The sequence below is a fragment of the Emydura macquarii genome, unplaced genomic scaffold, assembly GCF_026122565.2.
Source record: "Emydura macquarii macquarii isolate MOO-44397 ecotype Brisbane River unplaced genomic scaffold, CSIRO-AGI_Emac_v2 contig_2473, whole genome shotgun sequence".
NCBI classification, from domain to species: domain Eukaryota; kingdom Metazoa; phylum Chordata; order Testudines; family Chelidae; genus Emydura; species Emydura macquarii.
The window spans coordinates 16,186,511-16,308,716 of record NW_027132610.1 but is presented as its reverse complement, the minus strand read 5'-3'; the positions used below and the strand labels follow the sequence as shown (position 1 = coordinate 16,308,716).

General features: G+C 42.1%; 2 protein-coding genes and 1 long non-coding RNA gene across 3 annotated transcripts; 2 read left to right on the top strand and 1 right to left on the bottom strand.

Annotated features, from left to right (window-relative positions):
• The first annotated feature begins 9,910 nt into the window (after nucleotides 1-9,910).
• STOML3 (stomatin like 3) lies at nucleotides 9,911-25,955 on the top strand. Its single transcript, XM_067563040.1, has 8 exons — nucleotides 9,911-9,945; nucleotides 10,424-10,555; nucleotides 13,414-13,517; nucleotides 14,185-14,257; nucleotides 14,969-15,051; nucleotides 18,025-18,228; nucleotides 22,373-22,507; nucleotides 22,674-25,955. The coding sequence occupies exons 2-8, from the start codon at nucleotides 10,504-10,506 to the stop codon at nucleotides 22,884-22,886; spliced, it is 864 nt and encodes a 287-aa protein (XP_067419141.1). The 5' UTR covers nucleotides 9,911-9,945; nucleotides 10,424-10,503; the 3' UTR covers nucleotides 22,887-25,955.
• Nucleotides 25,956-26,964: 1,009 nt separating this feature from the next.
• LOC137163019 (complement C4-A-like) lies at nucleotides 26,965-115,123 on the bottom strand. Its single transcript, XM_067563039.1, has 41 exons — nucleotides 114,989-115,123; nucleotides 114,143-114,335; nucleotides 112,532-112,715; nucleotides 111,750-111,820; nucleotides 110,858-110,943; nucleotides 109,606-109,688; nucleotides 108,538-108,625; nucleotides 94,210-94,315; nucleotides 93,827-93,950; nucleotides 92,626-92,741; nucleotides 91,656-91,823; nucleotides 90,104-90,301; nucleotides 86,846-87,037; nucleotides 84,629-84,778; nucleotides 84,064-84,190; nucleotides 83,602-83,673; nucleotides 78,624-78,827; nucleotides 74,943-75,057; nucleotides 74,649-74,719; nucleotides 72,193-72,332; nucleotides 70,760-70,972; nucleotides 67,768-67,819; nucleotides 65,630-65,710; nucleotides 58,008-58,211; nucleotides 56,186-56,261; nucleotides 55,135-55,291; nucleotides 54,056-54,160; nucleotides 52,086-52,254; nucleotides 51,415-51,581; nucleotides 50,685-50,843; nucleotides 49,781-49,840; nucleotides 48,859-48,952; nucleotides 47,862-48,033; nucleotides 45,092-45,179; nucleotides 43,813-43,887; nucleotides 42,455-42,563; nucleotides 39,962-40,051; nucleotides 39,469-39,561; nucleotides 38,283-38,366; nucleotides 28,550-28,682; nucleotides 26,965-27,200 (listed from the first exon to the last, which is right to left on the bottom strand). The coding sequence occupies exons 1-41, from the start codon at nucleotides 115,051-115,053 to the stop codon at nucleotides 27,059-27,061; spliced, it is 5,076 nt and encodes a 1,691-aa protein (XP_067419140.1). The 5' UTR covers nucleotides 115,054-115,123; the 3' UTR covers nucleotides 26,965-27,058.
• On the top strand, nucleotides 71,881-75,585 carry LOC137163021 (uncharacterized). The gene is made up of 2 exons (XR_010922599.1): nucleotides 71,881-72,127; nucleotides 74,988-75,585. It is a non-coding gene; the product is annotated as an uncharacterized lncRNA (long non-coding RNA).
• Nucleotides 115,124-122,206: the final 7,083 nt, after the last annotated feature.

Genomic DNA, 122,206 nt, shown 5'->3' with positions numbered 1-122,206 from the left:
GGAGCTGTGGTTCTGGCTGTTTAGATGATTTCTCTTGCTCTTCCCTGTAAGATTCTGCTCCCTAACTTTGTTCTCATGTGCACCTGGGATCAGACCAGTGTTCTCTGGCCACTCCCTTCTTCAACATGCCCCTTGTGCAGGGGCCTGCAGAAAGTAAAGGGAGCTGGCTGACCAACCAGTTTGGAGATGCAAATGATTTCCACTCCCTGAACATGGCAAAGGGTGCAGCTGATCTGCCTCGTCATCCTCAACAGGAATTCCTCAGTGAGGTGTTTGAAATTCTTCTCCCTCTTGGCTCGCAACTTTACAATCTTTCGTTTATTTCCGTGAATCTGTAGAGCAACCCTTTTCTGGGCTAAATTAAATGAAAGCCGTCTATTGGTAGCATTCCTGAAGTCTCACTTGCAAATAAGGTTGATGAACTTTGACAGACAGAATTGCTTTTGGATTACAAAAACTGTCTCTCTCTCTTGCTGCCAGGTGTTCACAAATGATGCTGGTAGTTCAGGAATCTGGCTTCCTCAGGCTTCCTTTATATGTCTTCAATTGAACTTTATAAAAATTAGAACTGCTTAAAGTAATTTATCAATCAATAGTTCACAGAGATTAATTCTTTGTTTATTTTAAGTCTATTCCTAAATTCCTGAAGATTTTGTTTCTTGTTCCAGGATTATTTAGGCCAGAGCCTTTCCCCACTGCGAAAAATAGCAATGTAGAAGGGGGAGGCACAGCTTGAGCCAGTAGAAAGTCCTGTAGGGTACATACCCATGGGTTTTAGGTGTGTCTTTATTTGCCTAAACAGTGCCTTACCATCTACGTTGCTATTCATACCTGTGCTAGGGGACGTGTGTGCTGAGCATGGTCTTGGCTATGGAATTGAACCTAAGTTTTCCAGCACCAGTTGCCAGGCAGTCTGCTAGAACACCACAGCTTATGTAATGATTTGCTAGTTTTTGCGTGCCTCGGTTTTGGATGCCCAACTTGAGACACCCTGGATGGATGAAACACTGGCAGCTCCAACTGAAGTCAGTAGCAAATATCGGGCGCATGTCCCCTCTCAAAATCAAGTCTTAGATTTCTGAAATTGGATATTTAAATTTGCTGGCTGCTTTTGGGAAGTGCCTCCCATCTGGAAAACAATAGGCCTAGCCCTTGAAACAGGGTCTGCCTCAGAGTGATGCATAACATGAACCAGCAGCAGGACCCAGGTCCCACCAGCAGTCGCAGGTCAGTGAAGAGTATAATTTTCAGCTGCTTCTCTGGAAAAGATTTTCCGTTCTGACCCATGTCAAACTGAGTAGTAACCCTTCACTTTTAAGTATTCTTGGTGGTTAAGATTGAGGCAAATCTCCATTTAAAAAAAAAATCTCTTGCAATATAAAAATAATTAATTTTATTTTTTCCACAAAGCTAAAAGTTGCATCCTGCGATCCAGCCTGAAGCAAATTTCTCACCCAACTATTGAACTCCTGAACAGGATGTGCTGTCCTGGGTTGTTGTTTTTTTAATATAGCTTCCCATCCAAATAGCCCAGACATTCCATCCTAGATCTCACATGGAGCCTGGTGCATGCTGGGCAAGGACTCATTGCTGTGTGAATTATTTGCCCCAAAACTTTGTTAATGACGCTAAGGTTGCCTGGCGGTGCTGCGTGCCATTCCAGAACACCGAGTTCAGCTACACCCAAATATGTGAAAACCAGGAAATGAAGAATTAAAGTACTGCAAACTGAAACCTCTGCAAACCAGGAAATATAAATGTGAATCAGCCACCCTGGAGCTGGCAATAGCCACAGGGAATGTTTCAATGATGCCATATTAGAAGAAATGACGAATGACTCAGAGAATGCTGTGACGCTGGCTGGATTAGGGGGACCCTTGAGGTATATTCAGGAGCTCTGATTACTCCCTTCTACACCAGTCGTGCGTTGGGGATGTCATGCTGGCTGGATTGTGGGGGAGGGTGGCATTTATTATATTATTTAACATCAATATGTCAAAATCATAATAATTCATATGAGATCTGCCGTGTCAGATACTGTTAGAAAGGCTATAGTATGCTAAGTAAGATGATGATGTTTATGTTCATGTGTTATATGTGTAATGGAAGTTATGGATATGTTTGATATATCTGTATTTCAAATTGTGCTGTGTCTGGGAGACTGCTTAATGGCCCATTAAGAAATTCACAGGTACAAGGGACCCAGGGGGAGAATCCAGGGATATACCTGATGACTCACCAGGACTTACTCATGTGACTCTGGATTCCATTTTATTCATGTAAAATTCCCCAAGCAGCATGGCCAAGGCCAAAGGACATAAAAGGCAGCTGCACGACAACCATTTGGTCTTTCAGTTTTTGTCTTCAGTCTTCACTTACCTCTGGATCAACTCATCTACAACTGAACTGAATTGAAGCTGTGAAACAAAGGACTGAGACCCATCCAGGTACTGGATGTATACCAGAGGGACTATGCAAGGCTGCAAACTCCACAGTTCTACTAGAAACCTGATATATATGGACTTTCAAATCATTTGTATGTATCTGATTGCTTTAATCCTTTAACATTTCTCTTATAGTTTGTTTCTTTCCTTTTATAAAAAACCTTTAGTTTTAGTTACTAAAGGATTGGCTGGCAGCATGGTATTTTGTGTAAAATCCAAACTTATATTGCTCTGGTACTGTGCCTGACCCTTTGGGGTCAGGAGAAACCTTTTTGATAAAGAGCATAGAGTTTTAAATAACTGGTCTCTTTACTGGACCTAGTGGCCGATTGGGAGCCAGAGACTGAAATGCAGTAAAGGGGGCTGTGTATATTTTTATTTTGGCTTCTTGATAACCAGTGGGGGTAATCAGCAGCACTGTTTGTGGATGGTTGGGAAGTCTGACTTCAGTGTCACCCACCAGTGTAGGGAGAATCTGCTCTCCTTTTACAGCCTGCCCTGACCTTGGCATTTTCAGGTGGCTACCCTAGGCATGGACAGGTCACAAATGCCATTGTTTGTGTTTTGCTCCGTAAATTTGCATTGCTACAGCATTTGTATTCCGATTGCCATTCTCTGGGTTAGGTGCACTGTACTGAACGGTAGTTGGAGTAGGCTGGCTGAGTTATTTCTGTGAATGATGAGAGGTGCATGAAAGATCCAATATGCTACAGTCAGCACTGCGTTCTGTAGGCTGTGTCAGTAGCTGTACACGGGTCCTATCGGGATGGACAGCAGTCAAGTGGAATCCATGAACATGGTCTTCATGGCTTAATGAGGGGTAAGTGAAAGCAGTGGCTTAGCAGGCATCCTCAGAGCAAGAAAGAAGAGGTGATAATATTTTCCAGGCCTAGAGTGGTTTGTGTGGAGTAGAATCTGTTTGAGTATAGTGCAGGTGTAGGTAGCCCCTGTTTCTGATGCCTGATCTAACCTGAGTTTTGCCTTAGCAAAGAGAAAGTGCTAAACTTTTGTGATGGCCTGCACCCCCATGCTCACCTTTACAGTATAAGTATGTATTGCTTAATGCAAAGTATGTCATATAAGATGACTTTGGTAAGCTCATGAGGTACTGATCATTATTGTTACAGTAATATGTTTGTTGCAATTTCATGTGTATAGTTGTGAGGCTGCACTACGTAATATTCTCCAAGATATGTCCTCATGGCTTGAAACATGGCCAGGCGAGACTCTCCAAGAGCAGAAGGGCACTTCACACCTCATCAAGGCGTGCATAGGACAAACCCAGCTCAGCCTTCCAGAAACAAAGGACTGGCCTGGGCATCAACAGAGGATCAGTTGGACTCTGGAGTAAGTCCCCTTCCTTCCCTTGAGCAGCTTGGAACCCTGAGGAAGTAATGCTCACTGACTCAGGACATGGATGAGTCCATATAAGGACATTGTTTGTCACCTGACCCTGAAGGAGGGGGAAGGCAAAGCCCCAGAGGGGAGAAGGAACATTATAAAAAGGAGAGACATTTGCCATGCTGTTCCCTCTCTTCCACCTCCACCTACAAACACCACCAAGCAACTGAAGTGCTGACCAAAGGGGAGAGCCTAGCAGAAGGGAAACCAGCCAGCCTGAGTGGTGAGAATCACCTAAGGTTGTAAGGTTGCTAAAAGTTTTAAGCTTAGTTTAGAATGCATTTTGCTTTCGTTTCTCTTGACCAAATCTGACTTCCTAACTGAGGCACGTGTTACTCAAAGCAGTCTTGTTCTGTGTCTGGGTACCAATATTAAATCCTGAAACACCAATTTAATAAATGGGTTATTGTCCATTCAGTAGGCTATCTGGAAGACAGCATCTATAAGAAACAGTTGGATCTACATTGACTGCTGGTGTCTCTCAGAGCAATACAACCACTGGAAAAGAGAAGCTAGCCATTTCTGTTTCCTGCCCAGCACAGCTTACCAGCAAGTGACAGCCAGCAGTAAGGGTAACCTATAACTGGATGGACAGTACTGTGTAGTAACTAATCACAAGAAATTCATATACAGAGGCCTCATTTGTAATGTCACTACTCCAAATTTCTGTTTTACTTCTTATATACATAGCACTGAAAGACACACTATAATAATGCCTATCCCAGTATTTAGTAGTAGGCTTGAGAGTTTTTTAATGATAATCCAGATGGCAACTGTAATTGCCCTAATAGAAGTATGTTGCTATCTGTGGTACTAAAGTGAAAGGGCCAAATTATAACACCAGATTGAAAAAGGAAATATAAAGTGGTGGTCTATGTATGCATACATATTACACATATATATCCATATATACTACACACACATCTACACACCTTATCCATATACATTAATTATTCGGGAGTGCCACAAGGTTCAATCATAAAACTACATTCCTCAATCAAAGTCCCAGACTTAACACCCCTAGGCCCAACATAAGCAACTAAAAATAATTGAGAAATAAAATCTGTCCATCAGTCATACGAGGGAAGGTGCAGACTAAGGGACAGATGTGCCATGAGTGTATGGATGGCAACAAAAGGGTGACCACATAACAGTGTTTAGCCCACTGGGTCACCTTTAGTCCATGCATTATGCTTTTCTGGGATGATGGGTAAACATCCTCTCCATAAAAAGACAAAAAGTGGGGGAATATAGTAGAAAGTGAGAGCATGAGGCCTGAAGCCTAGCATAACAGGCCAAGGCATAAGGCTTAAGCTAAAAGAATGGTCAAGTCTGTTATAAAGCCTAGTTAGCAGAAGTCAGGCTGTGACCTTACGACTTCACAGAAACTAGCAAGAAGAAAGCTGATACTGCAAACACATATATTTCCAAAACATTACTAAAGTCTAAAAATATATATCCGAGACACAAGGTACCAGGACACCCTCACACCAAAGAGCTAACAAGAGCCTCCTGACCCCTTGAAATGACACTTTGATGGATGGAAATGTCTTTTAATATGACAAGTAGAGATGTTTTGCCCGAACCATCCAGTGCAAGGTAACATCTACATCAAGAGGGTGGCAACTACCGCGTCAAAGGGGCAGAACTAAATTTGTCTGTAACAGTGTAATCAGAGGGAATGATGTTGTCCGGCCGAGGGGCTAACGGAGAATCCCGCCGTTAATTGGGCCGGTCCCTCGAAACGGAGCACTTGTATTTGAAGTGTACTTGTAAGCTATAGGTCGTGTCTCATTGTGCTTCAACAGCAATAAACCTGGCTGGATGCCTTCGTTGCTCAGCGGAGCAGTGGTCGTGTCGATTCATTTGATTGTGTGTGCCATCTTGTCTGCGTAGAGCTGGGACAGTACCTACACGGGGGGCACACGCACGCAGCCAACACTGACAACTGACAAACACTGACAATAATAGTTAAGATTGCATTGCCGGTATGATGGGTACTACTGCTCCTCTGCAATACCCACACAAGTAAAGTTCTGTTCATAGTTTATGTACCTCATGCTTCTTGAGGACTCCCACTATTAACACTACCTTTAAAAATATGTCATTGTTTCAGACTCTTGCTCCCAAAGAAAAAGTGCAGGAAACGGTAAAACAAACTTAAGTGCCCACTGCACAAAGGGACATACAGAGCTCCTCTTGCAGGGAAAAGAAAAACACCAGCTGCTTAGTCATCTTCCCAGAGACGACATTTATAATCACCATTGGGATGTCTCAATAGGCAGCAGGGAGCAATTATTATTACCGTTATGTTTTAATAGGCTTTACAGAACTATTGAACATGCAATGTAAAAGACTGTGCAGCTATTGTTTCTATTGGCCAGCATTATTTTCAGTAAAATCAGGGGGGAAAAAAACTTCATGTGTTCCTGGCCCGTGTTATGTGTTAAGTGTCTGCTTCAGAAACACGCAATGTATGAACATACTTCCCTCCCCCACTAAACAGGTCATGTTCTGCAGTTTATGCCACATAAAGCTGTGCTCTCATAACTAAGCGTTCTGGGGTCTGCTCAGTGTTTTAGTGAGAGTCCTACAAGGAGATCCTAGCTGGTTCATGAAGTGGTAGTGGTGACTGCGTCAGTTCTGAATTAATCTGCCAGTACTGTGCTCCTGCAAATGTTGTCTTTCAAATGAGGCGTAAATGGGACCCCCCTGATCATGCATGGCCATTAAAGATGATGTGGAAGAGTAAATATGTCCTGGCCCAATGCTAATTAAACAAGAGTTGCCACCTCATGTGATATTTTTTGCACCTGATGGGATTTTTGCTGGGGTTGTTGCCCTTCGTGTGATGACCCAAGAAGCTCCAGTCTGCTAGTGCAGGGGTTCCCAAACGTTTTGTGATCACAACCCCATTTTAATGAAGTATTTCCGGCCGGGACCCCAGACAGCATGGAGGACGCCATTTTGCTCTTTGCACAATGTGACCTTGCAGGCACCATACATGCAAGGTCATGCTGTGTGGAGCAAAATGGCGTTCTCCACATACTAGGGATTGCTGCGACTCTGTCTGCTGGTGGCACGACCCCATTTGGGGGGTCACGACCCACAGTTGGGAACTGCTGCTCTAGTGGATTTGAGCCCACCACCTGCCTGCCTGCCTGCCTGGGACAGACCAGGGAAACAGAGCTTCTCAGATAGCACTTGCTCTCCCCCACCCTCTGAGCCAATCAAAACCATTCTAGCTTAGAGGAGGATGCTAAAGAGCCCTGCAGCTCAGGGTGGTACCTCCTCTTCCTCCTCCTCTGTGAGCCCTGGAGGAGGAGGAGGTAAGAACCCCAAGAGGCGCAGAAGTGAAGCTGAGGCTGTGGGGAGGGGGGGCTGAACTGATGGGGGAAACTGGAGGGACAGGATTAATTGCTAGGCAGGGACCAGGCATGTGGAGGGTGAGAGCTCCTGGCGCAGGAGCCAAAAGCACATTACACAGTACATTTGGGAATGTGGGCAACGCTAATTTTCCCACACAGGATGTGTATGCAATGTAATTGTAGCTGTGTTGGTCCCAGGATATTAGTAAGACCAGGTGGATGAGGTAATAGCTTTTATCAGAAGTTGGCCCAATAAAACTGGGTTAGCTATTATGCCCACCTCCCTTGTCCTACACAGGCTGGGCAGAGGATGTTCAAAATTCAAACCGAAAACCACAATATAACCTCTTATTAAAAAAAATCTCCTGATTTTTTTTTGGGGGGGATGGGAGTGGGGAGGGGGTCTGCTAATAGTTTTTGAATGCTTGAGGATGGCAATAGTGTGATTTCATGTTAAAATTTGTCTTCCACTTTCAGCTGGTGGCGTTATTCTCTGCCGAAAAACAAGAAGAAACAAATGTGCAAATAGATATAAATGGGTATTGTGCCAGTTTGGGGAATGTATGTAAACTTAATTCCAGAGGGGTAGGCATGTTAGTCTGTTTTCAGCAAAATAATGAGAGTTCTGGGGTGCCTTAAAGACTAACAAATTTATTTGGGCATAAGCTTTCATGGGCAGAAATTCACTTAGTCAGATGCATCATGACAAAGTGGGCTTCTGCCCACGAAAGCTTATGCCCAAATAAATTTGTTAGTCTTTAAGGTGCCCCAGAACTCTCATTGTTTTTATGTAAACTTAGGAATTCCAGTTTGATTTTTATGAACTCTCTATATGACTATTTTTCAGTGTGGATTAGAACTGCCATTTCATGTTAGGAACCAGACCATGACTGTGAATCTGAAAGAAGGCCTTCCGGAGGTGCGGGAAGGGGAGGGCATCAACTGTGAATAACTTTCATCAATGAGAACATGGGGTTTGCTTAAAAAAAAAAAAAAAAAAAAAGTGTGGGGATGGGAGGATGACAAGCTTCAAGCAGACTGGTGCTCCCAGTGTGTTGCCAGAGCTGTGATGATCTTGGGAGTCTGTCAATATGCAATTTATGAATTCTGTTTATGATTATGATGTCTGTATGCTTAAGGCCTGATGAGTACCTTTACTGTGGTCATGCTTCATTCCCCTTGTTAAGCAGCCTGGGCGAGGCACTTGAGTCTCTTGTCTCTGAATAAACCATCCACACCTGACTAGATCTTGCCTGAACAGACCCATGGCAGTGCTGCACGCTAGGTGAAAGCAGTTTTCTCCAGCTTGTCTTGTGGAGAGCTAAGGTTTTAAGGTGTGGAAAATCCCCAGAAGGGAACAGAGACAGCAATGCCAGAGCAGGGGATTAAAAACACTAAGGCTTGGTCTTCACTAGAGAGGTAGGTCTGCACTACAACGTTGTTGCTGCCAATGTAAGTCACCCACTACACTGACCTGATGACTCCGCCTCCGTGAGAGGCATAGCACTTAGGTCGATGTAGTCAGGGCCATGCAGTGTTTGTGTAGACCCTGAAGTACTTACATCACCTGTTGTCTGTCAGCCCTGCACCAGACTCACAGCCGGAGCCCGCCCCTGCCCTGCGCCGAGCTCACAGTATGATACACATGGTCAGCCCCGGGGTAGGGCGGGCTGCAGCTGTGACCTGCAGGCTGCAGCTTGGGCTGTCGGTCCCAGGGCAGGGGTGCATGCTTCACAATGCCCTTCACTCTTAAGTCAGTGGAAGCACTCCTGGTGAGGATGCGCACCCCCAACAGAGGTCACATAGTGTGAATGTGAACTACTGCAGTAATTACAGCGCTGGCTGTATTTCAATCTCACTAAGGGCGACTTAATTTTGTAGTCAAGTCCAAAGGCTGGGAAGAGACTCTTACAGGACCTCAAAGGGGCAGGTTTCCTGAGCAGAGGGAACCTTTTTGGTTGCCTGACCAGCTGTAGCTGAAGAACACTGACTGCACAGGGGTTACAGGGTCAGACTCCCTGCTTTGGAGAGAAGCCCTGCGCTGGAGGAGTGAGGTCCAACAAAGGGGCCCTACGAGCCTGAAATGACACTGACTCCAATCCCAAAGACTGTTCAAGTCCTGAGGACTCAGGCAGGGAACGACCTGCAGGTGTTTTATATCTATCTATCTATCTATCTCTCGTGCTATATAGAGTAGAGAGTGACTAGTTTTATAAACCTTTCTGCAAAGTCTGTGTCTGTTGGCTTCATCTCTCATGTGTCCCTGAAGAGGTGAACCCCCTGGGAAAGGTGTGTTTAAGCTATTGGGGAGGCACATTACTGGTCCTGGGCCATAAGGTCCCACTCCCCAGAAGGGGTACCAGACAGAGAGTCTGTGTCCAGGAAGTGTGCCAGAAAGGTTGGAGCCAGAGACAGTTGAGACCAGCTTGGTGAGCAAGAGGCACTTAAAAGCACATGGAGCTCCAGTTTGCGGGTCCAGACACCACAGCCTGGTGAGCATCCAGCAGGGGGCACTTTGTCGGCTGCGACACCCCCAGACTAGGGCTTTGAAGCTGGTTAGTGACTCACCTGACAGAGGGGCCTGAAACATTATTTAAGGGCAAGCTCTTGTTCTCTCTCCCCAGCTGAGCAATTGCCAGCAAGCAGAAGGGCTGCAGGAGGAAGAGGAACTTACCTGCCTCACACAAGGACTGGGCCGAAGCACTCACAGAAGGGGCGAGTATGGACTCAGGGTAAGGGAACGGGGTACAGGTGTTGGCTGTTTTGGTGTCTCCTGTGCTGACTAAGAATATCTGTGTTACCATAGTGCCCAGGAGTCCCAGTCATAGATCAGGGCCCTATTGTGCTAGGCACCGTGCAAGCACAGAAGCAAAAGACGGGCCCTGCTCCAAAAAACAATCCCTTCCCTGCAGACTTTCCAATCCAGCTTTGTCTTCTTTTCCTTTTTTAACAGGGCTTTGAATATGGTGCCATTCATTGCTGAGGTGTGTAGAAATCATTCCCAGATACAATTCTGAACTAGCTAGCAACACGGGGCCAAATTCAGCCCTGGTGTAAAGTCATTGAATCCAGTGGCGTTACTGCAGAGAGGAACATGACCCATCCGCCTTTGTTTTTGTAAACATTCTTCCCTCACCTGGGTAACTAATGCCTTGAGGACTCTCAGGCAGGTGAGAGCTTGTACTTCTGCCACTACGCTTTTCTTATCAGGCACTTTAACAAGCTGTGTGCCGTTTGAGGGGGTGTCTTCATTACAGCCTGTGAGGTGACAAGGATTTCTCTATAATGAGATGGACTCCAGCAGAGGCTCCCCTGGGAAAGAGGGTACGGAGACTCTAGTTGGTAAGTTTTCCTTCCATTTTTACTGGAAAAAACCCAACAAATGTGTGTGTGTGGGAGAGAAGTTAAGTACGGGTCAAAGGCCTCAGATTGATAGCCCTGGATTCCTCCGTCTCCATAGACAGCACTAGTGCCAGCTTCCCCACTGTCCTGCCTGTATGCCTCAACCCTTATCTGGGGACTGACACGTCTAGGGACTAGGCAAATTCAGAGGTCATAACCATACAATCCTTAGCCTCTCTCTGCTAAGAATAGCAGTGAGGGTACCAAATGGTGCCAATTATATGGGTGGTTTTGTAATGAAGGCTCCTGAGAATTGGGCTGAGACCACCAACTCATTTCACCAAGCAACCTAACAGATAACTGCTTTTAGTCAGTGGCCCAAAATGGAGGGAACTATTTAGCAATTCCATTCTCGCTAGGTTTTTCACTGTATCCATTGCCATGGTGTCTAAGCTCTTCAACGTAAAAGACTCCATATTCTATTACATATCAGCCATACAATATTCCTATTTTTTAAAATTACTAAATTTACTAATTTTCTCTGATGATTATTGGTTAGACAGACAATGTGTGCTTCTGTCACTTTGGTTTTAGCAATCAAGAGCAATGTAAAAGAGCTTATGAAGAAGTTCTATAGAATTTAATAAAGAATTATAAACTTTCTATGGATTTTTAGACCATCTTATGGAATTCTAGAATAGGAATATAATTCTCTATTATATTCTATAGGATGGCTCCATAAATCTATAGAAAAGGTAGTGTTCTCTACTAAATCCCACAGGACTTTTCCAGAAGGGCACATCTTTCTCCTGCTCCAAAACAGCCATGTGGCCTCATATTCACTTAGGTCTGTCTCTCACAAAGAGATGGTCAAAGCACCAACAGTGCTTAGCTCTGTATAAGATCCCAAAATAAAAACAGTCCTAGTGCCAGAGGCCTTATCTATCAAAGACAGACAGAGAGAAAACTGGAGGCACTGGGAAACTCGGAGGAGGAAATAACTTGGAAGATTTTTTATTTGATTTTTTTACTACTAACTCTTTTTGGGAGGGCGTCAAATAGGGGAGACTAGCTCCACAAAGGGACATACATGGAGCATGCAATGCCTACCATCCAGTTGTATCCTCAGCCCCGAGATAGGCTCCCTATTCAATGCATGGGACGAGTTTGATACCTAAGAATGGGATTCATACAAGCCAGCAAGCTGAATGGGGAGCCCCCTAACCTAGCCAGTAGGATACGCTGAGGAGAGAGGTGTGGTCTAATCCCTGGGCCTCAAAGGGACAGTCATGAACCCTCTCCTGGAGTGAAGCACCTGCGTCAGCTCAGGTCAATCCCTTGTAGCAAGAAAAACACAGAGAGAGCATCTCCTCCCCATCCCCCATGATCACAAGTAGCTCTGTGATTGGGGCATTCTCCTGGGAGGTGGGAGACCTGCTTTCAGATACCTGGCTCAGCTGCAGGGAGTGGAATCTGGGTCTCCCATGCCCCAGGAGAGGACCCTAACCCTGGGCTGTAGAGTGAGTCTTTTGCTACCTCCCAATGAATATTTAGTTATTTACCCCAAGTGGAGCAGCTTCCACAGGAGAAACTCCACCCCTGCTCCGCCCCAGGCCTTGCTCCCACTCATCCCCCCTGCCTGCACTGCTTGCCCCTCCATTCCCCACCTCCCCCTACTAACCCCTAGATTTGTGTCTTTTCTGTCAGAGCGGGTCAGTAAAAAAGCCGGGATCCAAACTCTCCCAAATGTAGAATATCAGTGTAAGATGCACACACCGTTCTCATGTAAAAAGCTTGAGCAGAAAAGGCCATGCCAAACAAGGCCTGAAACTCTGCCCTCTTGGACCCAAGCCTGGGAATGGTTAATCAACCTGGGAATGATTAACGCTGTAGCCAGGACCTCAGAAATGTGGAGCAGGGGACTGCAGCGCCCAGCAGTCTCTTTCCTCATGGATTGCAGTGGGGAAAAAAAGTTTTTAGAGTTATACAAGGAGGCTTTTTCACAGGGCAAAGTTTGAATCCCAGGCAGAGCAAGTGAGCAGGAGAAATACCTTAGCTCTGGTATAGGTGTCTTCATATGGGGATGAGCAGGCCCCCATGGCAGGTTGTGTTCAGCCCGGTGTGGGAGCAGGGCTGAAGAAAGTTGTTTGGGACAGCCTGGACATTCAGAGCCTCTGAGCAGGCCTCCCTTGGATCCTGCTCTGGAGTGCTGAGTCCCTTGTTCTCTTCCTCTCCAAGCGGCGGAGAGGACTAGCGTTACAACAGAGCAGCAGCATTTAGCTTTTGTTGCACTTGGTAGCATGCCCACAAAAATCAATTACTGCCACCGGCTCCACTGAAAATTTGATTCCTGCAGCTGGCCTACCCCCTCCCACTCCAGTGCTGCTGTCCTGGTTTCTATCACTTATGCCCCAGCTCTTCCTCTTGAATGTGGCTGGGCTGGATTTGTCTCACCCTTCCTGTGAAAAAAGCAACTCTGGCTTCTCCTTGCTTCTTTTTCTGCTCTGCTTCTTAGTACCTCCTCCCCTGCTTAAAAAAAACCCTGGGCAATTGGGATATCCAGACTGTACCATAACACAATTCATTAATAATAATACAGTGCTGAGGAAAGGAAGCAGGACCAGAGCGTGAAAAGTACTTTTTTTACACATCTGCACATTTTGACAATTGCTAGTTTAAAGCTTTTCTGGCATTCAGTGACTGGGCCAGCTTTCTACACCAGAAGTTTCAAAACTAAAATGTCCTGAGAGTCCCTGTTGTTTTCCATGTGTAGAACTTCTTTGTTGTGCCAGATATTTTACTACAAACTCAGCAGATTGACCATGCAATTGACAACGGATCCGATCTTTTTTCTATAGCAGATAAGAAAGAAGGAATTGGGGTCTGTGGCTGGATCCTGGTTTCTCTTTCATTCCTGTTGGTGCTTATTACCTTTCCTTTCTCCATCTGGATGTGCTTCAAGGTAAGCTGATGGCAATTGGAGCACTGAGAGAATGGTCTATTATTACTATATACTTAAAAGCCCTTTGTAAACCATGCTATGGGGAAAAGGATAGCTTAGTAGTTAAAGTGCAAGATTGGGATGCAAGAGTTCTGTGTTCTGGTCTGTGTTCTTTCACAGGCTTCCTATATAACATCAGACAAATCATTTAAATTGTCTGTGCCTTCAGCTGTCACACAGGGAAAGTGTTTCCCTATAGGGATGCTGTGAGAATAAATTCATGTATGTTTCTGAGGTGCTGGTGATGAGAGACCTAGAAAAACTGATCAGTATTTGTACAAACAAATACAAATGCAGGTCCACATCATGAAGATTTTACAATCTAAGACCTGCAAACCCTTATGCACATAATGAACTTCAAGCATGAGATATGAGTAGCTCCAATTAAATCAATGGAGCTACTCAAATACTTAAAGCTAATCACATGCATAAGTATTTGCAGAATCAGGACCTAACATTCCACAGCAAGGGACAGGGTGAAGGGTTAGAGAGAGAACAAGACCAAAAATGCATAGTTATCGACACATCTGTTGGTATATATGTTTTGACATTTCAATGTCGTTTGAAGAATAGAAGGTCAGGCAAGAGGGAAGGGGTGTTAAACTCTATTTTAAAAATATTTTCCTAGATTGTCAAAGAATATGAGCGTGCTGTCGTATTTCGGCTGGGACGTATAGTGTCTAAAAAAGCAAAGGGCCCAGGTGAGTAAATGTGATCTTTTTATTTTGTTTTCACTGTAACCAAGTGTTCTGCATGTGAGGTTTCATCAAATCCTTGTTCAGAGGATGGGTGATGCAATGCCCAGAGCACAGTAAAAAAGTACAAAGTAATTCTTTGTCCATGATCCTGTGGATCTGCTGCTTGTTTTTTCTGTATTGCTGTTTAGAGAGGAAGCCAGCAGTTCCTGAGATGTAAATCTGACTTTATCATAAAGATCACATGCAGGGGAGGATGATCTGGTTCTTAACATACTGGACTGAGACTTAGGAGATCTGAATTCTATTCCCCAATCTACTACAGACTTCCTGTGTGATCTTGGCAAATGTCAATCACACTGGACCTCAGTTTGCCATCTGTAAAATACTTCCATTCTCTCACCCTTTATCTGTCTTGTCCATTTAAAGTTGTAAGCGCTTTGGGGCACAGATAGTCTCTTACTAAGTGTGTACAGTGCCTAGCACAACACTTGGTATCCTAGTTGAGACCTTCATGTGATACTGTCATATTGTCACCTCATACAGGAAAAGACACATTGTGGTAATGAAATATCAGCATAGCTCTGAGGACCATTGTCAGTACACAATAGATATAGTTATTTCCAGAGGGTTGCTTCATATGCGATCAGAGTTTAGCCTTCAGATAAAGGTGTTTCAGATTGGGCCTTTTCTTCTTCTTCTTGTTCTTTTTTGCAGGTTTGATCTTGGTACTTCCGTGTACAGATGTTTTTACCAAGGTTGATCTTAGAACTGTTAGCTGTAACATTCCTCCACAAGAGGTAACAACTTTCCCATAGCTATTTAAACTAGAAATCAAACCTAAAGCTGTTTCAGTTTTTAATCTGTCAAACTAAGAAAGCAATTTTATTGTCTCACAGCTTTTGGCAGCGCTACAGCCTTAGCTTCATTTGCTGTACCTGTTTACTTCCAGCACCAGAATAGCCCTAGCACCTAATCAAGCCTACACCTCTACCAGCTCACGTTATAATCTTGCCATTCCTGGCAAGTCAAGCAGACTTTTCATATTGACTTTCAGAATTCTGGGTTAGAAAGAGGAAAGTGAGATTAGAGCTGCAGATGTGGAAGGTCCAAAGATGAGAGAGAGAGAAGTCAAGAGAGCTGAAATTTACTAAGCTGTTATAATTATTCCTCTCTCTAGCATCCATGGAAGTCAAGTAATAAATTAGAGTAGGATCCCCAGTAACTATTTTTCCTAGTAAGAAGTAGATCTGGTAAACAACTGATTAAATACAAAACTCATCATCATTACAAAAGCCTTCACTGAAGTCACTTAGAAAGTTAATGTAGTTCCAAACAAAACAATGAGCAAAGACCATATTTTTCACATTTGCTGCCTATGGCTAGGCACTTTAATATGTACTTAGGTACCGTAACAAGTCACCTTGAAGTCAAAGGAAGCTGCAGGTACTTATCAGCTCTGAAAATCAGGCCTTAAAAGGATTTAGGGCCTTCTCTTTCATAGAATCATAGAAGGTTAGGGTTGAAAGGGACCTCAGGAGGTCATCTAGTCCAACCCCTTGCTCAAAGCAGGACCAACCCCAACTTTGACCCTGTCTACACTTACCTCCAAGATTCGGCGGCAGTCGACGGGAGTTACGCAAGCTACGCAAAAAACGTGCGTAACTCCCGTCGACTTCTCTGCTCCTCTTCAGTACGCTGTCTTCACTGCACTGCACCGACGGGAACCACATTCCCATCGACACAGCGCTACACCACTTGTGAAGGTGGTCTTAGTACGTCGATTTCTGGATCAACTGAGCGGGTCTTCACTGACCGCTCAGTCGATCCAGAGAAATCGATCTGACGGCGGCGACTTTGCCGCCATCAGTGTAGCCATAGCCTAAATCATCCCAGCCAGGGCTTTGTAAATCCAGGCCTTAAAAACCTCTAAGGATGGAGATTCCACCACCTTCCTAGGCAACCTTTAGGCATGCAGATTTGAAAATGTTGGCCAAAGAAGTTCATTTTTAAAAATAATCAGTGGTAAATCTTGCCTCCTTGGAAAAAGGTTTATTTACATGTAGCTACAGTGCTGTGCTTCTACTCAGAGTTGCCACTGTATTGTGCTTTCCTGAAGAAAGGAGAAAAAAAAAATAGTGGTGACAGAGCCACAATGTTTCCTGTTACAGATCTGAGAAAAGTTTCTTTATCATACACTGCATGGCTAGAGATTGTTCGTCAATATTCCATCCAAAATGTAAATGCCTGTGGCCTGGACTAAATATGCTCAAGGAACCTCAAGGGTTCAAGGGTCTTATTTCACGAAGTGTTAGATTCACTGATTCTAAACTCAGTTATCCCTTTTGACCCAACTGGTTAGCCAGTATTCATGGTCTTATGGGTTGTTTCCTTTAGGAGGAGAAAATGAGGATTGAGTCAGGTATTTCTTTGATGCAATCCTGTTTATTTACAACAACAAAAAAATGTACAAAGTCCTGTTTCCCTAAATACAGTAGGAATCAAACAGCTGGAGATGATTTCTTTGCTCATTGTTTCCCCCACGTCTTTCCAGCCAGCACTCTATGCAAAAGCTCCATCTCTTAGCTTTTTCTCAGGGTCAGCTAGAGGTGCTTCTCTGACAGCATCTGGGGCTTTCTTGCTGCCTTCTCTGTGTGCCTCAGTGGTATTCACTCTCACACTCACACTCTCCCTCTCTCTGCATCTCATTCAGACCACAGGGAAAACCCCTCAGAGTGCCTGGCTCAACTCCTACTTCAGCCTTGCCTGTGTTTTGGCTGGTGATACCTATTTTTTTGAGCTCTCTATTCCATAAAAGAGCTTAACTACTTTTTACATTTATCCTGTGTGAAGGGTAACTGTTATGCCCACCAACTTCAATGAGGTTTCTCCCAGCATAGCACCCTGTTAGAGGGACTCAATAGGTGGAAAGTCAGCTAGGGTGGAGGGGAAGCTGATGCAGTGAAAAGGGGAGGAGGGAAAATGATGTACAGGAGGGATGAAGAAAGCCAGCTCGGAACATGGGTAGGTCTGTACAGGAAGGAAGGTGGCCATAACAGCCTGGGAACATACTTACTCAGTATATCCTCTCTGCAATCTCTTCTGGCAGGGTGTCTCTGGAGCCCTTGGTTGCAAACTAAAGATGCCACCCACATATCCTGGTGGAGGCAGCGGGAGGGAAACACCAGCTCTGCTCCATCAAGATGAATTGTTCACTGAGGCACGGGGGATTTACAGCTCCCTTCAGCAGCTTTGGTGAATCTGGCCTGGAATGTCTACATAAAGGGATTCCATAGACCATTTAAGAACAGGTCATCCAGTTGTTGAATTTTTTCCTGTCCTTATTCCTATGATTTTTAAAGTCCATGAACAGCCATATTCTTCACTGCCTTTTATATACTGGGAGCAAGCACATCCTTTACACTTTAGGGAAACAAGAACTGTACCTCAAACTAAGTTAGTACAAGCATAGACAATTAACAAGGTCTTAATCCACAACACAGAAACAGGGTAATCACCTATGATTATTCCAAGACAAATGCATTCAGAATAATCATAATTGGTTAACACATTACTGGGAGATACATTTAAATACTTTGCACCAAATGCTGCCTTTGTTTAGATGTTTGTGAATCCAGAGTGACGCCACTGAAGTCAATTTCTCTTAATTTATAGTGGCTTCTTGTCTCACTACAGGGAACAAAAGACTCCATAACATTGGGATTTGTGTATCCTGGATGATTATTTAATCGTTGTATGTTTGTTTTTCGTAGATTCTTACAAAAGATTCCGTAACTACCCAAGTTGATGGAGTGGTCTACTACAAAATCCACAGTGCTGTCTGTGCAGTGGCTAATGTCACAAATGTCCATTTAGCCACCAACCTGCTGGCACAGACCACTTTGAGAAATGTTCTAGGCACCAAAATCTTGTCCCAAATCCTGTCTAGTCGAGAAGAGATCTCCCACAATATCCAGGTAAATTCACACCTAATGTTTCATTGATGGGCATAAAGTTTCATTTTATGGAATGTAATTTTAGAAATGAGTGGCCTTTTTTTTAAAAAAAAACCATGATTGTAAAATCTTTCATTATCTCCTTTCAGTTACATACACCACCTACTGCAAAATATGAAAGAAATATTATAAAGATACTTCCTCAGATTATCTGAAAAATCTAGCAATCTTTTGTTAAAAAGCAAACAAGACTGTCTGAACTTAACTTTTTGAGACGTGAATGAGACAGTAAAAGTAGTCTTGATATGGGACTGCCATACCTTCTCCCTGCCACTTCTTTAAAAATGAGCAGTAATGTGCAAGCATGGAGAAATCTATAGGTACTGGGATGCTCTATCTTAGACTCATAGACTTTAAGGTCAGAAGGGACCTCATGTTCATCTAGTCTGACCTCCTGCACATTGCAGGCCACAGAACTCACCCACCCACTCCTGTAATAGACCCCTAATGTCTGGCTGAGTTACTGACGTCCTCAAATCATGATTTAAAGTCTTCAAGTTACAGAGAATCCACCATTTGCACTAGTTTAAAGCTGCAAGTGACCCATGCCCCATGCTGCAGAGGAAGGCAACCCCCCCCGGATCTCTGCCAATCTGACCTGGTGGAAAATGCCTTCCCAACCCCAAGTGTGGCAATCAGCTAGACCCTGAGCATGTGGGCAAGATCCACCAACCAGACGTCTGGGAAAGAATTATCTGTAATAACTCAGAGCCTTCCCCATCTAGTGTCCCATCACCAGCCATTGGAGATATTTGCTGCCACCAGCCACAGATTGGCTACCTGCCATTGTAGGCACTCTCATCATACCACCCCCTACACAAACTTATCAAGGTCAGTCTTGAAGTCAGTTAGGTTTTTTTGCCCCCCACTGCTCTCCTTGGAAGGCACCACCGTGCCTAGAGTTGATCACAGCTAAGAATGCCCAAATTCAGGACAGATTGCCAGGGAATATGGCAGACATCCCAAACTGGTGGTATATTCTATCATTAGATTTCATCAACCCAGTAATAAAAGGGTACTTCTGGATCACTATACTAATTTACCACAGAGTACAAACAGTTCACTGGGCAGTCCTACTTACCACCCAGGCAAACTGGACTTTATGATGTAAGGTTATTAAAACCCAAAACAGCACACATTAGGTTCATGCAGTCCCAAAGGACCAGTCACTCTTCAGGATTTCACAAAAACAATGCTGTTAGCCAGTCTTGACTAACTAACTTAATCAAGAAAAGAAATGGGAGTTATTAAAAAGGTTAAAAGCAGATAAAATACATTACAATTGAATCAGAATATGTAAATCCAGTTATTAGCAGAGATGTCTGCTAATATTTTCCCTAAGTCTTTTAGAGTCTTTCCAGGAATCTTACAGGGTATCCCAAAATGGTTTTTTGGGGGGATTTCAATCCAATGACTCAAACTCTTCCTGTTTAGAGTTCAGTAGATCAGAGATGGCAGGATGGTTCCCAATGCTGCTTCTTACAGCTGCAAACAGCTTGATGAGTGTCACTGGCACAGCATGAGTTTTCCCCAGCATTTGTAAAAGTCCACAATGACCCTCACTTTGAAGTTAACCTTCTATTTCCCATGCATACACAAATAATCCAGTTACATTGTTTTACATAAGGTAATTGCCGGCCTTTCAATATAACAGGGATAGATAATTGAAGACAATATAGGTAATATAATTAGTTTCATGCAGTATATACACATCTTTGATCTTAAGGTTGACTGAGTGCAGGATACAGATGAAAACAATACCATCAATATTTTCCTTGGTCTTTTATCAACACAAGTGAATGGGCTGGTGTCTGCTAGCCCATTTAATATCCCTTTGATACTCATACACAATTGAATTGGCCGGGTTACATTGTGATGCCTCTTGACATGCCTTTAAAGCTTACACACAGGTGAACTGGCCTGTTAATTTTAACCTGAGCTGGTTTGTCAGTGTCATAGAAGACTGTTCCAGACCTTCACTCCTCGGATAGTTAGAAACGTTCATCTAATTTCAAGCCTAAACTTGTTGATGGCCTGTTTATATCCATTTATTTTTGTATCCACATTGGCGCTTAACTTAAATAACTCCTCTCCCTCTCTGGCATTTATATAGACCTATATTCCTCTAATGTATTTATAGAGAGTAATCATCTCTCTCCTCAGCCTTCTTTTGGTTAGTTAAACAAACCAAGGTCTTTGAGTCTCCTCTCATAAGGTAGGTTTTCCATTACTTGAATCATCCTAGTAGCCCTCCTCTGCACCTATTCCAATTTGAATTCATCTTTCTTAAACTTAGGAGATCAGAACTGCACATAGTACCATTATACAAGTCACTGGTGAGACCTCATCAGGAATACTAACACTTCCCTGTCTCTACTGGAAATACCTCACCTGATGCATCCTAGGACTGCATCAGCCTTCTTCATGAACATATCTCATTGGCGGCTCATAGTCATCCTGCGATCAGCCAATATACCCAGGCCTTTCTCCTCCTCTGTCACTTCCAACTGATTTGTCCGCAGTTTGTAGCAAAAATTCTTGCAGTTAGTCCCTAAATGCATGATCTTTCACTTTGCACTATTAAATTTCATCCCATGTCTATTACTCCCATTTACAAGGTCATCCAGATCATCTTGTTTGATATTCTGGTCCTCTTCCTTATTGGCAATGAGGAAACCTCCCAACTTTGTGTCATCCACAAGTTTTATTAGCACACACCCACTTTTTGTGCCAAGGTCAGTAATAAAAAGGTTAAATAAGATTGGTCCCAAGACTGATCCCTGAGGAATTCCACTAGTAACCTCCCTCCAGATTGACAGTTCACCTTTCAATCTAACCTGTTGTAGTCTCCCCTTTAACCAGTTCCTTATCTATCTTTCAATTCTTGTATTCATCCCCATCATCTCCAATTTAACTAATAATTTCCCATGTGGAAATGAATCAAATGCCTTACTGAAATCCAGGTAGATTAGATCTACTACATTGCCTTGTCTAAAAAAATCCATTATCTTCTCAAAGAAGGAGATCAGTTTGGTCTGGCACAATCTACCTTTTGTAAATCCATGTTGTATTATCCTGAGCAGTTGCTTGATTAAACCTTGACACACCCGTCTCTCAAGTCATGTCAATAAAATGTCCTGAATTGAACTGAACTGGACTGAATTGTTCCAGTGTTTAAATCCTCCCACCCTTCCCCTCTCAATCCAAACATTGTTAATCTGGCAGCCAAGAGGGAGTAGAGGAAAGAAAAAAAGATCTTATTTCCTCTTAGAGAGAAAGACAACAAACAAACAAGGCAGCTCACCTCCCACACCCCTTCCAGCTCCCAGGAGAAAATGTGTGTGTAAGAGAGGTGATATGTCATGATGTTGTCACAATGTGTAATGAAGAAGAGTCAATGTTCTTGACTGGGGTAGTGTTTGAGAGTGTGGTAATGGACCAGAATCCCATTGTGCTAGGCATTGTGATGCATCATATGTACTGATGGCAAATACAGTGCAATTTCAGGATGTCACACACACTCTTTTGAGGTTCTCTGTGGCTCCAATGGATGACAGAGTGGCTTACCTGGGACGAGGGGTTGAGTGTCATCATTTTATATGGGGGTACTTAGCTTTTTATGTTCCCAGATTCTCTTGGTCCTTTTTTAACAGCTGCCACTGTTGCACCCGGTCCTGAAAGCACTTCCTCCCATGAGGAGTCTAACTTCAGGCAGTGTCTGTAGGTTTGGGCCTTCAGGACTTAAATTCTGGTCTGGATTAAGGTAAATGGCTTCTTTCAAAGCTGTTCTCATCAGGCACAACTGATGCGAAAAAAAATAGCACAGGATCTTTACCAGCATCATCACCTCTCCAACACATCACAGATCTGAGAGGATAATTCACAGCTAATAATTTATCTGACCTTTTTAGCCTATTGATCTACCTCTGAAATATCCCCATGCAGATCATAATTTCCTTCCATTCATTCCTTTTTTAAATTATTATTTTGTAGTTTTAATGTATTTGAGATCTGAGACATTTTGGTTACTGTGATTTGTCATTTAAGTCACATGGTATTGTTTTTTATATTAATTGTCCTTTTTAAAAAAAAAAAAAAAAAAAAGTCTATCCTTGATAGTGCCACTGATAAATGGGGAATCAAAGTAGCACGTGTGGAAATCAAAGACGTCAGGATCCCTATGGACATGCAAAGAGTTATGGCTGCTGAAGCTGAAGCAACACGAGAGGCTAGAGCTAAGGTGAGATCCACAGTAACATTTCTCCCATTGTTATAACGTGGTGCGTCTATGACCTGTATATCTTTTGAAGGACAAACTTCCACTCTGGTTTTTTTTTTTTTTGCTTCAAGCTGAGGGTGGTTTTTCCTTATTGCCACCAACGTGTCCATTTCTATCACATTCTTAGGTCATAGCAGCAGAAGGAGAAATGAATGCTTCAAAAGCACTTAAGCAGGCCTCCATGGTGCTAAGCGAGACTCCAGCAGCTCTCCAGTTGCGCTACTTGCAGACCTTAACCACGGTGGCTACTGAGAAGAATTCTACCATTGTCTTCCCTCTGCCGATGAACGTGCTGCAGGGTTTTAATCACAATCATAGGAAAACACCAAATAGCAACTAAGGCTCTTTTACACTGGGTCCTTTAGTTAGGAGAGCTTTACAGGGATTCATGGGAGGCAAGCTGTTGCAGATGATCGGAACTAATGTAGAGTGTACACTCTGATGCCCTGCCTCAGGAATAGGGTTAGCTACGCAGAGATGATCACAAGTCAGAACACTGACTCTCAATGCCCCCAGGTTTGTGAGGGATTCAAAATTCAGACCTCTAAATGCTGAGGCTCAAGCTCATCGCTAGGTAAAAATAGAAGAAACTTTGGTAAAATGTAGGTTAAACTTAAACCGAGGCGCTCGCTTTTGATGTTGCTTCATTGGACAGAGTCACTTGTTTAGCAGGTATGCGGTGATCTGTCAGCTCGCTAGGAGCCTGTCTCTAAAAGCTAATATAACCATTTTATGCAGGAAATAGGCCTGCTCTGTTACACTGGTGTAAATTTGTAGCAGCTCAGTAAATGAAAACACCAGTGTAGTGGCAAGAAAGAGTGTCACCCCAAAGTATTCTCTGATAATTCCTGGAACTACCAAGTAATTTGTGAGTCTCTGTAACTCTTACAGACTGGGGCGACATCTACAAAAGGACTTTGGTGCCCACATCCAGCATTTAGACGCCACTGAGCTTAAACCCCTATCTCACACCTAAGCCCCAGCAGGCTTCTCTAGCTCAGAGGTCCCGTCTATTTCACCTGTGAGGGCCAATCCAGTTGGCATGCATGAGCATATTTAAACCCACCCAAAATAATATTGACAACAGAGGATAATGTGGACCTCTCATAACGTTTAGCCCGGGGGTTCGGGCACTCAACTAAGACATAGGAGACCTAGGTTCTGTTTTCCCCCATGACTGATGTGAAGTATGCATTTGAACTTGGGTCTCCCATTCCCAAAGGGAATGCCCAACTTCTGGGAGTTATTTTCTCTCTGGCCCAACCCATATTTAATTATTTATACACAGTGGAACAACTTGAACAGGAGAGATTGAGCGATGTCAGCAGCAGACTAGCCCATAGCTTAGTGGTTAAGGTATTCTTCTGAGAGGTAGGAGACTCAATTTTGCATCCCTTCTCCATAGCCAGCAGATGGGAGAATTGAACGGGGGTCTCTCCCATCCTGAAGAAGTGCTCTGACCACTGGGCTAAATCATCATAAGAGGGCCTCCTTGCTGGCGGCAGCTCCTCTTGCAAAAATCAGTTTGGGTACCTAATTCCAGGAGATGGTTCATATCTGAGACTCCCAAGCAGAGAGAGGCTCCTAGCTCTCTGAAAGGGGCAGGGTTTAGGCCATCTCCCCCTCCCCCCCCCCTTTTGGCACATCCTAATGCCTAGCATAAGTAACTTCTTGCTCAGCGTGCTGGATCCCATTCTAACTAACTCTCCCTCTGCATAGGGGGGAGCCTCAGCACCTAATTCAGTGCTATAGATTCTACCGAGTGACACGGCACCTAAAACGCAGGCATTGCAGAGCTGAGCATAAGTCGCTTGAGAGAGCTAGTGTCGGGGTTCTCAAACTGGGGGTCGCAACCCCTCAGGGGGTCACGAGGTGGTTACATGGGGGTCATGAGCTGTCAACTCCCAGGCGGCAGGGCTGGGGCTGTCCGCCCTGTGCATGGCAGGGCTCAGAGCCCCGGCCATCTAGGGAGGTCACACTCAGAGGCTTACTGTGTGAAAGGGGGTCACCAGTACAAAAAGTTTGAGAACCACTGAAGTGCCAGCTTCTGCTCTCACGCTGGTTTAAATGAGCAGTAACGCCATTGACTTCAAGTGTTACCCACCCAAGTGTTAGTGGGATCAGACTCAGGCCTAGGTGCTATCTGACATCCAAACTGATCGGTGCCCTGTATAATGAAAGGAAGAGAATGTATTTCCAGTGGTTACTTTACAGCAGCATTTCCTACACTTACAAAACTGAACCGACTTTTGAACCCAGCCATGTGGGATTAAATACCTACTCATTTTACTGTATGCATCTTCTCCCCTCTCTCTCCCCATAGCTAGTCATTTGGTTTTCCCACACCCACCCTCCACTCCATATTTGGGACACACTGATATAGATATATTTGTAGCATGAGACTTCCTGGCCTTTTACACATGGTATGATGGGCAATAAAATAGTTGAGGTTGTAAACTATCATCAGTGGCATATGAATTAGCACCCTTTGACACGGATGGGGCAGGTCACACTGCAGAGCTATTGTGCCAGGTCTATGCTGACTCGGATATCTCTGCCTGAATTACATGCCGTGTGATCATATTTTGAAGTTTTTCTTCACAGCCATAGCAGCTGACTTTAAAAAAAAATAGCAAGAGAGGAGAGACCCTGGAGACTAGCTGACAGTTCTGTCTGCCTGCCCCCAGTTGGCTACTGCTGCTAGTGTATATAAAAGGAACATGGGAATTGCCGGACTGGATCAGACCTGAGGTCTGTCTAGTCCAGGATCCTGTCTCTGCTAGTGGCCCACACCAAATGTTTCAGAAGATGTAAGAACCCTGCCTCAGACAAATGTGGGGTGATCTGCCCCTGGCCCTGCCCCCAATAAGTCCCACACTAATCTCTATTAGTTAGAGATTGGCTTAAACCCTGAAGTAGGAGATTTAGCATCGCTTCCAAAACTTTGTGTTAGTATTAACTATTAAAACTCTGGATATTCTTGTTAACAATGTAGCCAATTTTTTTTTAAATCTTGCTAAATTTTTGGTCTCAGTGGTATCCTGTAGCAGTAAGATTTAAAGTCTGATTACATATTATGTGAAAAAGTATTTCCTTTTATCAATTTTTAATTGCCCATCTTTTAAATTTAATTGACTGTCCCCTTATTATGTTATGAGACCAGGAGAACAAAAGCTCCCAGTTTATCTTCTCTAGCGCAGTCATCATTTTATATGTTTTCATCATATCCCCTCCTTTTCAATCTTGCTTTATGAGTGATTTTCCATGCCCAATTTAATTCTCATCTGAACACCCCCCTCCCTTTAATTCTGCAATATCCTTTTTGTGATGGGCTGAGACAGAGAACAGGCCCTATTGTGTGCTTAAGTTGCTCTGATTGACCGATCATTAAAGTCACAATTGCTGTACAGACTTGAGTAGCCAGGTTTCTAACTGACTGCAGATGTGTTTATTTCTACTCCCGTAACTGGCTGTCTCAGATATCTGCCTCTCTGGACATTCTGATGCAATCATCCATTTTATATAGTTCTAAGGCGCTTATTTCCGTAGTATCCAAGGCTATGTCTACAACAGAGAGCTTACGGTGGCACAGCTGTGCCAATGCAGCAGCACTACTATAAGATTTCTGGTGTAGCCTCTCTATGACCATGGGAGAGAGCTCTCCTATTGACATAATTAATCCACACAGGAGCTTATGTTGGTGTAATTTGTCATGCATGGGGAGCAACATAAATTATACCAACATAAGTAGTAGTGTAGACATAACCTAAGGCCTGGTTCACACTAGGAATTTACATTGGTACAGCTACATCTCTTAGGGGTGTGAAAAATCCACCTCCTTGAGAGATGTCGCTATGCTGACCTACACTCCTGGTGTAGACAGAAGAATTCTTATCGACCACCTCTCATGGAGGTGGAGTACCTACGCCGACAGGAGAATCCCTTCCATCGGTGTTGGTAGTGTCTACACTGAAGCACTACAGTTTCGCAGCTGTTAAGCACATCTAACTATTGCTGTATGAACTAGAGTCAGACAACAAATACTACAATTAATAGTAACGGTAACTGTTGTCTGGGAATAGTTCTCTCTCTTTCCCTGGGTTAAATCATATCCTTTAAAGGGAGGTGTCATCTTCTTTGCTATTTTTTAGGGTTTGTCTACACAGGGATGTAGGTTGACTTAATTACGCAGCTCAGGGGGTGTGATTTTTTTCACACACCCCGTACCAACATAGTTATGCTGATCTAATTTTCTAGTGTTGACCAGACCTTAGTCTGTGTCTGAAGGAAAGGTTTGTGTATTTGAAATTATAATTTAGCTGAAATTTTTGCCACAGTATCCCCACACAGTAATAAATCCCTTCTAGGGAGCATGCAGCTGTTCATAGAAACACACACAATAACAAAACAGGCTCTCTTACACGTTCCTAGAACTTTAATGCTTTATGGGTCATTCCAGCAAAGGGAAAGATTAGCACTACAGGTATGGGGTATATTGTGTGACACCAAGTTTCAAATGTTGCATTTGTTTGTCTCATACTTATTCATAAAATCATGGAGGAGAGCACAGGCTTTTCTGCGAGTGGTGGCTTTGCACGTTTTACCATCTGGAATCTCTTCTATCCAAGTTTGTGAATCAAGTAAGTACTGCATCCTATGTAACAATTACAATAACAAAGGAGGAGTTAGTTAATGTTGAAATATAACTTTCCTTATAAGTGTGTGAAGGGTATAAAGCCTGTGAGGTCTGATTCATCCTTGGGCTAACAACTCTAAGGTCTGTGGTGTTGCACAAGTCATGAATCTGGTTTCAACAAGTTTGCTCAAATCTGAACAAGTTTTGGATTAGGACGCTCCTAGGCTGATTTATGATTTGGGGTTTAAACCAGGGTAAATGTGGCAAATGGGGCTAAATTTCACTTTGAGTTTTGGGGATTGTTCAAAATGTTGCAAAGGGAAATGACAAAAAAGAAAAATCACACAAACCAGAATTGTTGAGATTCCTCAGCTCAGCAAGAGGACTTGCTAAGGGGGTACATAGCAGGAGTAATGGGATAAATTTGGAGCAAAGGAATGTTTAGGCAAAATCTCAGGAGACATATAGTGAGAGCTATTAGCTGGTAGCAGACGAGAAAGATGGTGAAAGCCATAGTGCTTCAGCCATTTAAAACTGGACTGGAGAAAGCACCATAGGAAATAACCTCTAACATTATGAGAAATGCTTTGGGGCCCTAACCAAGGCCCACTGAAGACAATGGAAGCTATTGACTTCAATTGGCTTTGGATCAGGACTTTAGTCCACAAGTAGCCCCAGAACTGGGCCATCAGATTTTAATCAGTCTTTATTTAGGCAAACCTCTACTTCATGCAGTGGAAGCAACCTTGCTTTTGAGGGTTGTTCTGTCCCCATATACACAGCACAAGCTTCCCTTTAGCAATGGCATTTTTTGTTTGTTTTTTTAATCACACTTTACAAAAAGTATATATATTCAAATTTGTTTTACAAACACAAACATAGTTCAAGGGGTTCTCAAGATAGCGAACTCCATAGTTTCCCATTCACTATTTCTTAAAGAGAGTTATGATACCACAGATCAGGGCCAGATTTTCAAAAATAGCAGTCTTCTTTGAGCCTCCAGAATATGCGTGTCTGGCTAGCATGCAAATGTGCAGCTGTGCATACAAAATAGTTAACTGGGCAGCTACCTGCTTGGGTCAAGCAACAGCATGTTTTGGTGCAAAGACCATTGTGCCGGTTCAGTTGCATATTTTGCAGATGGACCAGAGCAGCAGAATTAGAACCTGAATAAGGGCCTCAAAATTTGGCCCAGTCCTTTTTATAAAGAACATTTTTAATAACAACAGTACACCTCAGTTGTAGACTTCCCCGGAAAATAATAGATCTTGGCACTTCAGACTCACAAGTCACCTCACAGTTCAATAACTGCTCATAGACCTTGCAATGGCAGTCATTATTGCTTATAAAGGATGCACTTTACTTACTTCTTGTTGCAGTCAAAGGTTTGTCCATCATTCCCCATCAGAAGGTATTGTTTGCCAGCCTCCACCTTTAATTCGCAAGATGAACGCTTTAGGAACTGCCGGAGATCACCTTCCTGGATGGTTTCATCACCAGCTATGGTGGAAACAAAGAAAGCGCCATAAACCGCTTCTGTCTGAGTTAGTAAAGAGAAAAAGTCTCTGGTGTTCACAATAAGAACTAGGCTTTTTCAACAAGAAAATAAACTTTTAGGGTCAGAGTGTCCGGTATGCTGCACCCTGTGGAGTCATATGCACCTGTGCCAAGCAGGTGTACATCATTTCCAGTCTCCTTTAAAAGCTTCTTAAAGCCACTTGGCACTGGTGTAAATGACACATAAGGGTGCAGGGCACCGGTGAGTCTAGCCCAGCAGTTCCCGAACTGTGGGTCCTGGCCCCAACTGGGGTAGCACCCTCAGCAGATGGGGGCGGGGTGCTGCGATCCCTACGGTGTGGAGAACACTATTTTGCGCCATACAGCAGGACCTCCCATATATGGTGTGTCCTCCATGCTCTTCAAAATGGTGTCCTCCAGCTGTCTGGTGTCCTGGCCAGAAAGGCTTAATTAAAATGAGCTCGTGCAGCGGAAAGTTTAGCCTAGTCTTTTCACACACTCTTCAAATCTGAAGTAGATTTTTTGTCCTAACATTTTATTAACTCACTTTTAAAGCACTGAGCACTACCAGGGTTGATTACTACTAATAAATATTTGACCGTGCTCACTTTATCCTCTGGCATGTAGGATATTTGTCACCACTGCATTCCATTCATCACCACTGCACGTACACAGTGAGGGATTTTATGTGGTAATATAACAATGAAATGCAATAAGCTGTGTTAATGGCTTCTCAAGCCTAAGCACTTCCCTCCTAACTCCCCCTCCCAAATAAAACAATTAGGAAATAAAGCTTAAGTTTCCAACATTAATATTGGCTTTGGCTGCTTAGTGCCTGCTAAATTACTTAGCCGCCATCAAATTCACAGTAGACTCCATTAGAATTCTTAAACCTAGCCATTTCTACAGATCTCTGTTCTCCTGGAAAACCAGGACCCACAGATCAACAGATGCATTGCTTTGTTCCAAAACTTAGTTTCCAAGTGGAACTAGCTGAAAAATGTCATCTGGGATTTCTCTTAAGGTATGTCTGCGCTGGAGCTGGAAGGTGTAAACTCCCGGTCACAGAGGCATAGTCACACTAACTCTGATCAACCTAGTGCACTAAAAATACCAAGTGTAGCAGCAGTGGTGTGAGCGGTGTGTGGGGTCATGCCTCCCAAGTCCGATCCCATCTGAGCCCATAGGCCCATATTCATGGCAGCGAGCCTCTTTCATGCTGCTGCAGCCACGTCCATTGTTAGCACACTAGCTTGATTAGTGCTAATGCAGGTATGTCTCCTCCAGCTGGAATTTACGACTTCCCGCTCTAGTGTAGACATACCCTTAGTACAAGACAAGAGGTAACTGATAGATACCCACAGACAGACAAAGAAGTAAAAGGAAACAATGAGACAACATCAGTCACCACGATAGGCAGTGGGCTCTGCACACCAGCAGCCGAGTCACTGTCACATTTATTGTTGGCATCACAGCAAAGGGGAATCTGAAGGATGATGAGGTAGTTTTGCAGATGTTTACTGGATGCTCCTCTCAAGAATGAGGGGCAGCGTTGGCGGAAAGCACAAAGATGCTTGTTTGACAATGTAACCAGAGAATCATGGAGGCTGGCATCATGGGCCACTTAGAAATGATTTTGCTTTACTGACGACTGCATTTGCTGCCAAGCAAAGCAAAGGCAATAATCATACCTTGACATTATGTAACATCTTGCATCTTGAAGTACCTCAAAGTGCTTTCGAAGCATCAATCCATTCGCACAACACCCCAGAGAGGCTATGACTGCTATGCCTATTTTACAGGCAGGCAAACTGAGGTGCATAGCAGGTGAGTGACTTACACAACATCATGCAGCAAGTCAAAAGCAAATGCTGGGAATAGAGTCCAGGATCCCAGACCTTTGTTCTAGCCACTTGACAACGCTTCCTTCTGTGCAAGAGCTAGTCACAGACTGAAGAACTGTACAAAGCTGTAAATCTTTCCTTTCCAGATAAAAGAAGCAACTAGCTGTTCTTCATAAAAAGGACATGTGAATAGTTCTAAACATTACTGAGCGCAAATAAACCACTGGAATGTGTCATTGTTTAGGCTATGTCTATACTGACATGCTAGGAGTGGTAAATAAAAATATACCCTGTGTTAAGAAGCCCTATGGTAATGCTGCTTCTCAGCTAGTGTCTGTAAACAGTCTTGAAGCTTGCCATAGCAGAGAAGCCATAATAAACCTGGTCCACTGTATGGAAGGGGAAACTAAGGCATACCACTTCATTGCTTTGATGGCTAAATGCCAGGATACCTGCACACTAGAAAACAGGCTGGGGAGTTAAGGGGGCACAGCGGTCCCACAGTTCCAGGCTGTACCCCAGGATCTTGTCACAACCTCCCTGAGAGGTGGTAGCTAGGTCGACAGAAGCATCTTCTGTCAACCTAGTGCTATCTACACAGGGTACTTAGATCATCTTAACTACAATCACTCAGAGGTATGGAAAATCCGCTGAAGTAGTTAAATCAATCTAATTTCCTAGTGCAGACCTGAGTACCTTTCCCAGATCTGAAGAAGAGCTCTGTGGAGCTCCAACGCTTGTCTCTTTCACCAATAGAAGTTGGTCCAATAAAAGATATCACCTCACCCACCTTGTCTATTTAAAAAACAAAAGCAGTCATTCATTTAAAGTGGTTTAAGCTGACAGTCTTTCTTCAAAGCATGCAAACGTAATGCAAGTGTTTCAATACTCAGTGTAGCAGGCATAAGAAAATATAAATTTCCAGTGCTGCTGGCCTGCCCTACAGTGATACATCCTGATATTCCCTCAGAAACTGCTGCATAGGACATTCACTTCCCAACTGTAACAGGGATTGTAATCTCTGCGTTAAAATGGGCCAAAAAGTCATGGGTGTTCAAGCACTGCTTCAGGGCATGGGCTTGTGCTCATTGCAGGGGTTGAGATCCTACCTTTAGGAAGTGAGAGAAGGTGTTCAGCTACCACAGTGACTAGCATGACATAACACACAAAAAATACTCACATAGCAGTGCAGTGTTGGTAATGGTGCTGCACTGTATTGTTCCTTAGGCCTGGTCTACGCGGCCAGGCAAATTCAGTGGCTGTCGACAGGAGATACGCAAGCTACATAGAGTAGCTTGCATATCTCCCATTGACTGCCTAAATTCTACTTACAGCAGCGTCTTCACTTTGCTGCGCTGACAGGAAATGCGCTCCCGCTCGGCGCAGCATTACTCTTTTTCTGGGGGTGGATTTATTAAATTGACTTCCTGATTGACTGAGCGGGTCTTCACTTCCGCTCAATCAATCCCAAAGAATCTGATGGGGGCGAATTTGCCGCCATCAGTGAAGACAGCCCCTTGGATAGGCCATAAAAGTGAGGTCACTTCTACCTACTTCCAGCAACATTCTGGACGGAATTTTAAGATCTCATGGTATGTTTTGAAAAGAGCAGATAACACCAATGTACTGGCCAAATTCCTCTTCTGAATACAATGCCAAATAGCTGGCATAACTATGGCACATATGCAAATATTAACTACAATATTTAAAAGGCATCCCAAGCTGTTTGCAAGATATTGCTGTGTTCATAGTGGCACCTGGCTGCTTACACAGTCTTTGCACTATAAAGTATTATAGGATATCATGAGTCTGAAAAGTTCTGTATATAAAACCTAATCCTAAAGCTGAATATTTCAAAGCTACTAAGATATCAGCGTGTCTTGGAATAATATTAACCTTTAAAGCCCATCTCTAAGAGAATCTTATTTATTCACTAATTTACACACATACACGATTTCAAATCCAAAGAAAAAAGCCTTTCAGTAATATATACTGTCCTACATGTGCATTGCTTCTCTGAGTAATACAGAAAGAGCTGCAGATTTGTCATGCAGTGCAGGGCTTGTGAAGCATCTATGCCACCTAGTGGACTCAGTGTTCCTTACAGCTAGGAATGCAAAGGAAAACAAAGATGGATCAGGCTTGCTTACTGGAGCAATTATGTAATTTTGCCTCACACCCATTGTATTTAAACTGCCATCCGTTTTTAAAATTCCCATGGCTTGTAGATAATTGCACTACTCATGCCGTAGCCTGCTAAGAGTTCACATCTGTGGGGAGCTGTAACTATTTGAGCAATAACCCAATAAGTGTTTGTTTCTCTCTCTCTCGCTCACTGTTTCTTATAAACTTTTACAAAGCTCAGACTTTTCCAAATTATCAAAGAGTCAGAACTATCCAGGTATAATTTAAGCAGGACAACTCCTTCATGTTTTAGAATCTTACAGAGAAACACACTTTACAAAACTGATAAAAAGGAACTGCTGGTTACTATTTACCAGTATGACTTTGCATTTCAAAGTGCCATCCCCCTGAGGCTTTCAGAGCACATTACAAACATTAATCCAAAACACGTCCTGTAATCCACTATAATAATCAAATTGATATGAAATGTATCCACACAAAGTGTTCCCCGTTACGCGCTCCCCAACTCTCACACACTGATTTATTATACCATCATGCTTGTGAATCAGCTCTTTCCTTATAAGAACCATCATTCAAACTCTCTGGAAGACACAACACCGTGAATCTGGAGAGCTGGAACTCCAACTTCCTGCAGTGAATGTATAGCCAAAGATCTCCATTCTCTCAAATCCCAATTATCAGTAGGAGAGAGAGCCGAGCCTTTAACTCCAACCTTTAACTCCTGTGAAAACTACAGACTGCTTTGTCTTCACTAGGATTTTCCCTCAAGTTAAGAACCCTCTTCTTCTTTTCTCCTACTACTTTGCCTGTAATGGAACCTACCACTCATTGCCACTCCTTAGGAAAATTTGCACAATGAGGTACTGTGACACGCTGTACCCTATGTACACCCTTAAGGGTGTGATTTGTGTATCATTCATGTTCACCCTTACAGTGTAACTGTGTATTGTCTGATGCAAAGTAGATCATGTAAGGTGCTTTTGGCAAGCTCATGACATTATTGTTATGGTAGCATGTTTCCTGCAATGTCATACATATGTACAGATATGAAACTCTGCTGTGTCATATCCCCAAATGTGTGTCTCACATGGCTTGAATGGATGCAGATGAACACAAAGCTGTGTTTCCATGCCCAGCAGAGGCATGCACACAGGAACAATGGACTGGCCTAAGCACCGGTGAGCACTTCGGCTCAAGTGGAAGAAATCATGCCCATTGCTGGACAGGGCCGATCACCTGACCCCACGGGGTGTTGGGGAAACTTGTTAAAAGCTGTGGCGTCTTTGTCTCAAAGTCTCCCCTGGAATCCATCTTCTAAGCAACACCAAAGACTGAGAATCTACCCCCAGGGAAGGGAGGATGGGAGGGAGCCTGGTTGTTAGAGGCATCACAACCAGCCTGTGTGGTAAGCTGAATACAGACTGAAATATTCATCTTAGTTTAGGAGGCGAGTTATCTTCTAGTTGATTGTGACTAACTCCTTGGCACATTATTAATCTTTTGATTTATATTAATCTGACTTAGATTCACTTAAAATGTTGCTGTAGTCAATAAACTTATTTGTTTGTTTTATCTAAAGCAGTGCATGTGGATTGAGTGTGTGCAGAGACCTCACTTAGAGTGACAGAGCTGGTGCATATCAATTTCTTTGATAAATTGATGGACAAATGTAAATGGGCTTGCAGGGTGCAGTGTACAGCACTGAACCCTGCAAGACGGCAGTTCCCAGGGTTCCATCTGCTACTGGGGGTGTTTGGTGGGGGTCTATCCTATGAGTGGCTGGTCAGAAGTGCTCCTTCACTAGGTCAGGGACCGATTACTCGCAGGAGCCTGGGCATGGGCTGACCCAGGAGTGAGTGGTTTACACAGCAAAGCAGGGTAAGTTAGGGCCCAGGAGTGAGAAATTGGGGTGACACAGCTACAAACTAGTCCAGATTGCAGGGTGGGAATGTTACAGGTACCTAAAGCCAATATATCCATCAACCACCTCACCCAAAACAGCAACAAAGAGACACAGAAGATAGTCTTAGACATCAACAAAGCAGGATCTGATTTTGGGTGAGACGTGGTTTTGCCTGCATAAAGAATCACAGGACTGAAAGAGACCTCAAGAGGTCATCTAGTCCAGTCCCCTGCACTCTTAGCAGGTCTAAGTATTATCTAGACCAGTGGTTCTCAAAGTGGGGAGCAGGCCCCCCTGGGGGGTGTACGAGATGGATCATGGGGGTGCATGGAGCAGAGAACAGAGCCAATTCAGCTCCACACTCCTCGGAGATAGAAGTAGCCACCACTGCCACCGCCCACCTCCTGCAGCAGCAGCAGCCCCCGACAGGTGTTTGTCTAACCTGCTGGGATGTGGGATCTTTGCTGTTTGCACAGACAAATTTGGTTCTGTATCCCCTAACAGCCCCATGAGAATGCTTGCCAACTGGTAAATTATTTTCCTTTCCCTCCACTGTTAAGGATGAGCAATAAAACTATACTTATTTGAAATTCATTTCTGTTTGTTTATTATGAGCATGGGAGTGGGTGGTGGGGGAAGGGGAGATGCAGGGACAGTAATGCAAGGGTGGGGGATGGGATGGGAAGGCACAGCACGGATAGGTGATGCCCATTACTGTGTCTCATTACAAAAATGGATTTTTAATGCTTCCCTGTGGGTCAGCGCTCTGCGGTTAGCTCTCACATTGCACTGGTATCTGGCTGCTCAAAGTTTGTGACCAGCCTATTTGCCTCCATGACCCAACCTAATGGGAACTTCTCCCCATTTGTCTCACTGACATTGTGGAGCACACAGCAGTCAGAGATAACTATTGGGATGTTGCTTTCACTAAGATCTAATCTAGTGAGCAAACTGCACCAGCACGCCTTTAAACATCCAAAGGCACATTCACCACAATTCTCCACCTGCTGAGCCTATTATTGAATCGCTCCTTATTGCTGTCCAGTTGCCCAGTGTATAACTTCATTAGCCAGGGGAGCAAGGGATAGGCAGGGTCTCCCAGGATCACTATTGGCATTTCAACATCATCAATAGTTATTTTTCAGACAGTGAAGAAAATCCCAGCTTGCATGTTTTTGAACAGACCTGAGTTCCTAAAGATGCATGCATCATGCACCTTTCCAGACCACTCCATACTGATGTTGGTGAAGCATCCCTGTGGTCCACAAAGGCCTGCAACACCATGGAAAAGTATCCCTTTCGGTTTATGTACTCTGTGGCAAGGTGGTCCAGTGCTAAGATAGGGATATGTGTGCCATTTATCGCCTTGCCACAGTTTGGGAACCCTATTGCAGCAAACCCGTCCACTATGTCCTGTATATTTCCCAAAGTCACTATTAATGACCCTGCACAGTTGCATCACAACAGCTCCAATGGTGGATTGATTCCCAACTGACCTGTAGCAGTCTGGTGTTGCTAGCTTCCACAGAGCGATGGCCACTTGCTTCTCCAAGCGAGAGTTCATGCATTTCAGGGCTGAGGACAGCTCTGTGCAAAATTCCAGGAAAGCAGCTTTACGCATCCAAAAGTTCCACAGCGCCTGATCCTCATTCCAGACCTTCATAATGATACGATCTCACCACTAAGTGCTTGTTTCCCAGGACCAGAAGCAGCGCTCCACCGAATGCAGCTGCTGCATGACAGCCAGCAGCAAACAGGAATTGTTTCATTCTATGTCTTGTAGCAAGGAAGCTTGAGTAACATTGCAATCTTCCGCCCTGTGGCTCCTGCAGGATAAGTGTTGAGGTATTTGCGATGCTCACCATGATAGTGCAGAGCTGAGCGGGCTCTATACCTCTCCAGCAATGGAGTATGCACGGCAGAGATAGGGGTTTGAAAAATGGTGCAAAAAATGTTCGTCTGTTTAGGACAAAAAGGGAGGGGGAGGGAGGATGTTGCATCATGGGAGAACTGCTTTGCTTATCATTGCAAACACGGCTGGTGGGGACGTAATCCCCCGATGCAATGAGTGTGTTGTGCTCACGCTCATCCGACTTCATAAGTTCGGCAGGTGAATGTCGACTGAAATTAAATTGACTTCACTCCACAGTGTAGACATACCCCTAAGCTGCAATTGATCTAAATGACCAGTTCTTTGGGACTGGGAGTAACCTGAATATTGCTGTGATCCTTGATGTAAGGGATAATCCCACAAAGGTAAACTGACCTGGGTGGCAAGATAGATCAGCGTACCCAAGGAGACTATCTGTGACTCCACGTACGGTGCCTGAAGAGTTTAAACCTGATAATTGGTTGGTGAAGTCTAAGCACAAAACTCACCATCAATTTGGGGTTTGTGCCTTGGTTCTTCACATTGTGCCCTGAGGTTGGTACTCACACTCCTGAGCCACTGCAGGACAGCTTGACAGCCCCCTCTGCACTCACTGATGAACTAAATAGATGGAAGTGTGTAGGAGGGGGACTAGAATGATGGTGGCACAAAACCTGCTCGCTGAACCCACTGACCATCAGCACAAAGTCTTCTGCAGGACTGTGCCACTGCAGCAATGGGAGCAAGAAAATCTTCTCTTCTGTCATCACAGGTACAAAATCCAGGCTGGAGGAGCTACTCTGAATAGTTTACCAGCTAATCGGACTTCGTAATCCCTCCAGCGGCGCTGAGCACCAACCACTGTGAAAAGCTCGCATCCTATCACATCGGAATGATCAACTGAATCCAGCGGAAGCTTTTAAAAGACAGGAAACTCCAAACTGGACAAATAGCTGTAACCTCGCACGACCCGAATACAGTTCAACTCTATCACACTCAATGAGGTCCTAGAAACCTTGAGAAATATTTGAGCCACTAGCTGTAAAACAAATCCATGTTCTTCTTGGCTGGTAAAAGCCAGTAAACAACAAACTGCATCCACTATGAAAAGAAAAGATCAATGCCTTCCCTTCAGAGAAACTAATTGGTATGCAATGTGAAAATATCTAATCATAAAACTCTCCACTGGTATTCTCTCCCTGAAGGAATATGTACTGCTCATAGCGGGCAGCATTTTATTCCTCCAGTCTTCTGGAAAGGTTTGCTGGTTCATTTGAACCAAACTGTTTGGAGGCTCTGAAATGTTTAGATATATTTTCACCACTTTTGTTTCCCATTGGGAGTGGAATTGACAATGTGCTGAAATAGCATGAGAAAGACAGATCTCTGGGTATTCCTAGCTGGGACAGGAATGGAAGTCCTAGAAATCTCACTAGAAAACCTGCTTTCATGAGATTCTCAACCCTACTTTACAGACTCAAAGAGGTTTGGATGGTCTGTATAACTATTCAGATTTTGGGTGATTACTCTACACTGAATTCCAACTTGAAATATTTTGATATTCATTCATTGTAAGTATGGTTATACCTAATTACTAGCAAATATCTCTCAATCCTGCCTTTAAAACAAACAGATTTTTCATTGGTTCTCTAGTACAACGGCCTGAACATTTCTGTTAAAATATAGAAAATGGAACTACTTACTGAATGTGTATTATTGTCCTTAGAATGCCACTGGTTTGGCAGAAAAAATTACTTTTCTAGGAGAAGGCCAGGTTTTGCTGTAAATTAATGCAAAGTATGCAACATTATTATACTTACTGGCTTTTAGTATTCTTTGGATTTCACTCTCATGGTAATCGAAAGCATTCTTTTGGGTGATTCCAAGGATCTTTACTTGGTATGCTGCAACAGGACAGTAATTGTGTGAGGAAGGATGCAAATGTTAAGTAGCATACAGAAAGGAAAATCAAATACACTTTAAGTGATTTCCATCATAGAGGCAAATGTACCACCAAGAACTACATGAGAGGGCTGGAAATCTGAAAGACAACAGGTAAAGAATTTTGTGCAACTAGTATGTACTTGGCAAGGCAGACACTGATCAAGAGCTAATGGGGTTGGACCCCCTGTGCCAAATGTGACATTATCCTCCCACTTAGATATAGACCAGGTTATACCGGAAGGTTTTCTGGACTGCTGCACTGGGAAAGGCCTGCCTTTGTCTTACCACTGCATTCATATGCACACCACTAAAGCTGCTGAGCAAGTCTCCCTCCGGTATCGCCTGCAACTTGTATATCGTCGAGAGGAGTCAGAGAAACAGATTAATATATGAAGAGGTATGTAGCTGGCTCAGGATGTTTGGGAAGGGAGGAAACACTAGAAGGAGTCACCTACTGCCTTTCATAGATGAAGAGAAGGATAGTGCAGTAGTTGAGGCAGTAGCTTGGACTATGAGAGACTCAAGTTCAATACCCTATTCATGGATGTCTTGTGTGACCTTAGGCAAGTCACTTAGCTTCCCTATGCCTCAGTCCCCATCTGTATAACACTTCCCTATCTTTCTGGGGTGTTAATGAGGAAAATACATTACAGATTGTGAAGCAACTGATGAAAACTGCTTTATAAGAAATGCCTTATTTTTATTTCCTAGCACCAGGGATGATGAGGTCAGAGGCTCCATGTCAGCGGTCTTCTCTGAACAAGAACAACATACTAGTATGCATTCTTTCTAACTCCCAACCCCTGCCCAGCCAGACTTCTCATTACCCACTCACTGCCCTTCTCCCCAGCCCAGATGAATTCTTAGAAACCTCTCCTTTTCTCTCCCCCATGCAGATTGACTGCCTTCGTAGCCACTCATCTCACCATCCCAGACAGTCTCCAAGCCGGACACAGAAACTCTGCTCAGTTTAGGAAAGATTCATATGTATTCGCTGTCAATTTACCATTATAGAGAAACACCAAATTTAAAAGACATTGACAAACATCTTTCATGCCTTACCATAGTCTACAATAGGGCGGTAGCATGCAAAGCTTTCACGTGTATTCTCTCCCATGGCTTTATTGAAAGTCATTTTTCTTTTTGGACATGGACCTAGAATGAACAATTTAAATATATGTATATATATATTCAACAATCCCACTCTAGCCTAAGAGAAATAAATGATTGGAAGCTGAAGCTAGACAATAAGAATAAGCACACATTTTTAAAACTGCTGCAAATAATTAACCATTGGAACAATTTACCTATGGATGTGGTGAATCCTTTATCATAGGAAAACTTGAAATCAAGACTGGCTATCTTTCAAACAGAAGTTATGGACTTGATGCAAAGACTACTGGGTGAGGTTCTATGACTCGTGTTTTGCAGGTCAGACTAGATGATCATAATTGTCCCTTCTGGCCTTAAAATGTATGAGTCTATGAACAAGCTGGCTGTTATGAAGGAATGAATTCATTTGGAACCGATTCATTCATATTGATCAATACCTTACCTTCTGCACACTGGCAAACTTCTCCATGGCACAGTTTTGATAACATGGCACTCCGTTTGGGTGCATTATAAAATACACTGCATTTTCTACCTAAAGAAAGGAAATAAAATAATGTAATTCTCAAGCTGCCTCAATTGGAAAAGATAGCAATCGGCCAGAGTTGCAGAATTCACCTTTGCAACCAAACTTCCCCAGTGCACCGGGGGTTCCTCTGTGCAACCTGAATGAGGAACTGCAGCCCATTAAATCTATAATATTGATGGAAACTGATTGTTTGGATTCCAGCGGAAGAAGGGGTTTCATTTTAAACTCCTGTTTCTTTTTTGGTTCACTGAATAAAACATCTATTTAAAAAGGGACACAGTCAACACTAATTTAAACGTTTTCAATTATGTCTATTAAGGACCTTTGGCCTAGGAGCCATCTTTCTATTCATGGGTCAGATGGTTTAAAATGGCCTGGCTCCTTTGACTTGAGTGGAGCTAGGTCAATTTACACCAGCCGCACATCTAGCGCTATGTTTTTATTGTGCTCAGAATTACAGCAGATGGGGAAGGCTGGAATCAAAACATCCCAGAATGGGGGTTTAGACAGGCCCTTAGTGGTTGCTTGTACTTTAGAGCTCTGGAGTTTGTCTGTCCTCTCCTATACTCATCTGCTAGCAGGGGCAGCCTGAAGAGAGAAGAGAAAGAGAACTTAACAACCTCGCTGCTTTTAAGTTCCACAAGGAGTGGGACTTTGAACAACCTCAAATCAGGGTATTTTTCTTTTGCAAGTACGGTTCACTGCCATAGCACTTACACAGAAGATAGCCACAACTTTGATCCCTGTGTCATATGGGTCTGAGGAGGCCACTGCCTCTCAGAGTATGTCTATACTGCAAGTGAAGGTCTTACTGTAGCTCAGGGAGGCACACCCATGCTAGCTTTAATTTAGTTAGCACAGGTTACATAGCAGTGATGTGATAACACAGGCTAGCCACCTGAGCAAAAGCCCGCTGGGGACCCTGCATATGTACTGAGGTTGCTAGCCCGTGCCAATATGTCTTACCACTATTATTATTCATGCTAGCTAGATTAAAGCTAGTGTCGGTAGACAGGTCCATGCTCCAGTCACACCTTCATTTGCAGTGTAGACATAACCTGAGATGCACTGTCTTCACTATGGATTGATGATGTGGACACAGTCGCCTCTGACTTTCTTCAAACAGTCTCTCTTTTGTTTCTCACCAATCAAGTACCATACATAGACTATTTAGCTTTTGTCCTGGTTTAATCAGAACTTCAGTTGTATTTTGGCTCATAAATCTGATCACTCCATATACCAACAGCTCAATCTTCAGTCACAGAGTCAAGAAAGTGTAACTTAACCTAGTTTCTGTCTGTCTATGCTACAATCCCCAATATTCCTCTTCCTCACCCCAGGCTCCTTTATCTTAGCACCTAAAATGAAATCTCAGATATTCAGATGGGAAATAACAAAATGTACCTTATCTTTGTGTTGTATATAAGAAACTGCGAACCAAAGCCCAGCCCAACCAAAGCCCCAGATTCAAACAATGCTGAAGTTTGGGTGCTATTAAATCCTGGATCTGAATTTTGCAACAGGCTTTAGAATGAACAAGACCAAAAACTGAAACATCCTATTTTCCCTAAAACTTTGACATATGTATCTAGATCTTAATTTTGCAAGTTGGCTTCATTTCTAGAAACTACGAAGTGTAATGAGACACTCTGTCTTAATTTGCCTGTACCATGCCTAGCATAACAAAGCACAGTGGTGGACAGAGCCACAATAGAAAGCCTAAAGGGGAAAACGTTATGTTAAATATTTACTGTTTCTTGAAGAAAAATGTTCTCAGGCAAATGCATCAATTAAACATTTTCCAGTGGATATCGAGCCACACTGCAGATATCACCACCGTGTATGGCAGTACTTGATCACCGTGCTAAGAGTACCATCAGAGGCCAAGGTTTGAATCAACATGGAGACTAAACTAGTCTCTTTGGCACAGATCCTCAAAGTATTTTGGTGTCTAATTCCCATTCAGTTTATTGAGTTAGGCACCTAAATACTTTTGAGGATCTGGGACTTTGCCCTTAGAGCTGATCCCAAGAACAAATCTGGGGAAGCTTGGTCTACTGCTGCTGGTGCTTTATCTGATCTGTGGGGTTCAATCTTACACAAGCATGAAAAGTTCACTTAAAAACCCCAGACAAGTAAAAATATGTATTTTCAATCCCCTGAAAGAAATGCAAACCAGGAGATCACTTCTTGAAAAGATCTCTACTAAAGTGCACTCTAGCTGTGACACTATCAAGCATTATTCAGAGTCTTTTCACTAAACAGTGTAATAAAAACATTGATTCACACATCACATTCCAATATATCAGGTTTCCTCTCAATTGACAGAAGGGAGAAATTCAATCTTGGTGTCTTGCCCTTTCAAAATAGTTTCATGTTTATTTTTTCTATACTACTGGGTCAGCTTACCAGGGTTGTAAAAATCATAAATGATGGCGTTTGCTGGCTGTACTAGACCCATGGCATTGATTTGCTTAGCCCCAAATGACACACAGTCTGGTTCAGATCCATTAGTTAGCTGCAGAAAAAAGCAAACAGGAACAACATTTATTTAAAAAAAAAGAATTAATGCTCCCCAACTACTCCCCAATGTATTCATGCCTATACAGGCTGCATGGATGAGTTAACTCTGGCTGTTGCAGCCACTAGTGCACAAGTCTGTTCTTTCCCAGGTTATCAGGAGCTATTAATTGATATACTACAGACTTGTTATTAAAGAATAAACAGGTTTATTGGATGTATACAGCATCAACTGTCTTCTCTTTCTGAGATCCTCATTCAGGAAAGTAGCCCTATTCATGATAGCACTTAAGCACTTGCTTTATTTTAAGCATGTGCTTAATTTCCAGTGAAGTCATCCTGAACAGGAATGGAGTTAAGCACATGCTTAAAGGCTTTCTTGAATCAGGGCCTAACATCCCAAAGTGTCCGGTGCCAGTATGCACTGATTCCTTTGTAGAACTAGGATCAGGGACAGTTATACCTATGTCAACTATGTTACTGCATCGGACCTCATTTATTTATGATCCCCACATAAACACAATCACTTTGCCAGCCATAGCAGCACTAATGTATCTAATTGTTCTCTCATCCAGCTTGGCCCTTGTCCTTAATTATTTCTTTTCTTTCTGGTGCCTTCTGTGTAAATCACCTGCTAGTGGCATCTAAGTCTGAGCGTCACTTAAGGATGTGAAGCATCTCAAATGGGTGAAAGAAGCAGTCACCTTGTGCAGTGATGTCACAGGCTGTCCAGGGGCATTGTAGGTACCCAAAAGGCAGATAATTTGAGGATATCCCTGTATTTCTGTCTTGTCATGGGCCCTGATCCAGCGAAGCACATACTTAACTTTACACACATGGATAGCTCCACTGTCTGTAATGGGATTACTCTCATGCCTAAAATTATGCACATGCATAATTGCTTTGCAGGATTTGGGCCGCACAAATGTTAGCAATTGCTCCAGCTCAAATGGATTCATTGGGGGCTGTCACTACTTTGTTCCAAATCCTGGTTTAGAACATGGAATTAATCTTCCCAGGTATTTTGAAGGCCTAAGGACACACATTCTTCTCCAAAAGAATGTCCTTTAATTAATACGTGATGGGGTGCTGCCTTCCTGTGTCTGGGTGAAAAAGCTATGATCCGCTACCCTGATCTTATCAGCACATCAACAAGATACAGATTTAAAAGATAATCCTGTGAACATAGTCTCTTTTTTATAATATCAACTGACAGAAGTTGGAAAAGTCAAACAGGAGTTACTCACCTGTCCAAAGTAGAGCAAAACCTTTCCTTCTTTGTACTCAAAGTGGTCAATGTATTGGTCTGCAGACTTTACCAACTACAAAAACAGAAACACCATTTTTACCTTGGTTTCAAATCTGTTTTGGCATATTCTAGCTGTTTCTTTTTAACTGCCTAGCTGTGTATTGTACTGGACTGGCTGATTCTTCCTTATGCTACAAAGTTGTACTGGTAAAAGTTCTCTGAGCATACAGCCACCACCAAGACTATTTTAGCAAAGTGTGTTCAAAGTCTGCCACTTGTGCAGCTGCCTTGTGTCCATACAGCAATTGTACTGATAGGCATCCCAGTGTCCTCCATGATCTCTTCAGATGTACTACCCTGTGGAAAATGGTTGATGGGAATTATGGAATACTGTCATGCTTCTCAGGGAATTGTGGGAGCTTGGGGTTAAATGCCCATAATTCCCTCTCTTCTGTCCCATAATCAACCATCATTTGCTGCTGCAAACATGGATGTGGCACAAAGGAACATAACTCTCTTCCCCACTGTAAAGACAGGGCATATGATCCTCTTGTATCTTCCAAGGACACAGTGTTCAGACCAAATCAACTGAGGATGGCTCAATAGTGGATGCAGAGGCTATGCTGTTACAGCTATTCACAGAACATCTGCACTTGGTGGAGGGGCAGTTTTTGGACCCAACCAACAAGCACCAAGTGGTGGAAACAGACCGTCATGCAAACCTGGGATGACCAGCAGTGACTCCAGAACTTTCAGATGTGGATATCCACATTCCTGGAGTTATGCACCAGAATGAGGAAACACAAATTAAGGGAAGTGACTTCAGTAGTCAAAGTGTCCAACTAAAATCATTCCAATTTCAGATTTGGACTCTAATCCAGCAAAATACTTATGTACATGAATAATCCCATTCAAATCAATTAGGCCATTCACATGCTTAAAGTTAGGCATGTGTTTAAGTACTTTGCTGAATTAGGGCCTTAACCAAGGATGCAAAGAGTCAACTAGGAGGGAAGGCTACATTGTGCTATGGACATGCCCCAAGATTTTCCTTTGCTGCATGCATCCAGGGCAAAATGTGGTTCTTTGTATAAAAAAATAATGAAAATATGTCTGTTCTGATTCTCAGTTTTCTCTTCATTATTCTGTAAACTTTTGAGAGAAGTGGGGCTAAAACAACTCCCTTCACTCTTATGATAAACACTGATTCCCAAAAAACAGTGCAAAACTTATACATTAAATTAAAATGTCATGTCAATGAAAGAAATGCTCCTCACCTGTTCAAGTTCAGTTGTGTCAGGTTCCAAGCCACTTAAAAGTGAGAGATCAACTAGAGACATTTTGGGTACATTGGGACCTGTGGACCTTTTAGGGAAAATTGCTGTCAGTAAATGCTTACACTCTACAATGTATTCAGTGTCGTTGCAGCTGTGTCCGTCCCAGGACATTAGAAACTCTAGGTGGGTGAGGTAATATCTTTTGTTCGATCGACTTCCATTGGCGAGAGAGCCAAGCTTTCAAGCTTACACAGCAAGCTTCTCTCTCTCACCAGTGGAAGTTGCTCCCCCCACCTCGTCTCTCAACATCGTACATTTATATTTTGTTAAAAAGAGGGTCTTCTGCAGAGCTTGGCCATTCCTGCCAGGTGCTGATGAAACAGATCATGATTCCTATTACTAATGAACATACTTCAAAGTTTTCCTAGCTGGCATTTATTTAAATTTATCTACCTAGAAAAGTAAATAGTTTAAATTTATGTCTGGAGTCAAAATCTTTGTGGTGATGCCTAAATATGCAACTATCTGTTTTGCTTTTATAATGCACTTTAATTCCCTCCCTCTCCCAAATTTTTGGCAGTTAGATTATTTTTCTTGAGCCATTCCCCAAGAAGCTGCAGATGATGATGTTGTATTTACATGGTGCCTCTCATCGGGGGATATTCCCTTGTGCTTTACAAATGACAGTGGCTCTTTGATAATTTGTGCTTTGGTAAACCACAACCCCTTAAATCCACACTGGATTGCAGGTCTGCAATGCACTGTAGCACAGTGCAGGGAAGTTCTGTTGCTGCGCTGGGGAGGACAGTGCAGGTGTTATCACACACCCTACGAGCAACTGAGGGAGTCTCACATTATTCATTGCCACTGGCCCTGCCACCCAGCAATGCCCTGGAACAAGGTGAGTCCCGGTCCTCCTCCCAGTCTTGTTGCTGCTGCTATACCCTGAGGGTAGCTAGACCAGGTGGTCACTGCTCCCAAGGCTCTGCGGGTCACAGTGGAAGAATCAGATTCCAGCAGGGCAGGTAGCCTGTGAGAATGGTTGTTACCCCCACCCAGCTCCTCTGCAGTGGGGGTTCTCAGGAGAGTCGTTGGCAGGTGTTCTGGCAGGCCTGGCCTAACTGTGGGAGCAGGGAAAATGGCTGCTGCAACCCTATTCTGTATGGAACGCTATGTTCTTCCAGCTCGGCCCTTTCCTGCTTCTCGAGTAGTGAACAACAAGACATCTCCTCCCTGCAAACTAGGGTGGTGGGAGCCATCTTCTTCACTCACTATGGCAGGGCTGGGGCTACAGAGGAGGTGACAGCATCTCTCCAAACAGCAGTGCAGCATTATGAATGGGACAGCGGGGACAGGTTCCTTTATCCCCATGGCAGCTGCTAACTCACTGGAATAGCTCTTCCATGTGATCAATCAATCAAGAGGCAGCTGCCTCCCCTCCTCCCTGTGGGGTGTTCAATCAACCCCTAGCAGTCACAGCAGCCACTTCCCCAAGTGTCCATAGCTAATGAACATATGCACATATTTCTGTTGGAGGCGCTGACACATTAGCTGCAGGAGAACTTTAGTGGGCAGCCTAAAACCCACAATCCAACACGGACGGGCACTTCCAAAGTGCCCTTAAGTATACCCTGATCCCTTGAGGTACTAAGTTCCTTATCTCCCATTGTTGTGTGCAGTGTTGTTGTAGTCATGTCGGTTCCAGGATATTAGAGAGACAAGGTGGGCGAGGCAATATCTGTTACTGGACCAACTTCTGCTAGTGAGAGAGACAAGCTTTCCGGCCACACTGAGATCTTCTTCAGGTCAGACCTGTGTGGCTCAAAATCTCGTCTTTCTCACCAACAGAAGCTGGTCCAATGAAAGATATTGCCTACCCACCTTGCCACTCATTTCCCATTGACACATGTACAGAGCAAAAGCAAGTTACAAAGCCCTGCCTAACACTCTGAACTGCCACTGATTAAAAGTCACCATTGCACAGGAGGACAGTGAAACAGCAGCCCATTGGGATCCAGTGCATCTACTACATAATGGCCAGTTTCTCTTCATTCCCATGGTTCCCACAGAGCCAGGGGCACAGAGAGACAGGTCTTCCTCTCTGCTCTCCACACAGCAGCAGGAGAGCATGGTCTATCCTTGGAGAAGCACCGCCAGCCAATAGTAAAAGGACTAGCTCTTTTCCAGGGTATTCATAAACGCCAGGAGGTGGGAGAGAATATGTGATACCCCCAGAGAGAAGGACACACCCCAATATGCCATAACCTGCAAACTATACTAATCCCACTGAGGTTCCCTTCTCATAGGTGTAGTTTATTGAGTTTCTGTTGTTTACATATGCTGAACTGCAACCAGCTCTGGCGTGGAGGGCAGCAGCCGTGGAACAGTTGGCATACAACACAACTATGGGGAAATAAGGTGGGAGTTAATTTTTGACCAAGAACAGGTGGGCAAAATCATACATTAAAACAGACAGACAGACAGACTATTCTTTAATGTTAATGCAGAGCAGACAGGAGCTTGGTGCTTGGTGTCTTGTGTGAATAGCCCGTACCCCATACACTGCATGGAAATCAGCTTTACTGTCTTGGAAGACTAAGAACTGAGTCACCATGCCAGGATTTGAACATGTGCTTCCAGATTGCTAGGTATTTCTCATCGGAGGCTGGGCTCACTGAGACAACAAATGGCAGAAAGATGTATAAAACCAAAACTTCCTACCCAAAAGCATGTACTCTCACTAAAAAAATCTACCTCGTCCCAAGCCTACCTTACACAGACTTTGTACCGTAGTGATTCTGTTTGACCGGGGACAGGCACGTGTCTTTTTCTTCTACTGCGGATGTCAAACCATTCTATCTGGCTCATGGGCTCATCTCTCCTGATTTCCGAAGCATGGTCCTCTTCATAATCATAATCCTCTTCCTCAGAGTCCAGAGCACCTGGGGGTGTTAGACACAGTCAGACCCGGGCAGACTTGGAGGAAAAGCTTGCTGATTGCTCTCCTTTTTGCACTTTGTGAGGGATTATCGCTGACTCATGCCACCACCACTGCTTTTATCCACTTCATTTTCCTCGCTCTCATTATCTCATGCATCTTTCAAATTCAAGCTTTAAATAAATGACAGCAATATTCGCCATTATTTTTAATTTGTACGAGAGTAGCATCTAGAGGTCCCAGCTGAGATTGGGGCCCCGCTTGTAAATTCACAAAGACAAATTCCTGCCCCAAAGAGCTTACAGTCTAAGAGACAGACACAGGAAATATCATTACCCCCTTTTCAGGAGGACACCGTGACACACAGAGACATTAAGTCACTTGGCAAGAGGTCTGTTGCAGAGCAAGGAACTGAACACAGGTCTCCTGCCTCCCAGTTAGATCCCTTAACCAGAATCACAGAAGAGTAGGATTGGAAGGGACCTCAGGAGGCCATCTAGTCCTATTCCCTGCTCAGACCAGGACCAACTGCAACTTGCTCTCCAATAATAACTAACAATAATAAATAATAACAAAAGTACAGTTATTAAGCACTCTCCAAAAAGTCACCTGGGGTCTTATAAAACAATTCTTAAAATATTACCAATAATACATCCTACATGTAATAAAAATACAAATAGTTCTGAAGGCACTATAGTATATATATTTCTCCTTCCCCAACCATCTCTGTTTATGCCCAATCTAAGCAGCTAAAAAGCCATAGGATACTATCAGGGTTTAGCCAAATTTGCCACGGTTAAAAGAGACGCTGTGCTTTCTTTTCACTTACTTGAATATTTGACGTTTCCTTCCATTTCAACTCTCAGAATCAAGTCGTTACATGTGCTGTTCTCTGCCTCAACAGAATGATATATTTTTTGTATCTAAAAAAAGAGAACACCCTAAAAGCTCCTTTAAATAACAAAGAATTTAGCCAATCAGATCTGCATGCACATACTGGAAGTTGTACGTGATTAGGGAGGGTAAGATAGATGCCACACAAATTTCAGGCAGGTTTGCACTTGGCACGATTCAGCTGTGCCTCTGATGCCACTATCAGTGCTATCACAGCAACACTGCTATTTATGCTTGCGCTAGCGCAATGAGAGCTATCGCAATTATGTGTACGTGAGCGGGGGAATCACGCCCATAACTCACAATGTAGTCATAGCCCCAGATTAGCTCCTGATGACTGTAGTTGATACAGCAATGATGGGACCTATTTGCTCAGTCCACAGACCTAAATGATCTGGAACCTACCTACTTCAGAGACGCCCCCACCCCACCCTTAGCACAGCAGCATGGAGTGGAGGTGCTCAAGCTGAAGTCATTTCAGTATAATAAATAGCCAGCAGGTTGTTCTTCATGAGGATACATGGACTTTGGAATTCTGCCCTGCAGCCTGGTCCAAAACAGACAAAATCTGTGACCTTCAGGGCACTCTGCATCTATTTTCTATGGATTTGGGGGAGGAGGAGGTATATAAGGGATGGGACAGAGTCTCAGGCAGTATGGGGAATTGATTGCTTTGCTTAGTTACTGTTTGGCAGGATCTGAAGGGAAGGGGTGAGGCTGCCTGAGGTTCCTTTCTGCACTGCGTATGCTTTGAAGTGATGGTGGGTCAGGCAACTACATGTGTGAATTGGTGCCGTTTTGTTTTTGAAAGAGAAAAATAAAATAAAATTTATAAAAGTTTCCAAACGCCATCTTACACTCAGCGTCCCATTTCCTTTGCCCGTTACAGTCACTTCGACTTTGCTTCCAAGGTCAAACTGCAAACCAAACCAAACAGATATTTAACACTGTGGCCATTATTCAGGTTGTCTGTTGCCTGTGTTCCCTGAGAGTCTCGCTTACCACTAACTTTGTTGTCTGGAACCTGGACAACCATTCCCCTTTTGCCATGATTTAGGGATGATTGAGGTTCCTCTTTCCTAGTGCAGGGTTGTAACAGTTCGCTAACTCTCGTTCGAGGAACTATGTGGCACGTCATGTTATACTCAACCTCACTAAAGTCACCCCCGCAGCACTAGTAAGGAGCATTTTTCCAGGCCGCACAGCATTGTGGGTCAGAGCAGAGGACATATCTTGCCTCTTCCCTCCCCTAAGATGACCCTGCATGGACAGAAGTCCTTCCCCCATTGGAGGAAAAGCAACAACTTGAACATCTTGGAGAGGCAGAAAGGGGCCTATATGCAGGGTCCCCACATGGGTGGGGGGAAAAGGGTACACTTTATAGGGACCTGGAGGTCCTGGGGGGCCCAGCCCAGGCTGCAACCCCCATTAACATGAGGAAAAATTTTTTCAAGGCTCAGGAGATTGTACGTATGGGATGAGGGATTGTGGTATGTGTGTGGGAGGAGGCCCATGTTACAAGTTTGTACTGGGCCTGAAAAAATTATGCTTGGGCGCTGCCTATATGTGCTAAATATTGTTATTAAACAGGGGGGTTTTGTTTGTTTGTTTTTTAAAAAAAGAATGTCAGTTCACTTTATGGATTAAACTGTTGAAAAATGGCTACAATCAAAGTACATCAAAGTCGCTGAGAAATGAAAACATTGCTTCTGTTTGCAAAATAATAAATAGCACAACTTAGAACAACAAAGGGTTGAGTACCTTTAGTTTTTCCTGAATCTGGATATTATTACTTTTCAGGTGAATATAGTGCTTTTTGTGCCTTCCAGGTACGCCTAATGCAAGATTCAGAATGGTGGGATCGCTTTCCAGAGTCTGTATGCTGTATTGTGACAAAGCTTCCAGAGCCACCACTGTATCCTGTGTGTGATTGAAATACAAATGAACACCAGCCATGTTGGAGTCTTTCAGCAATAGACAAAGTACTCTAGCTACATGCCTCTCCATGTAAGTAACTCCCCATCCAAATCTCTCCTTCTAAGATCTCTGTTCTTTTGAGCTTCTTCCTTTGAAGTCTCCACCTGTCCCCACCCCCTCACAATCCATTCACCTTATTTTCCAGCTTCTTCTATCATCATTTTGGACCAGATCTCCAGCTGGTATAAATCTTCGTAGCGCCATTAAAATCATGGAACCCTCACTAACTTATATATTGTTCCTTTCCTAGCGCCAAATTCTCAGGCGCTTACTTTAAGGATCTCAGGAATTGGCTCATTGTGGGCTTCAGATCAAAATAAGCAACTTACTACCAGTGGGAAATCCAGTGTCATCCCATAACATTATGATCCTGAACTGCTGTAAAAGACTGGCTGGTTGGACCCATAGACATATTTATCTTTCCATTTTTATTGGACATGCAAGGGTTGTTGTTTTTTTTAACAAAACTTCTCCTCCCCCCTCCCACACTCCATAGAGCATGAAAGCCAGATACCTGTGTAGAACAGAATCCGCCACCATATTTCCTTTTTTCTGTTAGCCACGTAGCAATAGGCTCCGCATACTTAATATCCTTCTGGCATAATGTCTGAAGTAATGCGTAAGCAGTAGCTTCTATAGAAACTGCATCTTCACCATTTCCCCAGTAGCGCTGTTGTTTTGCTGAAACAATTACTCAGTCTTGAATCAATTCGGGGAAGATATTTTCCAAAAATGAATTCAATTTCGCTCAATTTAGAAAAATATAGGTTGTTGATTTCATAGCAATGATTCCCCCCAAGACACAGCCACCACCACCACTCTGATGATATATATAAATAAGTATGGGAAGTAAAGGCTATTAAAAAGCTAAATTTCTAACTGAATTTTGACTTAGCCAGTCATTACATTGTACTGATTGCAATGTTCTTTGACGAGTACTGGTCACAATGCATGTAATGCCAATTCAGTGCAATGCTAAGATTGTTTCTGGAGATAACTTAAGGGTAGAATTATTATTCCAATAGGTCTAGAGTTAATAATCTGCATACTACCTACATTTAAACATACTGGCTTTATTGCAAACTTGGCCTGTTTTTTTTAATTACGTTGCACAGTGCCCGAGCACTGGGCTTGGGAAGAGTGCTTCATAAATTGAATCATCCTTGTAAGAATAATTATTAGTACCTGTATTGAGGGTAGAAATTTCTCTTAAAATCTGTTCTGCCCATTTGGCTTCTGAGCTATGGTGTTTCACAAGAGCCAGAGCATAGGCAGAGATTGCAATAGAGTAGAAGTTCAGCTGAGGTGAGAGCTGTCCATGTATGTAAGCGACAGCTTTTTCAATGCCCTGTTTCTGTAGAAATAAAAAATGGATCAGTTTGGAGAGTGGTACAAAACCAGTGCAAAGGGTAACACTGATCTGAGTTCCAATGACTTATAACAACACAATGCAGCTATTTCTAAATTAAACAGAATGGGAGTAAGGTGACCCTAATAACTTTGTGGTTAAGAAGAATGCAAAACAATTCCATTTGTTGAAGATTTCAGCAGGGAATAAAATGTTTTCTGATTTTAGCACTGGATGGGCATATGCTAAAATAGATGGGTTCTATTTACAAGGAGCACAAAATTCTTATCAGAGACTCCCTGCCACATGCAACTGATTTCTGGGGGAGAAGAGGAGGCACCTTTAGCAACTGATTGCAATGGTTGTGGCACCAGATCCTAATTTTCTGGGAGAGGAAGGGTTGACGCAGGCAGTAATGTATGCCAAACCAAGATACTTCAAGATGAATGTTTGTCCAGTGCATTGAATTTGTAAGATAAGTGCTAAACAGCATTGTTCGGCCAAATCCTGAGTTTATTACTCAAGTTTTATTCAGTCATTGCTCAGACAAAACTCACATAGACTTTAGTGGGAGTTTAGCTGAATGTGGACCTCAAGATCTGGGGCCATTATTACTATTATTATTATTATTACTACTAAGGGAAAATTCAAGACAGATTAAAGGAAATACATTTTCACACAATGCCTAATTAAACTGTGGAACTCATTGCCACAGGATGTCATTGACACTAGAAACTTAGCAAGATTCAGAAAGGGGTTGGGCATCTATATGGATAACAAGACTATACAGAGGTATAACAGTTGATGCTAGTCTAGGATCTGGAAGAGAGGTTAAACTTTATATTCAAGGGTTAATCCAGTCTCTAATGACTAGAGTTAGGAGGTTTCTTGCACCTTCCACTGAAGCATCTAGCGCTGGCCACTGCTGAAATAGGATACTAGACTAGAGGGGCCCTGGGTTTGATCCTGTCTGGCATTCTTCTGTTCCGACTTCCACCTAGAACCATGTGTTTATTACCTCACCCTGGATTATAGAATAATTATTGTGTTTGACACTCACAGGACTTTTATTCCTGGCTTCATTTTGTAACACTATTTAAAGTGCTGGTATCCTTGTTTGCCCATCAGTTTAATGGGGATTACAACACTTCTATTCTCACAGGGCATCGTGAGGACTGATTCATTTACCTGTGAGATCCTCAGATGGAAGGAGCTATAGAAATGTAAAGAATAAGAGGCACTCCCCTGACAATGGTTCCCCCCAATTGGTGAAAAATTACATTTCCCTGGGTCCACTGTTTCTCTTGTGCTATAGAAAGGGTTCACCTCAAGGAGAGCAAGTAGTGGTGCTGCCACCTGCCTTCCCTCTAGCCCTGCCCAGGGAGCACATAGCTTTAAAAATCTTCCATGAGCTTCAGAGAAACTTGCTTGCGGAGGCAGCCATGGGGATGCATTGAATCAATGCGTCTTCTAGCCACACTGGCCTGCACTATGTGCTTTTGGAGTTGTGTAGTCTCCCTACAGTGGAGGAAAGGTAGTGGCTGTTTTGCACTACTCCAGCCCATCACTAGGGTGCTGTGACTGTGTTTCTCCCAACAGAAACTCAAGCTGAATCTGGCCCAAGAAATGTATGTGTTCTGCCACGGTGGAAATGCCGCCCCAGTACTGGAGATGAGGCCAAGGACATGCTCAGAAATCTCTATGCAGCTAAACAGAGTGCAGCAGACATGCCAACACAAAACAAATGCATGTAAAAAAAGAATAAAATATTTAAGAATTTAAAAAAAAAAAAAAGCAGGCTTCTTACCACCTCAGAAGATTCAGAGTCATTGAAAGCCCTGAAGGTCTCTTGCATTGCGATGGTTATAAAGGCTGTCAAAGCCAAATGCTCTTCAGTTTTCCCAACTCCACCCTAGAAGGTTAATCATGGTAAAGCTTCTAAAGCATGCATGTTTGTTTAATTGTTTAATCTAGAAAATCTAATTTTATTTCTTTTTATGAAAAATAAACATCACCACATGGTCACACATTTGTTGCTAATATGCCCACCTTAATAGCCTTTCTTCTGCATTTTCCCAGCCACACTTTTCTTCTATCACATAAGTATTTTTTTCATTCATAGATTTTAAGGTAAAAAAGGGCCATTGGATCCTTTACTCTAACTTCTATACTACTTCTATAACACGAGCCTTTAATTTTCCCCTCTTACTCCTATATTGAGCCCAATAACTTGTCTAAAGCACATCTTCCAGGACAGCATCCAGTCTTGATTTGAAGACATCAAAAGATGGAGAATCCACCACTTCCTTTGATAGTTTGTCCCTGGTTAAAAATGTGTGCTGTATCCCTAATTTCAATTTGTCTGGCTTCAGCTTGAAGCCTTTGGTTCTTGTTATGTCTTTTCCTGCTAGATTAAAGAGCCCTTTAGCACCTGATATTTTCCCCTCATGAAGGTACGTATATACTGTAATTGAGTCACTACTTGATCACCTTTTTGGTAAACTGAACAGAGTTCCTTCAGTCTCTCACTATGAGGCATTTTTCTGGCTCTTGAATCATTTTGTGGTTCTTCTCTGCACCCTCTCTCTTTGGAAAGAGTGCTAATTCCTCCCCAGTCTGCCCCAAATGCTCATCCTTTTAAAGAGTTAAAAATATTTTGCTGTGAAAGCTGTTGATTTTTCCCACCCACACACAATTATATGGGAAGCAAAAGATAAAAGTCCAGAATCAGGGGGAAAAAAAACAAAACAAAAAACTCTGAGCCACATCATCAGCTGGTATAAATCATCATAGCCCCATTAACTTCAATAGACCTACACCGATTTACAGCAGCTAAGCAACTGGCCCGTATGGTGGAACAGGTTCTTGTAATTACCAACGACCAACCTGCATAAGTCTGTCCATCACTGGGTGCGGGTCACGGAATGAGCCATCTGTCTGCTGTTTTCCAAGCAAGTAGGAAACAGCTTTGTGTATGTAATGGTCTTCAACACTGATGTATTTCCTGCACCTTGTGAGCACTTTAGCAATGAATGCAGTCAGCCTGTACAAAAGACACTGGTTTCATTTGCTAAACTCATTTATATTTGTGGTTTGCTAACACTAACTACTACATCAGGAGATACTGGTACAATCTTGTACAAGCTATGCTATGTATAATGTTGACCGGTCAATGGTGGTTACGTGGCAATGACGAAAGATATATGAGACATCAAGAAAGACTGCAAAATCTCAGTGCTATTCATACCTCAGTGCACAACACTATTCACTCCTGCACTGGACCCAGTTCTCCTCTGACACTGGTTTCATGTGAGTTTAACTCCATATTATAGAAAAAAGATACAGAGACAGACAGACAGACAGAGACAGAGACAACCTCATGTATGATGAAGCTTGGTCTACACACAAGTTGCACTGGTTTAACTAGCAGTGTGAATTTCTATTGATTTAGTTCTACCATACCACAACTATGTGGGTACTCTTCTTGCACTGATGAATTTAAATTAAACCAATATAAGCAGTTTTAAATAGACACAGAAGTGTCCATCCAGCTGTTTGCATTTCTTATCAAGCAATACGTTCATAATTACATCAGCATTAGCTGTTCACTGAAAGTTGTTCAGAAAAAAAGTCCCACTTTATTATAAAAACAATTTGGCTATAAAAAGCTAAAGAATCAAAGTGTAGACACACAGACTTGCATTCACATGTTTGCAAGTACCCATTGTGTACGCGTGAAGCCTGCTAACATAGCTATGTATGTGGCTAATTTATCTGTGTACATATTAAACGCAGTCAAATATATGGGCACAATTTGAGAATCTGTCCCCAAAAGCCAGGAACTGAACTTCTGATGCACTATGTGTGACAACACTGGCATTTTAGAACTAAAAAACAAACAAACTACACCTAAGGCTGACTATGAAGTATACACTACCATGTACTGCTGGGGGTCCTTTTGAATGCTCCATAAGAACCATCTTCCTTCTGAAATTCAAGAAGTCTTGTGTAACCTGCATAAACAAGCAATCAAATATATTGGTTAAGAAGGCTACTGTACATGTACTTGTATTTATGCACTTTGGGCCTTTTAATGCAACTTCTGGATAAACACGGAAGTGCACTCCACTGTTTTTGTTTGTTCCTCGTAAAGGCTAGAATGTTGGGGCGGGGATGATTGGGACAGTAGCCGGCCTATGAAATAAAATAGGGGAGAGGGAGTATGGGTTTTGTATAAGTCCTGCCTTGATGGGTCTACTTTGGTTGGCATACAGGCATCAACATTACAAGCTTTTGTGGATACCAAGAAATTTCTGCCTGGTGGGTCCATGAAAATCCATCCCCAAGTACCGCCACCTTCTTGAGCAGCTGTACAAGGGGCCAGAACAAGACACAAAAGAGGCAGTGAAGTCTGGCAATAGGATACATAACAGGGACTCGGCAGATCTGGGCTCCATTCCCAGCTCTGCCATTGACTTGAGCCAGTCACTTCATTTTTCTGCATCTCATTTATGTGAGAGCAATACTCGACTTTGTAAAGTTCCTTGAGAACTATTGATAAAAGGCACTGTAGAAGAACTATGTTTTATTAATAATAATTAATCACCAGTAATAGAATAGAATCACATTTCCTTGGGGGATTTTAGATAAATACAACTGCTAAGAAAATGAAGCAATGCTTGACCAAACACCTCAGGTTCAAAGAGTTTCTTTTTTCCAGTCAGACGTGTACAACAGGTTCTAACACACTTCAGGTTTGTTAAGATGCACAGAATCCAATGACGCTGTGCATAAATTATTCCGATGAGGCCCTTGGCAACAGGCCAAAGCTTGCCATTCAGCTAACTTCCAATCAAAAAAGTCTATTCTCCACCATTACTCTTGGTGGGTGAGATTCTATGCTGCGCTGTACAGCACTCACAGCCCATGGGGGGAGGTGGACATGGTGGCTTTGAGTCGTTTGTATGCCCTCCCAATTCTGGGATGGTCAGCAGACCCTGGCATAACAGACAGCCCTTGAGGCCAGTATAAGATATGGCAGCCTATCACTGGTTGCCTATAGGTCACAGCACTGCCTGGCCTCCTTGCACTCCTTTCACCCCCCAGCATGTCCCCAACACAGAGCCAACCCTGAGCTGCATCTGGGGCTTTTAGAGTCACTCTGACTCTTTGTCCCAGTGTAAAGGAGCTGAAGTGAGGGAAGGACTTGTCTATGCAAACAGTTCGCCAAAAGCTGGGGGGTAAATCTACCCTGTGTTAGCCAGCCGCACACTAAGCATCTATGTGGACCCTGCAGCCAGGCACTAAAAGTTCCATGGTGCACTTTGACCTACACTGCTTTGAAACAAGAGCAGATCAAAGCGCACCAGGGTCCACATGGATGCTTATTGTGCAGCAGGTTAGTGCAAGATAGATTTACACCTCAGTTTGTTTGTGTAGACAAGCCCTAGGTTAACTTGGCTCGTAGGCTAAGTGAAGAAGTGAGATCTGTCAGCAGAAGGTAGGTACACCTTTCCCCTTTTATTTTATAAGTATATGGAATTTCATTAGTTCTTTCATTATCATCCTGGCAGATGAATGAGCAGATTTTGTGCCTGGTTGCTAAATGTCCATAATAGTTCTCCAAGTTAGTTAGAATCAAACTCAGTCCTATGTCTAACATCAATGTTTACTCTACAATGCAAAGAAAGAACAAGTAAAAACAGTTTTGTTATTTTTTGGGGTGGGAGGGTCTGGGAGGAGGATTAGGTTCAGCATACCTTGTGCAATCATGTTATGAGCTTCAGCTTTCCGTTCAGGTTTAAAGTTGACCCACTGTTCACTTGCATCCAGATATTCAATGGCATACGTTGCTGGAGCCATTGTCACCATAGTTTGTTCAGCACAACCAGTTGGCACTTTGATAAGCTCATCAATTCCAGCTAGACTGAGACAGTTTTGAATGGACTCACCCATTAAATCCCCTATATTAAAGAAACAAAAATCAGACCAAAATTATTGTATTTAAAGGCTGGAAAGGGTTTTAAAAAAAAAAAGAGTAAACATAACCCTAAAATAAGTGATTATAGGTGGGGTTAGTAGCACTTCCTCTTATTATGGTTGCCTAACAGTTCACATTATAAAACCCCATTTTCAGTTGCTTATAACTGTGCCAAACTTTAACTGCATGGGTTGAACTTTTCCATGCTGCCCTGATTTATTTATGCTCCCTCAGGCTGATTGATTGATTTATTTATTGATAATTTCAGTCACAACAGTTCAGCTATGTCCAAGAACAAGGCTAGGGAAAATTTTTAAATATTTCTGACCACTTTTTATTTCAGAAGTTCTAGCACCTGGCTTTGGAGCAGTGACTTGAAATTTGGTGGGTGTGTGTCTGGCGGGGCAGGTGGGTGGGTGGGTGGGTGGGGGAACTTTGCGTCAGTGATATGCCTTTTGCCACACCTGTGAAAAATCTGTCCAAATTTGGCCAAGTTATAAGCCTTTGAAAAATTATAGTTTGCATATGCTCAGTAGACATTTGCTATATCTTTGCAGTTTAATTCTCTGAAAATTCCATCTGGACTTGGCATACTCCACCCAGGGCTGAGCAGTACTTTCTCTGCAATTGCAGTTCTGTGACCTTAAGATCCCCATAGTGCCAACTGGCAAATGGTTTAGTGTTCTGTAAAAGCAACTCTTAGCAGGCCTCATAAACTCACTACACTTAGCAGAAAACTTTCATTGTATGTATCCATAAAGAATGTTATGTAAGGTCTCTAATAAAGGCTTATCTCATACTGATCCTCATAATCATCGTGAGATATATATAAATAGGTGGCAGTTAAATGTGCTGTGTATATGTACTGAAAATAAGTTTTAAAGTCTGTCACCAACCAAAGAGAAAAACAGGTTTCTTTCAGACAGGAGTTGGGATATATATTCACCTATCCACCTTGGTTCACACGTACATTATTATAAGCCAACACAATGGGAGCCCAATTTACATATGAAGTAAACAGGAGCATGGGATGACACTGGAGACTAAACCATCGGGGGTTTCTGCTGTCTCTGGGGGCAAAAACTGAACTTTGAAGACTATAAAATGTATGCAAGGAGACATTTTGTTATCCATTCACTGATGAAAACACTGGGCAGAGGGAGGGTACTTCGTGAATGCTTGGATCCTTGTTTGTCTGAAACCAACTAGCATAAGACTAAATCTCTGGGGGAAAATCTCCTTCATTATATAGACCCAGATTTGCATTTTATGATTCTGTTTCATATGAAACCATTGTCCTTACTCACTGTCTCCTAAGTTTTAGCTTTTGATAATACACTTTTTTTGTTTTCATTTTAGTTTTATCTCCGAGCTATGATGTTATACAGGAATTAATCTCAGCTGAATAAAACCAAATGTGTGTACACTGGGGATAGCAAATCTGTCAGTTTCTGAGAGTGTCCAGCAACTGGAGCTGTCTACTACAGGGGAACACTTCAAAGGCGATTGAGGATTGGGGTATGCCTTGTAACCCACCTGTGCTTAGGGTAACTCCTTGAAAATGCCAAGGTCAGGGCAGGCTGCAAAAAGGAGAGCAGATTCTCCCAGAACTGGCGGGTAGCACTGTTCCCTGACCAGTCACAAACAGTGCTCCTGATTTCCCACACTGGTTATCAAGAAGCTACAACAAGAAATACACAGCCCCCTTTATTGCATGTCAGTCTCAGGGTTCCAATCAGCAACTGGGTCTAGTAAAGAGATAAGTTATTTAAACTCAAGTCCCATTGCCAAAATGTTTTCCTGATCCCGAAAGGGTCAGCCACAGTACCAGGTCAATATAAGTTTGGATCTTACCCAAAATACCACTCTGTCAGCCAATCCTTTAGTAACTAAAACCAAAGGCTTATTATAAAAGAAACAAGTAAGAAGAGAGATGTTAAATGATCAAAGCAATCAGACACATATACATGACTTTAAAGTTCATATATATCAGATTCTCAGCAGAACTGTGGAGTTCGCAAGCTTGTGTCATCCTTCTGTTGCACATCCGGAACCTGGATGGGTCTCAGTCCTTTGTTTCACAGCTTCAGTTGTTGATGAGTTGATCCAGAGTTAGGAAGCAGGAATGAAGACAAGATGGAGATGGTGAAATCTGGTCTGCCATGTGGTTTGTTTCAAAACAAGCTCACAGCACATGGGCAGGGAAAGGCACTTGCAGTTCCCCTGACCACAAGCATGTCCCTGCATGTCCTGTTGACTCATAGGTAGTGTCCTGTTTCTCTCCCTTCCTGGTCTTATTGTAAAGGTAATGGCCCTCGATGAGTCATCAATATTGACACTAATCTCCCTGGGGGATGTAACCCAGTATCACAGAACAAGGGTTTGGATACAGACATATATCACACATATCCATAAATTACAGCACAAAGATGATGCATACACATAAACAATATTATCTTACTTAGCAAATTATAAGCTGAGCTAACTTAATCAATTCAATCACTTCCACATGCCCTCAGTTGCCGTTAACTGCTTAAGCTACCATGTGTGATTGTATTCCTTCAGCATTTTTAAGTGACAACAATCATTTTCCACAGAAATTCTGCCCTTACCCTTTTCAGCTAGGTGTTGCTCTAAAGAAACCCCTCTTTGAGCCACAACAGACTCTTTCTGGGTTTCAGGTAAGTCCAGAACCAACTCTGAGATAATTGACACCTCCTCCATCGGCATAAACTGAGGCACACTGTCTGCTCCAGTCCACAGACAGAAGACTGGATACAAATTCTCCCTCAGCAGATAAACTGCTATTCTTAACAGATAAACCAGAAGTATTAGAATTGCCTGGGCCCTGGGGTCCAGTTATGACATTAACCGGATTAAACCTAGTCATAATGTCATTACCACTAATGGATACAGGTTCAGGAACACTTCCTTCCTGGGTTTTAGTTGAGTCCAGAATCACTTCTGGTACAACTGACAAATTCTCAATGAGCATAAGCGGAGAGGTACTTTCTGCCTTTTCCACAGACAGAATACTGGAGACAAACTCTCTCTCACCATATAAACTGCTATTCTTAACAGACAAAAACAGTTTGAAATTTCCTTTCTCTTGTCTCTTGGCACATGGCTGTTCATGGACAAACACTGGGATGGCTTCCTTAACAGGCAAATTGCCACTCCCGGCAGACAAACAATTGGAGACAGTTTCTTCCTCAGCGGATAAACTGCTTCTCTGAATAGACAAGCTGCTGTTTTCTACAATCGCACAGCTAGTGACGCTCTCTTCCTTATCACAGAACACTTGGCTAAACACAGACAACTGCTTAGAGTCACACACACACCCCTTCACAAATTTCCCTGTTGATGACTCTCTGGGAGTGGGTTATGATATCAACCTGTTAAACATAGTTACCATATCATTATTAAACATACCAAAATTGTTATAAGCTGGACAAGATTCTCTTCCAATCCTTGCCATTGAGAGGAGCTGGACTTCCAGGATGATACAGCTTCTGCTGGTTTTTTACTACTTTGATTTGGAGTTTAAGTCTGGAAGCACCTGCGTCAGCTTCCAGTTCCAACCTTCTGCATTCCTGGGTTCTCGTTTCAGCTTCTCTTTCCATATCAGCTATCTTTTACTTTTCTTGCATTTGAAGCTCTGCCATTCTTCTCTCATGCTGAAGACTCAGGATGTCTTTTAGGGCTTGCATTCTGATTGCTTCATATGATCGTGGATCACTCATCATGACTAACTTTAACTTTAACACTCTCAGTATGAAATTTTAAATTTGGAATAGCTTGGGGTTCTGATCCAAAACCCAAATGATCTGGTTCTATGGATCCTGCTATGATTACGCCAATGTGACCCATCTGTGCCCGCTGAAAATGCCAAGGTCAGGGTAGGCTGCACTGGTTATCAATGGTGAAAAGTTCGAGGTGGGTAGCCGTGTTAGCCGTGTTAGTCTGTATACAGAAAATCAACGAGAGTCCTGTAGCACTTTAAAGACTAACGAATTTAATTTCTGCAGGCATAAGTTTTCGTGGGCTGTAACCCACTTCGTCAGATGCCATGTGACGAAGTGGATTACAGCCCACGAAAGCTTATGCCTGCAGAAATTAAATTTGTTAGTCTTTAAAGTGCTACAGGACTCTCATTGATTTTACTGTTATCAAGATGCCGCAAGAAGTACACAGCCCCTTTTATTGCATTTCAGTCTCTGGCTCCCAATCAGCAACTAGGTCCAGTAAAGAGATAAGTTAATTAAAAACTCTATTCCCTTTGCCAAAATGTTCTCCTGACCCCCAAAGGGTCAGCCACAGTACCAGATCAATATTGGTTTGGATCTTAACCAAAATACTACGCTGCCAGCCAATCCTTTAGTAACTAAAACTAAAGGTTTATTATAAAAGAAAAGAAACAAACAAGAAGAGAGAAGTTAAATGGTCAAAGCAATCAGATAAATACAAATGACTTCAAAGTCCATATATATCAGATTCTTAGCAGAATTATGGAATTTGCAGGCCTGTGTGCAGTCCCTCTGGTGTACATCTAGTAACTGGATGGGTCTCAGTCCTTTGTTTCACAGCTTCAGATGTAGAGTAGTTGATCCAGAGATAGGAAGCAGGAATGACAAGATGGAGATGGTGAAGTTTCTGCCATGATGTGGCTTATACATGCTGTGTTCCAAACACAAGCTCAGAGTCATAGCGCATGGGCAGGGAAAAGCTCTTAAAATGCCCGTCCACAGGCATGTCCCTGTCTTGATGACTGTCTCATAGGTGTATTCCCTGGCTTCTCTCCATGGGCTCATTGTATAGCTGATGGCCCTTGATTGGCCCTCAATCAGGCTGGACAGTGCTGAGGCTAATCTGTTGGGTGTGTCACCCAGTAGCACCACACAATTTTTTGGGTACAGACACATACCACACATATCCATAACTTGCAATACAAAGGTGAAACATACACATAAACATTATTATCATACTTAGGCCATGCCAAGCACTATTGGAAAGGTTATAATTTGCTATCTTGTATGAATTATTGCAATTTTGCAATATTGATAACAATATTATAAATAGTCACTCATATACCAGACAGCGTCACACCTCTCTTGTTAACCTGCAAGGCAAAGGAAGGGCTGACAGAGTGCTGAGGAGATTGTTTGAGTGGCTAGCAGATTGGTAGTGTCAGAGAGCTGATACCCAGCACCAGCAAGTCTTCCTATCACTGGGGTCAGTCGCTCCCAGCCCTGGGCACTCCGGAAAGTGTCACAAGTTCCCAGATGTGCCAAGTCCAGGTACTAGTACTGTGAGCAGGGAGGCTGTCTCTCCTATGCTTTCAAAGACTATCCTACTGGGCCAGGATCCACAGGAAGAGTTGATTTTACTATGCCTGTAATAATCCACATGACTGTGTTTAACTGAGAATCCACAAGGGAATTATGGGACCGATGTGTAGCCAATTATTTCAATTAATCATTTAACAGAGGATTTACTGTCATGGTTAAGTATAATTAATTAATGGGATGGACATGTTTAAGTCTGATAGGCTCATCGGAGTATAAGATTGACAAGCATTTAAAAGTGATAAGTGTGTCTTAGGTATATAAACAAAGTAAGGCTGTAATGGAAGATCTACAGGCTGAGGCCTGTAAGATTTTAGCTTAGCCATATTAGGCCTCAGGCCTAAGGAGGGTTGACATAAGTAGGTGACTCAGAAATAACCCTGTACCAGTAAAGCTACAAGATTATTGTAAAAAATGTGCTAATGGGTGATGTTCCTATCAATGTAGCCATCTAGACAGCAAGACACCAGATTGTAACCTCATGAGAAATTCTGCCAGAACCTCAAGTTACCGTGCAGACTTGTCTATGTAGATGCTAATGAGAATAAGGGGAGCTAAGGGCAGGTCAACACTTAAAATGCTACACCGGTGCAGCTGTCCTGCTGTAGCACTTCAGTGAAGATGCTACTACGCTGATGGGAGAGCTTCTCCTGTTGGCGCAGTTAATCCATCTCCATGAGAGGCAGTAGCTATGTCAACAAGAGAAGCCTTCCCATCGACATAGTACTCTCTAGTCTGGGAGTTAGGTTGATATAACTTTGTTGCTCAGGGGTGTGGATTTTTCAGACCCCTGAGTGACATAATTATACTGACATAAGTTTGTGATGTAGACCGGGTCTAACCAGATAACCTATGAAAAGCGAAGCACCCATAAGTTTATGGGGTGTGGAAGTGCAAATAAGGAATAAGGGGTTTGCAGCCTTATGCGTATATATGAGCTTTAGTAGGCATAAGCATAATTCAGGTTAAAAGGTGTTGCCTGGTCTCTGTGTGTGTGTGAGAAGAAACACACAAGGAGATGCCAGGATGACAACCATGGGTGGTGATGATGATGACAATGTCAATGATGAGGATAATAATGACTGACACTCCAGGATCCCCCAGCAGGAGACATGAGATGTGAGTGATGCCAGTCATAGGGCTAAACACTTTGCTCTCTCTCTCGCTATTGTATTTTAGTATTTGTAGGATTGTTTATCCGCTTAGTGAATTTGTTAATAAAGAAACTTGTCATAAACTGGAATTGTTTCTCATGTGCTCCTAGGATATCTTAATACTAATAATATTTCTGATGCTGTAGCCCTCAGGAGTCTGACTCTTTAACCAATGCAGTCTAAGAGATTAATCAATAATCAATATACCGATCCATCAATAAGGTTACATGTGTGCCCAGACAGTATTTTGTGGTAGAGAAAACAAGATGACGACAACTTTCTCATGGTCTGCTTTGTTACAAGGGACAGCCAAGCCATCAAATCTGCATCTAAATGTCACTCACTGAAGTCCCAGGTTGAACAGCAATGGAAATTCTATGATGAACCAATGAAGATAAAATAAAATGCTGAATAGCTGCTCATTAATTGAGTACTGTACATCCTGTATACTGAATGAGGCAAGGCTCCCAGGGAAACAATAGTATGTGATCATGTAGTTAAAGACTGTTCATAATGCATATGCATAACGCAATCGTAATTCTGGCATTTCCTAACTTCTGAGTGCTTGACTTTGCAACCCTAATGTTCTTTTAACATAGTTTTTTTTAATGTGTTTTTAACACACTCGCAGACAGACAGACACACACAATATTAGATTATATACATTACATATACCCATTTGCTACGTAGATAGTGTGTGGTGAGGGGCAAGGAGCTGGCTTAGATTTGGCTTTGTCTCTCTCAGTGATTTGGGCCAAACCAATATCAGAATATTTCCCGTTGCATGACAGGAGAAACCAGGGAAGGAATTGTGACTCATATTTACAGAGATTAGTTTATGAACGTGATCCACTAGTTCACATATCATTTGCATCATTACAAATTCTGGAGGCTATTTTTACCTTTCACACTCACAAAGACATGGCTCTCAGACCCTGGTATCATATTAGATGGTTTCTTCAAATCAAGAATATGGTTTCTAGCTGGAAAAGAAGATGTACATGAGAACTGTTTAAGTGTTATCCAATACAATTTAATTTAAAAACATAACCTTCATACCAATAACTCACAATTACAACAGAAATGTGACACTAGGATGTTGTGAGAGTTGAGGGCAAGGGCACGTAAGAAGCGCTGACAAGAGCAGCTCTGATTCAGCAAGGTACTTAAGCATGTGCTTAACTAAGCACCTGAATAGTTGCAATGGTGTCATTGTCACTACTTAAGAGCTTAAAGTTAAATGCATGCTCAAGCACCTTGCTGAACCTGGGCCAGTAAGTGCTAGCATGAGAAACTTGTTGACTACTCACTAGTTGTAAGCAAATGATTTTGAAGAGCATTTTAAAAAGGGATCAGGGACACAAAGATGTGGATGAATTATTCTTGATAGACAGCATTGCATCAGCAAAGGGTTAACAGTTTCTGCCTATGAAAGTCTCCCAATGAAAGTCTTTCTTCATCAGAGTAAATTGCATCATGGAATGGGTCACCCAAATGCCTGGAGAGAACCTGCTTCAATACCGAAATAAAACCCCCTCCAACACCCCTAGTGTCACTTACCACCACATGTTGGAACCCATATGGGATCTCATTAAACAGCTACAACTGGTACTTGATTGGGACCACATCCTGAAAGAAATCTTTCCTGAACCCCCTTTTCTGGCCTTCAAAGAACCCCAATCTCTCCAAGCTCATCATCAGAAGCAAGCTCCCCACAGACCAGGACACACCAACTCAAAGCATCACTTGACACAAAATCTGTAAATATATCTCCACTGCTATGATGATCAATACCCCACACAACACACCTTTCAAGATGCAGGCATCCTATACATGTCTATCACAACCTGTGGTGTACCTCATCCAGTGCACTAATTGCCCCAGTAACAACTATGTGGATGAAACCAGACAATCACTACATTCTGGAATGAACTCACACAGGAAAACGATAAAAAGACAGAAATACCCTATCACCTGTGGGTGATGACTTCTCACAAAGTGATCACTCTATATTAGATCTCTCCGTGTCCTCAAAGGAAATCTGCCTTACACCTTCAAAAGATGAGACTGGAAGCTTACATTCATAATTTTGCTAGACCCACTAAAAATCATGACTGAATAAGAGACATTGGATTTATGGCTTATTACAATAATCTATAACACACTAAGACATCTACTCCACCTTTTTCTTCACCTTTCCCCCATGACTGGAGAGGTGTTAACGGGCCACTTCACCTTGGATGGTCCATTGAAATATGTGTTAGCATAAGTAGTTAAACAATCTGTTCCACCTCCTGAACTTACCCAAAGCTGAAGAAGAAGAGTACTGTGTAAGCTTGAAAGTTTGTCTCTCTCACCAACAGAAGTTGGTTTAATGAAAGATATTACCTCACCCACCTAGTCTCTCGATGGCTGTCAGATTTGATTTTTACCGGATACTTAGACGGAAAACCCCCTATTTTTCCATGTTTCCATTTTGTTCACAAGAAACAATGTTACTAACAACTAGAACTGTGTGGATAATCAATATTTTGGTTCATTGGCCGAAACCTCCCACCCCCCAAAAAATCTAAAATAGTTCATTTCAGAACAAAATTAAAAAATTTCGGTGTTCTCGGCAAAACAAAAAATAAATAGATTCAGGTCAAATTAAATGTTTTGTTTAGACTTAAAATTTTTTTAATCACTTATTTTTTTAATTAAAAGCAAGGAAATGCCAGTCACAAAACTGGAGAAGGAGGTGATGCACTCAACTGGGATGTGTGAGAGCCACAGTCAAGTCTCACGCTGCCTTATCCAGAGCAATGATTTAAACCGGGGTCTTATACCTCCTAGGTGTGTACTCTAACCAGTGGGCCACAGGGTACTCTGGGATGGGGCTGTTTCAATCTCTACTGCTGAAGCCATTCTACTTTGTTCAAGTACAAGATACTTAGTCATTGGAATCTGTTAACCCAGATGGTTATAAAACATTTGAATTCAGATCATTAGACTAAAAATGGTGGAAATCTTAAACAATAAAACCCCTCTTGTAACTTACAATTATCATTAATGCAAATGGTCTCTTCTTCTCTCCGTAAAATGCCTTCACTCTGCACAATAAATTAAAAATAGGTCAACCCCATTGCAGATTATTGCATCTGGGGACTTAACTGCTACAAACATATTGTTACTAACACAATATTGGACCAGTAGATGGCAGCAATAATTTCATTTGGATAGAGATTTCCAACCAAATACAATAAAAGGTACTTAAAATCAGTATTTCAGCCTTCCATATATATATATATACCAGCTGAACTGATTACTGATTTTTACCAGTCTTTTTGTTAGAAAAAGCGTTATTTTTTTTCAGATGAAATGTTTTACTAAAGGCAAACAAGAAATGTGAAGCTTTGACATTTATTTTTAGCTAGTGAAACATATATTTACAGTCCATTGAAGGGCTCAGTTTTACATATACCCCCCTTCCCGCACACACTCTCTCTCTCTCACTCTAGAACAAAGTGTCAATAAAAGAGCTTTGTCTGGGATTAGGGTCATTTCCTTTTAATCAATTATTTTAAAAAATAATTAAAAGCTTTGACCATTCAAAGCTCATACAAGTTACAGCTGAGCCAACTAATGGCCTTGATTTGAGTGGTATGTGTCAATAGTCTTGATCTCACTGCCTGAAATGTGGTCCCTGTTATCATGACACTGCAGAATTCCAGACTGTTTGTTAAACATGGAAGACCTTGTGCAAGGCATTATCCCTATGAAGGATGGCCCAATGGAAGGGTGCTAACCTAGGACTGGGGGGAACCCAGTTGCAGTTCCCTGCTCTGCCACAGACTTCCTGCGTGACCCTGGCCAAATCACTCAAGCCCAGATCCTCAAAAGTATTCAAGGGCATAACTCCCGTTGATTTAAAAAAGAGTTAGATGTCTAAATATCTTTGAGAAGCTAGGCCTCAGTCTCTCTGTGCCTTTGTTCCCCATCCACCTTACAGGAGTGTTATGAGGATGAATATATTAAAGATTGTGTGGGGCTCAGTTCTTAAAGTAATGGAGGCCATATAAGGCCAGTAGTGCTTTTTCCAGAAAATTCTTCTAACTATTGTTATTTATTATTTGTGAAAGTGTCAACAGTGTGTTCAGCTTCCTACAAGACTCATCACTGAGAACCTATCCAAGGATCTTACTAACCAGAAGACACATTTCCAATAGACCTGTGGGCCTAATATAAGACCTGGAGGCCAAATGCAGCCCACACAGGTCTAAAACCGTGCCTAAGGCCACTAGGCTGTGAGTTCATTTTAACGGTAGAAATAAAACTCCTTCCCTTCCTGATTTCCCCGTGTCTCCCGTCTTTGCTCTGTCTGTCTTTTAGATGAAGCTTTCTTGAGATGGGAACTGACTTTATGTTTGTGTCTGGACTGGACTCCTCATTTAAGAACAGGCAACCAATCACATTGGCATACTTTGAGCTACGTAAGAAGTAATGAACTCCTCTCTCTTTCAGGATAAGAACATAAGAACGGCCATACTGGATCAGACCAATGGTCCATCTAGCCCAGTATCCTGTCTTCAGACAATGGCCAATGCCAGGTGCTTCAAAGGGAATGAACAGAATAGGTAATCATCAAGTGATTCATCCCATTCCCAGTTTCTGGCAAACAGCAATCCGTGCCTATCCTGGCTAATAGCTATCGATGGACCTATCTTCCATGAACTTATCTAGTTCTTTTTTGAATCCTGATAATTCAGTAGTGAGCTCTTTTTACCTACATTTGTCATAGAATCATAGAGATGTAGGACTAGAAGGGACCTTGACAGGTCATCTAGTCCAGTCTCTTGTACTGAGGCAGGACTAAGTATTATCTAGACTATCCCTGATAGGTGTTTGTCTATCCTGTTCTTAAAAACCTCCAGTGACTGAGATTCCACAACCTCCATAGTAACTTGTTTTGGTGCTTAAGTATCCTCACAGTTTGGAAGTTTTTCCTAATGGCTAACCTAAATCTCCCTTGCTGCAATTTAAGCCCATTACTTCTCTCCCAGTTCTCAGTGGTTAAGCAGAACAGTGTATCACCCTTCTCTTTATAACAACCCTCTATGTGCTTGAAGACTGTTATGTCCCCCCACAGTTTTTTCTTCTCCAGACTAAACAAAGCCAGTTTCTTCAATCTTTCCTCATAGGTCATGTTTTCTAAATCTTTAATCATTTCTGTTGCTTTCCTCTGGACTTTCTCCAATTTGCCCATGTCTTTCCTGAAGCATGAACAGGAAGCGATACTCCAGTTGAGGTCTTATCATTGTTGAGTAAAATGGAAGAATTACTTCTCGTGGCTTGCTTACAACACTCCTGTTAATACATCCCAGAATTATGTTCGCTTTTTTGGCAACAGTATTAAGTTGTTGCCTCGTATTTAGTTTGTGATCCACTATAAACTTCAGATCCTTTTCTGCAGTACTACTTCCTAGACAGTCATTTTCCACTTTGTATTTGTGCAATTGACTATTCCTTCCTAAGTGTAGTACTTTGCATTTGTCCTCACTGAATTTCATCCTGTTTATTTCGGACCATTTCTTCAGTTTGTCAAGGTTTTTTGAATTCTAATCCTGTCCTCCAAAGCGCTTGCAACCCCTCCCAGCTTGGTCTCATCCACACACTTTATAAGTGTTCTCTCTCTGCCATTATCCAAATCATTTATGAAGATATGGAATAGAACCAGACCAAGGACAGATCCATGCAGGACCTCACTCAATATGCTCTTCCAGCTTATTGTCAACCACTGATAACTATTCTGAGTATGCTTTTCCATCCAGTTGTGTACCCAGTTTATAGTAGGTAATTGCAGTCACAGGTTAATCCCAGAATGAAGCTTCTTCTCTGTGTTAAGTGCAGTCAAGTCACTACTTTTAGTGCTATTTTCTTCCTGAGTTTTATGCACACATTTATGTGTACATTTAATGAAACCAAGACAGACAGAAAGGGAGCTATTAAATTCCTGCTCCACAACTGATCTGATCAAATGCTTTTATACTTACCACAACTTTGAGGTTCTTCATAACACTATCACTGTGCCCAGAAATTAGGTCAGAAGCAGTAATGGTAATTGGAATTTGCCCTACAACCATTGGAACTAATGAGAAATAGGCAGGCACTGCTGAGTTTCCTTTAACAGTTAGTTTCTGTTGCACATCCTTTTTCGATGTCTCTGCACTGCACACCTCTTCCACTGCGACCATCTTCACTGTAACCTATTGAAATAAGGAAATGCTTATAATAATGCTTATTACACCATTGCTCCAGGAAGCAGATATCCTGACCAATATAAATAGTGAAGAGCAAACCTCAAATGATTCAGAAGGTTATAGTTTAGAGAAGCAACTAAAACTTTGGAGGTTCATCCAAACATTACCCATACCTCATGAGTCTGAACATTTAATGGGATCTCATTAAATTTCCAATACTTCCTGCTTGCAGGCAGGCAGGGAATACCACAAGCAGATTATTTTGGCACTTCAGCTTCTGGTCCTGGCTAGGTTGGATTGGTAAGTGCCAGGAACCCCAAAAAATTAAAAGAAATACAGAAAATATCATCAAAATGTTTTCAAACCTCCGGAAGGGTTTGGCTCAGGTCCAAAGAGCGTTTAGTGTGAAGGTTTGAATTGGTTCATTGTTTTACTTGACCACATTAAAAAAAAAAAAAAAAAGAGTGAGAGAAAGAAAGAAAAAACCAAAGCCAGAACACCAAACAACAACAAAAGCACTCTTAGGTCCAAAATTTCTGATATTTAGGGCGAAAGGAGAGGCAGAACAGAAATACTGAGAGGACTGAGAAGTGGGCCTGGAGTTACAAACTCTTGAGTTCTAGCTCTTGTGGCCTAAATAATAATATTTTACATTGACACAGCACATTTCATCCAATGATATCAAGTGCTTTACAAACATTAGTTTTGTCTAATGGGAGGCAAATGCAATAGCCTCATTTTATACACGGAAAAGCTGAGGTTCAGAGGAGCTAAGTGCTCATTATGACTACACAATGAGTCATTATCAAACCAAGAACAGAACTGAGATCTATCAATTCCCAGTCCCATAGCTAATCTGTTAGACCACCTGGCCTCCCAGGTAAGCCATTTAGTCTGAGCCGCTCATTCTACGATGGGGCTAATCATACTCACCTGCCTTCAGGAGAGCTGTAAGGATAAGTGAGTGAATATCTGTTCAGTGCTGTGAAAATATGCTATATAAGCATTCATGTTATTATCCATTAGTCCCAGAAGCTTGAGGAAGATGAAGAAATACAACAATCTTCCCTGTATCCTACCTCTGCTCTTTTCTACAAAGCACAGAGGACCCCAGCCAAGCATGGCCTGCTCAGACAATGTAACTGAAGTTTGACAAAGGAGGTAAGGATTGGTGGGTGGATTATTTATACAGCAAACACTTCAGCAATGTACTAAGGTAATATTACCTGGAGATCTTCAGACAGATAGTTGTAGACAACTGCCTTAACTTCTAGTTGCTCGTACCGCTTAACTGAGTATGGTAACCTTACAGATACAAAAAAATCTTTGAAAACCTTGAAGGTCTTGGGATCAGTTATGCAGAATCCTGGGGGAGGAGAAAACTTGAGTTCAGCCCCAGTAAAACCACTTTACAGTAGCTTTTGAGAGCGCTGTTTGTTTAGGCACTCACGAAGATGTTACGTTTAAAAAAGAACAAATAGCTGGGCTCCTTTCTTGCCATTCAGAAACAAATATATGTTCAAATTTATCCTGCATCAAGGCCAGGCATGGTGCTGGAGGTTTTGGAGACGGATTCCTTCCCCAAGGCTGTAGTGCAGCAGCAGATCAGCTCTGTAACTATGACTGAAGCCACAGGCATGCCTGCTTTACACGACCCATCAGGCGGAGACTGCGGAGCCATGGATGCCCCAGACTGACCCTTACTCACTCCTGGCCTGGCTCCAAACCCCATCTAGAGCTGCATAAAGGGAGGCAGCTGTGAAGCTGTGTTCTGTGGCATACAGAAGTTGCATATCCACATAAATAGTCTCCTTGTACCTTTCTCCACATGGTCCACTACACTGGTTCTGGGGCCCTCTACACACACACCAGGGTGGCAGAATTTACCCCACACAATATTAATTTAAATACCACAAAGTTGGCTGAGTGTCTTTCCAAACAATCTCTTTTTCTGAAATTATTTAACAGACTATGCATTAGGTTCCTAGGAAAGGCTTTTTCCTTTACTTTTCTTGTGTAGTACTTCATAGTCCACTGCTGTAATCATTAAACCAATGGGGACTATGCAGGGGCTTAATATTAGACATGTTAAACCCCTTGCTGAATCAAGGCCTAAATTACTATGGTCCTGATGCTGCAAAGGGACATTGCTGTGCACAGCCCTGCGGAGATCAATGGGACTCTGTGTGGGCACAGAGGTCCTTCTGAGGCTTACAATAATACTTTATTTAAATGGTATGTTAATTTGGACAGTAGTGTTACCTAAACCCAGTGCAGGCATCCAGGGGAAACTTATGAAAATGCCTGAATTTGCTAATCTTTTACAATAAATGGAAAATAATGGTATTGAGTTGGTTGTTTACAGACTAGGAACAAAAGTCTGTGTAGCTACATCTTATGTCTATGGTTGTGCAAACTAAAATACTGATAACAGTAATTAAACTGTATGTTCCAGACCATAAACTGATCACCTGCAGGGTTAAGAGAAAGATCTTACTCCTATACCCAACACTGAACAATTGGCTGGGTACATTGTGGGCTTGTTCTGTTCTTTCTGAAGCCAGGAAGTATGGGCCAATGGTTGGTTCAGCAAATTTGGAAGGAGGATACCTGACTGGATACATCAAAGGTCTTGAATTTGATCTGGTACAGCAAATCCCATGTTCTTAATATGCTTTGTGGAGAATTTGGGCTCAAAACAGGAGTAACTGTATTAAGCCCAAATTCCCTGCCATTGCTAGGGCCTCGGGCACTTGTGCACCTCAGTTCTTCCTATTCTCTGCCTGTTGCACAAAATAGTCTAATGTTCTGTGGGTTGCAATAACTTGGTCTAAGTTCTGTTGTTGAGTCGAGTGTGTGGTTGCTGGTGGCCTCTGCTATACAGGAGATCAGACTAGATGATCTGGTGGCTCCTTCATAGTCATATGACTATGACTCTAACTCGATGAAAGTCCATGCTCTGTGTTATACAGAGAGCACACTAGATGATCTAACAATCCTTTTTGTATGCATGAGGCAATGTGGCATACTGGATAGAGCACGGGACTGGGACTTGGAAGATCTGGATTCTATTCCTATATCTGCAATTGGACTGCTTGGTGATCTTATGGAAGTCACTTCACCTTTCTGTATCTCAGTTTCCCCATCTTTAAAATGGGTACAATGACACTAACCTACTTTGTGAAGTGCTTTGAGATCTACAGATGCAAAGTGCTAAGTATTATTATGCTGGCCTCAAAACAAATGAATCTATTAATGATCATGTACCACACATTAAGTTAAAATCTTTTGAATATGATTCCTTTGGAATTTTCTTTTCACATCTGCTCCCCAGACTTACTTAATATGAAGATAGGCATCACTAAATACAGTGAAAGACTCAGAGGTTCTAAGTGCTAAGCATTTTATTTATCATTGTTATCACCACATTTGCTGCAACCCTGTGTCTAACTGGAAGCTAAAATCAAAAGGTTCTTAGATTTTTAAAGCCAGAAGGAACTATTATGATAGCTTAATCTGATCTTCTCCATAACACATGCCATAAAATTCCGCTCTGTACTTTCCGTATTGAGCCCATAATGTCTAGTTGAGTTAGTGCACATCTTTAAGAAGGTGTAGTGGTTGAGTCAATATTCATGTATCAGTACAGAGTGAACCAGTAGTTTACCAATAGTGTTTTTACCTTTTTGAGGTGATACACTTATTGCTTGAATTTCCCAAGTAGTTATAGAGTCAGGAACAACTTTTGTTATCCTAAAGGGACAAGAGACAAGCTATTAAGAAGAATGTATGAAATGAAAACAAGTTCATTCCTTAAATTTTGAAGATTGACAAGAAAAAATATTGCTATCAGTTATAGAAGAGAGACATAGCAAGCACCTCCGAATGCCTCTATACTAGGTTCAACAGAACACTGATATTTATGGGCATATTGATATACATGTAGGTATATTTATCTGGTCAAATAATACGGTACCTTTGCTGTCCAGGATTTTTCACTTCTATTGTCTCCCACCACCAGCTCTCAGGAAAGAAACTACGCAAGTTGATTGAAGTTTCATCAAACACATCTTCTTCTTGAATGTCAGCAACTGGAAAACAGAAATTGGGAGTCTTCCCTGAAGCCTATGACTCCTAAACTTATACTAATTTGGAGAATCAGCTGTCAGAAAGGCAAGACAAAAGGATTAATATGCTGAATAGCTGAATGAAAAGATTCAACCTGGTTTTGACTGCAAAAAACGCAGAAAGACAACAGACAATGAATTTTATCTGGTATGGCAAATCCCATGTTCTTAAAATGCTTTGCGGAGACAATGACTAAAGATTGCCACTGAACAAAAGGTTCATTCTTCCTTCCAAACTGGGGAATTATATGATGCCAATCTAAAAAAATTGCCCTGTAGGTATAAGTGGAGAAGTTATTCTTTGTTACCATTCGTGTATCTGTGATAGATGGGGCATGAAAGGAGGAGGAGAAATCATGCTTTGAATGGGATCAGTCATGACACACTGAATTTTTCAATAAAATTGGCTGTCTCTTTGACAGACGATACATGTTGGGGAGAAGAAGAGGCAGAATGGAAATAAATGCAAAAAACTTCTCAGCTTGAATTTCATATAGTGTCATCAGGCAGCAAGATTCTCAAAACGCTTGGGTACATAGGACATGATCCAAAACACGCTGAAATTAATTCAGAAATGATGATGATAATGATGATGAATTATTTATTTGCATGGCAGGAGTGCTTAGAGATCCCCAATGAGATTGGGTCGCCATTGTGCTAGGCACTGTACAAATACATAGTGAGAGGCAGTTCCTGTCCCTGCTAATAATCAAAGTAGTCCAAACATTGTGTGGGCTGGGCAAGAGAGGTGAAGTGAAATCCTCAAGGTCACACAGCTTCTTAGTGATAGACCTAGGAATAGAGCCCAGGGCTATATCCAATAGACCACAGTAGGAGTCCCTCCATTGACTTATGAGGAGAGGCTGAGGGAATGAGGCTTGTTTAGTCTGCAAAAGAGAAGAATGAGGGAGGGATTTGATAGCAGCCTTTAACTACCTGAAAGGGGGTTCCAGGGAGGATGGAGCTAGGCTGTTCTCAATGCTAGTAGATGACAGAACAAGGAGCAACGGTTTCAAGTTGCAGGGGGGAGGTCTAGGTTAGATATTAGGAAAACGCTTTTCACTAGGACGGTGGTGAAGCACTGGAATGGGTTACCTAAGGAGGTGGTGGAATCTCCATCTTCAGAGGTTTTTAAGCTGCAGCTTGACAAAGCCCTGGCTGGGATGATTTAGCTGAGGTTAGTCCTGCTTTGAGCAGGGGGCTGGACTAGATGACCTCCTGAGGTCCCTTCCAACTCTAATCGTCTATGATTCTATGACTTCAGTGGGCTTTGGATCAGGCTCATGATATACAACACATGCAAAGAAATTAACTTTTCAATTGATACTGTGGCCAGTTCAGTGAAGACCTCTGCTCAGTGTGCAGCAGCAGTTTAAAAAGCAAACAAGATGTCACGTTGCCTAAGGAATGGGATGATGAATAATGGGGAGACTATTACAATCCCTTTGTGTAAACCCACGGTGCAGCCTCATCTGGAATACTGAGTAGAGGTCACCCCATCTCAAAAAGGATATTGCAGTATCAGATGGTGGTCAGAGAAAGGTAATGTGAACGGTGAGGGGCATGGGAAAATTCATAGGGAGAAAGACTGAAAAGATTGGGATGGTTTAGCTTAGGAAAGGGATGAATCAAAGGGACATGATAACAGTACATAAAATAGTGAACAGTTCAGAGAAAGTAGATTGGGAGCTTCTGTTCTCCCTGTTTCATCACACGTGAACAAGGTGACATTTTGAGGTGGGCAATTCATAACAGAAAAAAGGAAAATTTTTCACACAACCTGTAATTAGACTGCAGAACTCACTGCTACAGGAAGTTATTGCAGCCAAGAACCGAACAAGATTTAAAAAAGGATTGGCCATTGATCTGGAAATCAAGAATATCCAGAACCATCATAGTTCGCAATAACAAAAATGTTGTGGAAGGGATATTAAACCTCATGCTCCAAGGCTTAGGCCAATGTCTATTAGACAACAGGACGAGAACTCATGACCTCACATCTGCCTACTGCAGGGTTCTTACACTTTCCTCTGAAGCATTTGACATGCCCTTGGCTATAGACAGGATACTGGACTAGAAGGACCCTGGTCTGACCCAGTCAGGCAATTCCTGTGTTCTTATGTTAATGAAAATATTAAAGTAAATGGCCATTAACGTTAGTTTACAAATTGTTACTTGCTGAGAAAGCAGTAATGTAAACCTCACCATTAGTACAGCTGCTCTTCTGAGTGAGCAAAGACGTGCTCCCAAAGACGTCCCCCCAAACAAGGGCCAGACTATTTACAGAGACAGTACCACTCAGTGAGAGTAAGGTGGGCAGAGTTTGACATCACAGGCCCTAATTCTCCACTGCTTTGCATCCTTTGTAGCCATTTACATGCATGTGGAGAGGATGCATGCATAGTGTCGCCAAATGGGACTGGGAGCATTTTATCCTTCCTTTGCACAGGTATAAGTGACTGTACAATGTGCAGGGCACTGAGGACTCAGGCTCACAACACCTGCCCAGATGAGCCTCCTAACTTAAACTCAATGTGACACAACAAATGAGAGCCAAAAACATACTGGGAATTTCTGGATTGCTTTACTCGCTCTCACCATCCCCATGTTTCATGAAGGACTTGGAAAAGGCACGGGAGGTAGTATTTGTGGTATGGTGAATAAGTTTGGCAGAGGGGTGGGGTCTTGAAAATGTAAATGGAAGCATGCAGGAAGGTATGGTTATGTCTGTAAGAGAAGTAGAGGAAAGGAATGTGGATTTTTGTAAATTACACATAAATCGCTAAAAACAATGGTGGTTAAACATTTCAGCTGGGGGTTTCCAAAGCTCTCATCACTGGTCTAACTCTGCCCCCACTGAAAACCCCAATTGACTTCAAGGGGAGCAGCGGTTAACCAATAATAACACTTTCCAGAATCCTACCCTACTCTGCCATGCCATACGTATGTGAGCGTGCACATATAATGGAGAATTACATCACATACATTGCTACTAGTTTACACTCAGATAAACTTCATCCTTCATGCCGTGCATTACCCATTTGATCAATCTAACCCAATATCATATGGCCCAAAAACCTGAGCTTGACTTTCGGATTGAGCTAGATCTGTTCTTTTCACAATCTAAAGATAATATAGATGTACAGCCTACTAACCATTGGTAACACACTACAAGGGCAGCAGGTGCTCAGCATTTTGCAGTATTGGAGCAGTGGAGTCAACAGAAGCATCAGCTGCTCAGCACATTGCAGGACAGTATCTTCAAAGTCAGTACTCCGTATCTTGCAAGACTGATCCCTAGCTGAATTTTATTTGCAGTTTAGCATCATTTCTGAATCTCATGCTTGGAGAATTAGCTGCACAAACTCCTACAGGTTTTGAGATTAGCAGGACTAAAGCCTCAGACACTCAATGACATATGTCCCTGTGAATAATACTTACAGCCCTAAAACAACTTTTTTTTTCAGGGATGACTGTGAACAACTTTCTTTTTTTAAAATTGTATGTTACTAAAAGACAAAATTCCTTACTTCTTGCCAGTCCAGAAGTTAGTTTCTTCTTTGCCAGCTCCTTCCTGAGGCTATGAGCCCTCTCACAACAGTATTTAAAAGTCTCTTTGCATTTTTCTGAGCCAGTAACCCTTCTTAGCCTTTTGGCACAAGAAAACCTCATTGGATTTAATTTCATTCCATCATGACAGCACTTTCGTAGAGCAGCATTTTTGTATTTGCTAGCTGTAACAAATTACAGTCCTGTTAGTGTTACAGAGGCTTTGATACATTTGGAGCTGTTCAATCATACTTCAACTATGTCATTATTATTAAACTTATCACTATTATTACAGTAGCCATATCCATTACCCTCATCATGAACCAGGACCCCACTCTGCTAGGCATTGTGCAAAAACAGAACTAGAAGAAGGTCCTTTCCCCCAACGAGTTTACAATCTTTTCTTCAGTTTCAGACCATGAAGTCACTGGGGGTAGGATCAGATGACTTAAACTGAAGTGAGTGAGAGCAGGATTGGACTCTTGTATAGGACGCATTTTTCAAAAACTTATTTTCTTACACTGAAAAATTTAAGATTTTGAGTTTCAGTTATCAGGATTATTCTCCTCTGTATGGATTATGTTCCTGTATTTCTGCAATCATGGAACAAACAACAGAATGATTTAATAAACAAAATATATACTTTGACATCCTCACCTGTAATCTGCCTACTTGTCCATTTCCACCGAGAATGCTTCCAACATGCCTAGACTTTGGATAGCTTTTCAATGGCCATCATTAAAAAAAAGAACCTGCCACAAAAACATTTCTTCCCAGTTCCCTCCCATCCACACTCAGATAAAGGTAAAGAATGAAAACTACGCTCATCATATTCAGTCCTGAACCACTGACGGTTTTAATTTCTAATATCTCATGACTGTGGATTGCTAGAAATGAATGCTCCATTCCCTTTGGAGAGCTGAGAAGCCACGCTTTCTTAGAGAATAAAGTATTGTTTCACAAAGCATAGAATCCAGTCCCCGAGAAGGTTGTAGAGAGCATCCAACAATGTCATGGAAGATTGTCCCAAAAATGTAACTGAAATATTGCTATAACTGTTTTCGGGGAGGAGGGGAGAGGAAAGCAATTTAATGCATTTGTAATTAGATAGACATTATAAGTCTTGTAATGATCGGCATGCTGCCTTTAAACTGGAACCTGAATCTAAACTAACGGCTCACTGTATTCTTGCGCAGAACGTGAGTACCGTATGCCACTAGAGCCGCTGCGAATAAAACAGAGCTACACCGGTACCTGCATTGTTATTTCTGGTGTACCATAGGAAGAGCAAGTGTCTGCTGAGCCTAACAGGATCATGTTGCCTAGGTCGCTCCATTTTTATTTAGGATCACTTCTAGCCAAAGGGCTGTCTGGAAAGGACCATGGCTTGTCGAAAAGTTTTGTGAATGAGACAACAGCAAGTGAAGTGTTCCCTGGACAGCTCATAAAGTTAACAGAAAACATGAGGATACAACAATTGGTTTTACATTGATCGATTAGCTATCACAGGGTGTGTGGTGTGATCAGAGGTGCTAGTAGCTGAAACTGGGAAGCCTTCAAAATGACTGTGAAAGTTAGAAGCCAGACCTCTGTCCCTGAAAAATGAACCTGAGTGTTTTTTCCTGAGAAAACTCAAAGCCTTGAACAGCCAGCAAGACTTGATTACTTAAACTGGCTCTGACAAGACTCATGCCCTTCAGGCATATTATCTTGATCATACAACAGTATAAGGATTATATTATTGTAGAAAATCTTATGCTTCCCTGCACAATGAATATAGGTTCAAAAATTATATGGCCTGACCTTGAAAAAGATTTTAGGGTTGTGATTGATAATCAACTGAACATGCATTTCTAAAATGACACTATAGCAAGAAGGGCTAATGCAATCCTAGGATGAATAAACAGGGGAATCCCAAGTAGAAGGAGAGAGGTTATTTTACCTCTGTATTGGGCACTGGTGTGACCGCTGCTGGAATACGGTCTCCAGTTTTGGTACTCATAGTTCAAGAAGGATGTTGATAACTTGGAGAGGATCACAGATGAGCCACAAAAATGAGTAAAGGATTGAAAAACATGCTTTATAGTGATAGACTCAAAGAGCTCCATCTATTTATTTTAACAAAGGGAAGATTGATTACGATCTGTAAGTATCTACATGGGGAACAAATATTTAACAATGAGCTCCTCAATCTAGCACAGAAAGATATAACGGGACCCAATGGCTGGAAGTTGAAGGTAGACAAATTCAGATTGAAGGCATACATTTTTGATAGTGAGGGTAATTAACCATTGGAACGATTTACCAAGGATTGTGATGGATTCTCCATCACTGACAATTTTAAAATCAAGATTGGGTGTTTTCTAAAAGATATGTTCTAGGAATTATTTTCTGCTATGCAGAAAATCTGACTAGATGGTCCCTTATGGCCTTGTAATCTATGAATCTTTTAAATGACCACCAAACCAAAAACGAGCCCTTTGTAAAATGCGGCTGTTCAATATTATATCAGTGATGTGACTGAGAATGTATGAGAGCAACTGCTTTCAAAAGATAGGAAAAGTTACTATTTAGCAATTCAACTTAATGAGTGAACTGGTATCTCTGATACTGGATGGTTTCTAGCACTCATGAGGTATGTTTCCGATGCTGCTGTTGAAGAAGGCTTTCTACTCTGCAAAGCAGTGCCATGAGAATGCTTATTTGAGACATTTCAAAAGTAGTCAAAGATTCTCACATTCAGTGACAGTGGTGTATTTTAACCTGCATATATGGTACCAGGGCAAAGACAAGTAAGAACAGTGGTGTGGTCACTCAGATCTATCATGCTGCACCTAATCTCTCATGGTTTCACAGTTTCTGGCTAACTCAACTGTTTTTACTGAGAACAGAAGTTTTCCTGAATGAAAATGGAGCTCCCTTGACTGACGGCTTCAATAATTTAGCAGGGGTCATGCATAGCTTCTGTTGCTGGCATTTGGGGGCACCTAAATGAGCTGAACGTTTCTCTGGAGGAGTGGAATATGAATGATCAGTACATGAACAACAGGGCATAACCATTCACGAGAACACTTTGAAACTGGTCTTCCCAAATGCAAGGAGGAAACCTGGAGAAGCTTTCTTTCATTTCAAACTTAAGAGAACAGATGCCAGCTGGGAGCCATCAGGAATTCAACAGTTAGCATCTCAGAGAACTTCAGACCCAGCTGGCAGGACTATTTTTCTGACGAGCCACAAACAGGAAAGAGGTAATCCTTTCTGCTAACATGCTGACTATCTGGGCCAGTGGTTCCCAACCTGTGGCCTGGGGGCCAAAAGTGGCCCACGGCTCCCCTCCTGCCGGCTGTAGAAGGGAGCCGCTGCCTAAGGACCCAGGCGGAGCATGTTGTCGAGGGGCTACAAGACCAGTGTGGGCCCTTTGCTGCGCCCAAAGGGATGGGAGATCAGTGCTCCCCTCCCCCTGGCTGTAGCAGGGAGCACGGTAAAGCACTCTGCCTGGGTCCATAGGCATTGGGTCCCTGCTGGAGCCAGAGAGAGGTGAGTACTGATCTTCCATCCCTCTGGCTGCAGATGGGAGCCACTGCCTACATGCCCAGGTGGAACACACAGGGCTACAGGACGTGTTCGATTTCCCTGCTGCAGCCAGGGAAACAGGAGATCAGCGAGGAGGCTCCTTCCATTTGGCTGCAATGGGGTGGGAGGCTGCTGGCAGAGACTGGTGGCCATTTCGGATTGTAAAAATACCTGTGGCCCTTGAGCCAAAAAGGTTGGGAACCACTGATCTGGGCTGTTGGAAGGCAAATTGACAGAAACCCCTTTCATCAACACTCTGCAATTGGCCTTCGCTAGCCAGAAGCACATAAGATTTTGGGTGTCTCTGAAAGAGGAATACTCAGCTTTAGATTGATCAGTTTTGACAGTTCTCATCCCAGTTTCATTCTCTTATCTCTATAAATCAGGTTTCTGTCTAATGGTGCAGATATAAATGACGTATCATGGTTGCATAGATATAAAAAAGAATTAAGATTGTAATCCCCAATTCAGAATTAGGTGGAACATCATCAATCAGTCAGATTCTTCGAGCATGTTGATTTATAAAACTTTGGGCATCCTTAAAATCATTTTTTAAAAACTACCTAATTAGTTATGTCTAATATGGTTATGGTTCAAAATTTCACCTGCCCATGGTGAAGGTTGGAGATTTTGGGGGGAGTGGGTCATGACACTAGAGTGACCAGATGTCCCGATTTTATAGGGCTGTCCCAATATTGGGGGCTTTTTCTTATATAGGTACCTATTGTTCCCAACCCCTTGTCCTGATTTTTCACACTTGCTAGTTGTCATCCTACATGACACTATTTTTATCCCTAGAGTAGGTAGTTCCAGAAAGTTAGGAAAACCCTTTGATAAAGCATTTGTTCCTCATATCGACAGGTCACAAGATATCAGACCTTATATGTGACAGACTTATAGGAAAATTATTTTTTAAAATGCTTTGTTCAGATCATATATATTTATATGACTAACACTTCTGTCATTTGGTGCACACTGTGACAAAGGCAAACTGGCTTTGAAGCGGAAGGGAAGGAAAAATGGTACTAATAAAACATTTTCTAAAGATAAAATCATTTATAAAATAGCTTTCCTCTGAAATCAATTGCATACCCAAAACGTAAACATAACGGGTAACACCATGGCATGGTATACAATTTGCACTGGCACGTTCTCGAAAAGAGAATGAACAAATTTAGCCAGATTATACCCTGTAAGGTAGCAGAGTTTAGCTCCTCTCCCTATAACCCAGGCCTCTCCCATTCCCTCAGGCAAGCTCCAGCTCCTGACGCCCCCCCCCACATCCTTCCCTTTCCCTTCACCACTGGGACTCCAGTTCCTAGCTCTCCAGTCCTCTCTGCACCCCAGCAGACTCCGGCTCTAGCCATTGAAAAGTAATAGCCTTACCAATTCCTGAAATTTGCTTATGAAAATCCAGTGATCTTTTCTGTCTTCTGGTAGCATGGGAACACTTATAGCCTAGGAAAACAAAGCAAAAGAGTTTAGTTAAAATAATACCTGAGGCTGCTCTAAACTGCTCCTCAGTACCAGCTCAGGGTCTGGCAGCCAGAAGATGCATGATCTGCAAAGCTGGCTTACCGGCACCTTTGCCCCTCACACAATCCCATCTACAATAGATACCAAATAGCCAAGCCCAGCGGTGTGGTCTGTTTCACCTGCATATGAGCTATGAACACACTGTATAAGAGGAAAATGAACAATGGGAAATAATAAGACCACACAGAAGGGAGGCCTCTCAATAGAACAACAATAGAGTGCCAGGGTCTAAAAATCAAATCCCAGAAATGCATCATGAATTTATTCTACCACAATACACTTCTATAGCAAAGGAAGAAGATCTTTGTTTACCTTTCCGAAAAGCTGATTTAATTGTGTCCGATATAAAGGCCAGGCCCACATCAGTGAAAACTTGAGCACTGTTAGCACCTCCGCCCACAGAGCATCCAAGATCGTATGAATTCATAGCTTCAAAGACCTACAAAATGTAACAGCACTGAAGGAAGGTGCACTATTGCAAAAACAGTGATTCTTTTCTGAATAGCGATGTCATACCCTGTTATCAGGCCATATGCAGAAATGATGCAAATAGCGGTATTGGCTACACCCCTGCCCTGAGATTAAAGCAATATGACGTTTTAGTAGGGGCATAATTTAATTTATTTCTGGCCTTCCTCTGAATCATCAATTTTGCCCTTACCAGAGTGGATAGGCTACTATTTGGTTCTGCTTTGATAAATCCTGTGCAAATTTATTACAAATGTATTATAAATAAATAAGAAACTTATTTTTCCAAAATAACATCTTGAATAATATTTTGATTACTACTCATTTATTATATTCAGATCTCTCTATTCTTCCATGAAATAGTACTTGACTCAATGATACATGCTATTTTCTTTTTCAAAACACTTACTTTTTTGACTGTAAGCTTATTCCTTCTGTTCAGAATGAAAACTGCAGTATCAACCACAGCTAAAGCAATGGTTCCTGCATGATCTGTGTCAATGGATAAATTTACCAATTCCTCTGGTTCGTACTGGTCGTGGTCTGTTGTCAGTTTAATCTAAATGCAAAATGTTTAAATAACAGAATTTTATATTTCTCATTAGCATTAATATCAAGCATTTGTGTTAGTAGGGAATGAACAAGATAGGTAATCTCTATCTAAGCTTTCTGCAATTCATTCCACTAACATTTATCTAGTGCCACCTGTGGTAAATGTTTATTAGCAGATGAAGATAAAGGGGCTGATCCTGAACAGTGCTGAGTATCCTTTATTCCAATTGGTACAATAAGAGCTCAGGACAGACAGAACCTTGAAGAATTGAGACTCTGCCCTCAGATACATGTGGACAACACCCAGTAAGAGCAGTGAAAGTTGGTATGTGTGAAGAGAATTTTACCTTAAATATTTAGGGATTTAGAAAAGCATGTGCTTAACTTCAATGAGATTTAAACACTTGCTTAAATGCTTTGCTGGTCTTAAACAGTACCATCTATCATTTTAATATCTTTCCAAAGCAAGCAAAATATAAAAAATACTGTGAAATGAAACTAATGAAGTGTATCTTACTCATGTTACAAAATTAATTAAACTAAAACAATTTGCTACTTCTCTTTTTCTTCCCCCACATCCACCTTCTCCTTTTCAGTTATTGGGCCAAATTCTGCTTACTGTTATACAGGTCTAAATCAAGTACATGAGAGCAGAATTTGTGCCTCAGATACTGAATTGGTCTAGACTTTTAAAAGATTACCACAAGGTACCACTCTAACATAGATCCTTTGTGTATTCAGAATTAGGTGGTGTAATGGTGGAATGACCAAAAAGATTAATAATGTACCCCAACCTGTATGAAACTGGCTTTTGTTCCTTTTAGACACATGGGACCAGATCTTTCGCTGAGTTAGAGTTGATAAAAAATTTTCCAGCAAAACTATTTTCCCCCTCAATGGAATAGGCATTTTTGGCCAGAACAAAAATTTTCCATGCAAATTATTATTTTGGTTGAAACTTTTCATTTTTCAGTGAAAAATTCTGTTTAGTTTTGTTGGGGGAAAACACTTTCACTTCTTTACTTTTTCCCAATGGAAAAAGGGGAAAGGTGGAAGGAGAAAGAGAGAATCAAAGAAAAGAAGTGTGAAGGGAAAACACACTCTCTCACACTTTTTCATTCCCTCTCATTTTCCAGCAGAAAAACAGCAAACAAGTGTGTGAGTGGATTTACTCCAGTGAAATAAAACTAAATATTTTGAAAATTTTTGTAAAATTTATTTTTGCCTCCCTCTCCACAATCATTTCCTTCAACATTTTTCAAGATATAGCCTTTTATTTCTATCTATTATCCATGCATCATTTAAGACAGATTCACCTCTTCTAATATAGCGTCTCAAACTTTTTGCCCATTTTCAGGAATAACTGAATTCATAACATCCCATCAGCCTTAAATCTGAATAATCTCCCAGATAGATGCCATCTGTTACTGTTACTTGCAATTTCTAATCATTTAATTTCTAATGAAACTGATAATTTCCATGAGGACTTTCACCCTCTAGCCTCAACTGTGTGGTGCTCATGAACACCCCCTTTTGTAGAACATCAGAAGAGCCATACTGGGTCAGGACAATGGTCTGTGTAGCCCAGTATCCTGTCTTCTGACAGTGGCTGGTGCCAGATGCTTCAGAGGGAACGAACCGAACAGCACAGAACAATTCTGAGTGCTCCATCTTCTGTTGTCCAGTCCCAGCTTCTGAGAGTTGGAAGTTTAGAGGCACTCAGAGCATGGGGTTGCATCCCTGACCATCTTGGTTAATAGCCACTGACGGACCTATCCTTTATGAATGTATCTATTTTTTTTTAACACAGTTATACTTCTGGCCATCATAACATCCCATTGCAATGAATTCCACAAGTTGACTGTGAGTTTTGTGAAGAAGTATTTCATTTTGTTTGTTTTAAGCCTGCTGCCTAGTAATTTCACCAGGTGACTCAAGTTCTCATGTTATATGAAAAAGTAAATAACACTTGCCTATTCATGTCTCCACATTATTCATGATTTTAGACCTCTATCATAGCCCATCTTATTAATCTATTTTCTTTCTCTATAAATATCCCTTTACTTGTCATTACCTTTCCTTCACAGACATCCACAATGTCTAGCCACACAGAATCAGCCACAATCTCAGTGTGGCCTTGATTTTCAACAAAGTAGTAAGCAATAAACCGAAATGCAGGCACCATTTTCTCAGTAACATCAAGGGTGATGATTTTGTTTGAATACGGAGCCCTTCCCATAACCTCAACTTTCCCCTTCGTCACTACCTGCAATTCAAGCGCAAATACAAAGCAAATCAAATGCTGTGCAATCATGAGAGAATCTGTATTACATAATGGGAATACGCAACTTAAATTATCATGTCACTGATAACCATTGTTCTGGTTTAGTAGCACCTAACTCCATGAGTTCTCCCATTGAAATCAAAGATACTATTCATAGGGTGACACTGGGGTGCTGCACCTCTAAGAGGAACAGCACAGAACTCACGGCCAATGAGTAGTACCACTGAGTTCCATGGGAGAACTCGTGAAGTAGTGCTTTCCTGATCCTGGGCAACTTCAGGGGCTGGAGAGGCCCGTCAGTATAACTTAGCCCTGGTAGCCTGTGTAAGTTATAGTAGCCTCCCAAGGCTGCCAGTAGAGATGCAGCACTGCCCAGAATTTCTGTGTGTGTGCACGCTGGGGGCCCACCCCAACACACCCTCAACCCTATCCTCAGCACATCCCTGTACCTGGGCTTGCAAAGGGACTTCAGAAGGCAGTCTTGGGGCTGTCTTTCAGCAGGAGGTAGGGACACTGGTTCTTTTACATTAGGATGGATAGGGGGATCAGTCTCTCACTGATAGAGTAAGGTATTACTCAGTGTGAGTAAGAGTATCAGAATCGGGCTCTTAGACTTGACTCTGTCACTGTTACACTGTTTCTCTGCAAGTAATCCCACTTATTTCAATTGGACTACTTCTAGAGAAAGATGTAAGAAAGCCAGAATCAGGTCCTTAGATGGCAGATGGCCAGAAGTCTTACATAAACAAAAACTTACAAGTTTCTGCTATTAAAATGGCAAAAGTAGAACAGAGATCCTTACAACTGAGCTAATGGAGTTTCTCCTTTCAGGCAGGCTTTAATTTTCTTACAGATACTGTATTTCAATGGTACTAACATGTCCAAATAATTCTGGATAGCAGATATTCTAATCCTAGTATGAAATTGTCTCTTTTTACATCTTACTTGTAAATCTTGGGACTGCGATCTACAAAACTGTCTTAAGGATTTGGACACCTGACTCTCATTGAAATTAAATGGCAACTGGGTGTCCAAATGATTTGGACAGCTTTGAAAATGTCAGCTGTAAAGTGCAGTTATGGTTAAAAAAAATTGAACATATTTGTCATTCAACTGATTTGTTCCCTAAGTGGATTCATAGTTAGATCTCTTTATTTTAGTGAAAGAAATATTTTTATACTTCTTAGCATTGCAGAGTCAATAAATCTATAAGAAACTGAGCAAGATTGTTTTCTGGCTTGTACACCGTGAAAAGAATTGTTCATTAAATTCCAGTCTTAGCCCTGGTCTACTCTACAGAGTTAAGTCAATGCCATGCAGCTTACATCAATTTAACTATGTAAGTGTCCACACTAAAATTTCACTCCCGTTGATGTAACTCGCCCATTACACCAACTTAATAATTCTACCTCCACGAGAAGCATAGAATCAATGTTGATGCAGTTAAGTTGATGCAGTGTCAGTGTAGACACCATGGGCACGTCTACACTATAAAATTAAGGCTACGTCTTCACTGACAGTGGCAAATTCGCCACTGTCAGATCGATTTCTCTAGATCGATTGAGCGGTCAGTGAAGACCCACTCAGTCGATCTAGAAATCGACGTATTAAGACCACCTTCTCAAGTGGTGTAGCACTGCGTCACGGGAACACGGTTCCCATCGGCGCAGTGCAGTGAAGATGGCGCACAGAAGAGAAGCAGAGAAGTCGACGGGAGTTACGCAAGTTTTTTGCATAGCTTGCGTAACTCCTGTCGACTGCCGCCAAATCTTGGAGGTAAGTGTAGACAAGCCCTAAGTCAACTTAAGTTATGTCGATGTACAGCCACCGCAGTAATTAAATCAGTTTTACATGTCCACACTATGCTTCTTGTGTCGGTGGTGCATATCTTCTCCAGGAGCGCTTGCACCGATATAACTGCCTGTGTGGGGCATTGTGGGATGGTTTCTGAAAGGCAGCAAAAGTTGGTGTAAGCAACATGGTGTCTACACTGGCACTGCATCATCCTAACTACATTGACCTAAGCGCTACGCCTCTCGCAGAAAAGCTCATAGGAAACTATTTTCCAATCCTAGGGAAACTTTTGAGATTTTGACATTTTCCATCTTGAATCAGGACAAAGAGCCAAAAATCTAAAAAATTTTAGCAAACTGTTAATCCAAAAAACCATTAAGTTTGGGTCAATTCAGGTAAGTTTGAAACATATAATTTCAATGTTTACATATTTGTATTAAAAAAACCCTTACATTTCTCAACACTGGACCAAACACTGGAACTTTTCATTTTGAAAATGTTGAAATGGGATGTTTTGAGAATTTCAAAACATTTTTAAAAAATATTTCAAAACAGGAAATTAATCAAAACTGACCCTTTCCTGTGAAAAGTATTTATTTTGACAGATCACATTTTTCAGTGGAAAAATGTTTTGTCAAAAAATTCCTGAAAGGACTAGCTGACCTTTTGGATCCCAGGTGAGTTAAAGAAAGTATAGTTTTACTTGTAAAATGAGAACCATTTATCTGGAAGAGACATTGCAAGACATTAAAGGTCACTACTAATATGACTGCACTTTAAACTCAAAGGGCCTGATTCTCATTTACACATGTATACTTTTCTGCCAACTTTAAGGCCCCTCTACACTGAAAGAGTGATGTAAAGGGGCACGAGTGTAGATGGGAATCAGGACTATAAAGACTAAATCTGAAAAAGAAAAATCTGGGCTTACTGCAGTTTTAAAGACCAAATTCAGATCTGGTAGAAGCGGGCATAAATGTGGCCTAAATTTAGGAATATAAGGAGATCATGGAATTTTTTTCCCTAGGACTCCAGTTTCCAAAACTCTCAGTCTGGTACCTTTCACTTCAACTAAAAGTATATGGATGTCACAAAAGATCTAAATATACCACTTTGAACTAGACCTCCCCCGGAGCCGCATCTTACGTTAACATGCTTTTCTCCCAACCTGAAAAGGGTCAGTTGTGTAGATTTATAAACTGCAAAATGATCTGTTCTGACACAAATCATTGTTGTAACAGTCCTGTTTCTAACCATGTAATAGAAATAGTCAATGTTACTGCTGCTGGATTGGTGGATATCTTTTAAGGTAATGTGTAAAGTATCTCCAGGTGCTATGACAGTGTGTGGGACACTGATGCTAAGGTAGTTCTGGGTAGCAGACTGGTATCTCTCAGCAGTGGTTTTGGTTCCGGCTGATTCCATGCCAGGCTTCCCCTCTTCAGCCTTCACCTGTGAAGAAAGAAAAGGACAGAGGGAATGGCATGCCAATTAAGAGACAATATCAAGTGTCACTGTTAGTTCTTTTACCAAGGCATCTGGAAAATAGAGGAGGGTGAGTTGAGTCACCACAATGCACTAAGTCTAGGAACCTATTTGCAGACGCTGGTGATTTCAAAACAAAAATAATTCTACAACCTGATTCCCTCTCACTGCTCTATTTTGCTGTTGCTATAGTTGTCTTTGATATTTTCCTATAGTAGTTTGCTCAGGAACACCCACAGTAAGTGACTTAATAATGATTAATAATAAATATTTTGAAAATAAAATTAACAACTATTCAAATGGGCAAATGACTATGCTAAGTAACTGTGTGATCTTATTGCTCTGTCCTTTGTCATTTCTTGCCCCACCCCTTCCCCATTTCCTATGCATCATGTCATGTCTATTATTATGGCCCAATCCTACAAATGACTCCGCAGGAAGACCCCTGCACCCATGTGTAGACCCACTGACACCAGAGGTAGACTCTGGATACATCTACACTGCAATTGGAGGTGCAATTTCCAGCTCAGGTAAATGCACACACGCTAGCTTGTATTGAACTAGAATGCTACAAATACTGTAGATGCAGTAGCACAGACAGCAAGACAGGCTAGTCACTGGAGTGCAGTCCCATCTGAGACCCTAGGTAGTTGCTCAAGTAGCTAGCCTCTCCTGCCACTCATGCTGCTGTGGTTACACTACTATTTTTAGCATATTACCTCGATCAAAGCTAGCACGTGTATGTCTACCAAGATAGAAATTATACCTCCAGCTCAAGTATAGATGTCCTCTTTGTGCTAAGGAATTTGTCCAAGAACAAAATGCATAGTGACCTCAGGATTCTGCCCACCATTTCTGCCAATTGTGTGAAAGTGGAAGCTATATTTTGACAAGGCACAAATTCTGCCTACCATAAACACAACACAAATGCACTATTACTAGTATTTAACATTTGTACATAGTACCGCAGGTGCTGTACAGGGAAAATAAAGAACTGATCTCTGACCTGAGAAGCTTACAGTGTAGCTAATCGCACAAACTAATTTACAATACAATTTTAGGGCCTGATTCAGCCAACCTTTGCCCATGCAAATAATCCTAAAGCAGTTTAAATAATATCAGTGGAACTATTCATGTGCATAAAGATTTGCAGCATCAGGTTCCTACTTTATGTAACATCTTCCATAGTATCTTCCTAAAGATGTTATTATGATGTCAGGAATCATGCTGCAGTTGCCTTGCGGATTCCATCAACAACATTATCTGTGCATTCATTTTCTGTAAAAACATTTCAAAAGTTTTTCTAATGATTTTTTTTTACCATCATTTGTAGCTTCTCTGTAGCATCAGGAATGTTGAATACAAAGGATACTAGACCTTCTTTACTAGAAGGTGCAGTCTTTTTCTTTGGGTCTTTTCCATCTAGGGTAAGAGTAGCAGTAACAGACACAGCAGCAGCAGGAGAACCATCAGCAGAAGTTACAGATGCCTATTGGGGAAAATTTCCACAGGCAAATGACAGGGTGAAAATAAAATCTTAAAACAAGGAAAGATTTTTTAAACCAGCAGGAAATATGAACCCTTCAAAATTATTATTTGGAAATTTGACCATTGGGAGGGAGAAGCAGAAGGTGACTTCATATTCATGCTAGCAAATAATATCAGACATCTATACCCAGATCCCCTGCCAGAGCTCTCCGAAGCACATGTACTCTCACTCTCTCTCTCTCTCTCACACACACACACACACACACACACACACACACACACACACACACACACACACACACACACACACACACACACACACACACACACACACACACACACACACACACACACACACAGCTTCTTGCCCTAATAGATGTGCAGAGAAAACTTGAAAACATGAACTCTGACAGCTCAAAACACAGAAGGCAAATAAAAAACCCAACTATTATTTTTAAAATCTCTGGATTTGTAAGCCAATTTCACAATTTTTGGGGAGTTGGAGGGGACACTGTCTCATAGCTTTTGAAGTCTAGAGGTGTAACATTGCATCCCTAGTTTCTTTCTTAAAGATAAGTTCTATATTTGTTACCCTCCACCCCCTTGCTATGGCTCTATGTCCTCAGAAAGAGAAAAACAGAAAATGAACAGAGAGAGCCAGCAACATTTTGGGCCTGCACCTGCCAGGTATTCCTCACAAAGAAATTCCATGGAAGCAGCTGGGATTTCTGAGGGCAGAACAGCTGCTAGATCAGTCTCCTTTAATGGAAGAAAGCAGATACTGCAAGCCAAATGTTACATACCACAATGGAGAAAGGTGCCCCAGGCACAAAATATTGTTTGGTGTAGGACAGGTCGATATTATAAGGCGATTTGACAAACTTCACACTACTGAGTTCTTCCTCCTGGATTTCACCGCCTATTAATAGAAAACACCTTTTATGACCCAAGACATTTATTCCTCCCATACAATATTAAAAGGCATCCACAAATGAAGAAAATTAAAGTAGAACAGAGGTGAATGAAGCTAAGACTTCGTTTCTGAAGACTCATGGCTTAGTTTATAATGGAATATCAGTTTTGTTGGCCTTGGATTCCCTGGTCTGCTCCGGCTGCTCTGCAGCAAAGCACCCACACCATATAGCCAACTAAGCTGGGTTTATTGCTGCTTTGCATTGCATACAAATGCAGTGTGTACAGTGTGTACAGTCTGTTCCTTTCTTCCTGTTCTCCACATTCCCCTGCACATATACAACCCAGAGTCTTTAGGTGTTTAATGCACTGTCTGCGTTGAACAGCAGTCCCATCTTCACTAGCCTCTTGGAGATGTTCTCAGACAAGTGGATGTTACGGGTGTTTCTCCCAAAATCGTGCTCTCTGCTGCACTCACACCAGTGGTTAACCAGAATCCTGGCCGCAGCTAGCAGCACACTGGGTGGTGAGCATAGTGTAGTGCTGGTTTACAGAGCTGGGCAGAGGTGGAAATGCAGTGGGCTGAGTGGAATGAAGAGTTAAACATTGACTAGCAAAAGTAGTTTCTGGTGCACAGGGGGCGAGTAGGAAGTGACTTGGAAGAAGAGCTGGAACAACAGGACCCGGGAACGTGGGATGGCATTGGAGGATTCTCTGAACATAGGTTTGGCCACAGCTGCATCCTCACTGCAAAGTGGACAGTTTGAAGCATGCCTTACTGCAAAACATGGGCTTTAATCCATCCCTCAACTGTGCAAGCGAATGCGGGTTCAAGGCACATACAGGCGCATGCTTAAGGGTATTGTGTGTGGACGGTGGTGGTGGGGTGGGGGTAAAACAAGTATAAGAACAGGTGTTAAAGTCTGCAGCATAGACATAATGTGTGTGGCCGATAGCCAAATAAGGACCTGTGTTAACTTTGCAGTGGAAAAACAAGCTCCATGGACCAAGATTTCACCCAATGAGAACTGCACTGGGAAAAGAGCAATGAAAATATTGTAGATTACATCAGCAAATGCTTAGTTTCCTTACTTGCAGTTTCTACAGCTGTAACAGCGACATATAAGAAATGCCCTTCCAGAGTAGTAATGTTCTTTGTTAATTTTTGTTCCAAAGATTTGGTACTTAAAGTGACTGTTCCTTTTCCATTTTGTATCTAAAATCAAAGTGGAAAAATGTTATTGCTTTTGGTGCTTTGAATGATATTAGATTTAAAGATTAAGTTGCACTTCCAGTAAAGTGATTGTGTAATATGCCAAGGGTCTGTGTTTAAATGCCCTTTGATATTTCATCTCCATGAATTTCAACAATATTGAAGTCAACTGGCATAAAACGGCATAGTTCCACTGAATTAATATTTAATATGATTCAATATTCAGGCATATAAATAATCAATTATAATATGTTGTACTTACTGAAGGCTGTTGTTCCAGGCCTGGGAGAAAGATTTTTTTATCAGTTTCCTCCATTATGCCAAATCGCACATATGCAACACCATCTATCCCTTTTCCATAAGAGTGCCTTTAATAGGAAAAAAAAATGAAGCAAGAATAATTATAGTAATATCAACACAGCAGACAGCATTCGCGGATCACTCAAACTATCCCGTATTAATAAGATGTGTTTAAAGTATTACTATTCAACAATATCAGTGTATAAAAGCAAAAGCTAGCCCCCAGTAAAGAGGCTTTGTCTGAAAATCTTAATGAACTACTTTGGCAACATTATACAATCTAAGTTAATTTAGATAAGCATTAAAGAGTTTCTATAAATAGACTATTGGTGAGGGTTCATATAAAACAGTGGTTCCCAACTTTTTGGCTTGAGGGCCACAAATACTATTTTTACCACCCTGAAGGGCCACCAGTCTATCAACCCATAAAATATGTATTGACGTATACACCATTAAGGACTACAAATCACTACATATTTAAAGTCAACATCTTGATGTTACTGTGCTCAATTTTACATTTGCCATTTTACACCTACAAATTACTCACAGGAGGTCACACACTCACAGACAAAGCACTAGTGTAGACAAGTAACTGTCACTACACACTGAAATGCATGGCCTGGCAGTAAGTCACAGTGGCTGGCCTGCTAAGTGCAGGCCAAACCAGAAGGTACAGATTTTTAGAGTCCTGCCCCTCTTCAAGCATAGTAGGTCCTGGCTGCTCCACCAGCAGCCTCCCTCCCCTTCACCCACTGTAGCCAGATGGAAGGAGTTCAGTGAGGAGGCTGCCTCCTTGCTGATCTCCTGTGCTCCTGGCTGCAGCAGGGAAACCACATGTGTCCTGTAGCCCTGTGTGCTCCACCTGGGTCCCTAGGTAGTGGCCCCCTTCTGCAGCTAGGGGGATGGGAAATTAGTGCTCCCCTCCCTCTGTCTCCAGCAGGGACCCCAGCACCTAGGGACCCAGGAAGAGCACTTTGCCATGCTCCCTGCTACAGCCAGGGGGAGGGGAGCGTTGATCTCCCATCCCCTTGGCTGCAGCAAGGAGCCTGCACTGGTCTTGTAGCCACGCAGCAACATGCTCCGCCTGAATCCTTAAGTGGCAGCTCCCTTCTTCAGCCAGCAGAAGGGGAGCTGCAGACCACATTGAAAAACCCCGCCGGCCACTTTTGGCCCCTGGGCCACAGGTTGAGAACCACTGCTATAAAACAGTGCTGTGTAAACACTAAGTTAATATGCAAAATAAAACAGTACAAAAATGCAATTACTTTCAAGATCTAGACTGTACAAATATTAAGACCACCACAACCTATGTTAATACATGCAAGGAAGAATAAAATAAGGTTAATATTTGTGTGAACTGTTCATTTATGCATCAAAGAGACTTCTGTAGGTTAGCAATACACAAACCCACACAATAATCGAGGTAAGAAAAATTATTTCAGCATTGATAACCTAAACATGCTTGCCACAAGGTTTGAAGGGAAATGGAGATAAGAATATAAGAAAGAAAGGCCACACTGGGTCAGACCAAGGGTCCATCTAGCCCAATATTCCATCGTCCGACACTGGCCAATGCCAGTTGCTTCAGTAGGAATGAACAGTACAGGGCGATTATCGAGTGATCCATCCCCTGTTGTCCACTCCCAGTTTCTGGCAGACAGAGACTAGGACAACCAGAGCACTGAGTTGCATCCCCGACCATCTTGGCTAATACCCATAGATGGACCTATTCTCTATGAAGGGGTATTCTCTCTCTCTTCCCTCAGGCATCACACAGCACAGGACAGCAGAGAAGGTGGAGAAGGGCAGAGACTTAAAGGATCTCTCATACTCAGCTGAAGGTCCAGGTGATCAGGACAGTCACCATGGGCACTAACATGCAGTGGGGTGGAGGGGAAACTGGTCTTTTTTGTTGTTGTTAGGTCACTTTGATTGCTCCCAACTCCTGTCCCTCCCCCACTTTTTATTCTACCAGTCTGCCTGACCAACAGTTGGCTTTTTAATTTGGCCACTTGAAAGCATTTTTCACCCTGATGGCAAAACATTTAGGGCCAGCCCTGCATGTACACATGCAGCAGCTCTGCTGTACAGGTGTGGCGAGGAAGAATCGAAGAACTGACAATGCTGGGCATCAGTCAGAGCAGTAGTGGGCTACCATGCTAACACTCATTGCAATTTCAAACCACACCAGTTTAGCAAACTAACAAAAGGCTACATAACCCAGCTGATTCAGCTAGTTCTTACCAAAAGTGTCACAATACAAACCACAATTTAAAACATACAGCAAATTAACTATACATACCAGGTTCACGCTATTTCGTGCAACCACCCGCCTTAACTTTAAGATCTGGGGGAGAGGAGCGGGTCAACGTGGCCTTACCACAGAAGGCAAGACATCTCCGTGTAAAAATACAGCATTTGTTAAAACAGCAAACTAAGGGTATGTCTACAGTATGAACTCTACAGCAGCAGAGCTGCAACCGCGTTGCTACAGTGTAGGCACTAACGGCTGGCACTGAAGGAGTTCTTCTGTTGCTGTAGTAAATCCACATCTCTGAGGCCTCGTATTCACTGAAAAATTTACATCCGCAAAGCTACATCTCTCAGGGATGTAAAAAATCCATACCCCGGTGAGTTAAACCGACCTAACCCCCGGTGGTCAGCGTTAGGTCGATGAGAGACTTCTTTCTCTACCTCTTGGCGAGGTGGAGGTCTGGCCTACACTACAGAGCTATATCAGTATAACTACATCACTCAAGAGTGAGAAAAATCTACACCTCCGAGTAATGTAGTTATACCAACATAACCCCCCATGTAGACAGTGCCATGTCACTGGGAGAGCTTCTCCCACTGACACAGTTAACGCTTCAAGGGGAGGTGCATTAACTACGCCGACATGAGGTTCTCTCCCGGCAGCTTAAAGTGTCTTCATTAAAATGCTACAGCCAATGGTGCATCATTGATGCAGTGTTTTAAGTGTAGACTTGCCCGGAGCAAATACAGTGATGGGACAACCCATTCCACTGCTGTAGTGTCTACATTGAAGTGTTATAGCAGCGCAGCTGTGCTGCTGTAACATTTTAAGCATAGACACAACCTGCAAGGAGGCAGCTAGGTTGACAGAAGAATTCTTCCATCAATCTAGGGTGTCTACACTGGGGTTAGTTCAGTTTACCTGTGTGTCTCAGGCCTAAGTACTACACGACATTGCTTTACTTTTGGAACTTCTGTGATTCAGCTGTATTTTTGTTTTAGTAAAATGTCCTGATCTTAACACTATCAAGGGCAGCTTCTTTTTTTCCAGCTTTTACTGCACCTTTTCTTTAGTTTTCTGGAATAGAATATTTTGGCAGTATCTATGGAAATTGTTTAGATTATTAACATCTATTTCCTCTAAAACTTAGGTCCTTATGAGCACAAACATCAGGTTTTATGGAACAAAGCTTCTAAGTCCAGTTGTCCTAATTATTTAGAATAGCAGTACTTTCTACTCTTCCAGGTCAAAATCAAGTGTAGGAAACCATCTCCTACTATGCTACATTAAACAACTTCCAGGGTTGATTGTCAAATTAACAGCCCAATTCTAAATTCCAAAGTGCTCCTTTAACATTTCAACCATTAATTTTAAACTCCTTTACATTGTATCTAATAGTAGTACAGCAAGTAAGCTTAAGTGTAATTAATATTTCCTAATACTAAAATATAACTCAATCTACTTGCTAAAGTATATTTCCACACTTACTAGTATGTATATGCACCTCAATATCTCATTTATGCTAAACACCTTAATTACAAATTATTTAACAAAGTTGCAGGCCCAAAGCTTGATTCCGCTATATTAATTCTATGTGAAATACCCTTATTCTTTTAGTACGTGACAAACCACCACAGCAGTTTCTATAATCTGTTCACTATTAATAAGTTGTCCGAAACTAACATCAGGGCATTCATTATCCTGTTTGTAAAGTTACCAAAATCATTCTGTGAAACTGTGGCTAATGTTAAAGTACACATGTTTTAAAATCACTGCTTAAAGTAACATCAGCAAATGTTCTAAAACAAAATAATTCAATATTAAATAAAAATGTTTGGTAATAATAATAAATGTTTTAAATAAAAAAAATGTTACTGTTTCTAAAACACTTGTGTCTTCCGGTTACAAGTTTTAAGTAAATATTAAAAAATTAAAATATAAATAAATAATGTGTGTATATAAAACCAAAAAGTAACAAAAAAAGGTGCCAGCCTCAAATGTTCAAGAAAGTAAAAATGACAAATTTTACCCAAATGGCCAAAGACTGCCCACCCTAATGACCCTGGAATCCACCTCAAAAAACAAAAACAAAATAAACTATAAAAAATAACAACACTGATCATGCTTGCAAAATATGGGTGATTAATAATTACAGCAGGATGTAAATGCAGCATAACAAAACTAAACCCTTAAAATAGCATAAAAGCTTGCCCCTATAAAAAAAACAAACAAAAAAATAAGGCCTTTGGGTTTGGTTCTACAATGATCCTCCAAAAGCATCAGTGTGCACTGACAGATCCCTGCTCCCTCTCTCATGACTTCGCCACCTGGCCAGTGGACTAACATGAGCAACTGAGATGGGTAACTATACTTCATCTTTGTAGAACCTAGTGTGTGTGTATGTGTGTGTAAAAGTGTGCAGGCAATTGCTTTTTAAAATGTTTGTATTCACAATAAATGAGGCGTATTGCCTTGTCCTCCTAAATAAAATCCTGCTGTTTATTTTATAAATATAACAAGGTAAATAACTATCTAAAACCTGCAGTTAAAATACTATTAAACTTCAATTGTAGTTATTTACTTTTATTATTATATTTATTAAAACTTAACTCTCTGCTCTACATTCACAATTTTGGGGATGATCATACAAAAGGAAAGTCTGTTATCAGTTTGACTTTTATCAAACTCTCAAACAAACTATAACAAACTGGTTTTTAAACTGTGGCCTATTAATATTTGTTCTACAAAGATGAGGAATGGGGCATTTAAAAGTGTGGCAGCTAATTAAAAAACCTTGAGGATTTTTACAAAATCCCTGATATTGACTTACTTCCTACCAGATGCTTTTAATGAGGGCTTTGTTGGAATTTGAGCTGCCTGACCACTATCCTACAGGCTTAGCATGGCTTTAGTTGCTTGCTTGGCTATTCTGACCCCTGTAGCAAGACATCTTCCAGTTGGCAGAAATGAATAGAACTACTGAGTAACCTCAGACGTTTCAGTTTCTGCATACCATGGCGCATAACAAGACGAAATACACATGTATGCTTGCAGCTGCACATAGATAATGGTGATGGGAACAACAGGTTATCCTTGAACGTCTGGGGGTACACTGTTTCATTGCCAAGGGGCATATTTTTACACCGCCCCTCCTATCACCAGATATTGTTTTGAAGACCACAGTTATCATGGTGTGAATGGAATATAGTTAAGAGTGAAAACCCAGCGTAGGTAATTAGTATATATGATAATGAGTAGAGAGGTAATTAGGTGAAAGTTGTTTATGGAAGAGTATAAGAATCATAGAATATTAGAGTTGGAAAAGACCTCAGGAGGTCATCTAGTCCAACCCCCTGCTCAAAGCAGGACCAACCCAACTAAATCATCCCAGCCAGGGCTTTGTCAAGCCGCAGATTAAAAACCTCTAAAGATGGAGATTCCACCACCTCCCATTCCAGTGCTTCACCACCCTCCTAATGAAAACCTTTTTCCTAATATCCAACCTAGACCTCCCCCACTACAACTTGACACAATTGCTCCTTGTTCTGTCATCTACTGCCATTGAGAACAGCCTAGCTCCATCCTCCCTGGAACACCCTTTCAGGTAGTTAAAGGCTGCTATCAAATCCCCCCTCATTCTTCTCTTTTACAGACTAAACATGCCTATTTCCCTCAGCATCTCCTCATAAGTCTTGTGCTCCAGCCCCCTAATCATTTTTGTTGCCCTCCGCTGGACTCTCTCCAACTTATCCACATCCTTTTTGTAGTGGGGGGCCCAAAACTGGACACAATACTCCATATGCAGCCTCACCAATGCCGAGTAGAGGGGAATAATCACTTTCCTCAATCTGCTGGCAATGCTCCTACTAATGCAGCCCAATATGCTATTAGCCTTCTTCGCAACCAGGGCACACTGCTGACTCATAACCAGCTTCTTATCCACTGTAAACCCCAGGTCCTTTTCTGCAGAACTGCTGCTTAGCCCGTCGGTCCCCTGTCTGTAGCTGTGCATGGGATTCTTCCATCCTAAGTGCAGGACTCTGCACTTGTCCTTGTTGAACCTCATCAGATTTCTTTTGGCCCAATCCTCCAGTTTGTTTAGGTCCTTCTGTATCCTGTCCCTACCTTCCAGGGTATCTACCACTCCCCCTAGCTTAGTGTCATCTGCAAACTTGCGGAAGCTGCAATCTATCCCATCTTCCAGATCATTAATGAAGATGTTGAACAAAACTGGCCCCAGGACTGACCCCTGGGGCACTCTGCTTGTTACCAGCTGCCAGCTAGACATCGAGACATTGATCACTACCCATTGAGCCCGATGATCTAGCCAGCTCTCTATCCAGTTTATAGTTCATTCATCCAACCCATACTTCCTTAACTTGCTGATAAGAATACTGTGGGAGACAGTATCAAAAGCTTGCTAAAGTCAAGGTATATCACGTCCACTGCTTTTCCCACATCCCGAGATCCAGTCACCTCTTCATAGAAGGCAATCAGGTTGGTCAGGCATGACTTTCCCTTGGTGAATCCATGCTGACTGTTCCTGATCACCTTCCTCTCTTCCAAGTGCCTTCAAATGGATTTCTTGATGACTTGCTCCATGATTTTTCCAGTGATTGAGGTGAGGCTGACTGGTCTGTAGTTTCCCTGGATCCTCTTTCTTCCCTTTCTTGAAGATGTGCACTATATTTGCCTTTTTCCAATCATCAGGGACCTCCCCCAATTGCCACGAGTTTTCAAAGATAATAGCCAATGGTTCTGAAATCACATCAGCCAACTCTCTCAGCACCCTAGGATGCATTGCATCTGGCCCCATTGACTTGTGTATGTCCAATCTTTCTAAATAGTCCTGAACCCATTCCTTCAGCACTGAGGGATGTTCACTTCCTCCCCATTCTGTGCTGCCCATTGCAATAGTCTGGGAGCTGACCTTGTCTGTGAAGACAAAGGCAAAAAAGGCATTGAGTACCTCAGCTTTCTCCACATCCTCTGTCACTAGGTTGCCTCCCCCATTCCTGAATTTTCCTCTTGTTGGTAACATACCTGTAGAAACCCTTCTTCTTTCCCTTCACGTCCCTTGCTAGCTGCAACTCCAATTGCGCTTTGGCCCTCCTGATTGCATTCCTGCATGTTCGAGCCGTATATTTATAATCCTCCCTAGTCATCTGACCAAGCTTCCACTTCTTGTAAACTGCTTTTTTGTGTTTAAGCTCACCAAAGATTTCTTTGTTAAGCCAGGCTGGACGCCTACCATATTTGCTATTCTTTCTGCACATTGGGATGGTTTGTTCCTGCGCCCTCAAGAAGGTTTCTTTAAAATACAGCCAGCTCTCTTGGATTCCTTTCCCCCTCATATTAGCCTCCCAAGGGATCCTACCCATCAGCTCCCTGAGGAAGTCCATGTCTGCTTTTCTGAAGTCCATGGTCCGTATCCTGCTGTTCTCCTTTCTTCCTTTTGTCAGGATCCTGAACTCGACCATCTCATGGTCACTGCTGCCTAGGTTGCCACCTACGACATGTGAAGGCACATAACAAGGAATCAAGCGTGGAGATGCTATCACTGGACAACAACCTGCGATGCTATCACTGGACAACATAACATAGCCGCTGTTACTAGAAGCCAAAAACTGGCTTATAAAAACATTTCTAATACCTTGCTGCCATCTAGTGTCATATGTAATGATTGCAGGAGAACCCTGGGAAAAACTGAGAGACAAGAATTTATCAATGCAGCACACCAGTTTATGCATAAGGGAGTAGAAGGGACTCTAAGAAGGGTGAAGCAGGTAGCAGAATGGGAAGGTATGGAAGATGATGTAAGGACAGGGTGCAAATTTGTGTCCATTGTGCAAGGAATAGAGCTCGCCCTCCACACTGGAAACCAATGATGCACCAGCGACGGTTGGGACCGTGGCATAGAATTCAGATGGATTTTATTCATAAGTTGCCTAAAAGTAAAGAAGGATTTCTGTATTTGTTGGTTATCGTAGACTCCTTTTCAGGATGGGTGGAAGCATCCCCTACCAAGGATAATAGTGCTAGAACAGCAGCTAAAAAATGTTTTACTGAAGTGGTGCGCAGATATGGGATCCCTGAGATCATAGATTCAGATAATGGAGGTGCATTTGTGGGGGAAGTTTTTACAATGATGTTGCAAGCCCTAGGGATTACCCAGAAATTTCACATCCCATACTGACCACAGTCCTCTGGCCAGGTGGAGAGGATGAATGTGCCATTAAGGAGGCATTGCAGAAGATAATAAGCCACAGTGGTGAAGATAGGCCTGAGAAATTGCCTTTGATCTTAGCCGCTGTTTGCAGTAGTGACAGGCTGAGAACTAAGATCCAGCCATACCAAATTCTCTTTGGACAGCCAATGAAGTTAAAGATTGATCCTGAACATTTTGCTGTACACCCCGAAGACCATCCCACGGCAACCCAAAACTACTATTTTCAATAGCTAAAACAATTACAGGAGGATAAAACCACATTGCAGTACAGGATCAATTAAGTCATTGAACACATGAATCAGAAACAGCAAAAGCAAAGAACTACTGATTCCACCTTATGGGAAACTGGAGACCAAGTAATGTATTTGAAACTGGGCAAAAGGGCTCATACCCTAGAATCCAAATGGGTAGGTCCCTATTCTATAGTTGACCACCTTAGCCCTCTGGTATACCACATAGACAAAGATGGGAAACTCAAATGGGTCCATGTGTCACAGATAAAATTGTTATCTTGAATAACATATGCTTAACCATTTTCAGGTATCTCCACAAAGAATTGGGTTCGGCACGACACCCAGGGGTAAAAATTTTTTGACATTCATACCTGGACCACCCCAATCCTTGTGGAAACTATCGGTAATGTGATTTTCTAACAAAGGAATATTTCTATCTGCGCAAGCATTTCTTTTGCAGGAGAACCTCGGTGGAAGCTAGCTGAAGAAAAGATGCAGGCACTGTTTCTGGGATTATTAGGATGAGTATTTGCTTTGGGAACACCCGATGCGCACTGGGGGATTCAGTGATTTACCTTCACCATGTGGCATCAGATACAGATAATACAAGTATATAATTACACAGTACATGGAACAATTGATCTAATTACCTTACAAGTCTGGGTAAATATTACACCAGCGATCATGATTGTGCATTTGAAGTAAACAAACCTACTGGACCGGTAATAAACTGCAATCATCATTGTTGGCCCATCCTCCCTGGCTATCATACGTTTCCACCCTTTAAACTGGGACCTTTAGAAACCCAGACAGTAACAGTATGGGTAAATGAAACTATATTGATAGGAAATGTGACAGTACTGTTTCTAAATGGTCCTCAATTTATAAAAGTATCCTGCCCCCATTTGCTTAAATTGCAACCTCCCATAGAGGTAAAACTGGCGCCTCTATCTCAATCAATTGGACCAGAAATAATTTGACTTTAACCCGGCTGGAATGTGCACAATATAGCTCTCCACTGTTTAAAGCTTGATTTAGGTCCCTACAATGGGAGCGTTCCTTCCTCTGTCAGTGACGGGGCATAACAAATACCTTATTGGGGGCATAGAAGTAGGAATGGGAATTTTAAACTCAATAGATTTAGAGGTGCTAAAAACAAGGCTAGTGTGGTAGAAATGATGCATCACACGATTGTACAGGGACAAGAGCACCAGATTGCTAAATTAGTACAAACTGGGACAGATACAATAAACTTGCAGCGGCACACTTGGGAACATGTAAATCAGGCATTCTGGGCTCAATATGCTACCATGAGGGACATAGCAAACAAAACAGTGTCAGCCTTGTGGTGTTCAGAACAACAGTTATTAGCCATCATGTTAACAGAGATGGAGATGGATTGGGTACAAGCTAAAGATATGACAGTCTTAGCTCCTCTGTTAACAAAACATAAGGATAATCTCTTTCATATGTTCCCGGATGGTATAATGCCTTGGAGTCCAGTGTATACTCATTGACTCTTACAGGACACATGACTATAAAGGCAATACGGGTGTAGCCACACAGTCATAGAGCCACCCTGTGACCATTCAGAACCTTTCCAATTCTCTCGGGTAGACACATTTGGTCCCCTTGATTGGCAGGGACATATTTGAATGACCAAGGGGAAGTTATAGACCACTGCTTGTGTACAAGGTGGACCATGCAACAATGGGCATGTCCCACCCTGCCAATATTAGAAGAGTCCTGTTTGCTACAGCATAAAAGTTTGGCAACTTGTTTTTGGGATGAACTAGATAATAGCACCACTAAATTGTATTATGACGGGAAAAGTTATGTTTGTGTCATTGGATTAGAGGAGATTGTCTGGCAAGGGAAATATATTTCAGAGCCCAAAGTGCAGCAGTGTATGTGTAATGTGACTATGTTAAGAACTCCCACACTAACGTATTATTTCCCAACCCATGAGGACAAAAGAATTGACACACTAGACATGAGTAATGTTCTACACTTTAACTTTTCATTAGGAGTTAATTGGACAAATTTGTATGACTTAATGCAGAAAAACAAACAGATTTGCCACCTAACCAAAACCACTCACACCCAAGTGCAAACACGCAGTACAGCTATCCTGCACCAGGGAGCAGAAATTTTGAGAATATCTGCATAAGCAAAACAAATAATGACACATCATTGGTATGATATTTTGGGGGGATGGTCCCCCTCCTGGTCATCAATCATAAAAATTACGCTACACCCAATTGCTATTCTCTTTACTCTAATAGGTTTAATGTTAATTGTAATGTGTTGCAGGTGTTGGATGAAAAGGATGTATTTTAAATAGAAGCTGCAAGCCCATATTGTTTCTCAATATATCACCCTGAAACAATTACATAAAATGTGACCCATTCACCCTGTCCTGAAATGCAAGTACCACCTTAATGGCTGAAGAATGCAGACAAACCCTTGAAAAAGCAAGGAACAGGATCCACCCCAGAAACAAAAGACCAAGTATAATCAAAACAGGATGAAAGTCATGTCTGCAATTGACTGGTAATCAACAATCACACAAGAACCCTGAGGCAGCATGACACAGCAGGACTTAGACTCACATCAAAATTAAAACCTATAAAAGAATGGGTAAGATTGTAAAGCTTTGGATAACATTCTGCATAGCATCAAAGAGCGTTGATGCGCATCCGACAAAGACCCCACTCTCCCTCATGCTGGGCTTCCCTGGCCAGGTAGCTGCCATGAGCTGCAAACACCAGCAACCAACTCAAGCTACATTCTCCAGCAACAATCAGGACTGGTAACTATACGAATTGTGTGTAGGTACTAGATATTAGTGTGTGTAGGTACTAGATATTAGTTATTAACATAGTTGTGTTTTCTCATAACAAACTTGACATATTGCCTTGTCCCCTAAAAAGAACAACAGCTGGAAACTGACACAGAGAACTGTCTTGTACAAAAAGCCTGGAAGAATGAAAGGAAGGATAGCCCACTGGCGAGGGCACTAGCCTGGCACTCGTAGACTTTAAGGCCAGAAGGGACTATCATGATCATCTAGTCAAGAAACATGGATTCAGTTTTTTGCCCTGTTATAGACTTACTGGGGGACCTTGAATGGGGTCACTTAGTCCCTGAGCTAGACTACGCTACAAAGGCTTTGATCCAGCAGAGCCCCCTGGTGGAGACACAACTTATATTGCCATAAGGATTCCTTTTGCTCCTACATCTACCTGGGGGTGGGGGTGCCAGCATAACTATATCAGTCAGGGGTGTGGTTTTTTCACCGCCCAGGCCAAAATAGCTCTGCCAACATAACTTTGTAGTGTACATCTGGCCTCTGTGCCTCATCTGTAAAAATGGGGTCATAGCACTACCTGTGAAAGACATTGCAACCCCATGCAACATCTGTGTGGTCAATGTATTCAGTCTCGGGGCGGGGGGAGGAGAGGGGGGGGGAGTTACCACAACTCCTACAGGAACCAAAAAAAAGTGGGGAGGATGAAGGCAAGTCTTTGAGACTAAACAACCTTAGAGAGGTACTACCCTGGACAATCTCATATAGACTGGTTCAATGTGTGTTTTCCAGAGACTAGGAAACCAAGAAAGGGCTTTTGGTACAAAAGTATTTGCTTGAACTCACCCAAGACCTTCCTTCTGATCCAGCAAATGGACAGGACCTTCTGTGCAAGGGTTGGAAGGACTTTGGTCTACTTGGGCTCCATAAGACTGATGGGTGACTTCTGGTGAGTTTTTAGCATGCACATAGGAACGTTTATAATAAATATACTTGTCTAGAAGGAGCCGTGTGGTAACCTGTAACTGCTGGCAATACACTGTTCACAGCTCTCATGGAGAATGCAAAGCACAGGCACTGGCTTTTAGGCAGACTGGCTTGCTGGCAGGAGGCTGTGCAGCCTTAAAACCATGCATCAGGAGGGAGCCACATGCAGGTCTCCACCTAAAAGAGGTGATGGCTGGGAGCCAGAAACTGCAAGTGGGTGCCTTCAAGGGATCCCAGAGGGGCAGTACAGATGCAGTTTACCTGGAACTGTGACACTGCCCTACACCACAGGGGTGTTAAGATTATGAGGTTCAAAATCTTCATTAATGATCTTGAGGATGGGGTAGATTGCACCCTCAGCAAGTTGGCGATAAAACTAAGTTGGGGGAGTGGTAGATACCCTGGAATGTAGGGATAGGATACAGAGTGAACTAGACAAATTGGAGGATTGGGCCAAAAGAAATCTGAGGTTCAACAAGGACAAGAGCAGAGTCCTGCACTTAGGACGGAACTATCCCATGCACAGCTACAGACTGGGGACTGACGGGCTAAGCAGAAGTTCTGCAGAAAAGGACCTGGGGGATACAGTGGATAAGAAGCTGGATATGAGTCAGCAGCGTGCCCTGCTTGCCAAGAAGGCTAAAAGCATATTGGGCTGCATTAGTAGAAGCATTGCCAGCAGATTGAGGAAAGTGATTATTCCCCTCTATTCAGCATTGGTGAGGCTGCATATGGAGTATTGTGTCCAGTTTTGGGCCCCCCACTACAAAAAGGATGTGGACAAGTTGGAGAGAGTCCAGCGGAGGGCAAAAAAAATGATTAGGGGTTTGGAGCACAAGACTTATGAGGAAAGGCTGAGGGAACTTGGCTAGTTTAGTCTGCAAAAGAGAAGAATGAGGAGGGATTTGATAGCAGCCTTTAACTACCTGAAAGGGGGTTCCAGGGAGGATGGAGCTAGGCTGTTCTCAATGGTAGTAGATGACAGAACAAGGAGCAATGGTATCAAGTTGCAGTGGGGGAGGTCTAGATTGGATATTAGGAAAAAGTTTTTCACTGGGAGGGTGGTGAAGCACTGGAATGGGTTAGCTGGGGAGGTGGTGGAATCTCCATCTGTAGAGGTTTTTAATCTGCGGCTTGACAAAGCACTGGTTGGGATGTTTAGCTGAGGTTAGTCCTGCTTTGAGCAGGGGGTTGGACTAGATGACCTCCTGAGGTCCCTTCCAACCCTAATCTTCTATGATTCTATATACTACAGTGATGGGAGTCATATAAGTGCCTAATATTGATATAGCAAGTAAAGAAACCAAACACCAAATTTCTGAGACTCCTTGCATAAAGGATCATAAAGCATACAGTAGCTGCTATTGTAGGACCAGCATTTCCAATTCAGACTAGAGATGGCCTAAAAACCGAACCATTTCTCTGAACATCACTGCATTTTCCAGATTTTGATAAAACAGAACCTAAGTATCTAAGCATTTAATCGAGAAAAAACATTTTAAAAAAAGACTAGGTTATTTAAATGGTCAAATTAAGCTATGTATAATTATGAATTCCATCAAGACACTCTACGTAGTGCATTTTCACTTCTCATATGGCTTAAAAGCATTCGGTCTTCAAACTTGGGCCCCAAAAGATTCATTTGCCAACAATCGGACTGCATCTCCTGTCTTATGGATTAATTTAATTATTAATTACCAGGAGTGGAGGATGTGACAGAATTCATTTTTTCTTATCCCCAAGCCTCATGAAAAAAGACACCATTAAAATGTACTTACATTGCATAAATATCAAATGTAAAGGTCTTGTTCCAAATATGGTAGTATGGCTCAAAAGGGATCAGTTTGACCTCAAAAGATGGAAGTTCTGCACAAAAGAACACACAACAAAAAGAAATAAAGATCATGTCTAAAAATGTTCACATTTCAAATGTGCTTTAAACCCCATGAGATTTCGTAATGCAGAAGGCTTAGGAAAAATTGGCAGCTCCTTTGTTCCTGTACTGAGAGGTGTGCAGAGAAAGTTGCAGTCTCCAATGAAGCTTTAGGTGAAAGCAGAGCAGGCTGCAATAGCCCTATTGCCAGCCAGTAGTTGGAGGTACTATTACAGCAGCATAGAGACAGACAAACTTTGGACAGGAGCCTGATCCCACAAATACTGATTTAAATCAGGGGTGGCTCCATTGAAATCAATGATATTTCATGTCTGTAAAATATATGTGAGATCAGAATCAGGCCCACTGGCTGAGTGATACCCTTAGAGCTGGCTGTTTCTTAGCAAAGTACATTCATTATGAAATCTTCCAGGTCCAGCAAAGAATTTAAACTCAGGGTCAGATCAGGACTGGCCCTTACATTGGTGATTACGGAGGAGACGGTGCAAATTCTCCTAAATTCAATCAGCTTGCATAAAAATTGGCTGAGTCGAGTGTAAAGACTGTTTCTCTGTGCATCTCCTTGGGCACAAGGCACTCCACAGAGGGTAGAGCCATTGTGCTGGTACCTCCCATCTCTCCCCTCCGCCCCCCATACACACACTGCATTGGCCCACACAGCAATTCAGACACAGCAGGGTGAGTAACCTCCATTATCTTAATGGATGGTGGAGACTGCACGCTACTATATGTACCAGGGAACTCAGAAAGGGATTACACCTCCTTGAGATATAATCCCACAAAGCACTGCTCGAAGGATGGTTAACACCATCTCCTACTTGGGTTACTGCCTATCAAGCACATTTGGCCCTCAGTTATCTAGAAGATCTAATGTCTAAACACAACCAGATACTACTTCTGAAGTTTAGTCAGAACTTCAAGTACTCATGCTCCCAATTAAACATAGGCTTACCATAGTTTTTAACTTCAAATTCAGCTGAAACATTGAACAGCTCATACCCATCAAGCCAGGACAGGATTTTCCAGTTTCCAGGCCTAGTGTTCAGATTAAATAGAAAAGGGTAAGTTTCTATTACTCAATAGGTTTCCAAAACAATTCAAATATATTTAACGTATTGCTAAATAGAGTAAGAACCCCCCACAACAGTTGAAACCAAACATCAGTCTCACTCCCTAACAATTTATCTCCTTAATTTTACTTTTCCTTTGCTTCTGGGGAGCCCAGAATGTCTCTTTGAAGTGCGGCATCATTGATTGAAATAAACAATTTGGAGATCATGAGGAACAAGGCAATAAATGACCATGTTGCAAAACATAGAATACTTCCTGAAAACCTATATGAAGAAGACAGTCACAGTATAGTCACAAATGGCAATCTTCCTGCTATGAGCTCTAATTAATTCAGCATATTTTAACTTTAAGCACATACTTAAGTCACACTGAAGTCAATGGGATTCGAACCTGTACTAAACAAGTGCTTAAACTTAAGTGCTATACTGAATAGGGCTGGATTTAACCACATGATTACAATTTAAGCAGTTTGTTGAATTGGGTCCTTAATAATTTGGACTGCATATAATAATAATAATAAAATAATAATAATAATAATAATAATTTGGACAGCAGATAACATATAAGCACTAAATGATTGTTCTGGATCTTGTAAGGATCAAGGTGTCTTCCACAAGGATCTCAAGACCACACACGATTGGGCCATCATTTCCTGACAGATGTCATTTTCTAAAAGGATGCCACAGCTGTGTTAGAATGTAATCACAGCAGAAACATTTCCTTCACCCGTTAGGAGACTGGAGAGCCCGCATGCAGGCCACGCCCTTAGACAGTCTGTGTCCCCAGGATGAGGCATCTTTACCTGTCTTGTTTCTAATATTTATCTTTTTATAATATGTTTCATGTTTTCCAGCAATAGGGAGAGCCATGGTTGGGCATGTATGGACAGGCTGTGTATGTGCAGATGACAGAGAAACAGGTGGGTGGCAGCCCACGAATGCTTATGCTTGCAGAAATTTGTTAGTCTTTAAGGTGCTACAGGACTCTCATTGTTTTTGCTGTATACAGACTAACACAGCTACCCCTCTGGATCTCTGAAGCCATTTTTAGCCTGAAGAAAATTCTGATGCTCCCAAATAATATTAGCAATTTTGATATATTGACACGTTGAAGATTATGTCACAATAACTTACTCTGCAACATCAGGTATCATAAAATCGCCACGGATCATTGGCCTTGTCTGCAACATTAATTTTTTAACCACCATTCCTTTTGAATTCTATTGAGGAAAAAACAAAAACAGAAATACAGCTCAGGCCCTCAGAATGAAACACTTGTGTCATGAGCTGAAGTTTGTAGCTAGATCCTGAGGCGGGGAAAGAGCAAGATTGCTCTAATTTTTCCTTTCTTTAGGATTCCACTTTCCTACCCCACCTCCACATTCCACTTTAGACCAAGAAGGTCTTTATCAGATTCTCTTCAGAACCTGTAAACACCCTTCCTCCTCTGACTAGAAGAATTACTGCTAAGTGACACACTAAATTGCCCTGACAGTTCTCCCTGCCCTTTCTGGTCTACAAAGTTAGGAAGAAATTGGACCCAAGGTTCCAACATGATAGTGCACAGAACTACCCCTGGAATATTCATTCAGCCATACGCTGCATGTCTATATATCATTATTGTTCTTTACCTTGCATTAAGGGCATACTTTTAAACAATCCCCCTCATGAAACCTAGATGGGAAACAAACAGAGCCTTTCTCATCTACTCACAAGTTCAAGTCTGAACTGGGTTGAAAATGACTGAAAGTTGTCACCATCGGATAGCTGTCTACTGGCCACATGAAATAAATTGATGGTCTCTATTCAGTTCTTAATGGACAAATGCCCACACCACAAAAACACACCCGCTAACTGGAACTCTTGGTGGAAGTCTCAGAAGACACCTCTGTGCTAGTAATTTTTTACCCAGATTCTCGCAACTGTGAACAAAAGTGCAGCTGCACCTTCAAAAGTCATCATTGGAATCAGTCTCACTCTTGAACTTTATGCAAAACTGTGTTTAAATCACAGTTTAAATACTCACTAATACACTGACTTGAATCTTCTCATTTGCAGGTTTCATTGCATCGTCCAAGGTAAAGATCCTGTACTTGACTATTTAACAAAAACGGTAAAGCTGAGGGTTTCATTTTATCTTTCTAAAATACACATTCTAGTTCTATTTTTATGTTGTTAACAGAGTCAATCAATTCAGGATAGTAAATGAAATAATCAGAAAAGTAATAAAAAATCATTGTCTTTTCCAGTTATACTGGATGAAGCAAGATAAATATGAACAAATGTGTTTGCTGCTTTAAGAATATCCCTACAAAGACAGAGTAAATTTGGCCCCACTACAGTATCATTACAGGAACTTAACCATTGCAACTATAGAGTATATGTTGAGCTCCCTGAGTTATCACTTAATCCAATCAAATATTTTGTCACTTCACAATCATTACAAGGAGATGTATTACCCATCACAAAGCTCTGTGAGGGTATTTTCCCCCCATTTTAAATTTTTCTGATGAGAGTCATTGCTGTGTATTTCAAGAGGATGTTCCAGACTCTCCTTGGCCCATGGGTGGATGTCTAAGGGCTAGGAGAGAGGCAAGAAACTTCTTTCCCCTCTTGTGCCATTACACAGGGTTATGTTACAACTCAGCAGCCTAGAGTCTACTGCAGCTGCTGGACGCACAAAAGGGTAAGGGGAGTAGTGAGGTTTTTGCCATAAAGTGAAGAGTTTGCCATTAATTTTTTCCCTAAAAGCGACCATGATAGACAGCATTTTTAACTTCTGAAAAGCAGTTCTTTCTTTTTTAAAACCTTTTGTATTTGGTGTGTATATAGGTTTATCCGTCTGAATAAAAATGTAGCCCTTCTTGGAAGACAGTAGGATGCGAACGTTTTGAGTGTGTTCCTTAAAAAGCTCCTTGCTTTCAGTGACTAGCAGGACATACGGTTTTCGTCTTTTCTTGAACATATCTTCGGGCATTGTATCAGGCTTGATCTGAATATAACGGGAGAAGAACAGTGTTAGTTCCTCACATGGTGTAATTCACCGTAGCGCTGCTGAAATCCAAAAAGCTATGCCAACTTAAAGCAGCTGAGGATCTGGCCTAAGAAGTTTATCCGATTGACATATCCATGAAATAGCTGAAGAGCTGATACCATTTTTATGGTTCATCATATCATTTTTAAACAGACAGTAATTTCTTTCTATTTTGGGATTAATACTTCTTTGGCATTAGAAATGCAGTTTACTCCCTCATTTTCTGCCATGGAACTATGGAAAAGTAAAACATCATGCTTTCAAATTAAATATAATTAAAACCTAATTATTTTTTGTCCTAAATACGTATTACATTCTTATCATCATGCCATTTGGTAGTTGTGATAACACCTCATATTCCCTTATTTTTGAGAAGTTTGGGCATGTGATTAGAGCTGAATCTGATGCAGATTAATAAATTATACCAAATGTCCTTTCTCGGAAAGAGCTCAAACCAAAGCTGCAGATCTGAATGTTAGGGATATTCAAATCAAGTCTGAATTTTGCAGCATGTCCCTATCTTCACAATGAGACAAAACAAAACGCAGATCTCAGCTCTTCTGAACTTTAAGTACTTGTTTCAACAGCCACTAATGCTAAGCAGGCTTTGGGGTGCAATGCAGCAGCTCCTGAACAGCTAAAAATATTGAACATTTTTAGATTAGAAGAGCATGTATTCTAAGGGCAAGATGCGTTTTCCCATGTTTGGAAAGTGTCTATCACACTGTGGTTGCTACCAAAGTTTTATGCCTGGTCTACACTAGAAAATTAGGTCAGCATAACCATGTTGCTCAGCAGTGTGCAAGATCCACACTCCTGAGCAGTGTAGTTAAGACAACCTAAGTCTCCATATAGACAGTGATAAGTCAACGGAAGAATTCTTCAGTCAATTTAGCTACCGTCTCTTGGGGAGATGGATTACCTATGCTGATGGAAGAATCCTTCCCGTTGGCATAGGTAATATCTACACTGAAGCACCATAGAGCCCACAATAATAAAAGACCACTTTACCTAAATGGAACTGTGAAGTGACTTTGCCAAGGCACCAGGGCCAGTATTCCATTCCCCATTCTCATGAAAAAGTCACAGAATCTTTACTGATGAAAAGTGATCAGGAACTTGGGTCTACCTACCTCATAGAAGACAGCACTATAATCACAAAGAAGCCACTGAAACCATGTTGGGGCGCTATGTTAGTAGTATTGACTCAGAAGACAGTGCCGTCATCTGAACCGGCAATACCACTCCAAACAGAGCTTGAGTTTTCCTATCCAAGCTCTGACCCTGGATAGGAAGGAATATCACAAAGTCCCAACTCATGATGATCTGGCTGCAGACTGATTTTTAGATGACAGCTTTGGTTATTATCATGATTGTTGACTCACCATAAGTTTTTTCATTTCCTGATAGTTGTTTTCTTGGTTGAGGGTAAAGACAGTCCTATCTGATAGATGCTTATTTTGTATCTCATCCTTGAAGTATGCTGTAACTTTGACAGGGCTCTGTGCTCCATGTACTTGAATGGTTACTGTCTCATGTACTCCCACGTGCACCACATTTGGTGCAGTAATAAGAAATCTAAAACCAGATAGAATAGAATTTACAGCCATGTGGAGTTTTTTAAACTGAGAAGAAAAGAGCACCCAGCCAATGCAAACTTTTCAAAAGATGCTAAACAAAAAGACTTGTCAGTTTCCCCAGATCAACCCAGCCCAACATAAATACAATAGAAATCAATCAACCTCTGCCTACAATTCTCAGCCACCATTAATCATGACAACCAGCCTTACCCTACACTCATCTCACATGCAAAAGGGGGAAAGGGCAGATCTTGTAAGCTAATAATAACTACCAATGTTTAATGGAGAACAAGATTAGACAGGCTCATGCCTGCATATCTGGAAATAAAACCAGGCAGTGCATTAATAACACACATATATACATTTTTTACACATTAAAAACATGTATCTTCAACTGATGGTACCAATACCCGTCCTACACCATCTATACCTCCAGATGCTTCCATACATCAACAGGTATCACTTCCATCTGATGTACATCACAGATAGTTCATCTTCATCCAGATGCCTGTCACCCTAAAATACTAGTAACACAAGACTGTGGAATCTGGGGTTCATGAGAAGGAGATAGGGAGTTGAGTGTCATCCAGCTATGCTTTCTGGCACATGGCATTTGTCATTAAGCAGAAAATTAAAAAGCTATATACTTACGATGGTGCTTGGTTTGCATTGCACAACAATGCACAAATGCCTAGCACAAATACCAGCCTTTCCATCGAAAACCTCTACAACATAAATTTCCTTGCTGGAAAAAAGATCTAACAGAACAACATCAACCTCTCTTTGAGATAGGGGTGGTTAGAACAGGGCTGACCACAGACTACAGTTATCAGTCTCTATCCCGGGTTACTCATTAATAACCCTCAATATTATGCAATTCGAAGTGACTGAAGATTCCAGAGATGTAAAAGCATAGCCCACGGATGCGCATTCTAGATCTAATCAAGACTTTGCATGTCATTATTCAGTCTGTTGCCCAAATTCTTTGCAGCTGCAATATTTTCAAATGTTAGTCATTTAAAATCATGTGGAGGGACGTTATCATAATACAATGCCGACTTTAATATTGTAAGTTCTGAAAATGCAATCCTTAAAATCACTTTCATGAGAAAGATGGCATGAATAAAATAATTGCAATAAGACAGTTCTCTATTCGGAGTGGGGAATAAAAGAAAGAGTGCAGGATAATGCTTTTTTCTATTTGAGCATAATTTTGTTCTAGTAAATTTCTTTCCATTGTGTTTAAACATTGGTTGTATTTAGTGATAATGAAAAATTGGAAAACACTGACTACCGCCAAGTATAGCATAGGCAGGCACTCAGCAAAGTTCACAATGGAATTCTGCCAATGCAACTCTGTCCTGGCCTGCAGTACTCAAACTATCACAACTCTGGACTTTTCCTGAGCAAAGCCTGAGGATTGCATTGAACCATGCCAGGTTATGTGCTGGCTCTGTGATGTGGACAAATGTCTGCTGCAGGCTTGAATTAAAGACATCCATTCAATTGGCTCTGGTTAGACTTTATGGGTGCCCTGGAGGCCCACATCCTCTTTTCTCTCATCTTTTTTTCAGTCCCCTTTCTCCAAAATCTGGTCAATTTTTATCAGGGATGAGTTAAATTGCCTTGGCTGGTCAGTCACTGTTAGTGAGATTAGTGGACATGTACGAAGGTATATGAATAACCTCAAGGAATGGTTCAAGATTAAAATGTTCTAAGCAGATCAATAAGCACAGTTCTCTGATTCCATCTCCTCACCTCACTTTCTGCATGTAGTTTGGAGTTAGAGTGGACAGTTTCTTTATGTTATAATAGTTTCTTCTCTGATTTTAATTAGGTGAAACGTTCCAGAATATCCCACTTCTTTTCTCTCTTCATGAACCAGGGAGGACGGTTGTTCAACCACCTAAGGGCCTGATCCGGTAGGTGTGTTCAGAGGCCACCTACCAGCTTGGGCCCCCTCAAGCAAGTTCACAGAAAATAGTTGAGGAAAGGGAGAAAGACTTCCCTCATAACTTTTAACCCAATGGTTAGGTACCCTTATGGGATATGGAAGAACACCAGTTCAAATCCCCCCCTGCCTGAGGGGAAGAAGGGATGTGAACAGGGATCTGCCACCTTATTGGAGTGTGCTCTAAGACACTATAGGGCATTCTGATGTAGGGCTCCCTGGGTCTCTCCTGAGGAAGCTGTTGCACTGTAAATAAATAATTAAGGAGTCATTGGAACAGGGGGACTGGATCCTCTGTCTCACACCTTCAGGGCCAGCCCTTGACCAAATGGCGCTCCAGGTGAGGAGCGTCTCAGCCCCCCTCCGAGGTTTGAGGAAAATGTAGTTCTCAGGAAGTCTGGAAGGTTCCACGAGATTCTAGGAGGCTAGTGAAAAATGAAATCACATACAGAATACCTGAAATATTTTACTTCAAACGTTCTACTTCCCCTTTTGTCGCTAACAACAAGAACAGCACCCCGAGCCTGGCGCTCCCCGAGCTCAGCACCACAGGCGGTCGCCTGCCCCTAAATGCAGCCCTGCCCGCCTTCCAGGTGAATGTCCTAGCCAGGACACCAGGCTTCAGTGTCAGTCTCATGCTTGCTTTCTCCCTTTCTCAACCAAACAGCTCTTTAAGCTGTTCCACTATTGACAACCATCCCCCTTATTGCAAACAGACAGAAAGGCTTTAGGCAGCTAACTGCAAAGAGGGCTTCTGGCTCTGGCCTGCTATCAGGTATAAGCACCTCCCTAGACAGAGCCTGGACTTAGGCTCCTATCTCTGTGAGAGCGGCTTAGCCCACGCCACCTAGCAGTCTGGCTTTTGTGAATGATATTCAAAGTAGCCTCTCTCCCCCCAGTCTTTGTACAAGGAGCCCAAATGTATAATGAAGGCTTTGTGATTTGCTACTACTTTCCAGACACCTAAAAGTTAAGTGTCATGACACTCAGCATCACCACCTAAGGACCTTTGTGACTCTAACCCTACGTCTAGGAGTGGGGTTAGAGTCACACCTAACTAGGAGCAATAACACAAGTTTCTGCCTGTGGCTCAGCCTTAGAAAGGGACGAAGACACTTTTGGCCACAGCATTGAACGAATCACTGTTAATTTCAGGACCCCATCCTACAAAGTGGAGAGCACTTCTTCTGAGATGCCAAGTGCCTTCATGTCCTGTTGAAATCCTCTGGGAATTGGGAGCAATCAGCACCATCCAGGCTTGGACATATAGATGCTATTTAAAGTCACAGAAAATAATTAACACCTAACTGTTTGTGCTGTTACCAGTTCTTTACTAAAGTCAATATGGAAGAATTAGCTAAAACCGCCCTCCAGTCTAATCTTACCAGCCCTTTCCCGGAACGTTGACTCATAAACATGGTTTTATTGACAGAAGAGAAGGGAAAATTGCCCATCTGATTCACTGACAACTAAAAACAAGAAGTGGGCCCATGAGAACTGTCCGCATTTTCTAGTGCTAAACTGCCCTTTGGCAACATTTAAGCCTGGTCCTTTAATTATTAACATCATATGTCTGGAACAGGTATTAAAAGGCAGTTGTCTAAGTATTTGTAGGCTATGATACCTGCTATCAGAACTACCACTTCTATCCCACATCCATTTCTACAAATTTGCTCTGTTGGGGGGGACTGACGATTTCCTCCCACGCAACCATCTCTGAAGGCCAAGGAGACCCTGTTCCAAACTCACCCGGATCCTCCATCCCACACTACCCATGACATTTGCTCTACAGTGGTCAACAACTCCACACTGTCATGAAACTACCATGATTCATTAAGTTAAACATTTAAAACGAAGCCTTCTTGCTATACTAATTGGTGGTATCACAAGAGTAGTAGGTCCCTCTGTCCAAGGCAAGCAGAAAAGGACCATGTTGCTAAAGCTGGGAACTGGCCTCACCCTCCTACGCTTCCATCCATTTATAGAACTCTGGGCACAGCACAACATATGCACAATTTGCAACTGAGACTTAGTCCTTCTAGCTTTGCCAGAGGCTCTCTTTGGGTTACCTGGAAGATCTGCTTTTTTGGGAGCTGGGGTAACCCAAGATGAGTCTTAGCTGATGTAATACCAGCTGCAAATGCTATGAGCTATTTTCAAAAGTACCTCCACTGAGTGCACAGAATTGTGCACTCTTTTTTGGGTGCTCAAAAACATTGATATAGCAATGGATTCTGGGTTTACATGGACAACTCAGGTTATCAGGTCATCAGGTTATCTACTCATGGCTCTGAAAGGGCTGGCAGGGAAATCCATGTTTGCTTAAACAGTGTCTTTCAGAAGGAAAAAAGAAAAAAGAGTCTGATGCACATGGAACAGCACCTTAATCCTCAAGCACTCCCAGTAAAGTCAGTGGGGTTACTGAAGGGTAAGTGTAGCAGAAATCTGGATCAACTATCTTTAGAAAGCTGAACAAAACTCTTCTGACATTAATGAATAAACATAGCAGAAATGGTGAGTGTTCCAAGTGCTGCCTGATTTTACAGCAGAATCCAAAAGGGCAGGCCTGGAACTTAAGGCTACCACACAATTTTTAATTGTCTCTATACACAAGTAGATGAGTATATGCATACAGAACACTCTCAAAACTTTACTATTTATGGTTAAAGTCATATCTTATATAGAAAGCCAGTGCCAAATTAAACACAGGCCCACAGTAGCAGAAGGCCCCTCTGTATAGCAGGAACCTAGGTTCACCCTTCTGCTGTACTCTCACAGCTGGGTAGAACGTTTGTGGAGAGTGCAGGCAATGGTGTGAAGAAATGGTATTTGCAGAGGTGCAGCACCTCTGGTGTATCTGCTGCTTCCCATCAACGCCAGCTTCTCTCAGGAAAAGCCCACTTCTGAATGCAAACTCTGTTGAAGTTTCCTTACAAAAGCTCTTCACCCCTTAGACTGCCCAGTACGACTCAATTTCTTTTCAGTGTCCACTCTCCCCAGTCCCCACAAACACATGCTTCCCACTCCTCTTCCGTGAAGTGAGGTGTCTCCAATCTCCTTACCCACCCCAAGCCATATTTCCTGCTGCTTCTGGTTTTTTCCCCAGTCTGAGCATGGAGTAGGTCAGCAAGCCTGCCCCACTGCGTGCAACACCATGGCTACACTATTTTTAATGCAGTAGCTCCATCAAAGCTAGCGCATGTACGTCTACCTGAGCTAGAAATTGCACCTCCACCTGCAGTGTAGACATATCCCAAGACAGAGTTTCCTCACTCCTGTGTGGCTTTGTCCAAGTAGGGGCAGAGTCTGCATCAAATGACATACATCTCTTTCCTCAAAGTACAGATCTGTCACAAAATCACCACCTGCTAGATTTATAAGGTAGATAGCTATTCATTCTAATGTGAAAATCTAATCTTTAGTAATTACATTTAAAGGAAGAAAGGTCGGCATACATCAAAGCCACCAATGCTAAGGAGTGCAGCATACATGGATTTAAAAGAATTGGCATATTTTAAGTGGTGATAAACTGTATTTTCCAGGATGAAAAAAAGGAAAGCACCGTAGAAGAAAATCTTGTACAGAACATGTAAAGTGGAATCATTTTAACAGCACTGTAAAAGGAGACCAGCCCTTTCTCATAATCAAGGAAGATTCCAACTTTTATGAGCATCTCTTGTACTCCAAGAGGTAATCGACCCTCCTCACAATTGACATTATATTCAGCTTGACTACAGATGCTCCAATATCCCTGGGAGGGGGCAAGTTTAACATAACCCTTTCATTCACTACCTAGGGCTGTAACACCCAGGTACCAAAGTTGGTCGTTTCCAACATCAACTTCCCAATAATGCTGCCCGGAAGTAAACTTTTGGGTGGCAAGAACTCCAAGACAGCAAGTGAACCTCTCTGGATAGTATGGTACATCCAGACACTCATGACATTCTTCCACAACTCTGTTGTTCTCAGACAAAGAAAGGGAAGGGTGGGCAGTGTTGGGATCCAGCAAATGCTCTTCTGGGCCTGCCATGATCAGCTGAAGTAACAGCAAAAAATTACAAGCAAGCAAGGCTAGCACCCGTTAAACAACCCAAACTGGCACTACATTACAAGTTAGGGAAGACGAGCAAGTATCCCTCAGTACTGATACAGTTCATTAAAGGAAATTCAAATGCTCCCCAAACTCACAACACTGAATAAGCCAGGTATTACCTCCAGTGCAACTGATGCACAAAGATGCACTGATGTTATTCTTTGTAATAAACATTTCTGCTCAAGGACACACAGCAAATGAGTGAGAGAGATAAAATCAGAACTTAAGTTTCCTGATTCCTAGGTTCAAGCTTTTATCACTTTAATCAGAATTTACATGATGTAGCTGGATCACAAGAGCCTGCAGAGAACCCCTTTAACTCTAGCACCAGGATCCACTGTAACAACACGTTGTTGAGTCAAAAGAAGGACTTCAAAAGGTTTGGGTGAGAATGAACAGCCTCTCATTTGGTCAGGTCTCAATCCTAGTCACTTCTTTCAGAAGACACCTGAAGAATTGTGCTGTTGAAACAGCACTTCCTGGTATTAGTCATCAATACATCATAGAAATGAAGAAAGCAAAAACCTTCAGGTGTAATGACCAAATATGTTTATCTCCAAGAACCTGTTGTCATTGTGGCCCAGGTTTTTAAAGGTATTTAGGTGATGCTGCACTCAGCATTGTAATGCCTAACTGATTTAGGAGCCTAGATCTCATTTTAAAGAGGGATTTAAGCATTTAGGAGCCTAATTCCCATCAACTATCAATAGGATTTGGACCCTTAAGTGAAAAAGATCTAGAATCCTAAATCACTAAGGCAGTGCATGTTGAGTGTAGCAATGCCTAAATATCTAAAAACTTGGCCCCATATCAAATAACTCAGCAGTCTAATAGTTCTTATTTCATGCATACATTGTTACACATACCTGCAGATCAGTTTCTCTTAGCAATAGTTAAGACAGTTGCTAGGTATGAGACAGGATGCATTTTATCAGATCACTTTTAAAAAAAAGAAAAATGGGATAGTACCTGGACTGAGAACTGCAAACACTTTTTTCCAAGCGGCATATTGGATCAGTCCATTAAATATATGCCAGTGAGGAATCACTTTATATTTGCTGAAACTGGGCATTGCTGGTAGATGACTGCAGAAGAAAAAGAATCCTCAACATCAAAGATAAGGGGTTTAAAGTAAGTTTTAGTTAGACTAGAAGGCTCATGAAATAGGCAATGGGACACAAGGGTGACATTTTCAAACCTGGCTGCCTAAAGATAGGCTCTTAAATCCACCTTTGGGCATTTAAATAGAAGTGGCCTGGTTTTCACAGGTGTAGCTCCCACTGATTTCAGTAGGTTTAAGAGCCCAGCCATAGGCACCCAGGTTGGAAAGCTCTGGGCCAGGGCCTTTCACCTGAAGGTCACAAAGTCAAATTCTGTCCACCTCTGTCATGACTGAAAGTTGTTAATAGCTGATGGCTGCTTAGGGCCATATGTGGTGAGGAAGCATGGACCAGGTTCAATTCCCTCCTCCACTATAGACTTCCCATGTGACTTTAGGCAAGTGACTAGTCTCTCTGTGGCTCAGTTCTCCATCTGTAAAATGAGGTAGCCCTTCCCTACCTTACGGGGGGAGGGACTATCCATTAACAATTGTGAGGCACTCGGATATTACAGTGATGGGGGCCCTAAACATAGCTAAAACAAATAGACGAATGATGGCCAGGGCTATCTCCTGGTGGACAGATCTCCACATGACAAATGACATAACTGGTTCTAGTTGCATGCAATAGAGTTGTCACCTGCTCTGATCTGCACAGGGGTAGTTCTGAAATGGTAGGAACTGTCCATGGCGGGAGGGGGGGGATAAATCAAGACAATTAAGAGT

Excerpts from the sequence above, each read along its gene's own strand:
- LOC137163019 (XM_067563039.1), bottom strand. The coding sequence starts at position 115,053 with ATGGAAAGGCTGGTATTTGTGCTAGGCATTTGTGCATTGTTGTGCAAT. Across the intron at positions 112,716-114,142 it reads AGGAAATGAAAAAACTTATG|ATCAAGCCTGATACAATGCC; the intron begins GTGAGTCAACAA and ends CGTTATATTCAG. Across the intron at positions 50,844-51,414 it reads GCGGATTCTGTTCTACACAG|GATACAGTGGTGGCTCTGGA; the intron begins GTATCTGGCTTT and ends AATCACACACAG.
- STOML3 (XM_067563040.1), top strand. The coding sequence starts at position 10,504 with ATGGACTCCAGCAGAGGCTCCCCTGGGAAAGAGGGTACGGAGACTCTA. Across the intron at positions 14,258-14,968 it reads TAAAAAAGCAAAGGGCCCAG|GTTTGATCTTGGTACTTCCG; the intron begins GTGAGTAAATGT and ends TCTTTTTTGCAG. Across the intron at positions 18,229-22,372 it reads AGATCTCCCACAATATCCAG|TCTATCCTTGATAGTGCCAC; the intron begins GTAAATTCACAC and ends AAAAAAAAAAAG.